The sequence below is a fragment of the Aotus nancymaae genome, unplaced genomic scaffold, assembly GCF_030222135.1.
Source record: "Aotus nancymaae isolate 86718 unplaced genomic scaffold, 86718_ANA_hifiasm-v0.15.2.pri h1tg000049l, whole genome shotgun sequence".
Lineage (NCBI taxonomy): Eukaryota > Metazoa > Chordata > Mammalia > Primates > Aotidae > Aotus > Aotus nancymaae.
This window is the reverse complement of record NW_026988463.1, coordinates 18,031,858-18,159,946: the sequence shown is the minus strand read 5'-3', so window position 1 is coordinate 18,159,946 and position 128,089 is coordinate 18,031,858. Positions and strand designations below refer to the sequence as shown.

At 45.4% G+C, this 128,089-nt stretch overlaps 3 protein-coding genes, 1 non-coding gene and 1 pseudogene across 10 annotated transcripts; 1 reads left to right on the top strand and 4 right to left on the bottom strand.

The window, feature by feature from the left end:
- Nucleotides 1-20,097: 20,097 nt before the first annotated feature.
- On the bottom strand, nucleotides 20,098-23,669 carry ITPRIPL2 (ITPRIP like 2). The gene has a single exon (XM_012464653.2). It carries the CDS (start codon nucleotides 23,667-23,669, stop codon nucleotides 22,062-22,064), a length of 1,608 nt encoding a protein of 535 aa, XP_012320076.2. The 3' UTR covers nucleotides 20,098-22,061.
- Nucleotides 23,670-59,978: 36,309 nt separating this feature from the next.
- On the bottom strand, nucleotides 59,979-71,099 carry COQ7 (coenzyme Q7, hydroxylase). 3 transcript variants are annotated; one of them, XM_012464650.3, is made up of 6 exons: nucleotides 70,727-71,099; nucleotides 66,715-66,893; nucleotides 64,500-64,614; nucleotides 62,707-62,846; nucleotides 60,954-61,022; nucleotides 59,979-60,264 (listed from the first exon to the last, which is right to left on the bottom strand). In XM_012464650.3, exons 1-6 carry the CDS (start codon nucleotides 70,797-70,799, stop codon nucleotides 60,187-60,189), a joined length of 654 nt encoding a protein of 217 aa, XP_012320073.2. In that variant the 5' UTR covers nucleotides 70,800-71,099; the 3' UTR covers nucleotides 59,979-60,186. The 3 variants fall into 3 exon arrangements, with proteins under 3 accessions (XP_012320073.2, XP_012320075.2, XP_064218606.1); XM_012464652.3 differs by lacking the exon at nucleotides 70,727-71,099 and adding an exon at nucleotides 70,457-70,559; XM_064362536.1 differs by lacking the exon at nucleotides 70,727-71,099 and adding an exon at nucleotides 68,418-68,493.
- A 7,098-nt stretch (nucleotides 71,100-78,197) lies between these two features.
- On the bottom strand, nucleotides 78,198-127,422 carry TMC7 (transmembrane channel like 7). 5 transcript variants are annotated; one of them, XM_064362534.1, is made up of 15 exons: nucleotides 127,179-127,422; nucleotides 120,167-120,315; nucleotides 114,720-114,887; nucleotides 113,019-113,101; nucleotides 109,069-109,214; nucleotides 102,629-102,776; nucleotides 100,810-100,983; nucleotides 98,757-98,914; nucleotides 93,774-93,891; nucleotides 93,338-93,435; nucleotides 90,838-91,024; nucleotides 87,195-87,325; nucleotides 84,945-85,100; nucleotides 81,676-81,754; nucleotides 78,198-79,315 (listed from the first exon to the last, which is right to left on the bottom strand). In XM_064362534.1, the coding sequence occupies exons 2-15, from the start codon at nucleotides 120,294-120,296 to the stop codon at nucleotides 79,250-79,252; spliced, it is 1,842 nt and encodes a 613-aa protein (XP_064218604.1). In that variant the 5' UTR covers nucleotides 120,297-120,315; nucleotides 127,179-127,422; the 3' UTR covers nucleotides 78,198-79,249. The 5 variants fall into 5 exon arrangements, 4 of the variants coding, with proteins under 4 accessions (XP_064218604.1, XP_064218602.1, XP_064218603.1 ...); XM_064362532.1 differs by lacking the exon at nucleotides 78,198-79,315 and having other exon boundaries at nucleotides 81,450-81,754; XM_064362533.1 differs by lacking the exons at nucleotides 78,198-79,315; nucleotides 127,179-127,422 and adding an exon at nucleotides 121,829-121,883 and having other exon boundaries at nucleotides 81,450-81,754.
- Nucleotides 121,340-121,787, top strand: LOC105725555 (large ribosomal subunit protein eL27-like; annotated as a pseudogene).
- On the bottom strand, nucleotides 124,920-125,026 carry LOC135269205 (U6 spliceosomal RNA). The gene has a single exon (XR_010337496.1). It is a non-coding gene; the product is annotated as a U6 spliceosomal RNA (small nuclear RNA).
- Nucleotides 127,423-128,089: the final 667 nt, after the last annotated feature.

Here is a 128,089-nt window from a genome sequence, read left to right as displayed (position 1 = left end):
TGGGGAAACCCAGCACTAAGAACCAGCTCTGAGGTCACATGGCCCTGAATTCCTTTCCTGGAGCTCCTGCTCATTGGCTATATGACCTTGGGCAAGTCACTCAACCTTTCAGAACCTCAATTCCTCAACTATATACTGAGAATTCTAAATACTCCAGTCTCGTATGGCTGTTCCAAGTATCACATCAGCCTTATAAAGAAGAGAACATGGCTCTGGCACCAGATCACTGGGACATCAGGCTTGGCTCTGCTATTTCCTGGCTGTGTGACCTTGGAGAAGTTACTTTACCTCTTTGAGCCTGCTTCCTCTTCTGTAAGAGCATTAGGGTACCTAACTCCCAGGAGGGTCACAGGATTCAATGAGTTAACTTCATCTTTTGAGTGCTGCCTGGTGGTAGTGAATGTTCAATCGACATCATTATTATTAGTCACCCCAAGAATGGCTCTGATAAGCTGAACTGATCCCTTCCAGGGCCCTTGATCGTGGGCATTACCCAGCTCTAGGCTAAGGCTGACGTCAGATTGCTAAATTGGAAGTCTACATCCTGCCATTGTCCCCAGCACCCACTGTCTCAAGGCAGGGAGATGAGGTCATGGGAATTGATGTTTTTGTCCTGAAGGGTTAGGCCAGGGTGGATGGGCAGCCTCCTCTCCCACTCCTGGTTGCTAAATGGGGAAGCTTTGGACTGAGTTTCTAGGGGTGTCCAAAGATCTTCTTTCCCAGACATTTCTGTATACTTGAACTTTTTACAGTGAGCATATATCCCTTCTATGATAAACAAACAAACAAGAAAGCTATTTTCATTTTTGCAAAACCAATCCAGGGCTGATTCACACCCTCCTAGATTGCCAGAGTCACTTTCTGACCTATCTGGGTCACTTGTTCATTGGCCTAGCTTTCTCTAAAAATAATCTCATGGAACCAGGAGCCTCTTTTACAGTTCCTTTATCTGTGGCGTGCTCTGACTCTAAAGAGGAAGTAACATTAACCATCTCCCAAGCCCAAGCAAGCCATAGACTGTAAAGCATGCAGCGCCTTGCCAGGCGCACAATGAGTCCTCAGTAAATGGCACCTTTATTATTATTAATGAGAGTTAATTATGTTCTATGCCAGATACCTTGTATGCTTTTATTTCAACCCACACGACAACCCAAGAAGGAGGTTCTATTGCCATTCCTATTTTACAGATAAGAAAACTGAAGCTCAGAGTGGTGAGGGAACTTCCCCAAGGTTCTGAAGTCAAACCACATTGCATCTTCTGTCTGCCATGTTCCTTCTCCTGATTTCCCACAGTTCGAATTCAGTCTGATGTCACCTTGAGGGCAGCTTCTCTCATCTGTTCCTTCTCTGAGCACTTCCTCCTTTGCCCAATTTTCTCCTCTTACCTGGCTGAGGGCTCGTTGCCCCAGCCTCACACTGGAATCACCTGGGGAGCTTTGAAAACTCCCCATGCCCCAGCTGCACCCTAATCAATTACATCAGAATCTCTCATGGGCGTGACAAGCATATAATACTAGGTGCCCAGTAAGAGTATTGATTAACACCACTCAGGGGATTCCAATGTGCAGCCAAGATTGCAAACAGGTGTTTTAGAGTTATTAGTGGTTTCTTACAAAAAGGGCTGAAACCTGGAACATGCTGGGAAAACTGAGACCTCTCTGTCACCTTGGCCAAAGTTAGGTTCCGTTGGAAGCAAAAACCAATGTCTCCAGGTGCCAGGTCAGTAAGTATAAATGTGGAGTCGCCGGTGGAAGGCAATAGGAGACAGTGTTTAAGGACAGATAAAGATTGTGTGTCGGCTGGGCATGGTGGCTCATGCCTGTAATTCCAGCACTTTGGGAGGCCAACAAGGGCAGATCACGGGGTCAGGAGATCAAAACCAGCCTGGCCAACATGGTGAAACCCCGTCTCTACTAAAAAAAACATATATATATACAAAAAATTAGCTGGGAGTGGTGGCACGTGCCTGTAGTCCCAGTTACTCGGGAGCCTGAGGCAGGAGAATCGCTTGAACCTGGGAGGCAGAGGTTGCAATGAGCTGACACCACTGCACTCCAGCCTGCACGACAGAGCGAGACTCCATCCCCACCCTCCCCCCCAAAAAAAGAGTGTGAGTCCTGCCTGGAGCCTTCAAATAGAATTTTTTTTGTTTTTTGTTTTTTTGTTTTTCCAGGAGACACAAAGCTATGAATAGAATTTATTGTACATGTTCAAAAAGAAGAGCTAAAAAAAGAAAAGTTAGAAGAGAGGATTTTGAACATTCCCAGCACAAAGAACTGATGCATGTTTGAGGTGATGGATATGTTAATGACCCTGATTTGATCATTATGTATTGTATACCTGTATCAAAATAACACTCTGTACTTCATGAATATGTTAAATTATTACATCAACTCAAAATACAAGGAAATGAATGCAATTGAAGTAAACATAACAACAGCGCTGTGCCATCAATCTAGACCCACTTGTTTTGAACTTTCAGCAGATCACCTTCAACTTCCACCTACAGCCCCCAGAAGAGTCATCTTCCCGCAGTAGGGTCTCAGCAGACCTGGTTCTCAAGCCTAGCTGCACATGTGAATCATCTGCGAGCTTTTAAATCCTGATCTGCAGGTCCCAGCCCAGGCCAATCGAGTCTTAGTCTCTGGGGTGGGATACCAGCATCAGTATTTTTTTATTATTATTGTTATTTTATTTATCTCTTATTTTTTTGAGACAGGGTCTCTGTCACCCAAGCTGGAATGCAGTAACATGATGACATGGTTTGGCTGTGTCCCCACCCAAATTTCATCTTGAAGTTCCCATGATCCCCATGTGTCATGGGAGGGACCCAGTGGGAGGTAATTGAATCACAGGAGTGGTTTCTCCCAGGCTGTTCTTGTGATAGTGAATGAGTTCTCACAAGATCTGATGGTTTTATAAGGGACTTTTCCCCCTTTGCTTGGCACTTCTCTCTCCTATCACCATGTGAAGATGGACATGTTTGCTTCCCCTTCCACCATGATAAGTTTCCTGAGGACTCCCCAGCCACGTGGAACTGTGAGTCAATTAAGCCTCTTTCCTTTATAAATCACCCAGTCTTAGGCAGTTATTTATAGCAGCATGAGAACAGACTAATACACGTGATCACAGCTCACTATAGCCTCCATCTCCCTGGTTCAAGCAATACTCCCACCTCACCCTCCCAAGTAGCTGGGACTACAGGCATGCACCACCATGCCTGACTAATTTTTTGTTCTGTTTTGTTTGTTTAAGGAGTGGAGAGTTTAATAGGCAAGGAAGAAGGAAGAAGCAGGAAGAAGCTCTCCCCCATACAGAGACAGAGGGAGGGGGGCTCCAAAGCTGAGAGAGGAAACTCCATGTATATTGGGAAAGTGGCTGCTTTTATGAGGAGACTGGAGGAGGTGGTGTCTGATTTGCACAGGGTTTAGGGGATTGGTTTGACCAGGAATGTTGTTCATGTAGCCCATGAAAAAACTGGCCATCCCACCCTAGCCTTTTAATATGCAAATGTAGGACACCATGATGTTTTACATATGTGAGGATATGTGGGGGTGGCCATGTTGCCAACTAATTTTTTAAAAATCTTTTGTAAGAGACGGGGGTCTTGCTATGTTGCCCAGGCTGGTCTCTAACTCTTGGGCTCAAGTGATCCTCCCAGAGTGCGGGGATTATAAGCAGGAAACACTGCACTTAGCCAATATTTTTTAAATCTCCCTGGTTCACTGTAATGTCCAGCTAGGACTGAAGACAGCTGCGATAGATGATCACCAGATGAAGGATGAAAAGTGGATATGTCTTCTCTGCATCTTGTTCATCTCTCTGAGCCCCTGATGTTGACTCACAAGCTTTAGAGAGCATTTCTGTTCTACCCGCATTCTACAGCTTCTGATAAAAATTAGAACCAAAGAGGTGCTTCCAACACATTCATTCACTGGGTGCCACTGAGCCTCTGAATGCTGGGAGGTCAGCCTGCACTGCCGGCTGAATGGCTGCTCTGCTGTGTGACTCTGGGCAACATACTTCACTTTTCTGTGCCTCAATGATGTCCTCTGCATCTAACATCGATAAGGAAGTGAATGCTGAGGCACCTGAGTCTCAAGTCCCATGACTATTCCAAGGGGGACTGGAGATCCAGGGTTCCACTCCTAGGGACCTTGGCAGTGGAGGGAGACTTAGTACCATGGCAGGAAACCAGTGGGGAGTTCCACGTGAGCGTGGAGGGGTTGTATGTGAGGGTGTGCATGCCAGAAGTATGTGTGTATATGCAGTGGAGGGTGATATGTGAATGTTTATGTATCTATATGAATGTAGGTACATATGTGAACTTGCATGAGAATTCGTTGCACATATGAAGATGTATGTGCACATGTGACCATCTAAGTGCACGTATGTATGGACATTGTGGAAGTGCATGTGCTGGATTTGTGCATAATGTGTGAATATGTATGCATGTGCCTATGTGTGTGAGTGTGTGAGTGTATCTGTGTGTGTGTTACCAGCTGGGTGTTGGTGGGCAAGGTATGTTGATCTTTGGTGGCTCAGTTTCCCCATCTCCTAGAATGAAGATAGTAGTAGTACTCGCCATAGTGGATAAAAGATGGCCACAAATTCATGCCCCTCTGCCATCGAGAGGCGGAGTCAGTATTCCTTCCCCTGGAATCTGGCTGAACCTGTAATTTGTTCTAATAGAATCTGGGCCTTAAGAGATTTGCAGTTCCTCATCTGCAAGAGTGGGATATTTTTCTTGGAACCTAGTGGCCATGCCATGAGAAGCTAGAGCCAAGTGGTGTAGCCACTTGGGGGAAACCGAGGCGTGTGGTCATCAGCCCCAGGTGAGCTTGCAGCTCATGACAGCCACCAACCGCCCACCGTGGGATGGAGGCCAGCTGGATGGATGGCGCATCCCAGTTGAACCTCAGATGACTGCAGTCCCAGCCAGTATCACCAGGAGCAGAACTGCCCAGCTGAGCTCAGCCAACATGCAAAATTGTGAGAGAGAATGATGGCGGTAGTGGCTTTTAAGCCACTACATTTTATAGAGTGGTTGGTTATGCAGCAACGGATAATTGGTACCTCATAGAATTTTATGCCCTTAGAACAGGGATTGGCAAGCTTTTTCTGTAAAGGACCAGATAGTAAATATTTCAGGTTTTGCAAGGCTTACAGCCATTGTCACAGCTACCCAATCTGCTGTTGTAGTGCAAAAGCAGCCACAGATAATACTGTATGTTAATGAGTGAGTGGAGCTGTGTTCCAATAAAACTTTATTTACACAAAGAGGCTGCAGGCAGGATTTGGTCTATGGTCCATAGTTTGCCCTGACCTAGGATACTGTCTGGAACACAGTAAGTGCTAAATGAGTGTTAGCCATGAGTGAGTGTGTGTGAGCTCACAAGCATGTATGTCTATGCGTGCATGTGTGCACATGCATGTCTACATGGGAAGCATGCCTCTGAATGTGTGTTGTGTCTGTGCAGAGGATCTGTTTAGTCCTTCTATAAAAACCAAACGACAAGCTTGTACCAACCAACATTTCAACGCAGCTACCCCAAGACTTCCTGCTACTATTCTGGCGAGAAAGGGAAGCTTCGGGAAAAGCCAAGAGAAGAAAGAGCTGATGTGTCTCTGTCATTTTCATCTGGGTTAAGATTGGAGGGAAGCCATCATTGGTGGTTGTGCTACTGTAGGGCAGGCAGCCCACACCCTCCCATCTGCTGAAAGGATGAAGTCAGTCCTTTGTGGAGAGAGGGGGAGGAGAGGGGACTCTGTAAAAATGAAAAAGGAAGCTTTTTAGGAGCTTTGAAGGAGGGGTTGGGGCAGAGGGAGAATGATCTCCCGCTCCTGCTCCTGTGGTGGGTGGCTTTTCCAGGCAACTTGTAAACATCTGCTTGCTTGTTTCATTTTGATCTCCTGCTGTGGGACTTCTGAGCGGCTACTTCCTGTATGACTAATTTCCTTGGCTGGCTTTGCAAAGGCCAAGGAAATGCAGTGAGCGTTAATTTTGGAGACAGTAGATGAGGGTTCAAATCTCTGTTTGTACTTCCTTACTAAATGCCCTAGGGGCATATGATCTCATCCCTCTGAGCCTCAGTTTCCACATCTGTAAATTGGAGCTACTATTAAATAATAGCATCACCTCCTAGGACTATTGCAGTGATCAAAGGAGAACCCCATGTGTCCAGCAATTGTCACAGAGCTTCACTCAGTAAGTGCTCCTGAAGGTGACACCCTGAAACAGACCTCCACAGACTAGTGTGCTGGACTTCAAGATTTCAGGGAAGCCTTCCCTAATTCTCCCAGGCTGCACTAGGTCCCTTTGACTTAAAACTAGTGTCATAAAAACTGGTTTCTTTCCTTCAAAGCATTTACCTCTGTTAGTTTTGGTGTTTGTTTTTTGAGACAGAGTCTCACCACTCTGTCACTCAGACTGGAGTGCTGTGGCATGATCACGGCTCACTGCAGCCTCAGCCACCTAGGTTCCAGTGATTCTCCCATCTCGGCCTCCCGAGTAGCTGTGACTACAGCTGTGTGCCACAACGCCCAGCTAATTTTTGTATTTCTTGTAGAGACGGGGTTTCACCATGTTGTCCAGGCTGGTCTTGAATTCTTGGGCTCAAGCGATCCCTGTGCCAGCACAGGGCCTGGCACATAGTTGGCACTCCATCATTATTCAGCAGGCTCCCAATGGGGTCTTCCAAACTGGGGTTATGTTAAGCCCTCTCTTCAGCACCCTGGTGTTACCTCGGCAAAAATCCATACGAGTCTGCAACAACCTCAATTCTTGCCTCCTCAAATGAAAGAATTCAACTGAGGAGCGTAAGGGAGAAGGAGAGACCAAGGCAAGTTTCAGAGCAGGAGTGAAAGTTTATTAAAAAGCTTTAGAACAGGAATGAAAGGAAATACAGTACACTTGAGGGAGGGCCAAGTAGATACGAAGTCCTAAGTCAAAGATCACTGCACTAGTCCTGGGAGGGGATACTTGATCTCCCAAGGGCCCCATTTGACCTGTGACTGAGGGTTTTATATGTCGGCATACTTCCAGGGTCTCTCATCCCTTCTTCCCTGATTCTTCCCTTGGAGTGAGCTATCCATATGTGCAGTGGCCTGCCGACACTTGTGGGGGCGGTGGCCGGTGGCGGATGCGCAGTGTGCTTACTGGAGTTGTATGAGGTGTTCTTCCTTTACCAGTCTAATGTCTCTAGAAGGTCATATGCCAGTTAAACTCTGCCATTTTGCTTCTTAAAGCTCATGCTTGAGCCCATGCATCCAACTCCTAAGATCTAACTGGGAAGCTGCTGATCACCAGTTTCATGGTCTGGTCTGGTCTTGACTTTTCTTTAATTTTCTTTTCCTTTCCTGATCTTTTCTTTTCTTTTTTGAGATTCACTCTTAGTGCAGTGGCGTGATCTCAGCTCACTGCAACCTCCGCCTCCCGGGTTCAACCGATTCTCCTGCCTTAGCCTCCCCAGTAACTAGAATTAAAGACACACCTGGCTAATTTTTTGTATTTTTAGTAGAGACAGGGTTTCACCACATTGGCCAGGGTGGTCTCGAACTCCTGACCTCAGGTGATCCACCCACCTCCTTAACACATGGCTTTTATTGCCTCTGTACGATTGTGCACACATCCCTTCTGCTCCCCGCCCATTGGTGAACCAGTCACTTGGCCCTGCCTAAGTGCAGGGGACTGGGAGACAGAGTGTTACTCATGCATATTCAGCATGTGGAAGGGGAGAGCTTAGACTCTGGCTGCTCCCATAAGGCTGGTTTAGTGAGAGGAAGCCCAAATGCACTTTCAAGCCTTGCAAAGTGGAGATCCATACTAATTAGACTGCTCTTGAAAACCAGGTATTTATCAGAGGAAAAAGAATCATCACAGGTCCTCTGCTTAAAATATGGAGCAGGGTTTCCAGCCCGCAGTTTCTTGCCATGCAAGATCCTGACGTCTTCTCGCCTCCAAATGCCAAAGCCATTTATCTCCAAGGCTGAAACATGTTTTAATGGCTTCATTTTGATAAGGACGACAGTTGCCCATCAGAGGCATAGCTGCTACTTTGAGGAGACTAATGATTGAATAAACCATGAAGATAAAAATCGTTTGAGAGATTTGGTTCTCAAAAGCTTTTAGCCTGGGTCTGCCATACAGTAGGACTCCTAGGGGCCTTTTTTTCTGGCTTCATTAGAAGGTGTCTTGATGGACTTTATTTTTTTAAGTGCCAGCTCAGAGTCACTACACCTAAAGATGAGTCGGGGAGATAGATTGAGATAATGTGGAAAAAACCATTGAATATTCATGAAAAGAGCCAGCATTTTGTAAAGACAGGCTGTATCTGACTGTATGTTATCTGCAGGCTATAAGATTAAAAGAAGGGGGGCAGCCAGGCATGGTGACTCACACCTGTAATCCTAGCACTTTGGGGCCTCAGTGGAGGATCCCTTGAGGCCAGGAATTTAAGAACAGTATGGCAACAGAGTGAGACCCCGTCTTAAAAAAAAAAAAAAAAAAAAAAAAAGCCAGGCATTGTGGCACCTACCTGGAGTCCCAGTTACTCAGCTGCCTGAGGCAGGAGGATCACTTGAGCCCAGGAGTTCAGGCTACCCCACTACACTCCAGGCTGGGCAACAGAGCAACACTCTATCTCTGAAAAAAAAAAAAGAAAGAAAGAAAGAATGGTCAGGCGCAGTAGCTCATGCCTGTAATCCCATCACTTTTGGAGGCCGAGGCTGGCAGATCATGAGGTCAAGAGATCAAGACCAGCCTGGCCAGCATGGTGAAACCCCGTGTCTACTAAAAATACAAAAATTAGCTGGATGTGGTGGCACACGCTGGTAGTCCCAGCTACTTGGGAGGCTGAGGCAGGAGAATCACTTGAACCGGGAGGCGGAAGTTGCAGTGAGCTGAGACGGTGCTACTACACTCCAGCCTGGCGACGGAGTGAGACTCTGTCTCAAAAAAAAAAAAAAGAAAGAAAGAAAAAAGAAGAGAAAAGAGCAAGGGGAACAGGCAAGGGCACCATCCCTCTGAATACTGAGATGTTTCATTAACTAGAAGTTTCAGGATGTCTCTGATGCCTCTATTTTGTTTAACTGTTTCCCTCTCCTTGGGGTTGAAGAAAAAGGGAACTGCCATGTAACAAACCTCATGCACACCAGCTGGTGCTTCCACAACATCTGGTGGAGAGACTGCAGGTACTCTACTGAGTACTGGAGGTTCCAGAAGGACCATCTGACCTAGGTCACTGGCTCACAACCCAGCCGCACTCTAAAATTGTCCAGGGAGCTGTAAACAGCTCCCATGCCTCAGCTGCATCCTCGTAAGTTCTGACCTCACTGGTCTTGGGTGGGGTCCAAAGCATGAGTATTTTTACAAAGCCCCTCACCCATCATTATGAAGCCAGGATTGAGAATGAACCACTAGCCTAAGCTTTCTGCCCAGGAACTCAAGCAATGAAAATCAGACTGGGGAGAAAGATGACACTCTCTAGAAGTAAGAATGAGATAAGCATGTGGTTGATGCTCTCACTGGATGCTCTCCCTTCTGGGGATGCACTTATAATAAAAAGTCACAACCGCAGACTCATTCACAGTCCTGCGGGGAAGGAAGTTTGGTGGCAGGGAGACATCCAGCAGAGTGCTTAAGAGTGATTCCTTCTTAAGAAATGGATTCATCTTCCTGTGGTTCCAAAAATGCTGGTGCACCCCTAAGAGAACACAGCCAACATTTAGATAACACTTCTCAATTTCTCCACTTTACAGTTTGATTCTTCCAAGGAACCCATAAAAGGAGAGATTATCTCCTTGATTTTGCATATGATGGGACTGATGTCCAGACAGGTTAATTGATTTGCCCAGAAGAATATACCCAGTGATTGGTGGAGCTGAGACTTCAATCATAACATTTATGGGGCATTTACTAAATCCTAAAACTTAGGCAAGTATTAATTATATAATTACAGAACGGCAAATTATCTAATTACTTCTCACTTCTTTTTTTCCTCTTTCTCTATTGCAAACTTCTCACTTCTTTGACAGAATCTTCAGCTATGTGTTTGTGGTATTTCTCTGGCAGACTTTTTTTTTTTTTTTTTTTTTTTTTTTTTTTTGCGATGGAGTCTCACTCTGTCACCCAGGCTAGAGTGTAGTGGCGCTATCTCGGCTCACTGCAACCTCCGCCACCCAGGTTCAAGGCATTCTCCCGTCTCAGCCTCCTGAGTAGCTGGGACTACAGGTGGGTGCCACTACGCCCAGCTAATTTTTGTATTTTTAGTAGAGACAGGGTTTGCCAGGTTGCTCAGTCTGGTCTCAAACTCCTGACCTCAGGAGATCCACCCGCCTCAGCCTCCCAAAGTTCTGGGATTACAGGTGTGAGCCACCATGCCCAGCCTCTGACAGACTTATTTACCCACTATACTCATTCTTTCTTCATCTACTGCTCAGGGCTGCTGTATGCCATGTGCCAGGCTAGTTTTCCCAGCTTGCCTTGCAGCTAAGAATGGTCATGTGACATCATTTTGGCCAATGAGAGGTCAGAGGAAGTCTACTGAGTTCCTAATCCATCAGTCCCCAGCCTTCTTGGCACCAGGGACCCGTTTCATGGAAGACAATTTTTTCATGGACTGGGTGTGGGAGAAGGATGGTTTTTGGATGATTCAAGTACATTACATTTATTGTGCACTACTTTTCTCTTATTATTACATTGTAATACAGAAGGAAATAATTATACAACTTGTCATAATGTAGAATCAATGGGAGCCCTGAGCTTGTTTTCTTACAACTAGATGGGGTGTCATCTGCAGGTGATGGGAGCAGTGACAGATCATCAGGCATTAGAGTCTCATAAGGAGCATGCAACCTAGATCCCTCACATGTGCAGTTCACAACAGTGTTCACGCTCCTATGAGAAGCTAATGCAGCTGATGATCTGACAGGAGGCGGAGCTCAGGTGGTCATGCCAGAGATAGGAAGCAGCTGTAAATACTGATGACGTTGCACTCAGTTGCCTGCCGCTCACCTCCTGCTGGGCAGTCGCGTCTTTAACAGGCCATGGACTGGTACTGGCCCATGGCCCAGAGACTGGGGACCCCTGCCCTAATTCTCTTTCCTCCCTTCTTTAAACAAAGTTAAGGGAGGTGGGATCTGGACACGACAAGCATGAGGATACAAAGCAAAAATACCTGAATAACAGAGCAAAAAGATGCTGGGTCCTGATTCATCCTGACCTGCTGCCTGCCTACCTCCAGGCTTCTGGCTGCGTGAGAAAAGCCCCTATTTGTTTAGGTCATCCTACGTTAGGTTTTTATAAGCTGTGGCCAAATGTATTCCTAATGGATACAGTTTCCCATATGCTCTTCCTTGTCGTTGTTCTTGTTCTTCACCATTGAATACAACAGCTTAGCACCAGTGAGCACAGGACTGAGGCTGCAGCCTCAGCACGCTGGGCACGCAGAGTCCTTGCCTCGGCCCTATCACCTTTGAAACCTGTGGCATCTTGTAACCGAATCAGTACTTTCATTTTCCCAGTTTCCATTTGTTTTTACAAGATAAGGCAAATGTGGGAACATATGCAAACAGCTGTGTAAACATGGACATGGCAACAGTGTCACAACTCAGCTGTTCAGTGGTGGACCAGGTGCCCCACTGTGCTTCAGTCAATGAGGGAAGCCCAGATTCATTGCGTGGAAGGTGGTTTGGGGTATCAGTCAACTGCCTGTATAAAATTCTGACTGAAAATCAGATGTACAAAAGTTAAGGACTGTCTGTATCAGGAATGGTGGCTCACACCCACATCCACAGTTCCAGCACTTTGGGAGGCTGAGGTAGGAGGATTGTATGACGTCAGGAATTTAAGACTAGCCTGAATAACATCACAAAATCCTGTCTTGACAAAAAAAAAAAAAAAAAAATTGAAAAAATTAGCAATGCATGGCGGTACATGCCTGTAGTCCTAGCTACTTGGGAAGCTGAGGTGGGAAGATCTGTTGAGCCCATGAGTTTGAGTCTGCAGTGAACTATGATGGCGCCACTGCACTCCAGCCTGGGCAACAGAACAAGACCCCATCTTTAAACAAGCAAACAAGGCCAGGCACTGTGGCTCACATCTATAATCCCAGCACTTTGGGAGGCCAAGGTGGGCAGCCTCCCAAAGTGTTGAGATTATAGACGTGACCAGCCTGACCAACGTGGAGAAAACCATCTCTACTAAAAATACAAAATTAGCCAGACATGGTAGCACATGCCTGTAATCCCTGCTACTCAGGAGGCTGAGGCAGGAGAATCGCTTGAACCCAGGAGGTGGAGGTTTCAGTGAGCTGAGATGGCGCCATTGTACTCCAGCCTGGGTAACGAGAGCAAGACCCCATCTCAAAAATAGATAAATAAACAAGCAAACAAACAAACAGAAAAATGAACTGCCTCTATTTACTACAGAGGCCGACTTTGTATGCCAGATTTTCCTAGCCATTGACATCAGTTAGTTATTGTTGAACAATAAACCACCTCTAACTCAGTGGCTTAAAACATGAAGTATGTGTTTATTATTGCTCAGAGTCTATGGGCCAGCTGGGTGGTTCTGCTGATCTGGGTCAGGCCCTGCTGATCTTGGCTGGCTCATTTGAGTGTTTCTATCAGTCAGTGGTCAGGTTGATTGGGGAGCTAGGGAGGAGATGAGGAAGCTGGTCTCAGATGTCCTCATTCCCGTATTTCCCAGTTGGCTGGCTGGCAGCTCTAGGGACAGGGTTAAAGGAGTCATGTGATCACTCATTCCCCAGCAGGTGAGCTGTTCACATGGTGGCAGTGGCCTTCCAAGAGAACAATAAGAAATAGACACGACCTCTTGGTCTTGAACTCTTGAGGCCTAGGCCAGGAACTAGCACCATGTCCCTCTACCACATTCTACTGATTAAAGAAACTCACAGCTGAGCACAGTGACTCACATCTGTAATCCCAGCACTTTGCAAGGTCAAGATGGATGGATGACCTGAGGTCAGGAGTTCAAGTACAGCCTGGCCAACATGGCAAAACCCTGTCCCTCCTAAAAATACAAAAACTTAGCCAGGCGTTGTGGCAGGCGCCTGAAATTCCAGCTACTTGGGAGGCTGAGGCAGGAGAATCACCTGAACATGGAAGGCAGAGGTTGTAGTGAGCCAAGATGGCGCCACTGCACTCCAGCCTACGTGGCAGAGCAAGACTCCATCTCCAAAATATAAATAAATAATAAATAAACTCACAAAGCCCTTCCAGATGTAAGAGGCAAGCAAATAGGTACCCCTTCTTGATGGAAGAGACTGCAAAGTCACTTTGCAAAGGGCATGGGTGTAAGAAGATTGGAGAACAGGGACTATTTTTGTAAGCAGTCAACTATAGTATCCTGAATAAAATTTTTCATAGTGGAAAATGCCATGGACATCAAGGAAGGAAATGAACAAAAGTTGGGTAGCAGAGAGATAATCAGGGGTGGATGCCAGGGAAACAGACCCTACAGAGGAGAAAGAACGAGCTTGAGCAAAACGAGCAAAGGAACAGGTCAGAGACACAGATTATATGAAAATGCCACTCTAGTTTTAATTAATTATTTGTAGAGATGGGGGTCTCGCTGTGTGGTACAGTCTGGTCTCAAACTCCTGCACTCAAGTGATCCTCCTACCTCAGCCTCCCAAAGTGCTGGGATTAGTAGAATGGCATTTTTAGGCCATTCTAATAATTGCTTCTACACTGACTCGTACTGGATGCTTAATCTGTGCCAAGCACTTTGCGTGCAAAAATCTCACTTAATCCCCAGTCACTCCTATGGGCGAGGTTCCATTATTAATCCCATTTTACAGTTGAGGGAACTGAAATTCAGAGAGGATAAGGTAACTTGTAGAGACACATAGATGAGAAGCTCAGAACGCAAGATTTGAAGACAAGTTTTGTTTTTGTTTTTGTTTTTTTGAGATAGAGTTGGACACTCTCTTGCCCGGGCTGGAGTGCAGTGGTGTGATCCCAGCTCACTGCAACCTCTGCCTCCTGGGTTCAAGTGATCCTCCTGTTTCAGCCTCCCCAGTAGCTGGGACTACAGGCATGCACCAGCACACCCAGCTATTTTTTTTTATTTTTGTATTTTTGGTAGAGACGGGTTTCACCATATTGCCTAGGCTGGTCTTGAACTCCTGACCTCAAGTGATCCACCAGCTTTGACCTCCCAAAGTGGTGGGATTACAGGCATGAGCCACCGCGCTCTGCCGACAAGTCTCTGCATTAATTCATGCCACTGTCTCTAACTTGTCTCTCTGTCCCTACCTCTGGCCCCCTGCCCATGCCTGGACCACTGCAGCATTCAATTCCTTATGGTCTTGCTCCAGATCTTGGCTAACTTTTTCTATAAAGGGCCAGAAAGTAAATCTTTTCAGCTTTGTGAGCCATTTGGCCTGTCACAGTTACTCAACGCTGCCCAGGTAGCATGAAAGTAGCCACAAACAGTATGTTAATGAGTAGGTGTGGCTGTGTACCAATGGCACTATTTACAAAAATACTCAGGCAGTAGTTTGCCAACCCCTGTATAATCCACTCTCCACATTGTAGCCAGAGTGAGTCAAATTCAAATACAACTTTGCCACTCCTGTCTAAAATAATTCAATAGTGCCCTCTGATCAGTTCAAACTCTCCATGTGGCCTGCAGCTGTGTGTGCATGTGCATGTGTGTATGTGCGTGTGTGTGCGCGTGTGTGTATGTGCATGTGTGTGCGTGCATGTGCGTGTGTGTGTGTGTGTATTCTGCAACAGTGGCAGCATCATTCCCTGGCAGCTTGTTAAAGAGGCTGAATCTCAGTCACGGTGGCTCACATCTGTAATCCCATCACTTTGGGAAGCCAGGGCAGGAGGATTGCTTGAGGCCAGGAGTTCAAGACCAGCCTGGGCAACAGAATAAGACTCCATCTCTTCAAAAAATTTTTAAAAAGTTAACTGTGCATGGTGGTGGATGCCTGTAGTCCAAGCTACTCAGGAGGCTGAGGCAAGAGGATCGCTTGAGGCTGGGAGGTTGAGGCTGCAGTGAGCTATGATCCCGCCATTGCACTCTAGCCTGGGCAACAGAACAAAACCCTGTCTCAAAAAAAAAATTGATAAATAAAGAAGAAGGCAAGACCTGCTGAATCAGAACTTGTTTTGGGTTTGTTTTTTTTGTTTGTTTGTTTTTTTGTTTGTTTGACAGAGTATTGCTCTGTCGCCCAGGCTGGAGTACAGTGGCACAATCTCAGCTCACTACAACCTCCGCCTCCGGAGCTCAAGCAATTCTCAGGCCTCGGCCTCCTGAGTAGCTGGGACTACAGGCATGCACCACCATGCCTGGCTAATTTTTGTATCTTTAATATAGATGCGGTTTTTCCATGTTGGCCAGTCTGGCCTCAAACTCTTGACCTCAAGTGATCCCCCCGTCTCAGCCTCCCAAAGTGCTGGGATTACAGGTGTGAGCCACCGCACCCAGCAAGAACTTGCATACTAACAAGCTTCCCGGGTGATCTGCACACTCCAGCCTGAGAAGCTCTGGCTTCCAACTCCCTCCCATCTCATCCTTTCCACTGAATCCTCCTCCCCTCCTCTCCTCCCACCCCTACTTTCCAGACAGACTGGAATGCTCTTTCATCTCTGCATTCAATACATTCTTGTCCAGCCCAACTCCCTTCACTTGTCTAATTCCCACCTATCTTTGGATCTCAACTTAGATGTCACTTCTTCCAAGGAGCTCTCCTGCAAACCCTAAAGTGCGTGAAGTACCCTTGTTTGGTTTCCAAAAACTTTCTCCTCCCCAGCACCCACCACGCTGTATGGTAATTGCTTCTTTCATTGCCCGTCTGCCTCTCTGTGAGCTCAGAAGGGAGAGGCCACGTCTGTCTTGGCCACTTCTGTGTGTGTGTCCTCAGTGCCCTGGGACAGTATTATTCATTGAAAACCAAGTGAAACACACCCCACCAACTTTCCTCTGGGCAGGTGCCCCACACAGCTACTATGAATGGTTTCCCTGAGCTTCTGCCCATCTCTGAGACTGAAAGGCCCTTAGTCTCCAAGATTCTATCTCCTACTAAGCCTGCTGGTTTTTTGTATTAGCAAATGTTTACCATTTCGCAAGGGGCCTGAGGGCCTAAGAGATTTCTGGACAAAATTCTTGAGCCACAGGCCAAGACTTGAATTGTGTTTGGCTAGGTGTTGGGGAGCAGGGATGGGAGAGTGAGGCAGAGAGGAGAGGTGGGAGCAGAAGGTTCTAGGCCAGGAAGAAGACTTGAAGGTTCAGGATACCAGGAAGCATGCCTGCGGCACTGTGAACTAGCTTTTTTCCCCCATCTGTATACAGAGCTAATTCTACACACACAAAAATTATCCCCAGCCTTAACGCATGGGAAAAGTTTCCCATACACCCAGATGCTCAGAGCAGTTGAAGCTTGTGCAAAGAACCACAAGCCAGCACAGGCCAGGCTGCCCCCGGGGAAGACGAAAGCCCTCCCCAAGATCTGACATTCAGTCCAAAGGTTTCTACAAGTTCCTTTATTAATAAAGCAAAATAGAAAAGAACAAGGTCCCAAAATGACCCATATGATTCAAAGTGCAAATTTACTCCAGCCTGCAAGAGAAAACGAATGGCAGGCCTTGACTGTTGGGGCCACGGAAATTTGATGTGATTAAACCGCCTTTTCATCACACAATTGTAGCAGCTGAACCATATCTGATTAACTCTTTGGTCTCTGTTACTGGAACAAAACTAATGCTGTGACTGCAGCCACCAGACTGCAACCTAAAACACAGTTTGGGGTCAGAAGACATTACAAATCACAATAAAACAGGAGGAATGTTTTAAGTCAAGCAACTGAATCAAGGCACCATTTTTTTAAAAGCAAAAAGTTATTTAAACATATTCCAGAATAGTAGATACTTCAAAAACCAGATTACAATATATATCATTTTGCTGCACATTTTAGTCTAATTTCTGTATACACAGTCACACATTCTTCACCTCTCCCAACTTACACATGCTTTGTCCCCCACAATCATGTGCTATGTAGATATGAAAAAATAAAGTTGTATCTAAACAAGTGATTAAAAAAAAAAAACTAACAAAAGCCACAATGATAACACTGAACTTGTTTCCCTCTGAGGGAATTTGGAAATGTTACTGAGGCATTTTCCCCGCCACTGAATCATCTTCCTCCACATAGACAGGGATGAGAAGCCAAAGTCTTCATCAAGGTCAAAAGCCACATGCTACAGAAAAAGTAACTTACTCCACAGAAGTTACATGAGATGCTTTGGAAGCACTTAGGTTAATTCCTTCACAGCGATTGCTAGGATGTCAATTTTGGTGGAGCTGCTGAGTCAGAAAATGATAGAGGCCAGGTATGGTGGCTCACGCCTGCAATCCCAGCACTTTGGGAGGCCAAGGCCGGAGGATCACCTGAGGTCAGGATGTCGGGACCATCCTGGACAACATGATGAACCCCCTGTCTCTATTAAAAGAAAAAAAAAGAAAAAAAGAAAGAAAGAAAATAAAATTAGCCAGCCATGGTGGCAGGCACCTATAATCCCAGCTATGTGGGAAGCTGAGGCCTGAGAATCACTTGGACCTGGGAGGCGGAGGTTGCAGTGAGCCAAGATCGTGCCAGTGCACCCCAGCCTGGGCAAAAAGAGTGAAACTCTGTCTGGAAGAAAAGAAAATGATAAAACATTCCGGGTGAAGTCTGATCAGAACCATGCTTCTAGGGCAGGTGTGGTGGCTCACGCCTGTAATCTCAACACTTTGGGAGGCCGAGGTGAGAGGATGGCTTGAGTCCAGTAGTTCAAGACCAGCCTGGGCAACATAGGGAGACCCAGACTCTACAAATAATTTTAAAATTTGCTGGGTGTAGTGGCACATATCTGTGGTCCCAGCTAGTTGGGAGACTGAGGCAGGAGGATCACTTGAGCCCAGGAGGTCGAGGCTGCAATGAGCTGCGATTTGGCCACTGCACTCCAGCCTGGGCAACAGAGCAAGATCCTGTTTCAAAAACCAAAAACAAAAACCCGTGTTCTTGGTTGTGGAAATGGTACAAGCCCAAAGAAGCTTGCACTGCAAACCCAGCTACCAATCATCATTGTAAAGGCATGCACTAGGATACCAATAACCCCCGAAAATTAATTTAAATATACAAATAAAATAGATCCACTCATAAACTGGGAGAAAAAAATAGAAACAAGTTATTCTGCAATCCTTCCTTATTAGTCATCTGCAAACTCCAACAAAGCCGAGAGGTTTACCCCAACACCAGGAAGGAAATGCCAAAAACTGGCCCTAAGTGGCTTGATGTAGGATCTGACTCGAAAAGAGCAGCTCTGAGATCAAGCATCCTCCTGAAGACTGTGAGTTAAGTGTTATCTGTGGCTCTGTTAATTTTTTTTTTTTTTTTTTTTGGTTTCTACAATAAAGCTTAGCTCTGAGAGATAAAGATGATTTGAAATATCACAGCCCAAAGTATATGTAACACTACCATATCCAAAACAAAAAATATGACTTCATACATACTTGGGGTATTAACTGTGTAAGGCAGTGGTTGCAAACCGGTGGCCCCCAGACTCAAACAAATGTTTGGCCCACGTGGTGTTTTGGACATTTTTTTAAGTACTTGCTTAAAAATCAGCAAGTTTTGCTTTTCAAAAAAAAAAAAAAAATCCTGATTTCCAGCTTTTTGCCCCATTTTTTTCCTGCATGGCTGAGCAATGACCCCCTCCTTAAAGGTGGGAACTGCTTCCCCCCCACCCCACTTCCCACCCTTGTTTCTACAGGCTGCTGAGTTTGCGACCCCTGGTTGGAAATAGCACTAAAAACATGTTTCCTAACCCAAACCTCTCTCACACCCTCATGCAATTATTTCCCCCTTCCCTCTCTTGCTTCACTTTCATCTTAAGTCCTCCTTCTCGAATTCTTTGGATTTCTCTTGGTTCACTCAAATTCTCCCTTCTTTCAGCTTCAGTTTCATTTTGCAAAAGAAACATCTCCGCTCAGCCCACGATCATTCCAGGAAGGCTCCCAAGACTGGTCAGTGGGAGTTACGGAAGGGTGTCTCGCCACAAAATGACTGAGTCATCTTCCCCAAAAACATTTTCCTCTGGCACTGGCTGGACAATTTTTTTTTTTCTTTCTTTTTTTTTTTTTTTGCTGTTGTTACTGTGGAGCCTATTTGCATGAGACTATTTGCATATATGAATCTCCAGTACCAAGCATACACCAAAAATGTGTACTTTTCAGATGAAGGACATGATGGAGCCCTAATAAAATACAGAACTGAGCTTAATTTAAGTGTCTTGGGCAACCATCATGCCTGGCTAATATGCCATATTAGTTCCGTTGTACACAGTACATGTTTTGGTTTACTGAACATTGATCAAAATTGATCGAAATCTCTAAGCTTTGGTTACCATGTACAGAGAACAATTGCTCAGCATGGCATTTAAATAAAACAGTAATATTTTAAAAATTCAAAAACACAATGCCCCATTTATTTTAAAAAAATAAAATTTAAAAACCTTGAGGATGGATGAGGCTTTGGGTAATTAACCGGAAAAAAATATATAACAAAAAAACTACAAGAACAGAATATGTTACCAGATTTATACTTTAAAACACTATTAAAAGAGAAACTCACTGACACAGCTAGAAATATTTCTAAAATTCAGCTTTTTAAAGCTTATATTTTATTTTTTTCAAGACAGAGTCTCTCTCTGTTGCCCAGGCTGGAGTGCAGTGGCATGATCTCGGCTCTCTGCAACATTTGCCTACCGGGTTCAAGCGATTCTCCTGCCTCAGTCTCCCAAGTACATGGGATTACAGGCACCCACCACCACGCCCGGCTCATTTCTGTATTTTTTTAGTAGAGATGGGGTGTCGCCATGTTGGCCAGGTTGGTCTTGAACTCCTGACCTCAGGTGATCCACCCACTTCGGCCTCCCAAAGTGCTGGGATTACAGGCGTGAGCCACTGCGCCCAGCCTTAAAGCTTTATAATCCTTCCAACTTTATGTCCCCCACTGTAGTAGACACTGAATAGAGGGGAAGCTGTGGTTGAGTATGGAAAAAAATATATATATATTTTGTGTATATATATATATATAAGATCTACTCTTGGCATTTATTTTTAAAACTAATTTTAAAAAATACTGTGCAGTTACTATCTTCGCATAAAGTTGGCAGACTGACTCTTTTTGCCCAATGCAGTACCTTATGACCTAACATTGACCTCAAAAGCTAGGAATGACCTTTGCGGGGAATTGTCCCCAGGACAACCTCAAAGAGACAGCACAGCCTTGCAGCTGTTTCTCTTTCAGCCCCAGGTCGCAAAGGATACAAGAAGCCAATGCAGCTTTGAGGAGGATTCCCTGTAAATCACTTACAATGATTTCCCACAGTGGCCAAGTAGATCCCCTAAAGAAAGAAGGTTCACAGAGTTCCTTCAAAAAAGCTTAGAAATTCAACAATGGTTCTATTCACATAGCCATTTCTGTCTTCCAAATTTTAGCTTTAAGAGTCTAAGGAAGTACATGTTTTTATTTAGGGGGAAAAAAAATCCCAATGCGTAACACTTGGACCGGCTGTATTTCCAATCAGACAAGCAGAGGCTGGACCGTGCTGAATTAAAAAAAAAAAAACGCAATTGAGGGCGTTATAAATTTGGGAGGACAAGGAAGGATTCCAGGACAGGCTCCTCCCAGCTGCAAAATACACCCAACCTGGTGATACTGACACGTACAGAGAAAGAAGACAGACTGCTATCAAGGGCTGTCTCCTCTGCCCACCACCAGGGAGTAACTGATCTTCAAGCACAGAGCCCAAGATACTGAACTCTAAGTGAAACGTTTTGTAAAACCTGTGCTGGATCAACAGGTCCTTGAAGTTGACCTCTTAGGACCACATAAGGCTGCCTGGACAAGGAAGAACCATCAATGGTTAGAGACTGAGCACAGACTACATGCTAAGCAGCAGGCATTTCCCCTTCATTAGCTCATTAAGCTCAGAAAGAAACCTTTGTGAAGGAGTTTGCTTAACACCTTAAAATTAAAAGGCTATTGTCTCCAGCCGGCAGCCAGCCTTGGAGAAACACCTTTATAGGCAAAGCCTAAAACACATCTTTCTCCAAAGCCAACATTTTTGTGCCTTCACCAGTGTTGTCTTGAAGATGTATTTGGTTGCTGCTTTGCACGGTGTCTGGCTGGTAGTAGGTAGCTCAATGAATGGGTGTTGACTGACTGGTACATATCCCAGCTTGTGGCCTGCGGGGATGTTAGGCAAGCATGTTGGCCACTCTTCAAGGCTGCACATTTCTTAATAATAAACGTAACTGGCCTCACTTTCAGATGCAACGCTTGGTGCTAGCAATTACCACAAAATAAGTGAATTCAGCAATATAAAGTGCTATTTTCTCTGGAAGTTTCTCTAACCAACTCTCGATTGCCTTTCCATATGTGTGACTTAAAATTTTTGACAATCTTGTCAAACACCTGTGATTGCACCATTTAAAAAATACGTTAATATTAATCTGAAGTGGAAATTATGTTCCTCTAACATCAGTCCCGAAAATAGAACTTCAATTCCAGTTGCAGATAAAGATTCAGATTTTTCTTTTCAAAGGCAATCGGGAACCCAGTACCTAGCAAGTTATTGTGTCAAAAACTTTAGTTTTTTTGTTTTTTAAATTTGGGCAGAGAGATCTGTGTCTAAAACCCAAAAGAAGAAACTTCCCTGCAGCTAATTGTTGCTTCTTCTACTGGACTTCTCTAAAAGCCATATCCTTCTACAGAATCCGTCCACACAAAACCACATTTGAACCGATTCTTGGGGCTGCAGTTGGATGTCTTCCCCTAGTTTGTCCAGAACACTCTAGTGGGTGTGAAGATGTCATATTATATTGGACTGTGAAGTGAGGAAGCCACTAAAGCTTGAGGCAGCCACCAAATTTTCCACTACCTTCTGTAATCTTGCATTTAACTGGCTTCACCACCATTCCCACCCCCACCCAGTGGGAAAAGGTTTAGGAGCATTTGGTCAGGTGGGGGTGCTATCAGGGTTTACGGTTCACCTTCAAGGAAGCCCTGGGTGTGCTGACTCCGGGGTGCGGGGCACCTGGCAAGGTAGCGGGGACCCCCGTAGGCCCGGAGAAGCTGGGGCAGCCTTTGCCACGTGGACAGCAACCGCGCTGCTGCAAGTTCCCGGGCGTGCCCGTCGAAAGCAGCCAGGAGGTCAACTGGAGCGGCTTCCCGTAGTACCTTGGGCAGGGGGCCCACCTCGGCGGCCGCCCCGCTAGGGCCCAGGACGCAGTGGAAGAGCGTATGGCGTCGCAGCAGGCAGTCCCTAAGGAACTGCACCAACTCCTCCAAACACTTTCCCAGGTGTTCCTCATCCCAGCTTTGTCCAGGGGCCCCCTTGCGCAGCAGCACTGCCAGCAGCACTGTCTTGAGCACATAGGAGGACAGGATGCGTCCCCACTGGGTGGCGGCCGCTGAGTCCAGCCCACGGGCGCCCAGATCTCGCAGAGCCTTAAGCAACTGCAGGCACTTGAGGTAGCAGGCACCTGGAGCTGCCCGTTCCTGCAGCCAACTCAGCAGCTTCTGCTCCTGGCGTGCTGTATTCACACCCCACAGTGCCTCCGAGCGCAGGCCCCCAGGGAGCTCCAATAGGAGCCCACTGGACAAGGGTGGCGGTGGTGGCGCCACAAGGAAGACGCCATCTCCCAGATGGACAGCGGGAATGAGGCGCACAGCCATGGAAAGGCGGCAGCAGCCGTAGTCAGTGCGGCAGGGCAGGATGTGTAACGTGGGAGGCTGTTCCAGACCACCCGGTGTCAAGGTGACCCGACAGCGCCCCTCCAGGCTGTAACGCACAGTGGCCAAGGAGCGCTGCAAATGCGACTGGAACCAGCGCAGCACCAGAGCTGCGGAGAGGTGGCGCCGCCCGCGCACATCCACGCAGAAGCCATCAGCAAAGGGTTTGCAGTCCCGAAGCCAGTGGCCCCCCGAGGCCCCAGAAGGTGAGGGTGGTGCCTTAAGGGCGCACACGAAGCAGCCGCGGAAGGCCGGGGCCAGCGCTAGCTCCTCGCCCAGGCTCCTTGGGTCCAGCGCCACCAGCGGTGGGAGGCGCAGTGGCACCAGCACATCGAAGCTGTCGGGCCGGCGGATTTTATGTTGCTCGTAGGCGCTGCCCACCTGGATGAAGTCTCCGCGGAAGGCCAACGCCAGCGCTCCCCCGGGAATGAGGCCGGGGGACCCCCGGGAGCGGCCAGCCCGCACCAGCTCGCCCACGATCCGGCTTACGTGCGCCTTGCTGTGGCCCAACACGTGCGGAGACAGGCGCACCTCATGCTCATAGTAACTCTCCAGCAAGATGCTGAGGCCCGGCTCTCGGAAGTGTCTCGAGGAGAAGGCGGCGTGGCCCCCCAGACGGGGAGATCCGGGCAGGAAGCGCTGCCGGACAGCGTGGCGACAGCGCAGGAGGACGTAGCTGAGGAGGAGCAGGACCGCCACTTTGAGCAGTGGGAAGCCGCCGTCCACGCCGTCGGGGGGCTCGGCCCGGGCGCTCCAGCTTCCCCACAGGACATGGTAGAGGCACACCAGAGCGGTGCACAGGCCGGTCACCAGGGGCCAGAAGACGCGTAGATTGAGGGTGTAGTGCACCGACATGCCGGGCGCTCGGGGCCGCGGTGGCCGAGCAGCCCAGGGCGCGAGCCCCGGCGGTGCCCCCAGCCCAGCATGCGCACAGCGCCCGGACGGCCCCGCTGTCCCGGTCTCCTCCTCCGCGGCGGCTCCCCGATCACAGGCCCACGGGAAGCCGCCCTCCAGCTCGGCCTCCTCTCCCAGCTCAAGTGTTCCTTCCAGCTGCGGCCCGCCCTGAGCTCTCCGGCCCCGGGCCGCGCCCTGCCCCGGCTGCGCGCAGCGTCCGGCCCAGCGGCCCTCCCTGCCCGGCGTCCCCGCGCGCCGCCCTCTGCCAGCTTCTGGCCTGGCTGGCCTCCTACCCAAGGCAGCCCTCCTGGCTCTCCCGCCGCTCCTCTCTCCGCGCCTGACCCCGTTACTCGGACCCCGGGAGTTTCCTCTTCCGAGGGGGAGGCGAGGACGCGCCAACTAGCGGGGAGGAAATGCCGGAGTCTGGAGTGGAGCTTGGAGCTGGCGGGCGGGGTCGGCCCCCTCCCGGGCCTCCGCCTTAAAGCGACGCGGGGCGGCGGGAGGGACTTCAGGACGCTCTTGGAGCTGGCCTCCCTCGGCCCACCCCCATCCTCCCTCCCCGAAGGCAGAACTGGGAAGGCCCTGATTCCGGGGCGGTGGCCTCCTCCTGGGAGCCTCTGGAGTTGCGCTCCCTTGAGTTATACTGGGAAGTTGAAAAGAAGGCTCACAGCCGGACTGTCCAATCCTCCCCACCCCCACCGCAAAAGCCGTGGTGGCGTGGCAGGCTCTGGCACAGGAGTGGCCCTTGCCGTCGGCCGCTGTCCTCTGTTCAAACCAGTATTAACCGAGCACCTACCATGTGCCAGGCTGGAGCCACGGTGCTGGGGAAATCACAGTTGACAAGATGGACAAGGTTTCTGTCCTTCGTGAAGCGTAAACCTTGTAAAAATGGGAATCAAAAAAGGGAAGGGGCCGGGCGCGGTGGCTTACGCCTGTAATCTCAGCACTTTCGGGGGCCGAAGTGGGCAGATAATGATCATTTGAGGTCTGGAGTTCGAGACCAGCCTGGCCAACATGGTGAGACACCCCCCAATCCCCCCATCGCTACTAAAAATACAAAAAGCAGCCAGGCATAGTGGTGCACGCCTGTAATCCCAGCTACTCAGGAGGCTGAGGCAGGAGAATCGCTTGCACCCGGGAGGCGGAGGCCGCAGTGAGCTAAGGTGGCGCCACTGCACTCCAGCCTGGGTGACAGAGTGAGGCTCCGTCTCAAAAAAAAAGGGGAGGGGGTGGGTGGGGGAAGGATTCCACAGCAAGAAAACGCTCTAAAATAAACAAAACTGCATGAGGGATGAGAAAGTGGTGGCTGCCCCACTGAAGGGGAGGATGACAGAGTCACCCCTGTAACCCCAGCACTTTGGGAAGCCGAGGCAGTGAGCAGATCGCTTGAGTGAGGCCAGGAATTCGAGGCTGCAGTGAGCTATGATCACATCATTGCACTCGAGCCTGACTGATAAAGTAAAACTCTGGTCTCTGAAAAATAAGATAAATAAAATAAAATTAAAATTAAATAATTTTCCCAGTGGAGGAAAGGGGCACAGACAGGTTCAGCTCAGGCAGGTTCAGCTGCCCCCCCACCTCCACCCCACACACACAAGGTTACACAGCTTTTGTGGAGCTGCGCCTTGAGCCTAGGCATCTGGCTCTAGAGAAGCCAAGGGGAGCTAGTTTTGTTTCCTAACAGGGAGCACTTCCTGAAATAACCTGATCTGTTTAAATAATTTTCTTTATGCACACTCATTATACCTCCTTTGCTCACACTGACGTTTAAAGAGAGCAAGGGTGAATACATTAAAACATGTTAGAACCCAGCTGCCACCTGGGAACCAGGACTCAAAAGATGGCTCCTGGGTTACTCCCAAGAAATCCTAAATTGGGCCTCTGAGAGCTAAGCAGATCTTGCCTTCAGATCCCATCTACTGCTATTAGCTATGAGAGCATCATCTACTAGTCAAGATTCTTCAGGTTTCAAGTGACAGAAACACAGCTCCAACCAGCTTAAGCGCCCATGTTACTGTATCATGTTAACTGAGATCCATGAGGGGATTTCAGGTACAGCTGGATCTAGGTGCTTCAGGGCTATGCAGACCTGTTCTCCCTTCACTACTTAGCTCCGCTTTTTAAGTGGGTTGTTCTCTCTATAGGTCCTCTCCATGTGCCCTTGGCTGCTCTAGTCTCACACTGTCTTAAGTGCAGAGGAAAAGAGAGCCTTTCCTTTTTTTTTTTTTAGACAGAGTCTCACTCTGTCCCCCAGGATGGAGTACAGTGGCAAGATCTCGGCTCACTACAACCTCCACCTCCTGGATTCAAGTGATTCTTGTGCCTCAGCCTCCTGAGTAGCTGGGATTACAAGGCACATGCCACCACACCCAAGCTACTTTTTGTATTTTTAGTAGAGATGGGGTTTCACCATGTTGTCCAGGCTGCTCTCAAACTCCTGACCTCAAGTGATCTGCCCAACTCAGCCTCCCAAAGTGCTAGGATTACAAGTATGAGTCACTGTGCCTGGCCAGAGAGGCTTGCTTTTCTAAAAGCTGACTTGGGATAGTTTTGGGTTGTATGCCAAAAAGCAAGGGAACGCCCACCATCACACCCGGCTAATTTTTGTATTTTTAGGAGAGACAGGGTTTCACCATGTTGGTCAGGCTGGTCTCAAACTTCTGACCTCGTGATCCACCCACCTCAGCCTCCCAAAGTGCTGGGATTATATGCGTGAGCCACCACACCTGGCCTAATTTTTGTATTTTTAGTAGAGACAGGGTTTCACCATATTAGCCAGGCTGGTCTAGAGATTTTGGACTTTCTTTTTTTTTTTTTAATTGCATTTTAGGTTTTGGGGTACATGTGAAGAACATGCAAGATTGTTGCATAGGTACACACATGGCAGTGTGATTTGCTGCCTTCCTCCCCATCACCTATATCTGGCATTTGTAACCTCCAGAACTATGAGAAAATAAATTTCTGTTGTTGGGTCCACCCAATCTATGGTATTTGTAGAAGCAGGCTAAGCTGAGTAATACAGTTGGGTACCCAACCCTGGAACCAAGAGGTGGAGTCAGCCCTATTCAAACTGTAAGAACTGTGGGAAGAGGTGTCCCTCCCCCAAGAAAAGTCATGGTGCTGTGGCTGGAAGAATTTGGCCTGCAGAGATGATAGCTGGCCACTTCGTTTGGATAACTCTCTTAACCTATCTTTGCTTCTGTCTCCCCATCTATAAAGTGGGGTGCTACCAACAGAGTGGTTTATTTTTCCCCTGTCAGATAGAGTGGTATGCTATCTCCAACTGTACAGATAATGACAACTCTCTAGGTCAGAGTTGGCAAGCACTTTTTTTTTTTTTAAAGAAACAGGTCTTGCTCTGTTGCCTAGCCTGGAGTACAGTAGCAAAATCATAGCTCACTCCAGCCTTGAGCTTCTGGGCTCAAGGAATCCTCCTGCCTCAGCCTCCCAAGTAGCTGGAATTACAGGCATGCATCACTACACCTAACTAATTTTTAAATTTTTTGTAGACATGGGGTCTCACTAGGTTGCCCAGGCTGGTCTTGAACTCCTGGCCTCAAGTAATCCTCCTGCCTTGGCTTCCCAAAGTACTGGGATTACAGGCATGAGCCACCATGCCCAAACACACACTTCTTGTAAAGAGCCACAAAGTAAATATTTTAGGCTTGGGTGTCGTAAAATCTCTACTACAACTACTCAGGTCCACGGTTGTAGCCCCAAAGAGCTGGGTTTGGACTGTTGCTTGGCAGACTTTGGCTTGCAATGGTACAAAAATAATTGTGGTTTTTGCCATTACTTTTAATACTAATAGCTGCAACTCTCTAATATCTGCCTCTGTCTTTATTTGGCCTTTTTCCCTGTGCATATTTCTAGGTCTCTGTATCCAAATCTTCCCCTCCTTTCTCGTATAAGGACACTATGCATTGAATTTAGGGCCCACCTTCATTCATGTTAACTTGATGACCTCTACAAAGACCTAAATAAGGCCACATGCACACATCCAGGAGTTAGGTTCTGAACATAACTTTTAGGGAGACACAATCAACCCACTACCGCAGCTAGAGATGATCTGTCAATGAATGGATAGGACTGTTCCCATCAAATTTATTTATGGATGCTGAAATTTGAATTTTGTAAGATTTTCATGTGTCATGAAATACACTTCTTTTGATTTTTTTCAACTGTTTAAAAATGTAAAAACCTGGCCAGGTGTGGTGACACTTCTGTAATCCCAGCATTTTGGGAGGCTGAGGTGGGTGACCTTTCACAAGGTCAGGAAATCGAGACTATCCTGGCCAACATGGTAAAACCTGGCTCTACTAAAAATACAAAAATTAGCTGAACATGGTGGTGTGGGCCTGTAATCCCAGCTACTCAGGAGGCTGAGGCAGGAGAATCACTTGAACCTGGGAGTCAGAGGTTCCAGTGAACAGAGATCTCACCACTGTACTCCAGCCTGGTGACAGAGTAAGACTCTGTCTCAAAAAAATAAATAAATTAAATAAATGTAAAAACCTGCTGGGAACAGTGGTTCACGTCTGTAATCCCAGCACTTTGGGAGGCCAAGGCAGGAGTTCAAGACCAGCCTGGGCAACACAGTGAGACCCTGTCTCTACAAAAAAACAAAACAAAACAGAAAAACTAGCTGGGTGTGGAGGTGCACACCTGTAGTCCCAGCTACTCAGGAGGCTGAGGCAGGAAGATCATTGGAGCCTAGAATGTCCCGGCCGCAGTGAGCTGTGAACTATGATCATACCAGTGCATTCCAGCCTGGACGACAGAATGAAACCCTAACTCTAAAACTATAAAAACCAATCTCAGCTTGAGGGTCATACAAACAGCTCAATGTACCTTGGGTAATTAGCTTCCTAGGGTTGCTGTAACCAAAAACACAAACCCAGTGGTTTAAACAATATAAATGTATTCTCAGAATTCTCAAAAGTGGGAATCAAATCAAGGGATCTGCAGGGCTGTGCTCTCTTTGGAGGCTCCAGGAGAGAATTCCTCCTTGCCTCTTGCCCCTTCGGGGGTGCTGTAGGCGCTCCTTGGCTCATGGCTGCCTCACTCTCAACTCTGCCTACAACCTATGTGGCTTTCTCCTCTGGATCGGAGACTTCAACTTTTCTGTTTCTTTTCCTTTTTTGAGACAGGTTCTCATTCTGTTGCCAGGCTGGGCTGGAGTACAGGGGGTGATCATGGCTCTCTGCATCCTCGACCTCACCTCCTGGGCTCAATGATTCAAGGAGGCCTTAGCCTGTGCAACACCATGCTCAGCTAATATTTTATTTTTTGTAGAGATGGGGTCTCCCTGTGTTGCCCAGGCTCCTCTCAACCTCCTGGATTCAAGCAATCCTCCCATCTCAGTCTCCCAAAGAGCTAGGATTACAAGCGTGAGCCACTGTCCCTGGCCTTCTGCTGCTTATTGGGACACCTGTCATTGGATTTAGAACCCACTTGAGTAATCTCATTGATCTCAACTAGAGATCTGTAATTTAAGGATCTTAATTTAAAGATTTTTAAACTGAATTATGTCTACAAAGACCCTTTTTTGAAAGAGGGTTCACAGAGCCTTCAAAGACCATTCACAGGTTCTAGGGGTTAGGATGAGAAAGTATCTTCGGGAGGGTCATAATTCGCCCCCACTACACTGAGTAAATGACATATTCCTGTTGCTGTTTTTCCTGCCTGTCATCTGTTTCCATAGCTCATTTCCTCTAAAGGGCTCAAGGTACAGGCCTCAGAACTTTGCACTTGGCAAATCTACTGTATGTGTCAGAGCAGATACCAATTTATCCATTCATTCATTTACTGCTCATATTTGTGGGTTCTTATCATGTGCTAGGCCAAAGGGACTGTGAAGGAAAACACAGGGCTTTGAGTTTACAGACTAAAAATGGTATAGACACAATGTGAGGGTGGATTAAAAAATTGTCACTGTTGGCTGGGCTCATGTCTATAATCCTAGCACTTTGGGAGGCCGAGGTGGGCAGATTGTCTGAGCTGAGGAATTCATGACTAGCCTGGGCAACGTGGTGAAACCCCATCTCAACTAAAAATACAATTAGCTGGATGTAGTGGCAGGCACCTGTAATCCCAGCTACTTGGGAGGCTGAGGCAGGAGAATTGCTTGAACCCGGGAGGCGGCAGTTGCAGTGAGCTGAGATCGCACCACTGCCCTCAAGCCTGGGTGACAAAGTGAGACTCTATCTCAAACAAAAACTGTCACTGTTTCTTAGATTTCTGACAATCATTTCATCAAAAATGTTCTTTAGGCCAGACGCAGTAGCTCACGCCTGCAATCCCAGCACTTTGAAAGGCTGAGGCAGGAGGATTGCTTGAGCCCTGGAGTTTGAGACCACCCTGGGTAACATATTAAGACTCCATCTCTACAGAAATAAAAAATCAGTCGTGCATGGTGGCACACACCTGTAGTCCCAGCTACCCATGAGGCTGACATGGGAGGTTCACCTGAGCCCAGGAGATTGAGGCTGCAGTGAGTCATGATTGCGTCACTGCATTCCAGCCTGGGCAACAGAGCGAGACCTGGTCTCAAAACAAACCGCCCCCCCAAAAAAGAAATCAAAACTCCTTTAGCGTTTAATATTTGACAAAGGCCACTCCTATGTTTTTTGTTTACAATAGCTTAGCAAATATATATATAGACACTCCTCCCAGAGTTTCTGATATCTTGGAGGCGTGTCTCAGAGGATGAATGGGAGCACTGATGAGAGGAAAAGAGAGAAAAGTGACTCATTTCCCACAGTGGGAGCACGGCGAACTCACGGAGAGCGCATGTTCAGGTTTTGAAGGACAGGAAATAATAGTGCATTTGATTGGCTATATCACATGCCTCCTGGATGTGGCACTTCCTTGGCAGTATCTCTTGGAATGCATGTAAGGTTGTAACATGTCTTTGTTGTTGAAATTGGAAGAGTGAGTGCCTTCGGTTACTTGCAGCCAAGACCATCCTAACCAAACAGGATGGTACACAGAGTCCACCGTGGCCTGCCTCGTGGCCTGCCCTCCAGTCTCCTCCCTCAGTATTGCTTCCTCCAGTCCCAGACTTCAGACCCAGAACTGCAAACCATGGTTTTTCCATTTCTCCAGGATTCTATGCCTGAAGGGACTTTTGCCCAGGATGCCCTTCTCTGTCTCTTTATTTGACAATGATCAATCCATCCTCCAAAATCAGCTTAGCAGACATCTCCTCCAGGAAGCCTTTTGTACCAGACCCAGCTTCTGGGTCACCCCAGATCCATTTGGTCCCATCTGCACTCCTGGGCCTCAGCCACTTGCCTTGTTTGTGAGTGTGTATGTGTGTGTGTGTGCACGTGTGTATGTTTGAGGCAGGGTCTTGTTCTGTTGCCTAGGCTGGTGTGCCATGGCATGATCAGGGCTCACTGCAGCCTCAGCCTCCCAGGGCTCAAGCAATCCTCCCACCTCAGCCACCTGAGTAGCTGGGACTACAAGTGTACACCACCCCACCTGGCTAATTTTTTTTTTTTTTTTGATACGGAGTTTCGCTCTTGTTACCCAGGCTGGAGTGCAATGGCGCGATCTCGGCTCACCGCAATCTCCGCCTCCTGGGTTCAAGCAATTCTCCTGCCTCAGCCTTCCGAGTAGCTGGGACTACAGGCGCACGCCACCATGCCCAGCTAATTTTTGTATTTTTAGTAGAGACGGGGTTTCATCTTGTTGACCAGAATGGTCTCGATCTCTTAACCTCGTGATCCACCCGCCTCGGCATCCCAAAGTACTGGGATTATAGGCTGGCTAATTTTTTTTAAATAATTTTTTTGTAGAGACAGGGTCTCACTATGTTGTCCAGGCTAGCCTCAAATTCCTGGACTCTAGTGATCCTCCTGCCTCAGCCTCCCAAAGTGTTGGGATTCCAGGTATGAACCATCACACCTGGCCTGCCTTGTTTCTTAACAAGAGCAGGTGATGCCTAGCAAGGGATCACTCCATTTCCACAGCTGGAAAGGACTGGCTGCTGCCACTCCTGCCACAGACTAAGGACCTCTTTGTGTGGTGCCGACCAATAAGGAGAGACCACTCACATGCACAGGCATGGACTTTTGGGGACTCTGGCTTCTTCATCAGCTGATGACATGGCCCGGAGTGAGGGTAGTAAATATCCTGTTGGCATCCTTTGACCAGCAAGAGACAGGAGAGGGGAAGAAGCCATCGGCTCAATTATTTGCCCTTTTTTCTCCCCAACTGTTTAGAGATAAAGAGGCTCTGTGCAGCCTCTTTGAAGGGGAAGAGGAACCAGCTGTGTTTGCTGCATAACTTCCTTGGGCTTGAACCACCCCTCATGAAACACTCATAGGCAAGCCATGCCCTTAGGTTCTGTTTTCTGAGGATCTCGGCTAAGGAGCCTCCCCACCCCATGCTGCCACCACCCAATGAGTCTGGGTGGCAAGGGAGAGACACATTTGGATGATCTCAGACTCCAGCAGGGATAGTCAGAAGGATCACAGGAAACCTAGACAGCACTACTTACTCAAGCCAGAAAAAGAGCTGTAAGGTCATTCAGCCCCTGTGACAGCTTTTGTGCCCCCAAAATCAGCTCTGATAGCCCACCATTCTTGGACTCAGCTGTTTGGTCGCCTTGCTTCTTCCTACTCTCCCCTGGTCTGCCGTGGTTTCCGTTGCCCCGTGGCCTTTGCCTACTCTATAGCTTCTGCTGATCTATGGCTTCTGCTTAATTCAGAATTCTCCTTCCTCAGAGCTTCTGTGTTCCATTCATTCAGACTCCCCAAGAGAGAGGATCCGCTTGGGTTACTCGGTTGCCATTCAGTATTGGGTGGCACTGTTGGCAAACTTGTGCATTGGGCTCCCTTGTTACTGGTGGCCCTGGTCCAGTCCCTTGAGAGTAACTGTTTAGAAATATCTGCATCAACTTGACATTGCTGTGACATTTACAAAGGTGTGACTGATGGGCTTATCTCTCTAGGCATAGGTCAGTGTGGATAATCTCTAAGTAAGGATAGGCCTGGTCAAATATTAAACATGCAAGGTGATTTAAAAAAAATTTTTTTTTGTAGAGATGGGATTTTGCTCTTTTGCCCAGACTGGTCTCAAACTCCTGATCTCAAGCAATGCTCCCACCTTGGCCTCCCAAAGTGCTGAGATTAAGGTGCCAGCCACCTCACCTGGCCAAAAGGAGATTTTTTAAATAAAATAATTGTCAAAAGTCTAAGTTGCCTGTGACTTGCACATGACATGACCTATGTAATAGTCTTGTAGGCTGGGTGCAGTGGCTTATGCCTGTAATCCCAGCGCTTTAGGAGGCCGAGGCAGGTGAATCACCTGAGGTCAGGAGTTCGAGACCAGCCTGACCAACATGGAGAAACCCCATGTCTACTAAAAATACAAAATTAGCCGGGCATGGTGGCGCATGCCTGTAATCCCAGCTACTCAGGAGACTGAGGCAGGAAAATCACTTGAACCTGGGAGGCAGAGGTTGTGGTAAGCCAAGATCGTGTCATAGCACTCCAGCCTGGGCAACAGGAGTGAAACTCCATTTCAAAAAAAAAAACTCTTGTAGAGTAGAACCAACAGGAAATTTTAAATAACAAACCAGCAACAGGTCATTTATCACAGGTAGTTTGCGAATCACTGAGAAGGCTACAGTAAAGGAATCTGAGCGGAACTTCCAGAAATAACTTTTAAGCCACAGAGCAGAAACTGGGCCACCAAGGAAGCTGCCGCCTCTGTCCCCACCAGGAAGCTGCCTGCAGAACCAGGGCCCCTGCTCCAGCTGCAAATTTCAGAACCATCCCACTTCTGCCGCCAGCCACACTAGCAAAGCGGATGTCTCTGGCAGCTCCTGTCTTCGTGCCAGAAAATGTGGGAATGTGTTTTGCTTTCCAGCTCCTGCCGTAGAAGCTCCCTAGAGGAAAGCTGAAATGAATGGCTAGCAAATGGAGCTACGGTGTCCATTCAAAAATTCTACACTTCAGTGACAACAGGACTGGTGTCCTGTCCCCCAAGCGGTCACATGCTCCTTGACCACAAGCATGTGCACATTTTGTTTGTATTACCTGGAATGGTCTCCTTGAATTTCTGCTGCTCAAAAATCCTATTCCTTCCTTCATTCATTCAACAAACCTCTGTAAAGTACCAGGCATTGGGCACTTCTGGGGATACAGAAATGAATATGGCAAAGCCCCTGACTTCAAGAGCCTCATCACCTGGTTAGGGAAATAGACATGAACATAAACTACACTGCTTTCTCTCCTATAAAGCCCTTTACAATGTAAAAGAGTGAAGTACAGGGAGGAAGAGTCCAGCTCTGGAGTCCACACACAGCTGTGTGCCTTTTTTTTCTTAATTTTTTGAGACAGGGTCTCTCCTTCTCACCCAGGCTGAAGTACAGTGATGCAATCATAGCTCACTGCAGCCTCAACCTCCCAGGCCCAAGCGATCCTCCTGCCCCAGCCTCCTGAGTAGCTGGGACCATAGGTGCACACCACCACACCCAGCTAATTTGTTTTTTTAAAGACGGGGTCTCACTATGTTGCCCAGGCTGGAGTGTGATTTTAATTTTTTTTATTTATTTACTTTCTGAGATGGAGTCTTGCTCTGTTGCCCAGGCTGAGTGCAGTGGCACGATCTCAGCTCACTGTGCAACCTCCGCCTCTCAGGTTCAATCAATTCTCATGCCTGAGCCTCCTGAGTAGCTGCGATTACAGGCATATGTGGCCACGCCCAGCTAATTTTTGTATCTTTAGTAGAGACGGGGTATTACCATGTTGGCCAGGCTGGTCTCGAACTCCTGACCCCAAATGATCCACCCACCTCAGCCTCCCAAAGTGCTGGGATTATAGGCATGAGCCATTGTTCCCAGCCCCTGAAGTGTTTTTTAATAAATTATTTAAACTTTCTTGGCCTCACTTTTCTCATATGTGAATGGCAATCATAATAGCACCTGCCTCCCTGGACTCTAGCAGCATGCCTGGCACATTACTGAGTTGTCTTTCTTTTCTTTTTTAGGGGATCTCTATTTTACAGCAAGGAAATCTTTTGAAGAAATCCATAACTTAGACACATGACCACATATAACAGCAAAGGAGGCTGGGAAATATACTCATTACCCTAGATTCTATGTGTCTTGCTAAACATAAGAGTTTCATTCCTATAAAAAAGAAAGAGAATAAATATTAGGGGACACTCATCAGCCTTTGCCAGCAGCCAACCAACAGTATCTGCTTCATTAGCCTCTGTTAGATCAGTCCCATGCTAATTGTAATTTCTAATAAAATGTATTTTCAAATATATTGTAAGTTGTTTTGAGACCAGGGTCCATGTCTGACTTACAGGTGCTCAATTACTAATTGTGGAATGACTGGCTGAACAAAAGAAGGAATGAATCTTATTCAGAAGTCTAGCAAAGTAGCCCTGGATTGTTAAAGAACCTTTCATTAGAAAAATGCCCTTCCCTGGTCTCCATTTTAGAGGCTACTGTCTCTATAAGAGTCATGAATAATGAAACCAACATCAGTCAAAGGAAACCTTAGGTGTGGCAGAGATGAAGGGCCATGAGAGAGCTAATGAGTCTGTAATGCAATTTGGTGCCAATAAACTGGTACAATATTAACTCCAAGGCCATGAGATTTACACTATAAAGCCAACACAATTAAAGACTAAGAACCTGATCCCCCACCTGCTCCAGTTCTTCCAACTCGACTAATTTTACGGACGCCGACTTCCCGCTGATATTGTCTGGTGATGTCATGGTGAGAATTTTGACAGTCATTAAATTTCTGCCTGGAGGGCCAACAGGACCAAAGAAACTCAGAAGTGAGTGGGACATAAAGCCACTAAGGGCAGAAAGCCACTGTCTACAAAGTTAACATGTCAAATATGAGACCCGCTCTTCCTGGTCTCCTGCTAGCATTGTGGTGATAAGAGCCAGCTGTCTTGAGCATTTACTAGGGGACAGGCAATGTTCTAATTAGGCACTCATTCAGCCCTTACAACAAAGAACAATGTTATGGGCCAGGCACAGTGGCTCACTCCTGTAATCCAGCACTTTGGGAGGCCGAGGCGGGTGGATTATGAGGTCAGGAGTTTGAGACCAGCCTGACCAACATGGTGAAACCCCGTCTCTACTAAAAAATACAAAAATTAGCCTGGCATGGTGGCCTGTGCCTATAATTCCAGCTACTAGGGAGGCTGAGGCAGGAGAATTGCTTAAACCTGGGAGGTGGAGGATGCAGTGAGCTGAGATTACGCCACTGCACTCCAGCCTGGGAAACAGAGTGAGACTCCATCTCAAAAAAAGAAAAGAAAAGAAAGAAAGAACAACATTTATGGACATGCACCACCACTCCCCACTAATTTTTTAATTTTTAATAGAGATGAGGTCTCACTCTATTGCTTAGGCTGGTCCCAAACTCCTGAACTCAAGTGATCCTCTCACCTCAGCCTCTCAAAGGGCTGGGATTGTAGGCATAAGCCACCTTGCGGCCAGTAGGTTCTATCTTTATCCCCATTTTGCAGATAAGGAAACTGAAGCATTGGCAGGCTACATACATTGCACGAGATCAGACAGCCAGATTCAAACCTATACCCCCTACATTATACCTTTAATCACCCTACACACTGCTTCAAGTAAGTTTTTCCAAATAAATGCCTATTCTTTTCCAAATAAATGTCTGATGCTTTTTTTCCACGGTTTGAGGCAAGAGGAACAAAATAAGACAGATGACCGGAATTTTTTTTTTGTAAAGCTCAATTTACAGTGGAGTTTCACCTTGCAGGTCAGGGACATTTCTAAATCGGCACGTAGAAAATGAAATTTGCATTTACTTCAAATTACCCTTGATATATCAGCGTAGGAGTTTGAATTACACATTTGTCAAAACTCAACAAATGGTCCACTTTAGACCTGTACATTTCACGGTATCTAAATTTTATCTCAAAAACTCATAAACACAAAGTGGATTCTAGTGAGTGATGTGCATGCTGAAGGGTCAGGGGTGAAGTATGCTAACCTCAGCAATTGATTTTAAAATGCATCAAAAAATAAGATGAATTGATGAGTGGAGAGGAGGTGGATAAAGGAATAGACATGAGATAAGGCCTGTTGAGTTCAACATTCATGGTACAATCTAGGTTGTGGGTATATGGGTGTTCACAGCACACTTCTATTTCTCTCTATGTTTGGGGGAAAATGTAAATATGATGTTAAGGGAGGCTGCTCAGTTGAGCATTTGATGAAGGAGTTGTTTGAGTTGAGGAGCCAAGTTGTGTATAATATATACCTTTAAGCACTCAGCAAAGTATGATGCTCACAATGTGAGATAATGTCAGACCGGCAATAAAGACTGCGAGACGTGGTCTATCCTAGATTCCATGTGTCCTGCTAAAGGTAAGTGTTTCATTACCATAAAAATGAAAAAAAAACAAATATTGAGGGACATGATCCCTTTATATCAGTAAAAGAATAAGGGAGATTGCTAATGCCATTTAAAGCATTCTCGGCTGGGTGTGGTGGCTCACACCTGTAATCCCAGAACTTTGGGAGGCCAAGGAGGCAGATCACTTGAGCTCAGGAGTTTGAGAGCAAACTATGCAACATGGCGGAACCTGTCTCTACAAAAAATACAAAAATTAGCTGGATGCAGTGATGTGTGCCTGTAATCCCAGCTACTCAGGAGGCTGAGGTGGGAGGATCCCTTGAGCCCAGGAGGTTGAGGCTGCAGTGAGCTGTGATTGCACCACTGCACTCAAGCCTGGGTGACAGAATGAGACTCTGTCCATACATACATACATGCATGCACACAAACATACATACATAAAATTAAGCATTCTTTCCCTACCCCAAAGCATTTTTGTTTGGGTAGTTGAATTCCAATAATTTAAATCTGCATGGGATGTGGTTTCAGGGTAGTTCTTTCAAAAATCTATCCTTTTTGGATAATTTGCCCCAGAAGAAGACAGCTGTCCTGTTGTAAGGGCACTCAAGGACCCCTGTGGGAAGGCCCACATGCTGAAAAACTGAAGCTGCCCACCAACAATCAGCACTAACGTGCTAGGTGTATGCCGAGCCATACTGGAATCACTTCTGCCAGCCCTAGTTGAGCCTTCAGATAATGCAGCCCCAGTTGAGATCTCGACTGCAACCTCATGAGAGATCTAGAGCTAGAGCCACTCAGTGAAGCTGCTTCCAGGCTTCTGACCCACAAAAGCTGTGTGAGATAATAAATGTTTATTGTTTTAAGCCACTAAAAAATACTCTAAGAATATACACTTCTACTCTGTTGGACATGAAAATAACCATTTTCTTCTAGGGGGAAATGGATACTGATAGTCAAAGCAGTTTCTCTTCTCTCCTTAAGTCCTAACTTAGTAAAATGAAAAGTTGGCAATTCTAAGTTAATCCCTCAAATACTTTACATTCTGCCACTCAAAAAATGTGGACAGGGCTTTTGTCCGCTTTGTTCTTTGTTACCTATCCAGTGCCTAGCATAGATAGTCACTCACTAAATAAATACTTGTTGAATTAATTTTAATGCTTCCTGAAATCTAAAAAGTTTGGGGGAAAGAAAAACCTGCATCAACACACCAGAAGTCACTAAATCATTACTAAATACATGGATGGTTAGACAGATGTCCCTAAACTATAGCCCAGCCACACACAGACATCCTGTGTCTATGTGTACATGGACCTAGTTGTCCCAGCCTCCCAACCAGCAGGAACAGAACCACATCCCATCCAGGATTCCCTTTATTGCAAGTAGCCCTCCATCAATTTCATCCCAAGGAGGGAAAGAGTGGCTCCTTCATATTCTCAAAAGCCAAGAGGACCCTGTGTGTTTTGACACCCCAGAAAATGTCACTTGACATTTGCATCTCTCAGGTGGAGAGGGAAGAAACTACACCAGTGGATGGAAACACAGCAGAGAAGAAGCTCTGAACCATCATATTTCCTGCTCTCCCAATAGGCACAGTGGCAAATTCTGCCACCTACTTACTGAGATCTTATTTCTTGGCATATGGGTGCATCCACAGTTCATGATTCAACTCATACTTAATAGTTGTCTACATTCTTGAGCCCTTGCTATGTGTCAAGCACTGTGCTTTGCATATGCATTATTAATAAAACTCACGGCCAGTTTTTGTTTTGTTTGGAGATAGAGTCTTGCTCTGTTACCCAGGCTGGACTACAGTGGCACAAATACAGCTAACTGCAGCTTCGACCTCCTGGGCTCCAGTGATCCTCCCACCTCGGGTTGTCAACTAGCTGGGATTGCAGGTACATGCTACCATGTCCAGCTAATGTTTTAGCTTTTTGTAGAGACAGGGATCTCACCATGTTGCCCAGGCTGGTCTTGAACTCCTTGACTCATGCAATCCTCACGCCTTGGCCTCCCAAAATGTAATGGCCAATTTTTAAGGTCAATATTAACATAATCACCCATTTTACAGATGAGAAAACTGAAATTCAGAAGGATTCTAAAATGTATCTATGTGCATCTAAATATGGGCAGATGGAACCAAAACTTAAACTCAGTTCCACCTGAACCCTGACTCCCACACCAGTGCCCTTACTACTACCTCATGAGGATTCTTTGAATTGAGTATCAAAGTGGGTGGCATTGTCTTTGGGTCTATTTTACAAATGAGAATGAAAATTGAGACCAGAAATTCAAGCTTTCATCAATTACTATTATGGGGTTAGAACACTCCAGTGGATGTCTCTTGTTTCATCCTCTTTGGCATTCTTTCTCTCTTCTTCTGGTGACAGCACCCTGATTTTTCTCCACACCTCACCAGTTCTCAGTTCACTGATCTGGCCCCAGTGGCCAACTCCAGGAAAAAAACACATGACCTAGGCCTGTCCACTACCCCGCTACTCACTGTGTGTTTCAGAGTGGGAAAGTGATCCAAGCTGATCCAATAAGAGAGTATCAGTTAGCTTCTGCTGCATAACAAACATCCCCAAACTTAAAGTCTTCAATAGGCCAGGGGCAGTGGCTCATGCCTGTAATCCCAGCACTTTGGGAGGCCAAGGTGGGTGGATCACCTGAGGTTAGGAGTCTGAGACCAGCCTAACAAACATGGTGAAACCCCATCTCTATTAAAATTACAAAAATTAGCCAGCATGGTGGTGTGCACCTGTAGTCCCAGCTCCTTGGGAGGCTGAGGCAAAAGAATTTCTTGAACCCAGGAGGCAGAGGTTGCAGTAAGCTTGAGATCACACTACTGTACTCCGGGCCACAGAGTGAGACTCCATCTCAAAAAAAAAAAAAAAGTCTTCAATAACAAATATTTATCATTGTTTATAATTCTATGGGTTGGCAGAGTGGTTCTTCTGGCCCAGGCCAACTCAGCTGATCTGTGTGGTCTCTTGGTGGCTTGGCTGGAGCTGAGCAGTCTAGGATGGCCTCACTCCCATGTCTGGTGGTTGGTAAGCTGGCTGGTCTAGGGGTTCCATACCTGGGGCTGCTTGTCTCTGCTCCATGTAATTTCCCATCCTCCAGTAGGCCATTCCAGGCTTGTTTACGTGATGCAGCACTCAAAGAGATCCAGAGCAAGGGCTGAAAATCATGTTGTCTCAGGCTTGAAACTCATCCATTGTCACTGTCACTTTTACCACATTCTATTGTTCAAAACAAGTCACAAATCCAGCCCAGATGCAGGGACGGGAGTAATACACGCCACCTCATAGCGGAAGGAGCAGCTTAGCCTAAGCACCTTCTTTGCCACTCCATGCTCTGACCATCAGCTTGACAAAATGCCAAGTCGCCTTTGTGTACCTGCCACTTGAACACAGAGGTCCTTCACTTTTCCTTCTTTGTTGAGGACGCTTTGTGAGCAAAGAAGGAGTGAATTTGGCTCTCTTTTTATAGCCCTATCTAAAGGTCAGCCTTTTTTCTGCGGCTGGAAGTGACCTACGACACACTGTGTGCTTCAAAGCAATAGGTCATTAGCCCTGCCCTCGTGTTGGGGCTGTGCAGAGCACACAATCCACCTTCCTTTTCCTCTGCAAAGCCACCTGAGGTTTGATTTGATGTGTTTCATTTCTGACCCCACATGAAGGACCACCTCAACACCTGCATCCTTTAGGAGGCTTTGAATAATATCCACCCTGGCAATCATCTGGGGTGCCCAGTCCACACTACCCAGTAGGAAGCTGGTGTTCACTCTGCATGAGTAAAAACGCAAACCCAAACTAAGCACAGCTTATCTTAACCACACAGAGGGATGGAAAAGGCAGGCATCTATGCTTACTCAGAGTTATTTTAACAGAATGATCCTCGTCCTACTACGTGACTTTTGTTCACCTAACAGGTATTTGTGCTTATTACAGATAATTCATTCGATATTCATTGATTCAACAAATAATGATTGTCCATTTTCTGTTGCTTATTACAGAATACCGGAAACTGGGTAATTTACAAGGAAAACTAATTTATTACTTACAGTTACAGAGGTCGAGAAGTCCAAGGTTAAGGGGCTGCTCTGGCGAGGGCCTTGTTGCTGGTGGGGACTTCTGCAGAGTCCCAAGATGGCACAGCGTGTCACAGAGCAAAAGAGTTGAGTGTGCTACGGCAAAAGAAACAGTCATTAGAGTGAATCGGCAACCAACAGAATGGGAAAAAATTTTTGCAGCTTACCCATCTGACAAAGGACTCATATCCAGAATTTACAATGAACTAAAACAAATTTACAAGGAAAAAACAAACAAGCCCATTCAAAAGTGGGCGAGGGATATGAACAGATACTTTACAAAAGAAGACATACATGAGGCCAACAAACATATGAAAAAATGCTCATCATCACTGGTCATTAGAGAAATGCAAATCAAAACTACATCGAGATACCATCTCGCGCCAGTGAGAATGGCAATCATTAAAAAATCTGGAGACAATAGATGCTGGAGAGGATGGGGAGAAATAGGAACACTTTTACACTGTTGGTGGGAGTGTAAATTAGTTCAACCATTGTGGAAGACAGTGTGGCGATTCCTCAAGGACCTAGAGATAGAAATTCCATTTGACCCAGCAATCCCATTACTGGGCATATATCCAAAGGATTATAAATCATTCTACTATAAGGACACATGCACACGAATGTTCATTGCAGCACAGTTTACAATAGCAAAGACCTGGAACCAACCCAAATGCCCATCGATGATAGACTGGACAGGGAAAATGTGGCACATGTACACCGTGGAATATTATGCAGCCATCAAAAACGATGAGTTCGCGTCCTTTGTAGGGACATGGATGAACCTGGAAACCATCATTCTCAGCAAACTGACACAAGAACACAAAACCAAACACCGCATGTTCTCACTCATAGGCGGGTGTTGAACAATGAGAACACATGGACACAGGGAGGGGAGCACTATACACTGGGGTCTGTTGGGGGGAAATAGGGGAGGGACAGCGGGGGGTGGGGAGTTAGGGAGAGATAGCATGGGGAGAAATGCCACATATAGGTGAAGGGGAGGAAGGCAGCAAATCACACTGCCACGTATGCACCTATACAACAATCTTGCATGTTCTTCACATGTACCCCAAAACCTAAAACGCAATTAAAAAAAAAAAAAGGAAATACTTAACAATCTACTTTAAAAAAAAAAAAGAGTTGAGTATGCTAGCTTAGATCTCTCTTCCTCTTCTTATAAAGCCACCAGTTCTAAAGTCTGTAGTCCCAGATCAGGAGGCTGAGGCAGGAGAAGTGTTTGAAGATGGGAGGCAGAGGTTGCAATGAGTCAAGATGGTACCACTGCATTCCAGCCTGGGCAAAAGAAACAAAACTCTGTAAAAGGAAGAAGGAAGGAAGGAAGGAAGGAAAGGGAAAGGAAGGGAAGGAGGGAGGGAGAGAAGGAGGGGAGAGGAGAAGGGAAGAGAAGGGAAAAGGGAAGGGGGGAGAAAGGGGAAGGGGAGGGAAAGGGAGAGAAGGGAGGGGAGAGGGGAGGGGAGAGGGGAGGGGAGGGGAGAGGGGATGAAGGAGAGGGGAGGGGAGAGGGGAGGGGAGAGGGGAGGGAGGGAAGAAGGGACAGAGGAGAAGGAAGGAGCAAGGAAAGACAGAAAGAATGAAAGAAAGAACAAAAGAAAGAGAGAAAGAAAGAAGGAAAGAAGGGAAGGGAAAGGAAGGGAAGGTGAGGGGAGGGGAGGAGGGGGAAGGGAAGGGAATAATTTTTCTTTGAACACTATCAGATCCCACAACAAACAATATCATCACCCACACCCTTCTTTGTTACCTTAAGAAGTATGGACATGTATAGTATATTTTATGTTCATATGCTTTGATCAATCCCAATCACTTTTAATTTCCTAATGTCACATGGGATAAACCTCCAAATGCCTCAAACAGGTCCATCCATGGTCCTTCTGACCTATAAATGAAACCATTAAAAACTGTTGTAGATCTGAGAGGGAGACAGTGATTCCCATGAGTTGAGGATTATCCTTCAAAACATCTCTACCTGTTAAGGAAATGAATTTGAAAGCAATACAAGGAGGTGAAACAACAGGTTTTTAAATTAATTAGATGTTGAGGGTGAGGCTGAAGAAAGAGTCAGGAACACATGCTGGTCTCTGGTTTAGGCAACTGGGTGGAACTTTTAATCCCCAGTTGCTGGAATTCTACCAGGCACAGGGCACATGCTAAGTCAATGTTTGTGAATTTAAAAAAAAAAAAATCTTCTTCCCCTGAAACCAATCACTTCCCTCATTTGTTACTTTTGTCCTATATTTTGATTGTTTTTCTAGCCATTTAGCCTGAAACTCATCACTGACTCATCTCGAGGTCCTGTATTTGTTGGGGTTCTCTGGAGAAACAGAATCACAGAACCAACCACATGCACACACACACACACCCACACAGAGAGAGAGAGAGAGAGAGAGAGAGAGAGAGAGAGAGAGAAATTAATTTTACTTATTTTTTTCTGAGATGGAGTCTCGCCCCGTCACCCAGGCTGGAGTGCAATGGTGCAATCTTGGGTCACTGCAATCTCTGCCTCCCAGTTTCAAGCAATTCTCCTGCCTCAGCCTGCCAAGTAGCTGGGATTACAGGTAGGTGCCACCACACCCGACTAATTTTTTGTATCTTTAATAGAGACATTTCACTATGCTGGCCAGGCTTGGTATCAAACTCCTGACCTCGTGATCTGCCCACCTCGGCCTCCCACAGTGGTGGGATTACAGGCATGAGCCACCTCGCCTGACTGAGAGAGAGAAATTTATTATAAAGAATTTTTTCAGAGCAATTGTGAAAGCTGAGAAGTCTCAAGATCTGCAACCTGCTAGCTGGAGACCCAGGAAAGCTGATAGTGTTGTTCCAGTCCAAAAGTCACTGACTTGAGCCAGGCACAGTGGCTCACGCCTATAATTCCAGCACTCTGGGAGGCCGATGCAGGGGTGGGTTGCTTAAGTCCATGTATTAGTACGTTCTCATGCTACTAATACATATCGGAGACTGGGTAATTTATAAAGGAAAGCGGTTTAGCTGGGTGCGGTGGTTCACGCCTGTAATCCCAGCACTTTGGGAGGCCAAGGCGGGCAGATCACAAGGTCAGGAGTTCGAGACCAGCCTGACCAACATAGTGAAACCCCATCTCTACTAGAAATACAAACAATTAGCTGGGCTTTGTGGTGGGCACCTGTAATCCCAGCTATTTGGAAGCCCAAGGCAGGAAAATCGCTTGAACCTGGGAGGCAGAGGTTGCAGCGAGCTGAGATTGCACCATTGAACTCCAGCCCAGGCGACAATGTGAGACTCCATCTCAAAAAAAAAAAAAGAGTTTTAATTGACTCTCCATTTTGCATGGCTGGGGAAGCCTCGAGAAACTTACAGTCATGGTGGAAGGGAAAGTCAACGTGTTCTTCACATGGCAGCAGGAGAGAGAAGAATGAGTGCCCAGCGAAGTGGGGAGTCCCTTATAAAAGCATCAGATCTCATGAGGACTAACTCAGTATCACAAGAACAGGATGGGGGAAACCACCTCCTGATTCAATTTTCTCCACGTGGTGCCTCCCATGACATGTGAGAATTATGGGAACTACAATTCAAGATGAGATTTCAGTGGGGACACAGCCAAACCATATCAGTCCAGGAGTTCAAGACCAGTCTGGGCACATGGTGAAACCCCATCTCTACAAAAAAATAAATAATAATAAAAAATTAGCCAGGCATGGTGGTGCGTGCCTGTAGTCTCAGCTACTCAGGGGGCTGAGGTGGGAGAACTGCTCGAGTCTGGCAGGCAGAGGTTGCAGTGAGCCAAGATCACACCAAGATCACTGAACTCTAGCCTAAGTGACAGAGTGATACCCCACTTCAAAAAAGCCAACAGCAACAACAGCAGAAGTCACTGACTTGAGACCTAAGAAAGACCAATGTTTTAGTTCAAGTTTGAAGGCCAGGAAGAAAACAGTGTCCCAGCTTGCAGGCTGTCAGACTGGAGGGGTTCCCTCTTAGCCTTTTGTTCCATTCAGGCCTTCAATTGATTGGACAGGGCTCATCCACATCAGGAAGAGCAGTCGGCCTTACTCAGTCTATTGACTAAAATGTTCGTCTCATCCAGAAACACCCTCACAGACACAGCCGTAATAATGTTTGACCAAACGTCTAGGCATCCTGTGGACCCATCAAGTTGACACATCAAATTAACCATCCCAGATCCTTTCCAGTGAATTACCAACATCTGTTCTTTTCTGGAGAGTTAATTTCTATCCTGGCAGGAAAGAGAGGCACACAGAAAAGATACTAATTGAAGAGAAGTGAACGACGGGACTGGTCAGAAAGGTCAGCACAGGATGAAGGGAACTTGAGATTGAAGGATGGTGATGCTTCCAAAGTCCGGCAACTATAGGAAGACGCTATGACCTGTGGATTGAGGAGGCATGCAGAGGAGGTGGACTAGGCACTCACTATCTAAAGCACTTAATACACTAACGTTTAAATAAAGTTTTATTGAGATATAATACATACCATACAATTCACTAATTTAAGGTGCACATTCAGAGTCATGCGACCATCACCAGTCTATTTTAGAGCATTTTCATTGCCCCAAAGGTAAATCTGGCACCTTTGCCATTAACCTCTGATGCCCCCGTTCCTTCTAGCCCTAGGCACTCACTGATCTACTTTTTTTTTTTTTTTTTTTTTTTTTTTTTTTTTTTGAGACAGAGTCTCACTCTGTCATCAGGCTGGAGTGCAGTGGCACGATCTCGGCTCACTGCAACCTCCGCCTCCCACGTTCAAGCGATTCTTCTGCCTCAGCCTCCCAAGTAGCTGGGATTACAGGCACATGCCACCACACCCTGCTCGTTTTTATATTTTTAGTAGAGATGGGGCTTCGCCATGTTGGCCAGGCTGGTCTCGAACTCCTGACCTCAGTTAATCTGTCCACTTCGGCCTCCCAAAAGTGCTGGGATTATAGGCGTGAGCCACCACACCTGTGCAGGTCTTTCCGTCTCTATAGATTCGCCTATGCCGGGCATTCTAGGTAATTGGAGTCATGAAATAGGTGGTCTTCTGTGACTGGTTTCCATCACTTAGCATATTGTTTCCAAGGGCTATCCAGGACAACCCGGGTGTTCTCATTTTACAAGTGAGAACATTAGAGGTTGGGTAACACCTGGTAAGTGGTAAGCAAGGATACTTCTATCCCCACCACTGGTGGTGCAGCCCATTACGCTATGCTGCCTCTGGGAAACCCATAGAGCTCTGACCCAGGTCTTCACCCACCCTCAAGATGAGCAATACAGAAACGTACCTCACTGGGTTCCGTCTTCCTGTCTCCAGACCATCCTGACCCCACTGCCTAATTGATATGCACTCTCAAGTCCTAACTACATCTTGACCCCCTGGCTCGGGGTCATCAGGCCTTTTGATCTGCCCAACATCTGTTCTCTCTTCTGGGACAAGACTCTGGCTTCCTCTGTGGAAACCACCCCTACCCTACTCTCAGCCGGAAGAGCGGGGGCTGGGCTTGGGTGCAGTTTATCCCACTGCACCTGCCGCAGGAGCAATCATGTGACCAGGCCCGGCCAATGAGAGCACCACAGGCCTCCACAGTCCACAGTGATTGGTGGAGGGGCAGGAATGTAACCTGATTAGGGAAAAGTAAGGCTAGAGGTGGGGAAGGAGTGTGTGTTGTGGATTCTAGCGGTTGCCTGTGCTCTGCAGAAGCAAGAGGAAGAGACTGTCATCTTTCTTAAGGATGGAGGCGTGTTAGGATGTCCTGTATAGAAATGCTATGGCCATTTTGCTGCCATAGGTAAGGAGGACCACGGGGGAAGTGTGTAGGGGGCGGGGGGGGGTCATTGTGAGCCTAATATCAACACTGTGGAAAGCAGTGAGGAGCAAGAAAGAGAAAGAAAAGTCAAATGTTTGGTTTCAGTTCCTGGATCAAGCAATACCTGAAGAAAGAGGCCTCTGGATCCTTGATTTAGCAGAGCTAATAACTTCCTATTAGAAGCAAAGGTGGCTCACATCTGTAATCCCAGCACTTCGGGAGGCCGAGGCGAGCAGATCACTTTAAGCCAGGAGTTCGAGACCACCCTGGCCAACATGGTGAAACCCTGTCTCTACTAAAAATACAAAAATTAGCTGGGCGTTGTGGCAGGTGCCTGTAATTCCAGCTACTTGGGAGGCTGAGGCAGAATAATTGCTTGAACCTGGAAGGCGGAGGTTGCAGTGAGCTACAATGGTGCCACCGTACTCCAAAGAAGCAAAGGTGAAATGTTTTGTGTTGCTTCTAAATGACAGAAGGGGGAAATATGAATTTCATGTTCTAAAATTCTTTTATTCCTCAGCACTTAGAATAATGTGGTGCCCTTAGAGCAGCCAAATGAATAACTTCAATAATTATTTTTTAAATGCCCATGTGGTCTAATTTAAACACACACACACAGAGCATCAGCACATAAGTAAATGCAACGGGTGTCATTTCCATGCAGGTTTTTCTTTTTCTTTTCTTTTCTTTTCTTTTTTTTTTTATTGTTGCAATAAAGCCACTTGGAAATTAGGCATGGAAAATACCATACAGAGGCTGCCGCCCCCAGCAGAAAGGGAAGCATGGCTGTTTGTCATTCTTTCCACCTGGCAAAGACAGCTTGGTCTGAAACATGTTTCCAGCTGTCACAGCACTGAATAGGTTGCAGAAAATTGGAACAACAGGTCATATCTCAGCAGAAAACAGTGCAGCAAAAGTGGGACAGAATGGACATCCTGAATCAGCCCAGGCAAGTAGGATGTCAAGTGGGGAAAGTGCATCCAGGCAGGGGCAGATTTAGGATGCAGGCTTTTGTGGAATTAAACCATTGCTGCTTCTTTTTAAAAAATTATTGGCCAGGCACAGTGGCTCATGCCTGTAATCCCAGCACTTTGGGAGGCTGAGGCAGGTGGATCACCTGAGGTCAGGAGTTCAAGACCAGCCTGACCAACATGGCGAAACCCCGTCTCTACTAAAAATACAAAATTAGCTGGGCACGGTGGCGCATGCCTGTAATCCCAGCGACTTGGGAGGCTGAGGCAGGAGAATTGCTTGAACCTGGGATGCGGAGGTTGCAGTGGGCCGACATCACACCATTGCATGCCAGCCTGGGCAACAAGAGCGAAACTCCATCTTGAAAAATATATATATTAATTATATTACTAATATATAATATGTTAATAATATTTTTAAGACGAAGTCTTGGTCTGTCACTCAGGCTGGAGTGCAGTGGCACCATCTTGGCTCACTGCAGCCTCCGCCTCCCGGGTTCAAGCGATTTTCCTGTCTCAGCCTCCAGAGTAGCTGAAATTACAGGCACCCGCCACCACACCCAGCTAATTTTTGTATTTTTAGTGGAGACGGGGTTTTACCATGTTGGTCAGGCTGGTCTCGAACTCCTAACCTCAAGTGATCCGCCCACCTCAGCCTGCCAAAGTGTTGGGATTACAGGCATGAGCCACCACACACAACCAGATTTATTATTGAGACAGGGTCTCTCTGTGTTGCACAGGCTGGTCACAAATTCCTGAGCTCTAGTGATCTGCCTGCCTCAGCCTCCCAAAGTGCTGGAAACTGCACCCAGCTTAAACGATTGCTTCTTAACCAGGGCTACACATCAGAGGTCCTGTGTGAGTTTTTATATGTTCATTCCTTAGTCCGAGCCCCATAGCATCTGCTTCAGTTGGACTGGATAGAGCAGGAGCATCTGTAGTTTTTTTTTTAATTTAATCTCGAGTTTCTTCTGACAGGCACGCCCAGTTAAAAATCGAGATTAAACGTCAGGAAATTCTATCTAATTTTGGAAATATAATTGGAATTTTTTTAAGTGGAGAAAAGAAAGTATCATGAAGAGAAATTCTCAACAACAACAAAAAAAAACTTTGGGAGGCTGAGGCAGGATGGCTTGAGGCCAGGAGTTCAAGACCAGCCTGGGCAGCATAGACTTCACTCAAAATAAAAATAAAAATTAGATGGGCATGGTGGCTCACACCTGTAACCCCAGCACATTAGGTGGCTGAGGAGGGAGAATCGCTTGATCCTAGGAGTTCGAGGCTGCAGTATGGTTAGCATGAGCGACAGAGCAAGACCCTGTCTCTTAAAAAAAAAGAAATCAGTGCAGCCCCTTGGATGTTGTTTGATACCTGAAGCTGGTTTTTTTCACGTGGCTCCCCTAGATAGAGACTAATCGCCCCTCTGTTTTCCTGTTTCCCTTTTCTGGAAAAAAAAAAAATGTGTCCACCAGGATAGGACACCCGAGACAGGAGGACAGCACAGACTGGAGCAGCCAGCCAAGCCCTCCGCCTCTGGCCGTGCACACATGTGACATCAGTTCCTGTTCAACAGCGGACATCGCAGGGCGGGATGACTGGGGCCAGGTTATCACATGTATCATATAGAACGCGCAGCAATGACCCGGCCCTCCCGCCGGGCGTTGTCCAGCCGACCTTGCAACGGAGCCTGGCGGGGCTTGCAGAGTGGGGCGCGGGCGCCCTCTGCTGGACACAGGCGGGCGCCACGGGCCCGAGACCTTCCTTGCCCTTGGCGCGTCCGGGAGCTGATCTCCCTGTGCGATCCAGGATCAAAGGACCTGTCGTGTTTGGGCTCAGCCCCGCAGGGCTGCAGTTTCAGAGTCAGGAGTGGGAGGACGCACGTCCTGGGGACCAGAGGCGCCTTTAACACATAAGATGGGAAAGTGCTCTGCGCTCCGGGATGCTTCTCAGGAACCCGCCGAAGCCAGACATGAGCGATGTTGAGGCTGAAGCTCCGCTTTGAAAGGTGTCTTTGGTTTCCCTGAGTTGGGAAAGGTCGTGGTTTTTTGGCCTCGAGTCACCTGGATCAAGGGGGACCTTAATGAGGGTCCCGTGTTTTTATCAAATTATCAGAGGTATGGGCTCTCCAAAAGGGTTAAAACCTTAAGCTCACACTTCCTTCCCAGGGGTCCCTCCTCCTGAAAGATGGTCCTCCTAAGCATTATGGGACCCCAAAAGCCTGTGTTAGGAGTAACCCAGGCTAGGCACGGTGGCTCATGCCCATAATCTCAACTACTTGGGAGGCTGAGGCCGGAGGATCGCTTGAGCCTGGGAGTTTGAGGCTGCAGTGAGCTATGATCACCCCACTGCCCTCCAACCTGGACAATAGAGGGAGGCCCTGTCTCAGGGGAAAAAAAAAAGGCAACCCAGATGTCCACCAATAGGCAAAAAGAGAAGATTAAGTGGAGGAAGAGTGGCTTAGTGGTTAAGTTTGCAGCCTCCAGAACCAGGTCAAGGAGGTTCTAGCACAGGACTGGGCTGGGGTAGGAGCTGGATCAGGTCAGCAGTGGTTGCCATGGAAGAGTATGGCAGCCAATTAAAGGAACGAGGTGGAGCTCTGAATTGACTTGGGAAGATGGCCAGTGTAGATCACGGAGTGAAATGCACAAATTGCAGATCAAATGCATAATATTCCACTTGGGGAACAATACAAACCCAAACATGTACGTGGATAAAAGATTTCTAAAAGCCATCTGGAAAGATGTACACTGAATTATTAATAGTAGTCCCTTCTAGGGAACGTTTGGAAGAAGAGCTTTTTTTGTTTCTTTTTCTCTCCTTTTTTTTCTATTTACATGCAGTTTATATTTTATTTTGAGGCCAGTTATTACTTTTGGAGGTGGGAAAAAAAGGAAAAAATACCCTTAATGGAAGGTTGCTACTAGCTTATCTCAAAGGAAGGAAATTGGTCACAGTTTGCTGTTAATCATCAGTCTACAGGGAGATTTACTTGTCACTATAAACACCCTTTAGCACTGCTGGAATATTTTCCCATGTGCCTACATCCATTATTTATTACAAAAAAAAGTTTTAATTTTTTAAAAAACAGGGCCATTGAATCTTGTCTTTAGTTCAATAAAAATGTATGGCACGTCAGGTACTCCGCTAAGCCCTGAAGACATGGAAGTGACCAAGTTGGTGTCTGCCTTCCAGGAGTTTATGGTCTGGCTCAGTGCATCTCACACTTTAATGTGCTTCCACATCAACTAGAGCTGTTGTATTGGTTATCTGTTGCTGTGTAACAAATGACCCCAACACTCAGCAGCTGGAAACAACATTTATCTAAAATATTTGCTGAGGTTCAGTAAGTCAGGAGTGACTTAGCTGGGTGATTCTGGCTTGGGGTCGCTCAGGAGGTTGGAGTCCACATGTTGGGGGCTGCAGTCATTTGAAGGCCAAATTGGAACCAAGGATTCACTTCCAAGATAGTGTACTCCCATGGCTATTGGCAAGAGACCTCAGTTCTTGGCCATGTGAGCTTCTCCACAGATTAAGTATCCTCATAACATGGCAGCTGGCTTCCCCCAGAGTGAGTAATCCTAGGGGGAAAGATGGAAGCTGCAGTGTCTTTTTTGTTTTGAACAGAATCTGGCTCTGTCATCCAGGCTGGAGTACAGTGGTATGATCATAGCTTAGTGCAGCCTCTAACTCCTGGGCTCAAGTGATCCTCCCACTTCAGCCTCCCAAGTAGCTAAGACTGCAGGTAAACGACACCATGCCCAGTTAACTTTTATTTTTTTTTTTTATTTATTACTATTATTTTTGTAGCGACAGGGTTTTGCTATATTGCCCAGGGTGGTCTTGAACTCCTGGCCTCAAGCAAACCTCTTGCCTTGGCCTCCTGAAGTACTGGGATTACAGGTGTAAGCCACCATGCCCAACCTTTACAGTGTCTTTTATGACCTCACTTTGGATGTCACACTTCATTTGTGAACAAACCACACGCAAGGCAAAGGGAAGTCAGCTCCACCGAACATACGTGTATCAAGGAATCTGTGGACATACTTTAAAACCACATCTTGCTAAAATGCAAATTCTGACTGAGTAGGTCTGGAGAGATTCCTAAATTCTGCATTTCTAACATGCTCCCACATGATACCACTGCTGCTGGTCCATGAGCCACACTTTGAATAATGAGGGAATCAGGCTTGCAAAGAACTATAGCGCAGATCACCTCTTTGGAACTACAGTGCTTGCAAGAATAATATCCTTTCTCATCCTGCCATCATCTTTGGATCATGTCCAATTTTAAAATCACATTTTCCCTGAAAGGTCAGATCAGAAAAGTAAGAGAAAGACAAGATTACCTTGTTAATGCATGAGGACAAGCTGTAATGGAATTAAAAACAACCAAAGGGAGATTCAGAAAATCTCTCTGGCCTTGTTCTGGAAGCTCTCAGAAGTAGAAAACATCAGCCATCAATTCTGAAGGGGAGGCTAAACAAACAGCCTGGGTTTTTAGTAAGAATCACACAAAGTGCTTTATGGGACTAAGACTCCTGGCTGCAGTATTTATAAAATTAGTTTTGATGTGGGAGGGCAAGAAATAGCACCTGAGTCTCAGAAGATGAAAACTTCTTCATGCTCTGCTGGCTTGAAGGGTAGTCATTGTAAAAAATCGTTTTCTCGTCGGGTGTGGTGGCTCATGCCTGTAATCCCAGCACTTTGAGAGGCCGAGATGGGTGGATCACGAGGTCAAGAGATCGAGACCATCCTGGCCAACATGGTGAAACCCTGTCTCTACTTAAAAAAAAAAAAAAAAAAAAAAATTAGCTGGGCGTGGTGGTCCTTGCCTGTAGTCCCAGGTACTTGGGAGGCTGAGGCAGGAGCATTGCTTGAACCCGGGAGGCGGAAGTTGCAGTGAGCCAAGCTTGCACCACTGCACTCCAGCCTGGCACCTGGCGACAGAGCGAGACTCTGTCTCCAAAAAAAAATAGTTTTCTCATTTAACAGGCAGGATTGAAATTTGCATAAAACTAAGTAGCCTGGTTAAAAAAAAAAAGAAAAAATCACCTGTATTTTTCCTATTGGTTTGGTCTGTGCTACAGTTTGGATATGGTTTGTCTCAACCAAAACTCATGTTGAAATTTGATCCCCAACGTGGCAGTACTGGGAGGTGTTTGGATGTTGGAGGCGGATCCCTCATGAACGTCCTCCTGCTGGGCAAGCAAGTTCTCACTCTCTTGGGAATGGGTGAATTTGTAAGAGTGTGTGTTGTTAAAAAGTGTCTGGCTTCTTCAGTTTGACTTTTGCATCCTGTCTCACCGTACAATCTCTGACATGCCCACTACCCTTCTACTTTCCACCATGGGTGGAAGCAGTGGGAGGCCTTCACCAGATACAGCTGCCCAATCCTGGAAAGTCCAACCACCAGAATTGTGAGACAAATAAATTTTTTTTTTTTTTGAGGCAGAGTTTCCCTCTTGTTGCCCAGGCTGGAGTGCATTGGTGCTATCTTGCTCAGTGCAACTTCCACCTCCGGGGTTCAAGTGATTCTCCTGCCTCAGCCTTCCCAGTAGCTGGGATTACAGGCATGTACCACCATGCCCGGCTAATTTTGTACTTTTGGTAGAAACGGGGGTTTCTCCACGTTGGTCAGGCAGGTAATTCCCGACCTCAGGTGATCTGCCCACCTCGACCTCCCATATTGCTGGGATTACAGGCTTGAGCCACCGTGCCTGGCAACTTTTTTTTTTGAGATGGAGTCTCACTCTGTCACCCGGGCTGGAGTACAATGGTGTAATCTCGGCTCACTGCAACCTCCGCCTCCTGGGTTCAAGTGATTCTTCTGCCTCAGCCTCCTGAGTAGCTGGGATTACAGGCGCCCCCCCCTACCATGCCCGGCTAATTTTTGTATTTTTAGTAAAGACAGGGTTTCACCATGTTGATCACTCCTGACCTTGTGATCTGCCCACTTTGGCCTCCCAAAGTGCTGAGATTACAGGTGTGATCCACCACCCCTGGCCATAAATCTCTTTTCTTTATAAATTACCCAGTCTTGGGTATTTTGTTATAGAAACACAAAACAGACTAAGACAATTTACATGTCATACAATTTACAATTTTAACATGTATGATCCAGTAAATTTACGTATAGGTTGTGCAACTATCACCATTGATTCTAGAACATATTTATCACCCCCCCCCCAAAAAGAATCTCTGTATCTATTAGCAGTTACTCCCCATTTCTGCCCCTCCCTAACCCACCAGCCCCAGATGACCACAATCTACCTTCTGTTTCTATGGATTTGCCTATCCTGGACATTTCATGTAAGTGGAATAATACAATATATGACCTTTCGTGTCTGGCTTTCACTTCGCATGATTTTTTTAAAACTGTGGTAAAATATACATAATATAAAATTTGCTATTTTAACCTTTATCTTTTTTCCTCAGAGACAAAGTCGCCCAGGCTAGAATGTACTGGCGCTCTCCTAGCTCACTGCAGCCTCGAACTCTTGGACTCAAGCGATCCTTCCACCTTGGCCTCCCAAAGCGCTGGGATGGCAGGCATGAGCCACTGTGCCTGGCCCCCATGTTAACCATTTTTAAGAATACATTTCTCTGACAATAAGTACATGCACATTGCTATTCAACAATCAACACCGTCCATTTCCAGAACTATTTTCATTTTCCCATACTGAACCTCTGGACCCAAGTGTGATGTTTTTAAGGCTCATCCATGTTGTATCATGTATCACTACTTTATTTTTTTATAGCTGAGTAAGACTGCCTTGTTTGGGTATATCACATTTTGTTCATCACGTGATGGACATGAGTTGTTTCCACTTTTAGTTATGAACATTCATGTACAAGTATTGGTTTGAACATGTTTTCTTTCTTATTTTAGAGAGAGGGTCTCCCTCTCACCCAGGCTAGAGTGCAGTGGTGCAATCATGGCTCTCTGCAGCCTTACCTCCTGGGCTCAAGCGATCCTCCAGCCTCAGCCTCCCAAGTAGTTGGGACAACAGGAGCCCACCACCACACCCGGCTAAGAGGTTTTGCTATGTTGGCCAGGCTGGTCTCAACCTCCTGGGCTCAAGTGATCCACCTGCCTCAGCCTCCCAAAGTGCTGGGATTGCAGGTGTGAGCTACTGCACATGGCCACGTTTTCATTTCTATTGGGTTAACACTCAAGAAAGGAGTTGCTGTATCCTATGTTATCTGTTTAACTGAGGAACTACCAGACTGTTTCCTGAAATGGCTATACTATTTTTCATTCCTATCAGCAAGGTTTTGATGCAGGATTTTTCTCAGCCACTATGCCAACCAGGGAACTCCACAATGGTGATGCCCCCCAGCCCAGGCCTCACTTGGCCCCAGACTTGCCACAGGAGGTGCCCCACCCACGTGGTCCACTGGCCACACCTGACTTGCACATGGGCTCAGCTTGTGGCTGGGCCAGGTGTGCCCCAGCCCGGCTGTGTTACAACTTGTACCTGCATTTGGCGGTTCCCAAGTTCTTATCCCACATCCAAGAAGGATGAGGTTATGCTGACAATCGAGAAGTGAGGAGGGCAAAGAATTTCACTGAGTGATGGAACAGCTCTCAGCAGACAGGGGAGATGAGGGTGATCCCCCACCTAATGTTGGGTGGTCTCTCACCCAGTGTGGCTGGGTCCAGCCAGGGCTTTTATGGGCTCAGAATGGGGGAGTGCATGCTGATTGGTTTCTGAGTATGCAAAAAAGGGTAAAAGCAAAGGCACCACTCAAAGTTGGGCACAACAGTGTAAAAAAACAATTAAGGAAGGGTAGGTATATGTAAAATAAGTGAAGGGTGGAGATCAATCACACCAAACGGGAGGACAGGTTCTCAGTCCAGTCTGTGGATTTACCAGACTTTTAGCTTGGCTTTCAGGCTTTAAATTGTCTTTGGTTTGAAGGTCAGGTTTCACCAGGGACCCACCCCTATCTGCCTGGGCATTTGACTGCCTCCTGCTGCTATCATTCTCCCCTCTCAAGAGGTACATGTTACTGCTATTAGGATAAGGAAAATGATCACTCTTAACTGCTCCCTGCTGACAGGGGGCGCTGTTTTGGGAAAACAGCAGTCAGAGCTCCCTCAGAGGCCCATCTATGGGTCCCTGGTAAAAGGGGCCATCGTCTTAATATTCCAACTGCATGACCATTTGGAGTTTGATGACCTCTAGGTGAGAAGAGACAAACTAGGTTATTAGAAGACACGTATCAAAATGAAACAAGGGAGTAAGGACAACTCAAAAATCCTGAGGCTGCCAACACGCTCAGATAACTTGTGGCTATAGGTTTTTTTGCTAAAATTGGGGTGCATGGGGCTGGGCTTTGGTTAGCTCCCCTGGTCTTATTTTCCCAAAGAAACCTCCGGGTTATGGGCACCCCATTTTCCCCTGTCATCTCGCAGGATTTGCAGGATAGCTGCCCAGAACTAGAATACTGATTCAGATTTTTATATTACCTATCCCTTTTGTTTCTTCTGAGCTGTAGCCAGAGATCACTGGTTGGTTCACAGGAATAAGCAGGGTTAGTCTAAAATACAGACAAAAACAACTAATGAGACTAGAATTTAATGACAAGTCTGATGAGTTTTGAAACATAATTTTTCTCTCTCCAGTCCTCATTTTTGTTAAATTGTGATAAGACTGAGTTGTTTGCAAAATAAACTTTAGTCTTATACTTGGCCTGATTATTTGCATAAAGTACAGCAAGAATAATTATTTTTCATATATGCTTTTAAAACTGGCTCTGATGGAATTCTGTTCCATAAGGAATCTCAGGAAAGACTTTTTAAAGCCAAGCCCAGCAATGGGTTTGTACCTTCAAATACCTAAGAGTTGAGTAAATTTCTCTTTTTGAGGTCCCAAGATAACTTGGGGCTCCTGGGCCTGTTAGAAAGTGACATTCTTTACTCATCACAGGTTAGGAGCCCTGTACAAGGACTGTGTAGATGAGGTATGAGGCCAATTTTTCCAACAAGCTTTTTTTTTTTTTGGCTCTGCAAGTCAAGCTTGATTCCTTAAAAGGAAGCACACCCTTCTATCAGAAACTGGTAAAACAGTTTTTCCAATTGTGTCCTGTTGCAAAAGAAAATGGATTCTTGTTGCACTGATGCAAATAACTACATTGCCATAAGAATACTCACAAATAGTTTCCAAATTCTATAGAAACCAGCAGAGAGAAATAGATATGCTCCAAATTTGGTTCACCGGAGTATACCTTACTCAATTGTTAAAAGCTATAAATACCTCAAAATAAAAGTTTTCTTGATTCTGAAAAACAGAAGATGAGCAATGTGTTAAGCAAAAAGTTAAACAGATTACTTGTTTTCTATTAGTTCAGCCCAGTTAACTCTTGTTCTGCTTGATATTCAGGAACATTTCAGCTAGTCCTGAGTCCTGAATGTTTTTCCTTTATCCTAATATCACAATCTCCAAAGATATCAGAAACCTGCATTTAAGAGCACCTGTCAAAGTTCTATAGCTGATTATAAACCATCCTTTGAAGAGAATCAAAACAAGACTACAATTGTCTGTGAATGCAAAAAATGTCTTCGGGTAGTCACAGTCAAAAACACAATTGACAAATCTGGTTACTTCTGTGGTTTACAATAACTTAATAAACCTAATTATGATTGATAGCATATACTCAGACAGTATAATTTTAGAAATCTCATATAATTTTGGAACACATATTAATGTTATTCACTAAAATTTAACCTGAAGAAAATTAAACATTATTTTTATTTTGGCAATTCCATGTAATTAAACATGTCAAATAATTCAGGGGACTTCTGTAGCATCCAAAAGTTAGGGGTCAAAAAAGACAATCATGAAGCTAAAATTTGATTTGGGGAAGCCTACCAAACATGTTAAAGGTTTAAAACACTTGATATTATTAAAACAGAATTACAGGTTACCGTTTGACAAAATGATGACTCAGAAACCTTTTTAAAAGGCACACAACCTTTACTCAGTAAGAGGGAAGGCAACTTTCCTAACAATTTGTCTCTTTCCTTTCCCTTCTTTCTTTGGTAGTTTATTCCCAGGCAAACAAAAATCTTTCATTATCCTTTACTATTACATGAAAATCTTGTTCAAGAGAGTCAAATTTCACCCTTGCATCAGTCTACTGTTAACGTCATCCCCAATTTTTAATAAAACATTATAGATAAATCTATCCAATCTTAACCAGTTTGACCATGAGGTGAGATTCTTATAAACCTTTTATAACCCTTTACAAATTCTTGTAAAAGAGCAGATCAGTGCTTTGAGAAAACCTTGTTGTGCTTTTATTCCAAGGTTAAATTTACAGAAAAACCAAATATCCTTTTGAATTTAATAAATATGGTCACAGAGAATTTATTTTACAAGATTAATGTTTACAAACCATCTACAACTTGTTCAAATCTTTGGCTTTATCTTATCTAATTTAAAACAAATGCCTGGCCTTAATTTATTACAATTATGATTTGTAGACTTTCACTCAATTAAATTAAATTAAATTCACTCTTGGTTGAGGAAAAGCAAGAGGTGGCAGAAGATTAATCAAAATGATCCTGGCATCCACTGCCCTTCAAAGCCAGACCATGGTGGGGCAAGCCCTGCCAAGTCATCAGGTGCTGATTAAACGTAGGGCACTGGTTGGAAGGCAAATTCCTAAAATATGGTTCTTTCCCAGAAGCATATTATAATCTAGCTCAGGGACTCGCAGCCCCAAATCACAGCAGAATCACCTGGGAGTTTCAGAAACCATCTGATCCTGAACCCTACCCTAAACAAGTCAGAACTCTTGATTCACAAACAAATAAAAAATTTAATCTCCACAGGACATTCTAATGAGCAGCTAGAGAGGAGATCCACTGATCCAGGTTTTTCATGAATTACTTAAAAATTTGCAAATTATAAAATGTTTCATTAAAGTATTACATTTTGAATCCGTTTTGTTTTTTTTTTGTGTGGGGGAAGGAGCAGTAAAAGACCTTAAGGAAATTATTGTAATTCAATTTTACAAATAATCCACAAGTTAGTATATTCTTTGATGGAGGCAACACCCCGTCTTAGTCTGTTCAGGCTGCTATAACAAAATGCCACAATCTGGGTGGCTTATAAACATCAAACATTTATTGCTCACAGTCCTAGAGGCTGGGAAGTCCATGATCAAAGTGCTCATTGATTTGTGCTTGTGAAGAGTCCACTTTCTCAGAGACCACGCCCCTTAAAGTCTCACACTGTGGAGAGGATGAGGAATCTCTCTGGTGCCTTTCATAAGGCACTAATCCCATTCATGAGGGCTCCAGCCTCATGACCTTATACTTCCCAAAGGCCCCACCTTCTATCAACTTGAGGGTGAAGATTTCATCATATGAATTCTGGGGAGACACAAACATTCAGACTGTAGCACTCTCCCACCCGTATCACCCACAACTGAAAACAGAAATGACGATGATCTTTAACTTACCTGATGGACTTCACAGTTCTGCTTGGCCAATCTTAAATACTCTCATGTTTCCAATTACCTTTTGTTATCAGTAAACCAAACTGTTTTTTCTCCTAAAGATTCCTGTTACATTATTAATGATTTGTCCTTGACGTTTCAGGAGAAAATGAGCCTGGTGAAGTGGCTCATGCCTGTAATCCCAGCACTTTGGGAGGTGGAAAAGGGATGACTGCCGAACCCAGGAGTTAAGAGACCAGCCTGGCAACATAGTGAGATTTTTGCCTCTACAAAAAAATAGAAAAAATTAGCCAGGTGTGGTAGTGTACACCTATAGTCCCAGCTATTTGAAAGGCTGAGGTGAGGGGATTGAGGCTGGGAGTTCGAGGCTGCAGTGAGTTGTGACCCAGCCTGGAAAAAGAGTGAGACCCTGTCTCCAAAAATATATATATACATGTATGTAAAAGAAAAACATGTATATAAAACAAAAATTAAGAGACCACACAAGGCCCAGCTTCGTTTGCTATAATCTGAACAAGGCTGGTGATGTGTCAGTCTCAAGGCAAAAAACAACACAGAGAAAAATCAACACTGGAGAGTTTTATTGATTTAAAAAAAGAAAGGAAACCTTATAATTTATTAACGAAATTCACACTGTACAAAAGTATAGTGATTCATACTCCATGTTATGTTAAGAAAAAAAAAAAGCACAGTGATACCTGTACACTTGTTTCTCTGCAAATGTCACTTGGTAAATTATCATCTTTTAGAGATAGGCATAGCTGGACACACTTTACAATCTTTCTGATAAATATATCGCCGCTTTGCAACCAGCCTGGATAACGCTCTTCAGAATGGCATATGCTGGAGCCTGTTTAAGCAAACAAAGAAATGTGTTCATTTTCAATTGTAAGATTCAGGGCTGGCAGGCCAGGGTTTTGATTTCTCTGTATAAGAAATCTAAGAAAGAATTTATTTTAGTTTCAAAGAAAGCTATTCAAAATGTCAGAATGCCTCTGCTACTGCCAAAGCGTTGGGAGTCATCCAGATTCTCACAGGAAACGAAAAGAAGCTCCTGGGAGGCCATGGCAGGCAGATCACCTGACGTCAGGACTTTGAGACCAGCCTGGCCAACATGGCCAAAACTCTGTCTCTACTAAAAATAAAAAATACAAAAATCAGCCAGGCATGGTGCTGTGCACCTCTAATTCCAGCTACTCAGGAGGCTGAAGCAAGAGAATTGCTTGAACCCAGAAAGAAGAGGCTAAAGTGAACCGAGATCACACCACTGCACTCCAGCATAGGTGACAGAACAAAACTCTGTCTCAAAAAAAAATAAAGCTCCTAGGGAAAAGGAAAAGGGATAAAGCAAGAAAAGAGATTCTCAATCAGGAGCATTAATGCACTCACTTGCTTTTTCTAAAGCAGCGTCATTGGTTTTCTCTCTCTTGGGCTGTCGCTTAAAATTTATTTTTCTGGGAACAGAAACCTCCTGCCCCCTCAGCCTCCCTCCCCAGTAAGGAGCCCCAAAGCAGAAGAGGTAACAATAGGGCCCCCTACCGATTCTGCATCGTTGTCAAGGCCTATGTCATGGTGCTCAAGCTCCTCATCTCGAAATTTCTTAATCACCTGGGTAAATAAAAAGACACTGTAACAAGTTAGCCTTCCAACTCTCCTGCTGTTCCATTTCATTTTGAAGGCTAAAGCCTCTTAGAATAGCCTAAGACGGGGAGGTCAGCTTTTCCTATAAAGGGTCAGAGAGTAAATACTTTGTCCCAGCTACCCAACTCTGCCACTGTGGCCAGGAAAAACAGCCAGAGATATGCAAACAAATGAGCATGCTTGTGTTACAATAAGTTTATTTAAAGGCTAGGCATGGTGGCTCACGCCTGTAATCCCAGCACTTTGGAAGTCCGAGATGGGCAGATCACAAGGTCAAGAGATCAAGACCATCCTGGCCAACATGGTTAAACCCCGTCTCTACTAAAAATACAAAAATTAGCTGGGTGTGGTGGCGCGCTACTTCAGGAGGCTGAAGCAGGAGAATCGCTTGAACCCGGGAGACAGAGGTTGTGGTGAGCCAAGATCGTGTCACTGCACTCCAGCCTGGCAACACAGCAAGACTCTGTCTCAAAAAACAAAAAAGTTTAAAGAAACAGGTAGCTGGCCACAGGGCACAGTTTGCCAATCTCAGATTTAGACTCCAAAAAATTAAACAGTTCCTTTATTTGCTGTGGAAAATTATCTCAGGATATCTATTAATTCATTTATTGAATCTAAAGGGTTCCTGCTCACACCATCTGCTCAGAATCTACCAATGTTAAAGAAGTGGGCCAGGCATGGTAGCTCACGCCTATGATCCCAGCACTTTTGGAGGCTAAGGCAGGAGGATGACCTGAGGTCAGGAGTTTGAGACCAGCCTGGTCAACATGGTAAAACCCCGTCTCTACTAAAAATACAAAAATTAGTTGGGTATAGTGGTACATGCCTGTAATCCCAGCTATCCAGGAGGCTAAGGCAGAATCGCTGGAACTTAGGAGGCGGAGGCTGCAGTGAGCCAAGACTGCGCACTGCACTCCAGCCTGGGCGACAGAGCAAGATCTCAAAAAAAAAAAAAAAAGAAGTGAACAGCACCAGGTGGTGTGGCTCACGCCTGTAATCTCAGCACTCTGGAAGGCCAAGGCAGGAGGATCACCTGAGCTCAGGAGTTCAAGACCAACCTGGGCAACACAGACTCTATCTCTACTAAAAATTTAAAAAATTAAAAATAAAAAAAAGAAGTGAATAGGCCAGGGCTCAAGAGACAAGGGTTCTGGCCGGATGTGGTGGCTTGTGTCTATAATTCCAGCACTTTGGGAGGCCAAGGAAAGAGGATCCCTTGAGCCCAGAAGTTTCAGACCAGCCTGGAAAACATAGTGAGACCCCATCTCTTAAAAAAAAAAAATTAGCTGGGCATGGTGGCATGTACCTGTAGTCCCAGCTATTCAGGAGGCTGAGGTGGGAGGATCACTTGAACCCAAGAGTTTGAGGATGCAGTGAGCTATAATTGTGCCACTGTACTCCAGTCTGGGCAACAGAGCAAGACCCCATCTCTAAATAAAAAGAAAAAAACACAAAGGAGACAAAGGTTCTAGCCGCAGCTCTGTCTGTGCTGTATGGATTCACCTCTCTGGTCCTCAGTTTGCTCACCTTTAAACTGAGTGGGCCTCTAAACCCCATCATTCCCTAACAATCTCTAATATTTTCCTTTTACCCAACTGCTATCTGCCCTTTGCCTCCTTGAGCAGCCCTGTTCTAGAGCATGGGCAAATACCTGAAGAAGTTCCTCGTATTTTTCAGGGTCCTCCTCCATCAGCGTCCTGATCTGGTTGTTGTAGTGATGTGCTATGCTCTCTTCCACCGCCACAGTGCAGGCCATCGCACCTTCCTTCCCAAGCAAGGCGGTTCCTGCCCCTGGGATTGTTAAAGCCAGACCAGAAAATTAAGAGACAGATATGACTGGTAACGGAAATCATCTGTGGTCAAGGCTTCTCAGCCTCTGCACCAGACATCAGGGATGGGTTATTCTTTGTGACAGGGACTGTCCCATGCGTGGTAGGATATTTAACTGCATCCCTGACCTCCACCAACTAGATGCCAGCAGTGTCAACTAAGTTTTGACCACCAAAAATGTCCCGAGGGCCGGGCATGGTGGCTCACACCTGTAATCCCAGCACTTTGGGAAGCCAAGGCGGGCGGATTACCTGAGGTCAGGAGTTTAAGACCAGCCTGGCCAACATGGTGAACCCTGTCTCTACTAAGAAATGCAAAAATTAGCTGGTTGTGGTGGCAAGTGCCTGTAATCCCATCTACCTGGGAGGCTGAGGCAGGAAAATTGCTTGAACCTGGGAGGTGGAGGCTGCAGTGAGCAGAGACTGCACCACTGCACTACAGCCTGGATGATAGAGTGAGACTCCATCTCAAAAAAAAAAAAAAAAAGAAAGTCCCTAGATATTGCCACATGTCCTCAGGGGGGCAAACTCACCCTGAGGGAGAACCACTGTTTTAGGAGAGACCAGATCCCAGTGTTAAACCTGGAATTACACAGTAAAAAAGCCATTCTCTTTTCAACGCTGTTTATCCTGACCACGGCCAAGAGAAAGTCAGCATTTGAGGTGAGTATATCTTTGATCTTTTATACTATTTGTTCTCCCTTTTTTAAAGAGTGAACAGATCTCAGGTTAAGAATCTTTGTCAGGGAACGGTATCTGGCTACAACTGAATTATCTAGCCTTTTTTCTCTGTTGTTTATTTTTACTGTATTTTCCATTTATAATACTGACATTAGGCCAGGTGGGATGCCTCACGACTAATCCAAGCACTTTGGGGAGGGCAAAGAGGGAGGATCACTTGAGGCCAGCAGTTTGAGACCAGCCTAGGTAACATAATGAGACTCCAATTCTACAAAAAAAATAGAGCTGTGCGTGGTGGCATGTGCCTGTAGTCCAAGCTACTCAGGCTCAGAAGCTTAGGTGGGAGGATCACTTGAACCCAGGAGTTTGAGGTTGCAGTGAGTTATGACTGTACCACTGCACTCCAGCCTGGGCAACAGAGTGAGACCCTGGCTCTATTTTTTTTTTTTTTTCTGAGATTTAATCTCACTCTGTCACCCAGGCTGGAGTGCAGTGGTGCGATCTTGGCTCACTGCAACCTCCACTTCCCAGGTTCAAGCAATTCTCCCACCTCAGCCCCTCACATAGCTGGGATTACAGGCACATGCCGTCACACCCAACCAATTTTTGTACTTTTAATAGAGACAGGGTTTCACCATGTTGGTTGGGCTGGTCTCGAACCCTTGACCTCATGATCCACCCACCTCGGCCTCCCAAAGTGCTAGGATTACAAGCGTGAGCCACTGTGCCTGGCCTATTTTTTTTTTTAAGACATTAAGATTCTATCTTAAATAAATTTAAGCCACAAAAATAAGGCAATTTAACTTTAGAAAAATATGAAGTAAACAGAATGAGGTCATAAAAAGACACAGCAAGAATTGTGAGTACAATACCTGAACCATTTAATCATCCTAGATCCCAAAGCTTGCATAAGCTCTTCTATAGAGACACGTACCTAGTGCAAACCCCAGCACATTCCAAAGGGGCATCAGAACTGTCGGCCGGACCCTGAACGTAACCATCAACTCACTGAACTTTTTCAAATGGTCCTTTTCTTGATCCCACATTTTCTGCAAGAAACATGAAAATAAAGACATGCAAGCATTCCATAGAGACCTCCTACTCCTACACGTGGTATACAGTATGCAAAACAGAAATGGAGGAAATAATGGGAATTGCTGTCTCCCCCATTCCCCTCAAAATGTCAATGGAAAAAGTAAAACATCAGACTAAAGGAATCTTTGACAAAGAGAAGAGAGCGCCAAGAAAACCAGAGTCTATTATCTCAATTCCAGGTAAGACTGCCATGAGTCATGGTTCCAGCAGAAGTCTCTCAGGCCCACATGTGTCTATTAAATGACAAGGGCCCACACACATAAGAAATAACCCATTTCAAGATCAGGAGGGCAGAACATTAGCTGCTGTGTAATTTCCTTCTAGATACTAGAATAGTATCACTTTTTTGTTGTTTTTGTTTTGAGATAGGGTCTCACTCTGTCACCCAGAATGTAGTGCAGTAGCAAGCTCATAGCTCACTGCAGCTTCAGCCTCCAGACTCAAGCGATCCTCCCATCTCAGCCTCCTAGATTAGCTGGGATTACAGTTGCATGTCACTACACTGGGCTAATTTTTTTTTTTTTTAGACAGAGTCTCACTCTGTTGCCCAGGCTTGAGTACTGTGGTGCAATCTTGGCTCTCTGCAACCTCTGTCTCCCAGGTTCAAGTGATTTTCCTGTCTCAGCCTCCTGAGTAGCTGGGACTACAGGCATGCACACCACGACCAGCTAATTTTTTTGTATTTCTAGTAGAGACAGGGTTTCGCTTTGTTGGCCAGGCTGACCTCCTACTCCTGACCTCAGGTGATCCATATGCCTCAGTTTCCCAAAGTGCTGGGATTACAGGTGTAAGCCATCACACCCGGCTAATTTTTGTATTTTTCGTAGAGACAGGGTCTCGTCATGGCCCCCAGGGTGGTCTCAAACTCCTGGGTTCAAACAGTTCATCAGCCTCGGCCTCCCAAAGTGCTGGGATTACAGGCATGAGCCACTATGCCCGGCCCTGAATATTACTTCTATCGAAGGAAAAAGGGAGAATTCTAGCTGCAGTCAACAATTAGATGGCACTTTTTAAGTGCCAGGTGCTGTCACACGGCTTTATGCCAGCAATTCATTCAATCCACACAATCCCTGTGAAGAACACACTATTACTGCCCCAGTATACAGAAAACACTAAAGCACAGAGAGGCTAAGTAGCTTGCCCAAGGACTCAGGGCAGGCCATTTAACTTGTACTAACTTGACCTTTACAGGCCAGTCCTGATTCCTTATCCAAACCCAGGCCATCATGAGACCATTTTGCAGATATGGAAATGGAAACCCAGAGAAGTCCTGTGACATCCTCAAGGTCACACAGGTAGGAGGTGGGAGAGAGCCAAAATGTGAATTAGGTCTGTGTAACTACAAATTCCAGGTCCTTCCATTGCCTCTTGGGATACAATATCTCCACTGGCACCGTGGCGGGCAGGACTACAATCTTTCAGCACAGTTGACTGCTGTCCTGAGCGATTCTCAACTTTTTCATTATTGTCTGCCCCCGCCATGAAGTATTGATGCCAAAGATATACCACATACTTATCTATGTACTATTATGTCTATCTGTGCTTTATCCATAAAAAGAGCAATATGCAGCTGGGCGCAGTGGCTCACACCTGTAATCCCAGCACTTTGGGAGGCTGAGGCAGGCAGATCACCTGAGGTCAGGAGTTTGAGACCAGCCTGGCCAACATGGTTAAACCCCGTTTCTACTAAAAATACAAAAATTAGCCAGGCCTGGGTGGTGAGTGCCTGTAATCCCAGCTACTCAGGAGGCTGAGGCAGGAGAATCCCTTGAACCTAGGAGGCGGAGGTTGCAGTGAGCCGAGATTGTGCCATTGCACTCCAGCCTGGGGGACGAGATTGAGACCTTGTCTGAACAATAAATAAATAAGTAAATAAATAAATTTTTAAAAATACGCTTTTTGCTCCCCATCCCTCCACCAAGAACCAACTTTTGCTCTCCTGGAGACAACAGCATCTCCCTGGGGAACGCATAACTTCCTGTGATTCATTACTTAAAGGTCTTTGGATCTGCCCATTCAGTAGACCAGGCTGAGGGAGATGAGGAAGTACCCACCTGAATGACTGGCCCGACGCTTGTCCGACCCAGGATGACCATCTGCCCAGCATAGATGCGGTTTGCTCCGTATTCGCCTGCATGATCCACTCGGATTATTCGATCCACTGCTGCCCAATTTATATTGTCTAAGGTCATTCCTGAACTGCGACATCTGACACCGATTCTTCTTCCATAAGCTGAAATGCAAGTGTTTATTCTTTGTTACTCTTAGGTAAAATTCAGATGTTCCTTTTACAGACAGTAAATCCCAACACTTTGGGAGGCTGAGGAGGATGGATCACCTGAAGTCAGAAGTTTGAGATCGGCCTTGCCAACATAGTGAAACCTCATCTCTACCACAAATACAAAAATTAGCTGGCTGTGTTGGCAGGTGCCTAAAATGCCAGCTGCTTGGGAGGCTGAGGCAGGAGAATCGCTTGAACCCAGCAGACAGAGGTTGCAGTGAGCCGAGATTGCACCACCACACTCCAGCCTGGGCAACAGAGTGAGACTCTGTCTAAAAACAAAAAGAAAAAAAAAATTTTAAACCCCACACCCTTGGGCATTCGATTTTGAGACTAGCCTTAGAGCTTAGATTTTACCTCATTATGGTAAAAAGTCAACTCAAATGAACTCTCATCTTCAAATGTAAGTTCTTCATGACAGATTATATTTTATCTTTAAAAATAAATCTCCTAATCTCAACATCTTAATTATATTCTCTGAACCTTATATTAGAGTAACTCAAAAGGCTTTTATCCCTGCAAGAGAAGTTTTGCAGCATTCTTAGGTTTGTAAGGTGTAGTCACCTCATTTTGCGGATAAGGTAAATAGAGACCTACGGGTCATTCAGTTTGTAACGGCAGCTTCCATCTGCATTAGTATCACTTTTTCTTTTTTTTTTTTTGAGACAAAGTCTGGCTCTGTCACCCAGGCTGGAGTGCAGTGGCACAATCTCAGCTCACTGCAACCTCCGCCTTTTGAACTCAAGCAATTCTCCTGCCTCAGTCTCCAGAGTAGCTAGGACTTTAATGTAGCTAGGACTGTAGGCATGCACTACCATGCCCAGCTATGTTTTTGTATTTTTAGTAAAGACTGGGTTTCACCATGTTGCCCAGGCTGCCTCAAACTCCTGAGCTCAAGCAATCCTCCCACCTCGGCTTCCCAAAGTGCTGGGATTACAAGCATGAGCCACCACGCCCAGCCAGCACTGGTATCACTTTAAAACGTGTTTCAGGGCTCTTAAGACGTGACTACCATGTCTTCTATGCATACTTCTTTTCACTTAGGCTAACTTCAACAGCCAGAGACTATGTGGAAAAAATTCATTTTGGACACATATGTGGTTCTTTTACGACAAAGTCTTGAGTGCTCTGGACACAAGATGATGAGGTGGGTTGGTGAAAGTTGGGGTGGTTCTGCACTTGAAATTTTCTACCAGATGGGGTTTTAAATGTCACACTTTTAAGAAAGAAGCATGGATGTGGAGTTCTGAAGCATCATGATCCAGCTGTGGTCCACTCCTCAGCATGACCCCCTCCAACTCACTAAGCATATCTGACTCAAGATAGGCCAGGTGCAGTGGCTCATGCCTGTAATCCCAGTACTTTAGGAGGCCGAGGCAGATGGATTGCTTGAGAGTTCGAGATCAGCCTGGCCAACATGGTGAAACCCCATTTTTACCAAAAACACAAAAATTAGCCAGGTATCGTGGCACGCACCTTTAGTCCCAGCTACTTGGGAGGCTGAGGTGGAAGAGTAACTTGAACCTGGTAGGTGGAGGTTGCAGTGAGCCGAGATCTTGCCATTATACTCCAGGCTGGGTGACAGAGTGAGACTCTGTCTCAAAAAAAAAGAGAAAGAAATAAAGAAAGAAAGGAAAAGGAAAACATGTGTCCCATCTCTAACACTAACCTAGGAAAAATGAGAATTGACATTTCTTACATATAAAATTGGCAATTATCATTGGCTGGGTGCGGTGGCTCTCGCCTGTAAATCCCAGCACTTTGTGAAGCCAAGAAGGGAGGACCAGTTGAGGTCAGGAGTTCCAGACAAGCCTGGCCATCATGGCAAAACCCTGTCTCTACTAAAAATACCAAAAATTAGCCAGGTGTGGTGGTGTATGCCTGCAGCCCCAGCTACTCGGGAGTCTGAGGCACAAGAATCGCTTGAACCCGGGAGGCGGAGGTTGCAGTGAGCCGAGATCACATCACTGCACTCCAGCCTGGGTGACAGAGCGAGATTCTGTCTCAAAAAAAAAAAAAAAAAAAAAGACAATAATCAGGCTCTTTCCTTTTTTTTTTTTTTTGAGACAGAATTTCACTCTTGTCTCAAAAGGTTCAGGCAATTCTCCTGCCTCAGCCTCCTGGCTCTTTCCTTTTTAAGTGAAAACATACAATAATAAAATTTTCTTACTGAGTTATGAGGATAAAATAAGATATCAGAAGCAAAGTAACTTTATAAACAGAAATAAAGCTTACTCTGTTATGCTCACTGGCTGAACAGAGCAGCATTAAAATTCACATTCAACAACCATCAGAGTTTTTCCTGCATTGCCACACACTTTAAAATAAAACTGAGGCTCGGTGCTAGAAGCTCTCAAATGTGACACTTTATGTCTATATTTTCCCAAAGTGTATAAAACCTGCCAGTGAGGTACCTATGAAATTTAAGTGGCTTATGGATATGCAATAAATAACTTCCTGTGGTAAGGGCTACTCTTTTAAATTCTCCTGCAATCTCTTTTAATTCATTAAGGAAGATATCTCCATATACAGTTGGTATATCCTGAACACCTTCCCAACACTTGCTCATTTCCCCGTTTTAACAGAAAGACAATACTTAATACAATTTCATGACTTTTCGATTTCAGGTTTTTTTAATGATTACTCATCCATTTGAGGCAAGTGGCACTGGCTTCCCATTCACCATAAGGATTTCGTTTCAAGGAAATCAATTTAATTTAAAAATGGGACATGGCTGTACAAAATACACATCTAGTAATAAAAAGTTCAAGCAGTACTGCCATTAGGCAAAAATCCTGAAGGCGGTACACGGTGATTTAACGTTGAGAAAACGCTCTTATGACCATTTTCTTTGTCTTTTCTTTTCTTTTTTTTTTTTTCTTTCTTTTGGAGACGAAGTCTCCCTCTGTTGCCCAGTATCGGTTCAAGCAATTCTCCTGCCTCAGCCTCCCCAGCAGCTGGGACTGCAGCCATGTTCCAACACGCCCGGCTAATTTTTGTATTTTTAGTATTTTGTAGTTTAGTAATTTTTGTATTTTTGTAATTTCAGCATATTGGCCAAGCTAGTCTTGAACTGCTGATCTCAGGTGATCCTCCAGCCTCGGCCTCCCAAAGTGCTGGGATTACAGGCGTGGGCCACTGCGTCCGGCCTCATGACAATTTTCTAAGGCAGCACAGATGAAACAAGGTAAGCAGGAACCAGGGTCGGAAACCATGTCTCTCTACTCCAAATTCGATGCTCCTTCCACTATACTGAGGGCTCTCAAAGTTTACAGTGCATGCAAATCACCTAAAGGTTCTGTTCACAGATCACGGATACCGATCAAGTAGGTCGGGGTGGGGCCTGAGAATCCGCATTTCTAGCGAGCTCCCAGAAATAGCAGAGGCTGCTGGTCGTCGGGCTACACTTTAACTGGCAAGGCAGGCCCTGGGCAAAGACTACAAAGAGAGAGACTCCCTGGGACGCTGAACTTTCAGTGTCGCCAGCTGTCCTCGATTTGGAACGCTGGCCGCACCTGCCATGACATCACTGCACAGGTGTGCAATTGCGTCACTCCCCAGAAGTCAATGCCGAAACCACCCCCGTCCACCTGTCACTCCCGCGGCGAACCACAGGCACCGCCCCGTCCGCGCCAGCGCCCAAGCTGAAATCACGCAGTAGCGCTCCGTCGCAGGCCTGTGACGTTACGAAACGCTCCCCCGTGACCTCTTCGACCCAAATCTCAAGCGAAAATTCCCTAGCTCGCTATCCCGCCGCAGGACTGCGACCGTGCGCTTCCCTTTACCTGAGAGGGACCGCTGAGCACTCAGGCGCAGCCGCCAAAGGCAGGGAGCCGCCGCCGCCCCGGGGCAACTCATTGTCGGTACCACAAAGCAGCCACTTCGTTGAACGTAGCGGGCCAATCGTGCCCCTGGCGCGGACTGATGATGCAAAGCAGACGTAAGAAAGTCGAAGCTCGCCAGGGCACCGGTGGAAACGCCCCTAGCCCGCGCTTACATATGATTGGTTAGATACGACAAATAGAAAGTTTCTATTGGGTGCGGTCACTATCAATCACTCGGAAGACCATGGAAGCAAAGGTGCCTTGGGTTGCCAGGGAGATGAGAATGCTAAATTGCTGTTTCAAAGATGAGGACAATTTATGATTTCTCAAGTTCCTGGGAAAAAGAATCATGAGGGAATTATTTATTAACAAGGCACGGTATTTTCTGTTTTACCTACGTAGAAGGAGTTTTGTTTTGTTTTTTTATCCTACATCCACTTTAAAATAGTAAGCCTGAGCAACACGGCGAGATTCCACCTCCATAAATAATTTTAAAAATTAGCTGGGCGTGGTGGAGCACACCTGTAGTTCCAGCTATTCGGGAGGCTGAGGCGGGGGGATAGCTTGAGCCCAGGAGTTAGAGGCTGCAATGCCACTACACTCTAGCCTGGGCTCTGTCTCAAAAATATATAAATTATACATATAAATTATACATTTATGTATACATATTATGTACATATAAAGTATACAATATAAATTAGATGTATATATAAATTACATGTGCCACATGGTTAATAGTGTTATCTTTATTGGTGGACTGAAAGCCAACTTTAAACTTCTTCCCAGTCCTTTCCTCTATTTTCATATTTTCTACAGAGAACATGTATTATCTTCTGCATCACCTGTACTGTATTCTGTGCATGTATATTTGTGCAAATTGTGATTTTTTGGGAAGAGGGGAAATTTAACAACATACTTTAAAGAGATCATATAATACAGCAGTCTTTAGGATTCTATTCAACAGAAATAATTTTTAAATGAGTAACGTATATGAAGGCAAAAATCAAAGATGCATGTCTGCAAGAATATACAACGTCTAACATTGGCAACATCAGGGGGCTGGAACTGGGAGAAGTGGGCTACCACTTTCTACTTTACACCCTTGGATTATTTATATATTTTATTCAAGTTTGCTATAAAATATTTTAAGGTGCAGTACAATTGTAAAATTATTGAATTCAAGTTTCTAATTGTTTTATATCACTGTAGTGTTCAAATTGACACACCAAAGTAATTTAAAATTACGATGAACCCGCCGGACGCGGCGGCGCGTGCCTGCAGTCCCAGCTATTCAGGAGGCTGAGGTGGGAGGATCTCTTGAGCCCGGGAGTTCTGGGCTGTAGTGCGCTATGCCAATGGGGTGTCCGCACTAAATTCGGCATCAATATGGTAACCTCCCGGGAGTGGGGGACCACCAGGTTGCCTAAGGAGGGGTCAACCGGCCCAGGTTGGAAACGGAGCAGGTTAAAACTCCCGTGCTGATCAGTAGTGGGATCGCGCCTGTGAATAGCCACTGCACTCCAGCCTGGGCAACATAGTGAGACCCCGTCTCTAAAATAAAAAATTAAAAAAGGATGATTAACCCAAATACTTAATACTTAGTGAGGATGTTGTAGCACTGTCATGTAAAACTGCTGAGAGTCTGAATCTCGCTCTCAAAAGCCTTAAAATGTTCATAAGCTTTGCTGTAATCCCACTTCTAGGTCTCTCTTTTTTTTTTCGTTCGTTTGTTTGTTTGTTTGTTTGGATGGTGTTTCATTCTGTTGCACAGGCTGGAGTGCAGTGGGGAGATCTCGGCTCACTGCAACCTCTGGCTCCCAGGTTCAAGCAATTCTCCTGCCTCAGCCTCCCGAGTAGCTAGATTACAGGCATGCACCACCATGCCCAGCTGAGACTGGGTTTCACCATTTGGCCAGGCTGGTCTCGAACTCCTGACCTCAAGTGATCCTCCCACCTCGTCCTCCCAAAGTGTTGGGATTACAGGCGTGAGCCACCGTGCCTGGCCTAGGTCTGTTTCTAAGGAGAAGAAAAATGTTGACAAAGATTTATAGATGTGCCAGTTATTTGTTAATGGGAAAAATCAAACAAAATGCTAAGCAACAATTGAATCAACACATTATGTCCGAGTGCAGTGGCTCACGCCTGTAATCCCAACACTTTGGGAGACTGAAGCAAGAGGATCACTTGAGCCTGGGAGTTTAAGACCAGCCTGGGAAACATACTGAGATCCCCTCTCCACAAAAAATTTTAAAAAATTAGCCAGGCATGGTGGTGTGTACCTGTGATCACACCTACTTGTGAGGCTAAGGTGGGAGGATCACTTGAGCCCAGGAGGTTGAGGCTGCACTGGGCCGTGATCACACCACTGCACTCCAGCCTGGGCAATAGAGCAAGACTCCGGCTCAAAAAAAAAAGATTCAACTGTATGATGTTATGTAGCCCATTGAAATGTTTGTAGAGAGCTTTAAATAACAGGAGAAAACACTATCTTTAGGTTCTTCCAGAAAACACGTATTAAGTGAAAAAGAAATGAGAATACCAAAGTTATTTCCTTCTTTTTCTATCCTGCTTCCCTCCCTCCATACCTTTTTTTTTTTTTTTTTGAGATAGAGTTTCACTCTTGTCACCCAGGTTTGAGTACAATGGCGTGATCCTAGCTCACTGCAACCTCCGCCTCTGGGGTTCAAGCAATTCTCCTGCTTCAGCCTCCCAAGTAGCTGGGATTACAGGCATGCGCCACCACACCCAGCTAATTTTTGTATTTTTAGTAGAGACGGGGTTTCACCATGTTAGCCAGGCTGGTCTCGAACTCCTGACCTAAGGTGATCCACCTGCTTTGGTCTCCCAAAGTGCTGGGATTACAGGCCTGAGCCACCGTGCCCAGCCCGTACTTTCTATCTTGAAAGGAATTTTGTCAAGATTGACAGTGGGTGCCCATAAATGGTGCTTTTTAAATTTTTTTCTCTTTTGCTTTTGATATTCTATGTATTTTCAATTAAAAAAAGAATTTTTAAAATGGCAAAACAAAATTTCAAAAACAAAAATGTTTACTATTTCCTAATTCCCACCCCCTAAAATAAAAACAAATGCATGTATTTTTTTTTTTTTTTTTTTTTTTTTACCTGATTGGTGCAAAAGTAGCAGGTATTATTTTTCCACTTGAAGATAAGGGACCTAGGCCAGATGCGGTGGCTCACGCCCATAATCCCAGCACTTTGGGAGGCCAAGCCAGGTGAATCACGTGACCAACATGGTGAAACTCCATCTCTACTAAAAATACAAAAATTAGCTGGGCGTGATGGTAGGCACCTGTAATCCCTGCTACTCAGGAGGCTGAGTTAGGAAAATTGCTTGAACTCAGGAGGTGGAAGTTGCCATGAGCTGAGATCAAGCCACTGCACTCCAGCCCAGGTGAGAGAGCAATACCCTGTCTCAATCAATCAATCAATAGGACCTTTATCTCAGAGAAGTGAAAACAGTTGCACAAAATCAGACAATAAAACAAGAAGCAAAGACATTCCATGTCCCAAGCAGGTGCCATGAGTTGGAAAGGAAAGAGAACAAATGTAACTTACTCATAAAGTCACGCCCTATACAAAGAAAATACATTCAGAAGTTCTCTCTTCCCAAGAGTCAGACGGACCTTGTAGTGCTACCCTGGGACTCGCCTAACTGGATTCTTCTCTTTGCCGGGATGAGAATATTTTGTGATTTTGAGAACCTGCAAGGCTGCCTTAAGAAGAAGAGTCTGGGGCAGAATAGGGCAAGACAGAGAAAGGTTTTCAAGGACATTAAAAATTCCAGTTTCCAGTGTTTGTAAATGGGGAGATGGTAAAAACAATCTGTTAGATGCGGAATGGTTATAAAGCATGCATTGATATCGTGGAATGCTATGTCACCACTAAAAAAAAATGAAGTTGCTGTATATATGGAAAGATCTTCAAGATGTTATTAAGGAGCAGAAAAGGGAAGCCCAGAAGTACCTATTTCACACATACACCTGCACATATATATCTGTTTGAATTGTAATACATATTCATTACCATTCTCTGGAATGAATAACGTAAATATCGATAGGTAGTTCTCTGAGGGGTGTAGGAAGGGGAGTGCTTGAAGTCGTTTTATCTTTTGTTTTATTTTATTTTTGAAATGGAGTTTTGCTATAAAAAAAAGAACAAAAAAATAAGAAAGGATAAAATAAATAAATAAATAAGAACCAAAAAAAAATAAGAAATGGAGTTTCGCTCTTGCTGCCCAGGATGGAGTGCAATGGTGTGATCTCGGCTCACCGCAACCTCCGCCTCCCAGCCTCAAGCGATTCTCTTGCCTCAGCTTCCCAAGTAGTTGGGATTACAGGTTTATGCTGCCACACCCAGCTAATTTTGTATTTTTTGTAGAGACAGGGTTTTTCCATATTGGTCAGGCTGGTCTTGAACTCCCAACCTCAGGTGACCCACCGCCTCAGCCTCCCAAAGTGTTGGGATTACAGACATGAGCCACCACGCCCAGCTTATCTTATAAATTCAAAATATACACATGAGGCCAGGTGTGGTGCTTGAGATCAGGTGTTTGAGACCAGCCTGGCCAACCTGGCAAAACCCCATATCTACTAAAAATACAAAAGTTAGCCGGGTGTGGTGGCGCACGCCTGTAGTCCCAGCTGCTCGGGTGGCTGAGGCGCAAGAATCGCTTGAACCCGGGAGGTGGAGGTTGCAATAAGGCCAAGCTCACATAGTGCACTCCAGCCTGGACGACAGAGTGAGTCTCTGCCTCAAAAAACAACAACAACAACAAAAAAAAACACATCAAACTGCCTTTGCAAAAATTATAACAGTGAGGAAATTATGACATTGAAAGAGATCTGTCCTGACTCCATCTTGCAGAATTTTAACCTCCAAGCTGTCCTTGTTCATTCCTGAACATAGGCCAAACTAACTTTGGGAAGAACTGACAGTTTAAGTTTGAAATAAAGATAACAGCCCTTTCCTGAAACCCCCTTCTTGCCTGGGAACCAGATTGCCTTTGTAGGGCTAACAAATTAGCCACAAGATTAGAAATTATGGTTTAGGAGTCATGCAGCTAGAGGCCACAAGATTCTAAACCTCCCCAGTTGCTCTGAGGGATGACATTAACATTGTAAAACCTAAGATTAGTGCTCAAGGTATTTTTCAGACCCTGCGCTTGATGGATCAGCTGGTACCACCCAGATCGAAAAATGCGGCCCCCATCCAGGAACTGACACAGAGCAAGAGGACAGCTTCAACTCCCTATGATTTCGTCTTTGACCCAACCAATCAACATTCCAAACTCCCTAGCACCCACTACCACCACATTATCCATTAAAAAAAAAGTTTCCAGCCAGGCACGATGGTTCACACCTGCAATCCCAGCACTTTGGGAGGCCAAGATGGGAGGATCACTTGAGGTCAGCAGTTCGAGACCAGCCTGGCCAACATGGCAAAATCCCATCTCTACTAAAAATACAAAAATTAGCCGGGCGTGGTGGTGCACGCCTGTAGTCCCAGCTACCTGGGAGGCTGAGGCAGGAAAATCGCTTGAACCCAGGAGGTGGAGGTTGCAGTGAGCAGAGATAGCATCATTGCACTCCAGCCTGGGCAACAGAGCAAGACTCCATCTCAAAAGCACACCCCGCCCACACACACACACACAACCCAGTTTCCAAAATTTCAGGGAGACTGATTTGAGTAATAATAATATTCTGGGCCAGGCGCAGTGGTTCACGCCTGTAATCCCAGCACTTTGGGAGGCTGAGGCAGGTGGATTGCTTGAGGTCAGAAGTTCAAGACGAGCCTGAGCAACATGGTGAAACCCCATCTCTAAAAAAAATAAATTTAAATAATAACATTCTTGTCTCCTGTTTAGCCAGCTGTGCATGAATTAAACTCTTTCTCTATTGCAATTCCTCTGCCTTGATAAATGGGCTGTATCCAGGCAGTGGACAAAATGAACCAGTTGGCCAGTTACACACATACACCCTCGCTGGCTGCAACAGAGCCAAGGAGCTTTAAAAGCACTCATCTGAGGACTACATTAAACACTTTCTTCTCTCTTGTTTTAGGAAAAAGCAAAGAGCAACTTTACAAACTTACAGTTTTCCATCATCACTTGACTGCTGACAAGAAGCCTCCTTGAATTCTCGTATACACAATCATTTTAAAACCTTCAAGACTCTGTTTAATCAGGAGTTGTAAGGCACATTTGTTAGAGAAAGCTGCACTTTAAAAATTATATGGACATCATCTGAAGTTATTAAAGTTATCAAAACATATAAAAACTTTCAAGTAAGATGTATGCAAATTAGCAGCATTTAAAACATATTAATTAGCATATTTCAGTATCACTTTTGTAATAGGGAAAGAAAACGGCAAAACATTTTCATTGTGTTCATCACACACACACACACACACACACACAAACACAAATAGAAAACTTGAATATCCTCAGAAGCCTGGTGAAGGTGAGAATGTTATATATATTAATATAAAAGCACTGAGCAGAAATGCTTATTACAATTTGTTTTTTTTTTTCTTTTTACCTATCTCTTTTTTTTTTTGTTTTTGAGACAGGGTCTCCCTCTGTCACCCAGGCTGGAATGCAGTGGCATGATCTCACTCACTGCAGCCTCCACCTCCCAGGTTCATGTGATTCTCGTGCCTCAGCCTCCCAACTAGCTGGGATTACAGGCACACACCAGCATGCCCGGCTAATTTTTGTACTTTAGTAAGACAGGGTCTTGCCAGACTGACCAGGCTGGTATCAAACCCCTGACTTCAAGTGATCTGCCCCCCTTGGCCTCCCAAAGTGCTGGAATTACAGGCATGAGCTACTGCGCCTGGCGTAATTTATTTTTTTAAGTGAGATTGGAATGAATCTTTGGTTACTCAAAATTCCATGACATCAGTTATTAGATTTAGAAACCCATAAACCTTAACAAGACAGGAAAAGACCAAAAAGCTCATTGGTCTCCCAGTTATAAAAATATCCCACTTTAAAAACTGTCTTTGTAGAAAAGCAAGAAAATGACTATAAGAAATCCTTGCTCCTCTGAGCAAGGAGTCAGTCATTTCTGAGTAGTGGAGTGGAGATGGGAGGAGAGAATTATTGTTAAGAGCAACTGCTTTCTGGCCGGGCAAGGTGGCTCACACCTATAATCCCAGTACTTTGGGAGGCCGAGGCGGGTGGATCAGGAGGTCAAGAGATCGAGACCATCCTGGTCAACAAAGTGAAACCCCGTCTCTACTAAAAACACAAAAATTAGCTGGGCATGGTGGCACGCGCCTGTAGTCCCAGCTACTCGGGAGGCTGAGGCAGGAGAATTGCTTGAACCCAGGAGGCAGAGGTTGCAATGAGCCGAGATTGCGCCATTGCACTCCAGCCTGGGTAACGAGAGCGAAACTCCATCTCAAAAAAAAAAAAAAAAAAGAGCAACGGCTTTCTAAAACCTGCGCCCAACTTTAAATTCCAGGCTACTCCCCAGGAAAGGTGTGGAGCCAGTGAAAGGAAGAAACACAATGGAAGGAAGGCTCAAAAAGTCCATTACAAAACTACAGTGCTTTGAAAAATATTTTGACAATATTAAAATGAAAACTGATTACATTAAACAATAACTTAAACTTCTCTTAAAAGGTTCAGACCTATCCATTTTGATTAAGCTTACAATGAGGTATTTATTGCATATGGTTTTTACCATAACAGAAATCTTAAAAGATATTCTCCATTTTTTTTTTTGAGATGGAGTTTTGCTCTTGTCACCCAGACTCGAGTGCAATGGCGTGATCTCGGTTCACCACAACCTCTGCCTCCTGGGTTCAAGTGATTCTCCTGCCTCAGCCTCCCGAATAGCTGAGATTACAGGCATGCACCACCACGCCCAGCTAATTTTGTATTTTTAATAGAGACAGGGTTTCTCCATGTTGGTCGGGCTGGTCTCAAACTCCCAACCTCAGGCAATCAGCCTGCCTCCCAAAGTGCTGGGATTACAGGCATAAGCCACCACACCCAGCCACATATTTTGTGAAATAAAGGCACATGCATTAAAAATTGTAAGCACAAGAAAACAAACAGCCCTTAAAAATGTGTACATGTGTGTTTAAGAAACCAGCCTCCAATTCTGTTTGTTAAACATTGGTGGGCTGGTCTGATTAACAGGCTAAGCTCCAGTCCACATCCCAAAACACTTGTGCACGTAAACTCGCGGCTCAACAGCTTGTTGGTTTTTGGTAAAGGCATCAGTGAGTGGCCAGTCGGTAGGCAAAGGCTTGAGTTACCCCTGCTTTTCTAAGTTACTAAAGCCCTAATTAGGGGCTGGGTTAGGTAAACACAACTGCACGTATGCAAAGCCTAAACTCCAGAAAAATATATTTTTCAATGTCCACTGAAAACCCAGGTAGACTCTGGAGGCTCAGCAGAGTCACTAGGTCAGCTTAGAAGCAACAGGCAGTGCCATCTTCACGCTCAGTCTAGTTAGTTCCTCGTGTCCCTTTGGGCTTCTGTTAGTTTCTGGATTAGGTAGCGCTTGTCACGACTTTCCTAAAAAATAAGAAGTTCACAAGTACATTTAATATATTTGGAAACAAATGCCATCATTACCTACCATACTCAGGGCTGAGGATTTTAACCACTGGACTATTTTTTGTTTGTTTTTGAGACGGAGTTTTGCTCTTGTTACCCAGGCTGGAGTGCAATGGCGTGATCTCAGCTCACTGCAACCTCTGCCTCCTGGGTTCAAGCAATTCTCCTGCCTCAGCCTCCTGAGTAGCTGGGATTACAGGCACGCGCCACCATGCCCAGCTAATTTTTTGTATTTTTAGTAGAGACGGGATTTCACCATGTTGACCAGGATGGTCTTGATCTCTTGACCTCGTGATCCACCCGCCTCAGCCTCCCAAAATGCTGGGATTACAGGCGTGAGCCACCGTGCCCGGCCAGTGTGTTTGTTTGTTTAGCTGGAGTCTTGCTGTTGTCACCCGGGCTGGAGTGCAGTGGCACGATCTCAGCTCACTGTAACCTCGGCCTCCTAGGTCCCAGCAATTCTACCTCAGCCTCCCGAGTAGCTGAGATTACAGGTGCCCCTGACCATGCCTGGCTAATTTTTGTATTTTTAGTAGAAATGGGGTTTCACCGTGTTGGCCAGGCTGGTCTCCAACTCCTGACCTCAGGTGATCCACATGCCTTAGCCTCCTAAAGTGCCGAGATTACAGGCGTGAGCCACTGCGCCCGGCCTCCCCTGGACTATTGTAATGGCCCTTATCTGGTCATTGTGTCTGCTCCATAGCCCCTTGTCCAAAAAGCAGCTGTTTTTTTTTTGTTGTTTTTGTTTTTTTAAATGCACAGTACAGCCAGGTGTGGTGGCTAATGCCTGTAATTCCAGCACTTTGGGAGGCTGAGGCAGGCAGATCACCTGAAGTCAGAAGTTCGAGACCAGCCTGGCCACGTGGTTAAACCCTGTTTCTACTAAAAATACAAAAATTAGCTGGGTGTGGTCACACATGCCCATAACCCCAGCTACTCAGGAGGCTGAGGCAGGCGAATCATTTGAACCCAGGAGGTAGAGACTGCAGTGAGCTGAGATCATGGCACTGCACTCCAGACTGGATGACAGAGCAAGACTGTCTCAAAATAAAAAATAAAAAAAAATTAACACCTTTCAGCGGCTTCCCTCCCACTCAATCTTCTTAACAGAGCCATCAAGGCACTATGACTCAATGACTCTGGCTGCTATTACAACACCTTGCCTCTTCCCATCACTCACCACCCTGTGGCCACACCACACTTCCCCCCTGTCCCTCTGAAGTGCCTGGCTTATACCCTCACTGTGCCCTTTGCCTCATTCTCTTCCTTAAATAGGACTTCTGATAATGGGCTCCTCTCTCTATTATTCGAGTCTCAGCTAGGGTGAGGCACAGTGGCTCATGCCTATAATCCCAGCACTTTGGGAGGCCAAGAGGGGACGATCACTTGAGCCCAGGACTTTGAGACTAGTCCGGGCAACATAGGGAGACCTCGTGTCTATAAAAAATTTAAAAATTAGCCAGGTATGGTGATGCACACCACTAGTCCCAGCTACTTGGGAAGTTAAGGTGGGAGGCTGGATTGAACTCAAGAGTTTGAGGCTGCAGTGAGCTATGAACACACCACTGCACTCCAGCCTGGGCAAGAGAGTGAGAACCCAACTAGAATTTAAAAAAAAAAAACACCTCCTCAAAGACAACTTCTGCAGCCACATCTATAGTAGCAGATGGCCCACTCGTCACTCTACCTTGTTTTTACTATCTTCATAGAAGGTATAATTAATCAGCATTTATTATTAACTATCTAGCTGTTTGTCTCTTGTTCACCAAAGTGTCCCAGCACCAAGCACAGTACAAGGCATAGAACAGGTGCTTAATACACTTTTATTTTTATTTTTGAGATGGAGTCTCACTCTGCGGCCCAGGATGGAGTGCAGTGGCGCAATCTGAGCTCACTGCAACCTCCACCTCCTGAGTTCAAGGGATTCTCCTGCCTCAACCTCCCAAGTAGCTGGGATCACAGGCACCCACCACCATGCCCAGCTAATTTTTGTATTTTTAGTAAAGACGGGGTTTCGTCATGTTGGCCAGGCTGCTCTCAAACTCCTGAGCTCAAGTGATCCACCTGCCTCGGCCTCCTAAAGTGCTGGGATTACAGGCATGAGCCACCGCACCCTCCTTAATACACATCTTGAAGGAATGGATGAATCAGTGAATGAATGAAGCTGGATGGGGCTGGGCCTGAAGGCAGAGTTTTGAGGAGGTGGTGGCGAGAGAAGGCTGCAGCAATTTCACTCCCTCCAGGGAAAACACCACTTTCCTTGCAGTGCCCTGGGTAAATGTCCGCCGCCATGACCCTCTGGGGCTATGCTTCCTTACCAGGGACAGCTGCTCTCGGAGCTGGACGACCACCCGTTTGTGTGCTCCAGCTAAGGCGATGAAGTAAAACATGATGAGGCTGTAACACAAGACAGACAGGTCACAGGGAGTCTGGATCATTTGAAGGCCGCTAGAAAAACAAACCAACATATTTTTCCTTGGAACAGTTTTACTTTTGTTAGAAAAAAAGGTTGGGCACGATGGCTCATTTTCACAATCCCAGTGCTTTGCCAAGGCAGGAGAATCACTTATGGCCAGGAGTTTGAGACCAGCCCAGGCAACATAGTGACAGCCCCATCTCTAGAAAAATAAAATATGGCTGGGCACAGTGATTCATACCTGTAATCCCAGCACTTTGGGAGGCCAAGGCAGGCAGATCACCTGAGGTCAGGAGTTGAGACCAGCCTGGCCAATATAGTGAAACCCCATCTCTATTAAAAACACAAAAATTGGCTGGGCGCAGTGGCTCACATCTGTAATCCCAGCACTTTGGGAGGCCAAGGCAGGCAGATAACAAGGTCTGGAGTTCAAAACCAGCCTGGCCAACATAGTGAAACCCCATCTCTATAAAAAAAAAAAAAAAAAAAAAAAAATTAGCCAGTCATGGTGGCGCACGCCTGTAATTCCCAACAACTCAGGAGGCTGAGACAGGAGAATCACTTGAACCCAGGAGGCGGAGGTTGCAGTGAGCCAAGGTCGCACCACTGCACTCTGGCCTGGGTGACAGAGCAAGACTCCATCTTAAAAAAAAAAGGAAAATAAGGTATAAAATTAGCCAGGCACGGTGGCATACACCTGTAGTCCCCAGCTACTCAGAAGGCTGAGGTGGGAGGGTTTGAGCCCAGAAGTTCAAGGCTGCAGTGAGTTATGATCACACTACTGTACTCCAGGTTGGGCAAGAGAGCCAGACCCTGTCTCTACAAAAAATAAAGAAAACCCTCATCTCTTCCAAGCAGAAGGTATAAGAAACAGCTACTGAAGTTTTATTTGGCAATGGCAGCAGAATCTGATTTATGCCTTGCTTTTTAAGCTAATATAAAAATTTGCTGATGTTCCCCTTGTACATACAGAATGACAGAAAGAGAGAGAAAGACATGGTTGAGAAAGTCAGCTGGGCATGTAATTAACATGTGGATGATCACTGTGGAGCCCCTCCGGCCCATTTCCTCATTTGTTTAATAGGGAAACATAATAAAACCCAGTGATTGCCAGCTTGGATAACATTTTATTTTTTATTTATTTATTTTGAGATGGAGTTTTGCTCTTGTTTCCCAGGCTGGAGTGCAATGGAGCAATCTCAGCTCACTGCAACTTCCACCTCTCGAGTTCAAGCGATCCTTCTGCCTCAGCCTCCCATGTAGCTGAGATTACAGGCATGTGCCACCATGCCTGGCTAATTTTATATATATATTTTTAGGAGAGACAGGGTTTCACCATGTTGGTCAGGCTGGTCTTGAACTCCTGACCTCACGTGACCCACTTGCCTCAGCTTCCCAAAGTGCTGGGATTACAGGTGTGAGCCACCACACCTGGCCAATAATATTTTAATTAAAAGCAATCAAAGCCAGGTGTGGTGGCAGAAGCCTAGTGTACCAGCTACACAGGAGGCTAAGGAGGGAGGACCACTTGAGCTCAGGAGTCCAAGACCAGCCTGGGTAACATAGCAAAACATCATCTCCAAAAAAAAAAAAAAAAAATCAACAGCAGGCTCCTGTCTCTGTGCAGCTCCAGACCTGAAATGGGGGTGGTTGAAGTTATTATCTTTGGGGAGAGAGGCAAATGGCATGGAGGGCAAGCTCTCATAAAAACAGCGGGCAACCTCACTGAATGAAAGGAAGGTGGTTTCGTATCCAATCTCCCCAGATAAGGCTGATGAAATGAGGGCAAAGTAACCAGGAGCTCCTGAAATCACAGACGCCCACAGTATTTTCCTGGCAGTCTCTGAGATACTTAAGTCAGATCAGAGATGTGCCACCAAGTGACACCAGCCAAAGCACTGCTGAGGTGAACCAATTAGAGTGAAGCAGCTGGAGCCCTGGATCCTACGAATTCGAGGCTGGCTACCTGCACGGCTCCCCCAAGTCATTGCATTGTATTAATCTCATCAAAGGTATTCTGCCCGTTGTTTTTTTTTTTTTTTTTGAGATGGAGTTTTACTCTTGTTGCCCAGGCTGGAGTGCAATGGTGCAATCTCGGCTCACTGCAACCTCCGCCTCTTGGGTTCAAGCAATTCTCCTGCCTCAGCCTCCCAAGTAGATAGGATTAAAGGCATGCACCACCACGCCTGGCTAATTTTGTGTTTTTAGTAGAGACGGGGATTCTCCATGTTGGTCAGGCTGGTCTCAAACTCCTGACCTCAGGTGATCCGTCCTCCTCAGCCTCCCAAAATGCTGGCATTACAGGCATGAGCCACCATGCCTGGCAGTATTCTGCCTTCTTACAAGTACATTTCTTTGGGCCTACTTCTTGCATTATGGTGATGTTTTACCGCAAGAATATCTACATCACAGAGTAATTGTGATGATTTCATGATAGTACATGCAGGGTACAATTAATTCCAGTTATGCATGGCTTATAAGTAGAGCCAGGGTTCAAGGGCATGCTTCTAATCTGGTGTGCATCTCTCTGCTCAGAAATTTGTTCCTTTTCAAAGAGAAAGAGATTCTGTAAATAGTAATGTTAATAACAGGTAATATATATTGGCTTTTTATAAACCAGGCATTGGGCTAAGTGTGATGTTTCTTAATTTACCCAATGAGCCTCTGAAAGAATGACTATTACTATGCCCATTTTATTTATGTAGTTATTTATGTATTTATTTATTTATTTATTTTTGAGACAGGATCTCATTCTGTCACCCAGACTGGAATTCAGTGGCACGATCTTGGCTCAGTGCAACCTCAGCCTCCCAGATTCAAGCAATTCTTGTGCCTCAGCTACCTGAGTAGCTGGGGTTACAGGCATGCAACCACATGCCAATCTAATTTTTGGTTTTTATTTCTTTTTTTGGTAGAGTCAGGGTCTCCCTATGTTGCCCAGGCTGGTTTCAAACTCCTGGCCTCAATCGATCTCCCCACCTCAGCCTTCCAAAGTGTTGGAATTACAGGCATGAGCCGCCATGCCCAGCCTATTATGCCCATTTTAGAGATGGGAAAGTGCAGCTCAAAGCAGCTCAGCAACTTGTCGAGTCTAGGGTGAACCCCTCCCCACCCTGTTTCCCAGTGGGAGAAGCCCACCTACTTCAGTGGGTCCTGGTGGTTCTCACTCACCAGATAATCATGAAGAAAGGAACCGCAAAGGCTTCTGACGTGACGCCATAGATGAAGGACTGCAGCAAGCTGGGGAAGGTGTTCACCGTCTTGGGGATGACCTCCCAGGTGGTGTTGAAGTTGGTGAATGGCCCACAGGCTTTCGAGGAAGGGATGCTGCCAAGACGGACACAGACCAAGGGGCTCAGAAGGAGGGTGCAGCACAGCTGAGTGTCCCGCCTCCACACACCCAGAATGTTTCTTTAACAATGGCCTACAGGGAGCTGCCTGACCTCCTGGCCTTCTGGAAAGTTTGGTTCAAAAATGCTTACCCTGGCCTGGTGCAGTGTCTCACAAATGTAATCCAAGCACTTTGGGAGGCCGAGATGGGTGGATGGCCTGAAGTCAGGAATTCGAGATCAGGCTGACCAACATGGTGAAACCTCATCTCTACTAAAAATACAAAAATTAGCCAGGTGTGATGGTGCATTCCTATAATCCCAGTTACTTGGGAGGCTGAGGCAGGAGAACGCTTGAACCCGGGAGGCGGAAGTTGCAGCGACCCATGACTGTGCCATTGCACTCCACCCTGGGCAACAAGAACAAAACACTGTCTCAAAAAAAAAAAAGAAAGAAAAAGAAAAAGAAAATGCTTACCCTGAAATTTCATCAAGTCTCTAGACCTAACTTCCAGTGTACAGGAAATTCAAGAAACAAGAGCAGGTTAAATGACAATGTAAGAAAATAACAAGACAAATCCAAAATGCAGGCATTCTATTCTCCAGTCTCTTAATTTAGAAGTGAGGCAAATGGCCTGGATTCTTCAAAGAATCAGGGATTAAAAGAAACGAAAGAGGGAGAGCATTAGGAAAATAGCTAATACCTAGGTGCAGGTTGACAGGTGCAGCAAACCACCATAGTACAAGTTCACCTAGGTAATAAGCCTACACATCCTGCACACGTACCCCAGAACTTCAAACTAAAAAGAGAAGACTAAAGAGATAGAACAGACGAAAGCAATGGGGCAAACGTGAAAGATCACTATTTTACAAACAAATCTAAGCCAGATGTGATGGCTCACGCCTGTAATCCCAGCACTTTGGGAGGCCAAGGTAGGTAGATCATCTGAGGTCAGGAGTTTGAGACCAGCCTGATCAACATGGCGAAACCCCGTCTCTACTAAAAATACAAAAATTAGGTAGGCATGATGGCGGATGCCTGTAATCCCAGCTACTCAAGAGGCTGAGGCACGAGAGTTGCTTGAACCTGGGAGGTGGAGATTGCAGTGAGCCGAGATCAGGCCATTGTACTCCAGCCTGGGTGACAGAGCAAGACACCTTTTCAAAAAAAAAAAAAAAGCTATACTAAAGACTATTTAGGAACAATTGGAGAAATTTTAAATGGCAGAAATATTATATTAGTATTAATCTTCTTAGGTGTGATATATTATTGTGGAAACACATAAAGGAGAGTGCCCTTAGTCTTCGGAGCATGCTGAAGTATTTAACAATGAAATATCCCAATGTCTGTAAGTTAATTTCAAATTGTTTCCTATCCAAAAAAAAGATATCCATAGAGAAAACAAATCTAGTCAACTCCCCCGTATCCAAAGGTTCTACATCATCAGATTCAACTAACCTCAGATAAAAATATTTGAAAAATTAAAAAATAATATGGCCGGGCACAGTGGCTCATGCCTATAATCCCAGCACTTTGGGAGGCCGAGGCAGATGGATCACTTGAGGTCAGGCATTTGAGGCCAGCATGGCCAATATGGCGAAACCTCATATCTACTAAAAATACAAAAATTGGCCGGGCATGATGGTGGGCACCTGTAATCCCTGCTACTCAGGAGGCTGAGACACAGAATCGCTTGAACCTGGGAGACGGAGGTGGCAGTGAGCCAAGATTGCCACTGCGCTCCAGCCTGGATGACAGAGTGAGGCTCAGTTTCAAAAACAAAACAAAATGCAAATACCGTGCCTTTTTTTTTTTTTTCATTTTAAAAATACAGAAATTAGCTGGGCGTGGTGGCACACACCTGTAGTCCCAGCTACTCGGGAGGCTAAGGCAGGGGAACCGCTTCAACCTGGGCGATGGAGGTTGCAGTGAGCTGAGATTGCATCACCCCACTCCAGCCTGGGCAACAGAACAAGACTGTCTCAAAACAAAACAAAAAACAAAAAGAATGTGATGTGATGGACCCTTTTACATAAAAGAGGAACAGGTCAAGAAGCAAGGAAATGTTCTAGAAAACAAAGCCGCATTTACCTAGACATGCTGATTGTCAGAGGTATTATTGCCAAACACAGTCCGATCAACAACACCAACAGGAAGAAGAAATTAGAATTGGATGCTCTGAACTGCCTCGGGGAGGGTCTGCAGGTGTAAAGCAGACTCCACTACAAGGAGAAAAAGAAAGAAAAATTAAGATCAATGAATATAGCTTCTGTGAGGATAAATACGCATATTCCTGCTTTACAGTGGGAATGTAAATCACTCTAACCTTTCCAGAGGGTTGTCCAGCAATATGGATCAAAATGAAAAAGGTTTAATTCAGACTCTAAACTCTGGAGGATTCCTGCTGATGAAACAGAAGGGGAAATGGGCCAAAACACAGATATGTGGATATTTAATGCTACAGTCATTGATAACACAGAATAATTGCAAGCAACCTAAATAGCTATCAATGGGGGTTAGTGGCTGGGTGCAATGTCTCACATCTGTAATCCCAGCACTTTGGGAGGTCACAGCAGGAGGATCACTTGAAGTCAGGAGTTTGAGGCTGCAGTGAGCTATGATGGTGCCATTGCACTCCAGCTTAGACAAAAGAGAGAGACCCTCTCTCAAAAAGAAAAATGGAGGTGGGGAACAACAGTTTATTAAGTTATAGTTAAAGGTTAAAGTATATCTATATAGAATGAAATACCATACAATCGTAAAGAAGGATGAGGCTGGGTGCAGTGGCTCACACCTGTAATCTCAACACTTCGGGAGGCTGAGGTGGGCGGATCACAAGGTCAGGAGTTCGAGACCAGCCTGGCCAATATGGTGAAACCCAGTCTCTACTAAAAATACAAAAATTAGCCAGGAGTGGTGGCAGGCGCCTGTAGTCTCAGCTACTCAGGAGGCTGAGGTGGGAGGATGGATTGAGCCAAGGAGGTTGAGGCTGTAGTGAGTTGTGACTGTGCCACTGTGCCACTGCCCTCCAGTCTGAATGACAGAGTGATACCCAGTCTCAAATAAGAAAAAATAAGGATGAGAGACAGCTTTACATCCCACGTGGCACTGTGAAAATGGTAGATTTCAAAATTCCATATAAGACGAGTTCAAGTATTTATTCTTTATAGGGATTTAAATATATATAACTGAATATATTTTTATAAATATATTTATATATTATTATATAATATATAAATATATATATTTAAATATATATAACTGAATATATTATAGAATAACATACACTGAATTAAGAGGTCCTTTACCTGAAGTTTTTCATAAGCACATATACTTTTTCCTATATGTTAAAAGTAAGTATTTCCATGGAGGGGAAAAAAGACTTAAGGAAATATCAAATGGGAAGTGAGAAAGGATATAATGGTAACAGGCATGAAATTTCTCAATAGTTTAAAAAGTTGTGTGACTCCACAGGAACATAAGCTCTTCTGAATTCAGGAGGAGCCGGAACAGCTTGTGAGCCAGAGGACACTGAGTACCAAGGATACTTGGCACCCAGCCTCGGGGCAGCAGCAGGACACCCCTGGTGTGAGTGACGGAAGTGAGTCCTGGTGTCCCCCATGACCCAGCCTCCATCACCCCACTGTGTCTTTACTATGCTACACACTGGGGAACCACGGGCTAATCAGTATTTTCTAGAAAGGGAAAAAAGTCCCTGTGAGCTTTCTCACATCCATCTCTCCTTTGATGATTTCAGCCAACTTGTGTTTCCAAGTGAAAGCATCAGAACACTCTTCAAAAGTCAAAACACTCAGGTAGAAAGGTTGGCCCAATCCGAGGCCTTGCTTACTAGTTTAAGAGCTTAGACTCTAGAGTGAAATAAACCTGGGATCCAATCTAAGGGGTCACTTAAAAGCTGTGTGACCTTGGACCAGTTTCTCTAAACTTCAGTTTCCTAATTTACAAAATACGGTACTTTTGGCCAGGCACAGTGGCTCACATCTGTAATCCCAGCACTCTGGGAGGTCAAGGTGGGTGGATCACTTGAGGCCAGGAGTTCAAGACCAGCCTGGCCAACATGGTGAAAACCCATCTCTACTAAAAATACAGAACTTAGCAGGGCACAGTGGTGTATGCCTATAATCCCAGCTACTCAAAAGGCTGAGGCACAAGGATTGCTTGAACCCGGCAGGCAGAGGCTGCAGTGAGCTGAGATCAAGCCACAGCACTCAAACCAGGAGTGAGACCCTGTTTCAAAATTTTTTTAAATAAAATAAAATATAGTACTACATCAAAGGGTGGGTGAAATCACTACATGAAAATTTGTGTAAAGTAATGGCAGAGAGGGGACACATGGCATTATTATCTGCTATTATTAGTAACACTATTATTATTAACTATTATTATGATTTTCAATTTTGAATCCTCAGGGCCTGGCATAATAGGTAATCAATAAACGTCAGGCTTGTTAACAGAGGGTACCTCTGGAAGAAGGGACAGAAGTTACTGTATACATATCTGCATTATTTAAATGTTTAATATTGTACTGCCTCTATAATAAAGAAAACAGGGCCGGGCATGGTGGCTTACGCCTGTAATCCCTTTGTAAGCACTTTGGGAGGCAGAGGTGCGTGGATCACCTGAGGTCAGGAGTTCAAGACCAGCCTGGTCAACACAGTGAAACCCCATCTCTACTAAAAATACAAAAATTAGCTGGGTGTGGTAGCAGACGCCTGTAATCCCAGCTACTTGGGAGGCTGAATCAGGAGAATAGCTTGAACCCGGGAGACAAAGGTTGCAGTGACCCAAGATCGTACCATTGCACTCCAGTCTCAAAAAAGAAAAAAGCAAATAAAAAAGAGGTTAATAAGCCCAGATGAGCCAGTCTTCTGCAAGGCTACTTTACTCATTAAGCACTTAGTTCTGGCACAATGAACTGTGAAAAGCCCAAGATCTTACACAAATCACTGAGACCTGAAAATAAATATACTGGTCCAGGTGGGGTGGCTCACACCTGCAATTCCAGCACTTTGGAGGGCTGAAGTGGGAGGATTACTTGAGCCCAGCAGTTCAAGACCAGCCCGGGCAACATGGCGAGACCCCCCATATCCAATCTAAAAAAAAAAAATGTTCAAAAAAAAAAAAAATTAAAAAAACACATTGGCTCCAAAATATAAACAGAAAATTATAAAATAGAAATTCATAAATGTTTATTTTATTTTTATTTATTATTTATTTATTTTGAGACAAAGTCTCACTCTGTCACCCAGGCTGGAGTGCAATGGTATGATTTTGGCTCACTGCAACCTCCACCTCCTGGGTTCAAGCAATTCTCCTGCCTCAGCCTCCCGAGTAGCTGGGATTATAGGCACCCACCACCACACCCGGCTAATTTTTGTACTTTTAGTAGAGGTGAGGTTTCGTCACGTTGGCCAGGGAGGTCTTGAACTCCTGACCCCAGGTGATCCACCCACCTCAGCCTCCCAAAGTGCTGGGGTTACAGGCGGGAGCCACCACATCAGACCTTAACAAAACAATTCTTAACAAAACACTCAAAATTATAAAAGTACAAAAATCCATTAAGAGTCTTTTTTTAGAATAAACATATATTTTAAATAAAGGATGTAATTTTGATACATCTCATGGGACGTGAGGTGAGCTCCAGACATATTTGTGCCCTGGAAGGCTGAAAATGACCCAGCATATGAGCCCCCCATTCCCACCAGCTCCTTACCTCTTTCACGTAGAAGATGATAATGAATTTCAAGGTTGCAATTGCAGGGAGAAGGGGTGAGAAAAAGGCTCCGATCCAGCAGATGGTTTGCCCATAAACTATCCCCAGGACGTTATCAGGAATGGCAAACTCCTGCTGCCCCCAGCACTGAATCAGCTTCCAAGAGGAACAGTAGGTCACCAGGAGCCTGGAAACAGACAATCCTCACCTGGGCTACCGGCGTCTCCCAAGGCCACAGAACCACATCACAAAGATCAGGGCTATTTCCACGCATATTTCTCATGGACACTGGCTAGTCATATGTCTTAGCAGAATAGGCCAGGCACGGTGGCTCACGCGTGTAATCTCAGCACTTTGGGAGGTCGAGGCAGACGGATCACAAGGTCAGGAGTTTGAGACCAGCCTGGACAACATGGTGAAACCCCGTCTCTACTAAAAATACAGAAATTAGCCAGGCATGGTGGAAGGCACCTGTAATCCCAGCTACTCGGGAGGCTGAGGCAGGAGAATCGCTTGAACCTGGGAGATGGAGGTTGCAGTGAGCTGAGACCACGTCATTGCACTCCAGCCTGGGCAACAGAGCAAGACTCCATCTCAAAAAAAAAAAAAAAAAAAGATGCAGAATATAATAAACTCTGGAATCATTAAAATCGGGATCTAAGTCTCAGATATACAATTCAGCACCCAAATTGATACAATCGTTGACTTTTCTTTTTTTTTTGAGACAGAGTCTCACTCTGTCACCCAGGCTGGAGTGCAGTGGTGCAATCATAGCTCACCTTACCCTTGACCTCCAAGGCTCAAGTGTTCTTCCTGCCTCAGCCTCCCAAGTAGCTGAGATGACATGTGCATACTTGGCTAATTTTTTTTTTTTTTTTTTAGGGATGGGGTCTTGCTATTTTGCCCAGGCTGGTCTCAAACTCCTGGCCTCAAATAATCCCCCTGCCTTGGCCTCCCCAGTGCTAGGATTATGGGTGTGAGCTACTGTGCCAGGGCTTTCTGATTTATTTATTTATTTATTTAGAGATGGAGTCTTGCTCTGTCGCGCTGGAGTGCAGTGGCACGATCTCAACTCACTGCAACCTCTGACTCCCAGGTTCAAGCGATTCTTCTGCCTCAGCCTCTCGAGTAGCTGGGACTACAGGCATGTGCCACCACACCCAGCTAATTTTTGTATTTTTAGTAGAGATGGGGTTTCACCATGTTGGCCAGGCTGGTCTCGATCTGCTGACCTCGGGATCCACCTGCCTCGGCCTCCTAAAGTACTGGGATTACAGGCGTGAGCCACCATGCCCAGCCTTTCATATTTATTTTTAAGGGCTCACTGGACCTCTGGCCTCTGCCTAGATTATCTGCATATGTGGGTAAAGAGTGGTAAGCGAACAGAGAATAATAACAGAAATGACAACACAGTTTATGATAATCATGATGGTGATAGCTAATGTTTTGTTGAGTTCTGTACTGTGGAGTGTACTCAGTGCTTTTATCTGCATTAATTATCTCATCTACTGCAACAAAGTTACTGGGTGAGTACTACCGCTATCCCCATTTTACAGGTGAGAAAATAGACACAGAGCTTAAGTAACTTGCCCAAAATCACATGACTAGCAAGAGGCAGGGGGGGAGCTTGAACCCAGATCAGGAGACGGGTGTCCACTGCAGCCTGGAGGGTCTGCACCTCTTGTGCTGATGGCAGAAGGTCATTCCCAGCAAAACCTCATGGAGAGTGACCCCGTTTCTGCTCTTCATGCTGCCTCCAGATGAACAACTAATGAATGCTGAGGTCACCAGCCTAGAGCTGCTTGAAAGTTTCCAGTTGTGGACAGGTGCAATGGTTCAAACCTGTAATCCCAGCACTTTGGAAGGCTGAGGCAGGAGGATCATTGGAGGCCAGTTTGAGACCAGCCTGGGCAACATAGCAAGACCCCCTCTCTACAAAAAATTTAAAAATTAGCAAGCATGGTTATGCATGCCTGCAGTCCAGGTACTCCTTGGGAGGCTAAGGCAGAAGGATCACTTGAACCCAGGCTGCAGTGAGCCATCATTGCACCAGTGCACTCCAGCCTGGGTGACAGAGCAAGACCCTGCCAGGAAATAAAAGGAAAGAAAAGAAAAGAAAGGAAAAAAGGAGAGAGAGGGGAAGGAAGGAAGGAAGGAGGGAGGGAGGGAGGGAGGGAACGGGAAGGGGAAGGGAAAGGGAAGGGAGGAAGGGAGGGAGAAAGAAAGAAAAAAGAAAAGAAAAGAAAGAAGGAAGGAAGGAAAGAAAGAAAGAAAGAAAGAAGGAAAGAAAGAAAAGAGAAAGAAAGAAAAGAAAAAGAAAGAAAGAAAGAAAGGACAAAAGAAAGAAAGAAAAAGTTACCAGTTGTCAGATGTCCAGGGCTGTAGAGTCATCTAGCACCTTCTGGAATGCAGCTGCAATGGGACCCTCCAATTGTGTGTGTGTGTGTGTGTGTGTGTGTGTGTGTTGTGGCGGGGATAAGAAGGGCACTCCCACACTTACTTTCTAGGGAAATCCACGAAGAGTGTCACAGCCAAGATGATGATGAAGTCAAAGATCATCAGCTTGTACATTTCCTGCCCAACCTGGGTCTCCCAGCACTGAAACCAAAGAGAGTGAGGGAAACTGAAAGACCCTACCTGAGGCAGAGAAAGCCAGGCTTCTAAGACACCGTCTAATTCCCTTTCCAACTTCAGATCCGGCGGCTCCAGCTAGGGCATCAGCTGATGCAAACGCTGGGCCTCAGAACAGAATAGTTTCCAAGCCCCTTAGATGTGCCTGGGGTTGGACTCTGTGGGACCAGACTCTGCCTCATCACTAGAACTAGAAAGCGGAGCAACTGCAGTTCAAACCCAAGACTTCAACCGCTGTTCTCTTGACCATGACACTGTACTCCAGAAGGACCCACCCAGCCGAATGCCCCAGCCCCGCCGCTCACTGGGTAGAGTTTCTGGTTGTAGCCACAGAGGTCGCATGTGTCATCATCACAGGATGTGATCTTGGAGCCCAGCGTGAACACCAGGACACATATCGTGGCCAGCCGCATAAAGACACACCTTCAGGAAGAGGAGGAGAGAAGATGGGAAGAAGAGGCCCTCAGGGCAGCTGGTCCCTTGGAACTGGGGCTAGGGAATGTAGAAGCTGCCTTTCTTTGCTGCTGTTACTGTTTTGTTTTGTTTTTTTGTTTTTTGAGATGGAGCCTTTGCTCTGTCGCCCAGGCTGGAGTGCAGTGGCATGATCTCAGCTCTCCCGCCTCAGCCTCCTGAGTAGCTGGGATTATAGCTGTCTGCCACCACGCCCAGCTAATTTTTTTTTTTTTTTTTTTTGTATTTTTAGTAGAGATGAGGTTTCATCATGTTGCCCAGGTGGTGTTGAACTCCTGGCCTCAAGCTATCTGCCCGCCTGGACCTCCCAAAGTGCTGGGATTACAGGAGTGAGCCACCGTGCCCGGCCCAAAGCTGCCTTCCTTAAAAGCAAACCCCAGCCAGGAATAGTGGCACATGTTTGTAATCCCAGCACTTTGGGAGGTAGAGACCAGAGGATCACGTGAGCCCAGGAGTTTGAGACCAACCTGGGCAACAAAGTGAGACCACCAACCCCAGCCATCTCTATAAAAAAATAAAAATAGAAATTAGCCAGGTGTGATGGTGACCCAGCTACACAGGAGGCTGAGTCAGGAGCATCACTTGAGCCCAGGAAGTCAAGGCTGCAGTGAGCCAAGATGCACCACTGTACTCCAGCCTCAGGGACAGAGTGAGACCCTTTCTTTAAAAAAAAAAAAAAAATAGGGCGCAGTGGCTCATGCCTGTAATCCCAGCCCTTTGGGAGGCCGAGGCAGGTGCATCACCTGAGGTCAGGAGTTCAAGACCGGCCTGGTCAATATGGTGAAACCATCTCTACTAAAAGTACAAAAATTAGCTGGGTGTGGTGGCACACACCTGTAGTCCTAGCTACTCAGGAGGCTGAGGCAGGAAAAATTGCTTGAACCTGGGAGGCAGAGGTTGCAGTGAGCCAAGATTGCACCATTGCACTCCAGGCTCGGCGACAGAGCAAAACTCCATCACAAAAAAAAAAGCAAACCCCTAAATGGATACAGAATTTCCGTTGGGGCTGATAAAAAGGTTCTGGAGACGGATGGTGGTGATAGCTGCACCACACTGGGACTGTATGTACTTAATGCCACCGAATTGTACACCTACTATGGTTAAAATGGTTACTTTTATGTTACTACAATCTTTTTTTTTCTTTTTTTTTTTTTTGAGACTGAGCCTTGCTCTGTCATCCAGGCTGGGGTACAGTGGTGCGATCTTGGCTTACTGCAACTTCTGCCTCCCTAGTTCAAGTGATTCTTCTGCCTCAGCCTCCAGAGTAGCTGGGACTATAGGCACCCAGCTAATTTTTGCATTTTTTATAAAGATGGAGTTTCACCGTGTTGGCCAGGCTGATCCTGATTTCATGACCTGGTGATCCGCCCACCTCAGCCTCCCAAAGTGCTGGGATTACAGGTGTGAGCCACCACGCCCAGCCAGTTATTACAATTTTTTGAAAAAGATCAGAAAGCTGGGACCTCCTAATTCCTTGAGGATGTAGTGACACTATAGGACATGACACATTCCTAAAAAGAATCAATTGAATCTTTTCTGTATCAGTGTTGAGGGATGTCTGGTATGCTGAAAAGTGAAAAAAAGTATGCTGCAGAGATATTACATAAATATGATCCTATTTTTAGATGAAACAAAACCTGAGTGTTGGCAGGAACATCACGAACTGTGCGGACAAAAACACACTGGATTCGAGGGAGGTGGGCGGAGATGGTGAGTTTTTGCTTTCGTTTTTTTTTTTTTTTTTTTTTTTTTGAGATGGAGTTTCGCTCTTGTTACCCAGGCTGGAGTGCAATGGCGTGATCTCGGCTCACCGCAACCTCCGCCTCCTGAGTTCAGGCAATTCTCCTGCCTCAGCCTCCTGAGTAGCTGGGATTACAGGCACGCGCCACCATGCCCAGCTAATTTTTTTTTGTATTAGTAGAGACAGGGTTTCACCACGTTGACCGGGATGGTCTCTATCTCTTGACCTCGTGATCCACCCGCCTCAGCCTCCCAAAGTGCTGGGATTACAGGCGTGAGCCACCGCGCCCGGCCTCATTTGTTTTTTTTAAGATGATTTTCTATTCTTTGGTTTGTAATACAAAAATAAATAGAAACACTAAAGAATGAGGGAGGCTGGGCGTGGAGGCGCACACCTGTAATCTCAACACTTTGGGAGGCTCAGGCGGGAGGACTGCTTGAGCCCTGGCACTGGAGAACACCTTGGGCAACATGAGGAGATCCTGTCTCTGCAAAAAAATAAAAAATAAGCTTGGCATGGTTGCGTGCACCTGTAATCCCAGCTACTCAGGAGGTAGAGGCAAGAGGGTCATTTGAGCTCAGGAGGTTAGGGCTGCAGTGACCTATGATTGTGCCACTGCACTCCAGCCTGGACAGCAGAGCAAGACCCAATCTCAAGAAAAAGTAAAGAGGCCGAGCACGGTGGCTCATGTCTGTAATCCCAGCACTCTGGGAGGCCAAGGCTGGCGGATCACGAGGTCAGGAGTTCAAGACCAGACTGGCCAACATGGTGAAACCCTGTCTCTACTAAAAAATACAAAAATTACCTGGGCATGGTGGCTCATGCCTGTAATCCCAGTTACTTTGAAGGCTGAGGTAGGAGAATTGCTTGAACCAGGACCCGGGAGGCGGAGGTTGCAGTGAGCCAAGATGGAGCCACTGCACTCCAGCCTGGGCTAGAGCGAGACTCCATCTCAAAAAAAAAAAAAGTAAAGAATAGGGGGAAAAGCAAACCCACACCCTCTGCTCGCTCTTTTCGTTACTAACACCACCTTCTGTGCCTCTGCTGGGATGCAACAGGAAGGACAGGGCGCCACCAAAGAGGTTTCCTTAACTAAAAACTGAAGCAGAGTCTAACAAAAACTCTGAATCTACACAGTCATTTACAGCAACTATGGGCACAGAAAAACAAATTAAACACGCCAGGAAGAAACAATGGATGAAATCCAGAATAGGAGCTGTTCTACAGGAAAATAATCCAGTTTCTTCCAGAAATCAAAGGCAAAAGGGGTGGGGAAATTCTGAAGAGAATAAAAGGGATTTAGGAGACATAACAACCAAACACAGCTTGTGGCCTTGTTTGGATTCTGCTTTGAACAAATCAACTCTGAAAAACCGTCTGCAACCCCAGCGGGAAGACCGACTCAATTTCATTGTTGTGATGATGGTAAAGCCACCATCACTTAGAGATGTAATAAAGTTGGCTGGGCACAGTGGCTCATGCTTGTAATCCTAACACTTTGGGAGGCTAAGATGAGTGGATCATCTGAGGTCAGGAGTTCAAGACCAGCCTGGCCAACGTGGAAAAACCCCGTCTCTACTAAAAATATATTTTAAAAAATTACCTGGGTGTGGTGGCATGCATCTGTAGTCCCAGCTACTCGCGAGGTGAGGCAGGAGAATCACTTGAACCCAAGAGGTAGAGGTTGCAGTGAGCCATGATCGCATCACTGCACTCCAGACTGGGCGACAGAGCAAGACTCTGTCTCAAAAACAAAAGGTATAATGAAGTGTTTACAGATTAAATGGCATGTTGCCTGAGGTTTGCTTAAAATAATTTAGCAAAGAAGTGAGGAATGGATGAAACAAGATTAGTAAAATGTTGGGAATGATTCAAATATAAGTGAAGGGCATGTGGGGATTGTTAGACTATTCATTCTAGTTGAAAACTTTGAGACTGGGCATGGTGGCTCTTGCCTGTGATCCCAGTACTTGGCAGGTGGAGGTGGTAAGGTCACTTAAGCCCAGGAGTTCAAGACCAGCCTGGGCAACATAACAAACCCTGTCTCTACAAAAAAAAAAAGAAAGAAAGAAAGAAAAAATTTGAATTATGATTGCACCACTGTACTCCAGCCTTAGGACAGAGTGAGATTCCCATCTCAAAATAATATAAAAAAAAGAAAGAAAATTTCCAAAATAAAAAATGTTTTAAATAAGATGCAAATGCAATCTAAGGCATTTGAGAAACAGAAAGAAAATTCTCAAGTCCCGCACAGTCCCACCTGGTCCTCTCCACTCATTTGTGTTAACTCCGTGGACTCTGCCTTATACCTGTCATTTCTTTTCCTTCCTTCTTTCCTTCTTTCTTTTTCTTTCTTTTCTTTCTTTCTTCTTTCTTCCTTTCTTTTTCTTTCTTTCCCCTCCCTTTTTCCCTTCTTCCTTTCTTCCTTTCCTTCCTTCCTTCTTTCCTTCTTTTTTTCTTTCCTTCTTTCTTTCTTTCTTATTTCTGACAGTCTTGTTCTGTCACCAGGCAACCTCCACCTCCCAGGTTGAAGCAATTCTCCTGTCTCAGCCTCCTGAGTAGCTGGGGCTACAGGCGCATACCACCATGTCCGGCTAATAGGTTTCACCATGTTGGCAAAGATGGTCTCGATCTCTTGGCCTCATGATCCGCCTGCCTCGGCCTCCCAAAGTGCTGGGATTACAAGTGTGAGCCACCGTACCCGGCCTATACCTGTCATTTCTGACAGCTTCAGAGCAACACCTCCTCTTAGGGTTCCAGCCTATGCCCTGTGCTATTATATGGACCAAAAATACAATACCAAGGAGTAGGCTGGGTGCGGTGGCTCACGCCTGTTATCCCAGCATTTTGGGAGGCCGAGGCGGGCGGATCATGAGGTCAAAAGATGAGACAATACCAAGGAGTAGACTCTTAAAGAGATTTCACCATATCTACAAATTCTGATTTGTTCACGGGGGCTGTCTGAAGGTTGAGGAGAAAAATGCACCACAATTGATTAGCAATGTCTGCCATGGGCAAGAGAGTGGGCAAGTGGTGACTGGCTTGACATGCCTGCCATCCTCATGTTAGGCATTACCTAAGAATTGTCAGGCGGATCTCAAAGGCTGGGGAATAATCCTCATAGTGGATGATCTTGGCAAAGATAATTGGGGTGATAAAATTGGCCAGTGTGATCACGATAGACGGTAGATACAATATCAAGAGGTTCTCTCCAAAAACCATCTGGTCAATTTCCTAGGAGGATAACAAAACTTATTAGTCAGGATACATAAGGAAGTTGCAACACAAAGAGAACAACAAAAAACTCAACTATGCGTATTTGGCAAACAAAACATATTTGTCATCCAACATGGCTGGTAAACATAAGTCACCGCCTTCCTTTTTTTTAAATTTTTTTTTTTTGAGACAGAGTCTTGCTCTGTCGCCCAGGCTAAAGTGCAGGGGCACGATCTTGGCTTACTGCAACCTCCGTCTCCCAGGTTCAAGTGATTCTCCTGCCTCAGCCTCCCAAGTAGCTGGGACTACAGGCACCTGCTATCACACCCGGCTAATTTTTGTATTTTTAGTAGAGATGGGGTTTCACCATGTTGGTCAGGTTAGTCTCAAACTCCTGACCTCAGGTGATCCACCCACCTTGACCTCCCAAAGCGCTAAGATTACAGGCATGAGCCACCGTGCCCAGTTGCCATCTCCTTCTTCAGGTGTTCACAAAGAGGTATCTAGTACTGTGCTGGAAGAAAACCAGGCTCTATTGGATTTATTAAGGGGATGTATAAGAAGACCCATGTATTCTGCATAAATGGGCAATTTAAAGTATATTCAAGGACGTAGAATCGATTGACTTGAAATTGAAATAGCCATTCGCTGCTTTCACAGTAACAGACTATTTAGTCAATATATAGCTATCCACAATAAAAAGTAAATTTCCTAGCCTCCCTTCTAGCTAGGTACTACCATGTGACTAAATTCTGGCCAAAGGGATATGAGTGGAAGGTTTTAGTGTAACCTCCAGGTCATGCCCTTTAAAGGAAGAAATGTGTTCTCCTTAGCTCCTTCATCTCCTTCTCCTTGGCTGGCCATGGTGATGAGCTATCTTGTACCATACAGAAAACCATTCCCAGCTAGGCATGGTGGCTCATGCCTGTAATCCCAGCACTTTGCGAGGCCGAGGCTGGTGGATCACTTGAAGCCAGGAGTTCTAGACCAGACTGGCCAACCTGGTGAAACCCTGTCTCTACTAAAAATACAAAAATAAGCCAGGTGTGGTGGCAGGCACCTGTAATCCCAGCTACTTGGGAGGCTCAGGCAGGAAAATTAAACTTGAAACCCAGGAGACGGAGGTTGCAGTGAGCAGAGATCACACCACTGCACTTCACCCTGGGTGACAGAGCAACATTCTGTCTCAAAAAAAAAAAAAAGAAAGAAAAGAAAACTATACCCTAAGGAGGGCAGAACCACAAGATGAATGGAACCTGGGCCCCTGTTGATTGATTTCATGAAGCAGAGCCACTAGACAAACTTGGATTTTTAAAACCACTGCTATTTTAGGTAAACCAAGGCCTTAGTTCATAAGGGATAAAACCCTACTTCAGCCTAGATTTGAATACTGCAAATTGCAGGAGCAGTAAGCATCTTGAACACTATACTTTAGATGCCTTTAAAATTTTCTTTTAAGGCTAGGCACAGTGGCTCACACCTGTAATCCCAGCACACTGGGAGGCCAAGGTGGGTGGATCTCTTGAGGTCAGGAGGTTGAGACCAGCCTGGCCAATATGGTGAAACCCCGTCTCTACTAAATATACAAAAATTAGCTGGGCGTGGTGGTGCAAGCCTGTAATGCCAGCTACTAGGGAGGCTGAGTCACAAGAATCTCTTAAACCTGGGAGGTGGAGGTTGCAGCTAGCTGAGGTTCACACTTCAGCCTGAGTGACAGAGTAAGACTGTCTCAACCAAAAAAAAAAAAAAAAAATTGCTTTAAAAGTGGAAACTGATCACCTCTGATTTTCAGTTCTTGATTGTATCAGCCAAACTTGTATCTCCATATGTAAAATAGAAATGATGATGGTGTCTACCTCACAGGTTTTCAATGCACTTAGCATAATGTCCAGCCAGAATACAAATTAACTTACCTTTTTCATGTGCTCTTGCGAGAAGACAGTTGCTACATATATTGCATAAAAGCATGCCCCTAAAACAGCCAGAACAATACAGTTCAAAAACAGTCTCAAAGAGTAAATGCGTATTGTTTCTTCTGAGGTCCTTTCTGCTATTTTCTGCCGTATTCTTTCTTCCTCCAGATCTGCCTGAAGATAAAAGAAAATTCATTTGTGAGCAGTGGGATGAAGGGATACTCAGGTATAGAAACTGATTCATCATTCTCTCTTTAAAAAGTTTGGCCAGGCATGGTGGCTCACTCTCGTAAGCCCAGCACTGCGGGAGGCCAAGGTAGGAGGATCACGTGAGCCCAGGAGTTCAAACACTGGCAACATAGTGAGAATCTCAACAAAAAAATAGAAAAATTAGCTGGGCATGATGATGAGTGCCTGTAGTCCCTGCTACTTGGGAGGCTGAGGAGGAAAGATTACTTGAGCCTGGGATTTTGAGTCAGCAGTGATCTATGATCACGTCACTGTACTCCAGCCTGGGTGACAGAGTGAAATGCTATCTCAGAAAAACAAACAAACAAAAAAGACTTCCTTTAAATATTCATCTCCCCTAAGAAACCATCCTAGACTTAGCTCAACTACTTTTTATGTCTACTAAAGGCATAAGTAAAGGTAGAATCTCCTTTTTATTTTATTTTATTTTTGACAGAGTCTCCCTCTGTTGCTTGGGCTGCAGTGCAGTGGTGAGCTCTTGGCTCACCAAAACCTCCGCCTCTCGGGTTCAAGCAGAGAGCCTCAGCATCCCGAGCAGCTGGGATTACAGGCATGCCACCATGCCCAGTTAATTTTTGTATTTTTAGTAAAGATGAGGTTTCACCATGTTGGCCACTGGTCTCGAACTCCTGACCTCAGGTGATCCACCAGCCTCGGCCTCCCAAAGTGCTGGGATTACAGGCATAAGCCACCGTGCCCAACCAAACCTCCTATTTAAGACTGCAATTGGTCGGGCATGGTGGCTCACACCTGTAATCCAAGCACTTTGGAGGCCAAGGCGGGCAGTCACCTGAGGTCAGGAGTTCAAGACCAGCCTGACCAACATGGTGAAACCCCCGTCTTCAAAAAAAAAAAAAAGACTGCAATTGGGCTTTGCAATCAATGTGAAAACAGAACTATAAACTATTCATATTACTTAAATATAGTATGCATCATTTCTTCAAACAGCATATAGATGAGGTGTTATTTTTTCTTTTACCCAATCTAGTAGTCTCTGCTTTTATTAAGATAATTTAATCTGTTCATATTTAGTGTAAGAAAGAATCGATTTGATTTGATTCCTTCCACTTTATTATGCTTTCATTTGTCCCCTCCTCCTTTTCTTTGATGGGTTTATTAACATGCTATTCTTTACTTCTTTCTCTCATTCATTTGGAAACTCTCTTGTGCTTTTTCATATACTCTCCATCCCACACTATTGTCATAATATTCCCTCCTTAGTCCCATTTCTCCTGGTATAAGCAAGTGTTTATGACAGGTCCTCATCAGGTGGAAAGATAACAATGTAAAGTAGCAGGGTGTGGGGAAAGACATCATCTCCTTGCAGCCACTGCCTCCCCACCCCACTTCCCTGTCCCAGTTCACCAGTGCTCCTATTCAGGTCTAGGGTAATCAACCCCAGTAATGTGTTCGCTGTGAAAAGTTCTTGAAAACTATAGAGAAGTAACTTGGTAAGCACCATGGACCACCTGGCCCCCACCCTAGATCCTCTGCAAGCTGAAAACTCAAGTTCCCAAGGCAGGACCTTGCTGATGAGGACCCCACTATGGGAAAACCCAGGAGCACTCACTCGGAGCTCATACCGCAAGCTGCTGTGCTTCAGATCCGCCATGCTGCGGTTAGTGATGCAGAAGTCCCAGCCAGCAAAGATCTTGTTGCAGTAACTCTGAAAGTGCTCCTCACTCCGAATCAGGTTGATTTTGAATCCTTCCACCGACCTGACCCCAAAACACAATCATCCTTCTTTTAGGAACAACAGCAAAAAAGAGGCCCCTGAATTGGCTTTGTCTGAAATTTAAAAAGTTAGACATAGCTGCATTTTTAGCCCACTGTCACATGGTCAAGTTTGGAGCCATTCTACATATATGTGGCAGCTAACAGGGTATCTCATTGTTGAAAGTCCTTTCCTTTTACCCATCTAATGGCTTCAATCACAGCTAGAATAAAATCCAAACCTTTTTGCCCAACTTTTTGTTTTGAGATGGAGTCTTGCCCTGTCACCCAGGCTGGAGTGCAATGGCGCGATCTCGGCTCACTGCAACCTCCGCCTCCTGGGTTCAAATGATTCTCCTGCCTCAACCTCCCAAGTAGCTGGGATTACAGGCTCTTGCCACCATACCCAGCTAATTTTTGTATTTTTAGTAGAGACGGGGTTTCACCATGTTGGCCAGACAGGTCTTGAACTCCTGACCTCAGGTGATCTGCCCACCTTGGCCTCCCAAAGTGCTGGTATTACAGGCATAAGCCACTGTGCCCAGCCAGCCCCAACATTTATTTTAGATTCAGGAGTACATGTGCAGGTTTGTGACCTTGGTGATACTGCACGATGCTGAGGTTTTGGGTACAAATGATCCCATCATCTAGGTACTGAGCACAGTACCCAATAGTCCTTCAATCCTTGCGTCCCTCCCTCCCTCTCCACTCTAGGAGTCCTCAGTTTCTTTTGTTGCCATCTTTATATCCATAAGTACCCAACGTTTAACTCCCACTAATAAGTGAGAACATGCGGTGTTTGGTTTTCTGTTCTTGCATTGATTTGCTTTGGATAATGGCCTCTAGCTGCATACATGGTGCTGCAAAGGACTTGATTTCATTTCTTTTTTATGGCTGTGTAGTATTCCATGGTGTATGTGTAACACATTTTCTTTATCCAATCCTCTATTGATGAGCACCTAGGTTGATTCCATGTCTTTGCTATTGTGAATAGCACTGTGATGAACATATGAGTGCATGTGTCTTTTTGGTAGAATAATTCATTTTCTTTTAAAATCCAAACTCCTTAATACAGCCTAGAGATCCTATGTGATCCAGTTCTGCCGTCTCTCCTCCCATGTAACTATACTGGCTTTCTCTTCTTTCTATGAATACACAAATTCCTGTTCCTGCCTCTGGGCCTCTGCACTTCCGAATTTCCACTACCATCTCGGTGCTTCTCTGACTCTCCCTATGGCTGGTCTCCTTCCCATCCTTTGGGTTTTGGCTCAAATAACCCCTTTATGATCCCTCGCCTTCCCTTCTAAGGCTGTAACCCCCACTTCAAGTCAGTCCCTTTTATTTAATTCACAGCAATGACACAACCTGCAATTATCTTATTCATCTGTTTACTGCTTGTAGCTCCTTACTCTAACTAAACTTTAAATTCCTCGAGAGCAGTTACCCTGGCTATCTTGCCACCTTTATATCCATAATGCATGGACTATATACTTTGGTTAATATGCAACTGATGGATAAATCAATGACTATATGACTTAAATGTATATTAACTATTAGGGCTGGGCGCAGTGGCTCACACCCATAATCCCAGGACTTTGGGAGGCTGAGGCAGGCAGATCACCTGAGGTCAGGGGTTCAAGACCAGCCTAGCCAACATGATAAAGCCTCATCTCTACAAAAATACAAAAGTTAGCTGGGCATGATAGAGGGTGCCTGTAATCCCAGCTACCTGGGAGGCTGAGGTTGGAGAATCACTTGAACTTGGGAGGCAGAGGTTGTAATGAGCCAAAATCATGCCATTGCACTCCAGCCTGGGTGACAAGAGTGAAACTCCATCTCAAAATAAAAAACAAAACAAAAAAACACTATTTAGTGAGCACCTGTTTAGGGCAGATGCAATTCTGTTGCACATTTTTTATTTATTCAAATGCTTTCATGGAAAAAATATACCCTGGCACTTGATGGTATAAAACACCAGATGCTATACGCAGTCCTGTGCAGATGAAACAGGTTATTTTTAGGACTTGCTAGTGAGGCACGAAGACAATAGAAGTGGAAGGAATTGACCAGGCGCGGTGGCTCACGCCTCTAATCCCAGAACTTTAGGAGGTCGAGGCAGGTGGATCACAAGGTCAAGAGATGGAGACCATCCTGGCCAATATGGTGAAACCCCATCTCTACTAAAAATACAAAAAAAATTAGCTGGGCATGGTGGTGGGTACCTGGAGTCCCAGCTACTTGGGAAACTGAGGCAGGAGAATTTCTTGAACCTGGTAGGCAGAGGTTGCAGTGAGCTGAATTCACACCACTGCACTCCAGCCTGGTGATATATCGAGACCCCATCTCAAAAAAAAAAGAAAAGTAGTGGAAGGAGTCGTTATGATCAGTCATTCTGCCAAAGGATTATAGCAAAGAATTTATGTCAGAACCACAAGGGGTGCTTTCCCCAAATACAGGTTCCCAAATGGTTTCTTGCCTCAGATTTTCAATTCAGTAGGTCTCATGTGGGGCCCAGAAATAGGCCATGTTATAAAGCTCGTGGTGACCCATCCCAGTTGCAAGTCTCTGATTTAGACCAGACCTACATTTTATTTTATTTTATTTTATATATATTTTTTTAGAGATGAGGTCTCACTCTGTCACCCAGGCTGGAGTGCAGTGGGGTGATCATGGCTCACTGCAGCCTCAGCCTCCCCAGGCTCAGGTGATCCTCCCACCTCAGCCTCCCACATAGCTCAAACCTGCAAGCACACGCTACCACACCTAGCTAATTATTTGTATTTTTTGTAGAAATAGGGTTTTGCCATGTTGCCCAAGGCTGGTCTTGAACTCCTGGGCTCAATCAATCTGCCCACCTTGGCCTTCCAAAGTGCTAGGATTACAGGTATGAGCATCGTACTTGACCCAGACCTGCATTTAACAGGTGAGAAAACTAGATCAGAGGAAGAAAAATTATTTCCCTATAACCAGAGAGTTAGGTGGCAGAATTGTTGCTACTTTGATGATAACGATGATGATGATAATTTTAATGTAATAAATGTCTATAAGGTGCTAGGCACAGTGCTAAGGTCTTCATTCACCTGCCTAGCTTATGTTAATCCTCCCAACAACATTTCCAGGTATGCACATTTCACAGATGGAGAAAATGAGGCTCAAAGAGGCGAACTGACATTCCAACCATGGTCTCTGGCCTACAAAGTCCATACTCTTCGTCACTCTGTGGCACTTCCACTTCCTGGGCCACAGCAGGCCTTTCTCCTATTACATCACATCCAGCCCTCCCTACACGGCCTTCCCCAGAAAGCATCAAGGCCTTGAACTTGAGCAAGATTCACAGGTGGATTCACTGTGCGACTAACAAACCTTATTCATTCAGCCAGGTGCGGTGGCTCATTCCTGTAATCCCAACACTTTGAGAGGCTGAGGTAGGTGAATCACGAGGTCAGGAGTTCCAGATCAGCCTGGCCGACATGGTGAAACCCCATCTCTACTAAAAACACAAAAATTAGCCAGACGTGGTGGTGTGCACCTGTAATCCCAGCTACTCGGGAGACTGAGGCAGGAGAATTGCTTGAACCCAGGAGGCAGAGGCTGCAATAAGCCGAGATTGTGCCATTGCACTCCAGCCTGGGTGACAGAGCGAGACTCCGTCTCAAAAAACAACAACAACAACACAAATAACCTTATTCATTCTTCAGGGCCCCTTCCAAGGCTCTGGGAGACTCTAGCAATGTGTTCCTATGGTTTTATTTGTTTATCATTTACAAAATAAATATATTTTAATACTCTTTGTCTTAAAGATGGCGCCTCCAAATTGTCTAACCTGTAGGTCCATAAAACTTGGATCTGCCCTGGCATGATCATAGAACCCCAATCAACCAATATTTCTTTACCAAGCATCTATCTGCCCCTCAAAAGGAGGCTGGGGCTTCTTTTCATGTGTACATGGTCCATTTGGGTGGGGGATGGACGCTTACCAGTTCACATTCATCTCATAGATTCTGACTCAGGATACAAGTGCCCATTGGGCACTGGGGTTTTCTTTACAGTGGTGAATCCTGGTCCTTACAGAAGGCCAAATCAATCCGCAGAATCCTGGTCTCTTCTGCACCTGTGATAAGGAGCTTTGCAGCTCCATGGCTTACAACACTGTGCATGCTCTCACAGGGACAATCAAGTGGGCAAGAAAGGGGCCCACCCATGATAGTGTCTGCCAAGCAACACCCTGAGGCAGAGTTGAAAAACTGTCCATCAAAAATTTGTGGTTCACCATTTGTAGTATAGTGTCACTGCTGGGTAATGGCTACCCAGCCAGGAACAATGTTTCCCAGCTTCCCTTGCAGTTAGCTATGGTCATGTGACTGAGCTGTAGCCAATGGGATGTGAGTGATGTGCACCACATTCAGGTCTGGCCTATAAATACCCTCAGAATGGTTCTCCTCCATGCGTTTTCTTTTCCCATCCCTCAGCAGGACCTTCAAAGCCACATGCTAAAGATGGCTGAATTTTGGTCAACTTGAGTCCTAGAATACTATAAGAAGGATTCTACCACACTAACCTGTGCCTCTACCCAGAACTGTCATGTAAAAGAGAAATACAAGGGTTTGTTTGTTTGTTTGTTTGTTTTGAGACAGTCTTGCTCAGTCGCCCAGGCTAGAGTGCAGTGGTGCAATCTTGGCTCACTGCAACCTCCACCTACCAGGTTCAAGTGATTCTCTTGTCTCAGCCTCCCAAGTAGCTGGGACTACAGGTTTGCGCCACCACACCCAGCTAATAAAAAGAAATAAAATTTATATTGTGTTTGGGTCATTGTACCTTTTGAAACAATGTTTGTTAAGGGAATTAATACTTTTTTTTAAAATGGAGTCTCACTCTATTGCCAGGCTGGAGTGTAGTGGCACGATCTCAGCTCACTGCAACCTCCACCTCCCAGGTTCAAGCAATTCTCCTGCCTCAGCCTCCCCAGGTGGCTGGGACTACAGGTGTGCACCACCACACCCAGCTAATTTTTGTATTTTTAGTAGAGATGGGGTTTCACCATGTTGGCCAGGATGGTCTCGATCTCTTGACCAAGTGATCTGCCCGCTTCGGCCTCCCACAGTGCTGGGATTACAGGTGTGAACCACTGCGCCTGGCCAATATTCCTCTCATTTCTTGGGAATTGCTCTCTCTCCCTAAACCACTTATCTCCCATAGGAAAAGCCATGTTGCCATTTGATCCTCGCCCCTGGCCACAGCTGAAGGAGCACAATGCTGAGCACTTGAACCACCAGGGGCTCATCACAGACACACTGCTCCCCATGGCCATAGTCGGTGGAAGGGTCAGGGCTGGGCACCTAAATGAAACAGACACAAGTCTCTTCCTAGGATTTTTGTACCTGTGACTCAGAAGGTCAAGGCTGATGCAAACTATAAGATGCCCTGTTTTGAGGTGGAGATTGTGGTGAGTCAAGATGGTGTCACTGCACTCCAGCCTGGGCAACAAAAGCAAAACTCCATCTCAAAAAAGAAAAAAAAAAGATGCCCTATTTCCTACCACTTAAGAAAGCTACCACCACACCGAAGAATTGAAGACAAGGGATTCTTGCTTTTGATGTTGTTCCTAAGCCATGGCTCCATCTTTGGCCCTCCGGTAATTTGAGTTTCCTCCCTTCCTTGCATCTGTGAGCCACTTGACCCTCAGAGTTAGGTTTCTGCTATTTACAACCCAATAGAGACCTATTTAACATACACAGCAAAGCAAAGTTAAGGTGTGTGTGCAGTGGAGTGGGACTGCCAGATGTGTTCAGTCATGATTCAGTAAAGAACCCCAGGCCAGGCTGGACGTGGTAGCTCATGCCTGTAATATCACCACTATGGGAGGCCAAGGCGGGCGGATCACCTGAGGTCAGGAGTTCAAGACCAGCCTGGCCAACATGGTGAAACCCCGTCTGTACTAAAAATACAAAAATGAGCCAGGCGTGGTGGCATGTGCCTGTAGTCCTAGCTACCCAGGAGGCTGAGGCACAAGAGTCACTTGAACCTGGGAGGCAGAGGTTGCAGTGAGCCAAGATCCCGCCATTGCACTGCAATCTGGGTGACAGAGAAAGACTGTCTTAAAAAAAAAAAAAAAAAAAGAACCTCAGGTTGCTATTTCTTCCATGGCTCTTCAGCTACCAAGTACTCACAAACCTTTCCCCACAAAACCATCCCCTGGACTCTGCTCATCCTTTAGGCAATGGCCCCCCGAGTTCCCATATCTCCAATAGCCTCCAGCCATCAAGGGTAATTCAGAGAGAATGAAAGGACAGACTTTACCTTTTCACTATCCAAAGAAGGCTCAGGGCCAGGTAGGCGATTGTGCTTAACAAATATGCCAGGGGCAGGTCATAAGTGAAGTTCTGAAATTTCATCCCATCAATGGAGTAATGTCCGTAAAAGAGGCTAGTCTCCTCCAGGAAACCCTGCAACAAAGCCAAGAGCATGAGGTCAGACTGGTCGGCTTACTGCAGGGAGCTGGAAGAGTAGTACCTGCCTCAAGACACACAAATTCCAGTGTCCCCTTTCCTCTCTGTATCCCCAGAGACTGGAACAGCCCCAGGGGCATAGGGAGTACTCAATGTTTGGGAAATAAAGCACTGATAAAACCTTGGCATTGAATATGCACAGGTGGCCAGGCGTGGTGGCTCACACCTATAATCCCAGCACCTTGGAAGGCCAAGGTGGGAGGACTACTTGAGCCCAGGAGTTTGAGATAAGCCTGAGCAACATAGGGAGGCCCCTATTGCTACAAAAAAAATTTTTTTAATTAGCTAAGCATAGAGGTGCATGGCTGTGCTCCTAGCTGCTCAGGAGGCTGGAGTAAGCCCTGATTGTGCTACTGCACTCTAGACTAGGTGACAGAGCAAGACCCTGTCTCTAAAAGAAAGAAGCACATATAACAACCCAAAACTAAAATTAAGAATAAAATTCCATGTGCCATAGCATCAAAAAGAATAAAACATGGTTGGACATGGTGGCTCATGCCTGTAATCCCAGCACTTTGGGAGGCCAAGGTGGGAGGATCATGAAGTGAAGAGATCGAGATCATCCTGGCCAACATGGTGAAACCCTGTCTCTACTAAAAAATACAAAAATTGGGCCGGGCACGGTGGCTCACGCCTGTAATCCAAGCACTTTGGGAGGCCGAGGCAGGTGGATCACGAGGTCAAGAGATCAAGACCATCCCAGTCAACATGGTGAAACCCCGTCTCTACTGAAAATACAAAAAATTAGCTGGGCACCGTGGCGCGTGCCTGTAATCCCAGCTACTCAGGAGGCTGAGGCAGAAGAATTGCCTGAACCCAGGAGGCAGAGGTTGCGGTGAGCCAAGAACACGCCATTGCACTCCAGCCTGAGTAACAAGAGCGAAACTCCATCTCAAAAAAAAGAGAAAAAAGAAAAAAAAATACAAAAATTAGCTGGGTATGGTGGTGCATGCCTGTAGTCCCAGCTACTAGGGAGGCTGAGGCAGGAGAGTCACTTGAACCCGGGAGGCAGAAGTTGCAGCTGAGATCGCGCCACTGCACTCCAGCCTGGCAACAGAGTGAAACTCCATCTCAAAAAAAAAAAATAAAACATTTAGGACTAAATTTAACCAAAGAAGTGCAAATCTCATACTCTGAAAACTATAAACATTGTGGAAAATAATTAAAGAAGCTCTAAAGAAACGGAAAACATCCCATGTTTGTAAATCAGAAGATGTATGGCAAAATTCCTCAAATTGATCTACATATTCAACATAATCTTTGTCAGAATCCTAGCTGGCTTCCTTATAGAAACTGACAAGCTGATCCTAAAATTCATATGGAATCGCAACACACCCAGAAGAGCCAAAATCACTTTGAAAAAGAACAGTCAGGCCTCGTGGCACAGAAAACTCTTTTTGACTTCTTCTTTTTTAAAAAATAAAAAAGTAGAGATGTGGTCTCGCCATGTTGCCCAGGCTGGTCTCGAACTCCTGGGCTCAAGCGATCCTCCAGCTTCAGCTTCGCAAAGTGCTGGGATTACAGTTGTGAGCCACCATGCCCAGCTGCCTCTGACTTCTTATGCTGAGAATGAAATACCTCCTTGGATGACAGGAAAACTCCAGAGAGTGAAGAAGAGAACAGAAACACTGCAGCTAGGTAGTACATAGAGGTTCCCTAGGGCATTGTTTTTTGTTTTGTTTTTGTTTGAGATGGAGTTTCACTCTTGTTGCCCAGGCTCGAGTGCAATGGCACGATCTCAGCTCACTGCAGCCTCTGCCTCCTGGGTTCAAGCGATTCTCCTGCCTCAGCCTCCCAAGTAGCTGGGGTTACAGGTGCCCACCACCATGGCTAGCTAATTTTTTGTATTTTTAGTAGAGACTGGGTTTCTCTATGTTGGCCAGGCTGGTCTCAAACTTCTGACCTCAGGCAATCCACCAGCCTCAGCCTCCCAAAGTCCTGGGATTACAGGCATAAGCCACCGCACCCAGCCAGCATTGTTTATAAAGGAAGGAAATGAGAGGAAATCTGAATGTCCATCAATAGGGATCGGGCTAGATCACTAAAAATCCATATTATGAAATATCAAGCAAGACCATGTAAGTGCACAGAGAAAGGTCAACGGTCAAGTAGGCTGTAAACCATGGGGTTAAGTGTTCAGTGACCTCTGAGGAGGGGCATTTTCACTTTTTACTCTATAAATCCTATGTTTTTCATGACAACCATGTATTCTTATATTATTGGGGTAATTAAATATATTTGTTAACTGGGAAAGTAGAAGCAAAAGACTCCATACTTTTTTCACTCTCCCAAAGGCCATAAAAACATGTCCAACCAGAAGAAACCTGTTTATATTGCAGAGGGCTGATATCAGGGCTATCACCAATCTCTCCCTCAAAATAATATAACAATTACAGGGCAAAGGTCCGCTGGGTCTGGAAAATAAAAATGAGCCCCTGTTTGATCTCTCTGGCCCTCTTTCACTTGTGCCTATTTACATTTAGATTTTTTTTTTTTTTTTTTTTTTTTTTTTTCAGAGACGGGGATCTCAATATGTTCCTCTGGCTGGAGTGCAGTGGCTATTTACAGGCACAATCCCACTACTGATCAGCATGGGAGTTTTGACCTGCTCCGCCTCCCACTGGGCTGGTTCACCCCTCCTTAGGCAACCTGGTGGTCCCCCCACTCCTGGGAGGTCACCATACTGATGCCAAACTTAGTGCAGACACCTGATCGGCATAGCGCACTACAGCCCAGAACTCCTGGGCTCAAGCCGTCCTCCCACCTCAGCCACCTAAGTAGCTGGGACTACAGGCACCTGCCACCACGCCTGGCACATTTAGATTATTAACAATAAGATTAAATTAAAATTCAGTTTCCCAACCACACTAAACATATTTCAAGTGCTCAGGAGTTAGTGATTCTGGGCCAGGCACAGTGACTTATGCCTGTAATCCCAGAACTTTCAGAGGCTAAGGTAGGCAGATCACTTGAGGTCATGGGTTCAAGACCAGCCTGGTCAACATGGTGAAACCCTGTCTCTGCTAAAAACACAAAAATTGTCTGGGCGTGGTTGCACACGCCTATAATTCCAGCTACTCAAGAGGCTGAGGCACCAGAATTGCTTCAACCCAGGAGGCGGAGGTTGCAGTGACCCAAGACTGCACTACTGCACTCCAGCCTGGGGGACAGAGTGAGACTCTGTTTTTTAAAAAAGGGCCAGGCACTGTGGCTCACACCTGTAATCCCAGCACTTTGAGAGGCTGAGGTGGGCAGATCACCTAAGGTCAGGAATTTGAGACCAGTCTGGCCAACGTAGTAAAACCCCATCTCTATTAAAAATACAAAAATTAGCTGGGCATGGTGGCTCACACCTGTAATTCCAGCTACTTGGAAGGCTGAGGCAGGAGAACCACTTGGACACGGGAGGCAGAGGTTGCACTGAGCCGAGACTGCACCACTGCACTCCAGCCTGGGCGACAGAGCAAGACTCTGTCTCAAAATAAATAAATAAGTAAAAAGAAAGACTAGAAAAAGGCCAATGGCTGAAAGTGACAAAGTATATTTTCTGTCATTCTAGAAGGCAATGATGAACGCTATCCTTTCCCATAAGGTTACTGCAAATCCTGTTTTATTTACTGGTACATGTGTCAACCAACACTTGTGTTGGCTCTCACTGCAGAAATTCAGCAAACAGATCTTTAAATCTATCAATTTTTAGTAGATTGAGGAGCTAAACAAAGGATTATGTTAAATACTTACAGTGCCAGAAAGCAAGTCTATGATATAACTGTAAAAGTAAATGAGTCCAGAGCTGCTTACTGGATAGACTGTACATTGTATATCTGTAAGAAACAAAATCCAGAATGTCAGTGGAAATAGTTTTAGTCTCTATAACCTGCCTGTTTTTTATTTTATTCATTTATTTATTTATTTTGAGATGGAGTCTCACTCTGTTGCCCAGGCTGGAGTGCAATGGCGTGATCTCGGCTCAGTGAAGCCTCCCCTTCCAGGGTTCAAGCGATTCTCCTGCCTCAACCTCCTAAGTAGCTGGGATTACAGGTGCCTGCCACCACTCCTGGCTCATTTTTGTATTTTTAGTAGAGACAGGGTTTCGTGATGTTGGCCAGGCTGGTCTTGAACTCCTGACCTCAGGTGATCCACACACCTCTGCCTCCCAAAGTGTTGGGATTACAGGCATGAGCCACCGTGCCTGGCCATAACCTGCCTGTTTTTCACAATTTGTGTGTATAAGCATGTACAGTCAAGCATTGCTTAACTAGGAGGATATAGTCTGATAAAAACATCCTTAAGCAATTTCGTCATGCAAACATCATGGAGTGTACTTACACAAACCTAGATGGGGTAGCCTACTATACACCTAGACTGTATGGTATGACCGATTGCTCCCAGGTTACAAACCTGGACAGCACATTACTGCACTGAACACTGTAGGTAACTGCAACACAATGTTAAGTATTTGTATATTTAAACATATCTAAACAAAGAAAAAGTACAGTAAAAATCCACTATTATAGTCTTAGGGGACCAGTGCTGCAGATGTGGTCCATTGTTGACTGAAACATTGTTATGTGGTACGTGACTGTACATGTAGATTACATTTAGAAATGTCACATATTGTTGTGGCCACAGCAACCTTAGTTCGAATCCGAGTCATGGCACCAAAAAAGAAAAGAAATGTCATATATTTGCATATTTGCACATAGATATGTTTGTGTATTTGTTTTTTGCCATTTTCAGTCCAAACCCCGATGTGTCCAATACAGTAACATTTCTTTCTCTTTCTAGTTCTAATGTTTCCTTCACTATTCTCCTCAAACATCTGGGAATATGGCTTTTTATTTATTTTGTATGTGAGTCCGCATATAGAGCCCGTTTTTGCTTGCACGTGTGACTATCAATGCTATCAAAGAAATAAACCTTTGTGGTTATTTCACACTCACAGTCTCATACTATTATGCAGTCACGCTCTCATGCTGTTATTTTATGGCAGCATGAGTGTCTTGGTGTCACTTGTTTCTGCAGCATAACCTAGACCATCCTGACTAATACAATCACCCAAGAATTATAATAAAGATTCTTAGCTGGGAGCAGTTGCTCCTGCCTGTAATCCCAGCACTTTGGGAGGCCAAGGCGGGTAGATCACGAAATCAGGAGTTCAAGACCAACCTGGCCAAGACAGTGAAACCTCATCTCTACTAAAACTACAAAAATTAGACAGGTGCAGTGGCAGCCTCCTGTAATCCCAGCTACTCAAGAGTCTGAGGCAAGAGAATCACTTGAACCCGGACAGCAGAGGTTGCAGTGAACTGAGATTGCACCACTGCACTCCAGCTTGGGCAATAGAGTGAGATTATGTCTCAGAAAAAAAAAGGAAGCATTGTAGCAAGACACATGGTGAAAAACAAACACACTTCATAGTAAACCAGGCCTTAGACTCACCTGTGTCTTTGAAAGGTATGAGCACGAAGCTGCTGTTGGTGATCTTGTATTTTGTGAGTAAGACTGGGAGCAAAACCAGCATGAAGATGATCAGAAATATTATCAAATTCAGCAATACCAGGAATCTCAAGAAGGAGAAATAGGACTGAATCCCAGTGCCAAATTTCCCTGGAAAAAACAAACCCAGACATCACTGACCAGGGGTATCGATACACTACACATCATAGATTCAATCAGCCATAAAAGCTGAAGCTGGAGGAATCAGTAGCTAGAAGGAGGAAGAAATATTTTATTTTATTTTTTTAATTGCTAGCTTTAAGGCTTGATACTGCCGGGCGCGGTGGCTCACACCTGTAATCCCAGCACTTTGGGAGGCCGAGGCGGGTGGATCACAAGGTCAAGAGATCAAGACTATCCTGGTCAACATGGTGAAACCCCGTCTCTACTAAAAATAAAAAAAAATAAAAAAATTAGCTGGGCATGGTGGCGCATGCCTGTAATCCCAGCTACTCAGGAGGCTGAGGCAGGAGAATTGCCTGAACCCAGGAGGCAGAGGCTGCGGTGAGCCGAGATCACGCCATTGTACTTCAGCCTGGGTAACAACAGCAAAACTCCATCTCAAAAAAAAAAAAAAAAAAAAAAGACTTGATCTTCTAGTGTTTAACTTTTCACATATAGATCTACAATCGTGAATTAATCACTTGAGAATGGTATGAGGGAGAGCTCAGTATTTATCTTTTCTTGTATGACTCTCTAGTTGACTCAGCACCATTTATTGGCTGCCTTTTTTGGGAATAATCACTTGACCATATATGTATGAATCTGTTTCTGAATTCTATCCTGTTGCATGGGTCTACGTGTCTATCCTTATATCAATACTGTCTTAATTATTGCAGATTTGTAAGGCTTGATAGATGGTACTATATATGTTTCAGCTTTGTTATTTCTCAAGATTGTCTTACATATCTTTGGTCTTTTGCATTTATATACAAATGTTAGAATTAGTGCCTTAATTTTCACACACAATCTGCTAAGATTCTCATTGGGATTACATAAAATATACAGGTCAATTTGAAAAGAAGTGACATATTTATAACATTAAGTCTTCTGATCCATGAACATGGTATATTTAGGTCTTCCTTAGTTTTTCTCAATAGTACTTTATAGTTTTCTGTGCATAATTATTGCATATGACTCTTTAGATATAGTCCTAGATATCTGACTTCTTTTTTTTTTTTGAGGCCAAGTCTTACTCTGTTGCCCAGGCTGAAGTGCAATGGCTTGATCTCAGCTCACTGCAACCTCCACCTCCTGGATTCAAGCAATTCTCGTGCCCCAGCCTCCTGAGTAGTTGGGACTGTAGGCATGAGCCACCATGCCCGGCTAATTTTTATGTTTTTAGTAGAGACAGGGTTTCACAATGTTAGCCAGGCTAGTCTCAAACTCCTGACCTCAGGTGATCCACCTGCCTCGGCCTCTCAAGGTACTGGGATTACAGGTGTGAGCCACCATGCCTGGCCCTGACATTTTTGATACTATTTTAATTGTATCATTTTAAAAGTTTCTCTTTCTAAATGTTTGTTGTTGGTATATAAAAATACAATTCATTTTATATAGAGACATTTTTAAATTAACAATAAACCTTGTTAAATTAACATTAATTCTAATAATTGTCTTTTTAATTATCTACACGCATATCATTGTCATCTGCAAAAAAAAATGACGTTTTTTTCTTCCTTTCCAATTATTACCCTTCCCCCTGCCCATCCTACTACATTGGCTAGAACTTCCAGGCTGATTTTGAATAGAATCTGTGATAATCAGCACCTCTGTCTCATCTCCGTTTTAGGGAAAAAGCTTTCAATATTTCATCATTAAGTATGTAGGCTGGGAGAGGTGGCTCATGCCTGTAATTCCAGCACTTCGGGAGGCCAAGGCAGGTGGATCACTTGAGGTCAGGAGTTCAAGACCAGCCTGACCAATATGGTGAAACCTCATCTCTACTAAAATTCAAAAATTAGCCAGGCATGATGGCATGCACCTGTAGTACCAGCTACTCGGGAGGCTGAGGCAGGAGAATCACTTGAACCCAGGAAGTGAAGGTTACAGTGAGCCAAGATCATGTCACTGCACTCCAGCCTGGACAACAGAGTGAGACCCCATCTCAAAAATAAAGTATGTTTTTGGCTGTATAATGTTTATAGGTTTTTAAAATCAAAATTAAGAAAGGTCATATTTATTTCTCATTTGCTAAAAATGAGAACTGAAGTTTATCAGTGCTTTTTCTGCATCTGTTGGGATGATCGTATAATTTTTTTTCTTTTATTCTGTTTTGTGGTGAATTGCATCGATTGAATTGCAAATAGAAAACCAACCTTCTGCTAGATAACGATTAAATTGCTGAGGACAGAGAGCATTCTGAAGAGCAAGGATGGCTTCTTATTCTTGGTAGGAGCAACAAACTTATCACTGGAGACCAAAGATATAAAATACCCACAGCTTTTTACCACTGTCTAATACTTAGCAATGTGCCAGAGGCAAGAAACTTAATTATCATACCTGTGATAATTATCACACCTGTGATAATCCATGTGTCAGATGACCACCTACCCAGCCAAGAAATCACAGGGTTAGAGTCACTGAAGAGAAAACCAAAATCCAGTTCCCAGGAAGAACGTTCCCGTCTACCATACAAGCCACTTTCCAAACGAAAATCTCCAGAAAGCCTACCACTTCGCAAGAGAGGGAGCTAGACATAGTGGCTAAAACCCTGGACTCTAAATCTTGAATGCCTGGGTTCAAACCCTGGTTCTGCCTCACCCTGGCTAAGTGAACTTGGACAAGATCTTAAACTCTCCGAGCCACACAAATGACAAGTACCTAACTGAAAGGTTCTTTTGAAGATTAACTGAGGTGATGCGTAAAATGCTTAACACAATGCCTGGTTAATAATAAATGCTCAATAAAAGTTAGCTTCTATGATTTTACTCCAAATATAATGTTACACTTGAATCTCAAGAGAAAAAGTATGAGTGAGCCATGAAGCCTTTTACAAATATGCTGTATTCAGACGGGTGTGGTGGCTCACACCTGTGATCCCAGCATTTTGGGAGGCTGAGGCAGGTGGATCACCTGAGTACAGGAGTTCAAGACTAGCCTGGCCAACATAGTGAAACCCCATCTCTACTAAAAATACAAAAATTTAGCTGGGTGCGGTGGCGGGTGCCTGTAATACCAGCTACTAGAGAGGCTGAGACAGAAGAATGGCTTGAACCCAGGAGGCAGAGATTGTGGTGAGCCGAGACCACCATTGCACTCCAGCCTGGGCAACAAGAGTGAAATTCCGTCAAAAAAAGAAAGAAAGAGAGAAAGAAAGAAAGAAATATGTTACATTCTCCAAATAAAACAACAATAAAAAGGTAGTTCATTGGATAAATTACCAATCGTATTTTACAGGTCTTAAAATAGTAATAATGGAGACAACCATTTCCTTTATTTATCTTACCATATTCCTTACAAACTTCACAAAGTTTTCATATTAGCAGTTTTGGGGAGATGTTTAAAAAATGTTTTGCTTTATAATAGATAATCCTGGCCAGATGTGGTGGCTCACACCTGTAATCCTAGCACTTTGGAAGGCCAAGGTAGGCAGATCACCTGAGGTCAGGAATTCAAGACCAGCCTGGCCAACATGGTGAAACCCCATCTCTACTATAAATACAGACATTAGCTGGGTGTGTGGCACACGCCCGTGGTCCCAGCTGCTTGGGAGGCTGAGGTGGGAAAATCGCTTGAACCTGGGAGGTGGAGGTTGCAGTGAGCTGAGACTGTGCCATTGCACTCCAGCCTGGGTAACAAGAGCAAAACTTCGTCTCAAAAAATAAAATAAAATAAAATAGATAATCCAAAAAAAAATTTCAATGTTTCTAATTTTGTATTTTTTTTTAATTTGCATTTTTATTTTTAGATTAAATCGAGACAGGATCTTATTATGTTGCCCAGGCTGGTCTCGAACTCCTGAGCTCAAGGGATCCTCCTGCCTCAGCCTCCCAAAGTGCTAGGATTACAGCAGGCATGAGCCACCGTGCCTGGCTAATTTTGTATTTTGGCACAAATTCCAATTTTTGCATACTTGCTAAGGACCAAATTGTGTCCTCACCCTAAAATTCATATGGTGAAGCCCTAACCCCAATGTAATGGTATTTGGAGATGAGCTTTTGGGAAGTGATTAGGTTTCAATGAGGTCTTGAGAGTGGAGCCCCATGATGGGATTAGTGTCCTTATAAAAAGAGACACCAGAGAGTCTGCAGTCTTTCTCAGAGCACACTCAAAGCAAAGGTTACGTGAACACACAGCAAGAAGGCTTGCTCAAGCCTCCAAAACCATGAGAAAAATAGTAGCTGTTTTTTAAGCCAACCAGTCTGCGGTATATAGCTATGGCAGTCCAGCCAACTAATAACAATCCATAATCCCAAATTCTTACCACTATAGGAAAGTAGGGGTTCACAGTATTTTCAGGGCCATGAGAACTCTTTGTAGTTTGGTAAAAGTGATAAGCCTCCACGCCTGTAATCCCAGCACTTTGGGAGGCCGAGGCAGGCAGATTATGAGGTCAGGAGCTCAAGACCAGACTGGCCAACATGGTGAAACCCCATCTCTACTAAAAAATACAAAAATTAGCTGGGTGTGGTGGCTAGTGCCTGTAATCCCAGCCACTTGGGAGGCTGATATAGGCGAGTTGTTTGAACTGGGACCCAGGAGGCAGAGCTTGCAGTGAGCTGGGATTGAGCCACTGCACTCCAGCCTGGGCTACAGAGCAAGGCTCCATCTCAAAAATAAATAAATAAATAAAATAAAATAAAAGTGATGAGCCTCGTCTCAGGATAATAAGGCTTTTTGTAGCCGGGCGCGGTGGCTCACGCCTGTAATCCCAGCACTTTGGGAGACCAAGGCGGGTGGATCACGAGGTCAAGAGATCGAGACCATCCTGGTCAACATGGTGAAACCCCGTCTCTACTAAAAATACAAAAAAAAAAAAAAAATTAGCTGGGCACGGTGGCGCGTGCCTGTAATCCCAGCTACTCAGGAGGCAGAGGCAGGAGAATTGCCTGAACCCAGGAGGCAGAGGTTGCGGTGAGCCGAGATCGTGCCATTGCACTCCAGCCTGGGTAACAAGAGCGAAACTCTGTCTCAAAAAATAAATAAATAAAATAAAAATAAATGAATAAATAAATACAATAACCGGAAGGGACAGGAAAATATCACAATTTTTTCCTGGTTACAAAGACACAGGTTCTACTAAACCTAACTGTGGTTTGTTGCTCACATTCATCATGGAAGGAAATGCTCAATTTCAGTTAGACCCTAGTGGAAACGAAGCTGTACTTGCCCCCTAGACACAGAGACTTCTGCAGACGAGACTGGGCACAGATGCTGGGGTGCAGTACCTTCAATGCTGCGAATGTCCTCCCGCCACAGCTCCAGGTGGGTTGTCATCTCTCGCGCCTTCTCTAGGAACCTCTTCCAAGACTTGCTGCTATACCGCTTCCACTGGTCCCACTCAGAGAGATACTTCATTTGGGTCTCCTGAATGTCCCTGCATGGAAAACATGACCATGATGATGACAGTGGCAGCAGCATCAAGACTCAGCATCTCAGCCCGACACAGTGGCTCATGCCTGCAATCCCAGCACTTTGGGAGGCCGAGGCAGGTGGATCACCTGAGGTCAGGAGTTCAAGACCAGTCTGGCCAATATGGTAAAACGCCATCTCTACTAAAAATACGAAATTAGCCAGGTGTGGTGTCAGGCATCTGTAATCCCAGCTACTCAGGAGGCTGAAGCAAGAGAATCACTTGAACCTGGGAGACAGAGGTTGCAATGAGCTGAGATCGCACCATGGCACTCCAGCCTGGGCAATAAGAGCAAAACTCCATCTCAAAAAAAGAAAAAAGAAAAGAATCTGCATCCCATAAAACCCCAGCTGAGAGGACAGAAAAATATGTGAGTGCTCATACATTACTGCAGGGAATATAAAATTGTGCAGCCGCTACGGAAACGAGTTTGGCAGTCCGTCAGGATGTCAAACAGAATACCCATGTGCCCCTGCGGTTCCACTCCTAGGTACATACAATGAATTAAAAACAGGGCTCTCAAACAAAAACTCATCATGAGGCTGGGAGCAGTGGCTCAGGCCTATAATACAAACACTTTGGGAGGCTGAGGTAGGTGGATCACCTGAGGTCAGGAGTTCGAGACCAGCCTGGCCAACATGTTGAAACTCCATGTCTATTAAAAATACAAATCAGCCAGTCATGGTGGTAGGCGCCTGTAATCCCAGGTACTTGGGAGGTTGAGGCAGGAGAATTGCTTGAACCCAGGAGGCAGGGGTTGCAGTGAGCCAAGTTCACACCACTGCACTCCAGTCTGGGCAACAAGAGCAAAACTTGGTCTCAAAAAAAAAAAATCAACTTGTCTGGAGTGTTCATGGCAGCATTATTGGCAATAGTCAAAAGATAGAAACAACCCAAATATCCACTGATGGATAAGTGGATTTTTTAAAATGTGGTCTATCCACACAATAGAATATTACTTAAAAAGAAATGATGGGGTGCTGCCGAAATGGGCAAGTTCATGAAACCTGGAAAGGTGGTGCTTATCCTGGCTGGACGCTACTCTGGATGCAAAGCCGTCATCGTGAAGAACATTGATGATGGCACCTCAGATCGCCCCTACAGCCATGCTTTGGTGGCTGGAATTGACCGCTATCCCCGCAAAGTGACAGCTGCCATGGGCAAGAAGAAGATCGCCAAGAGGTCAAAGATCAAGTCTTTTGTGAAAGTTTATAACTACAATCGTACCTGATGCCCACAAGGTACTCTGTGGACATCCCCTTGGACAAAACTGTCATCAATAAGGATGTCTTCAGAGATCCTGCCCTTAAACGCAAGGCCCAACGAGAGGCCAAGGTCAAGTTTGAGGAGAGATACAAGACAGGCAAGAAGAAGTGGTTCTTCCAGAAGCTGTAGTTTTAGATGCTTTGTTTTGGTCATTAAAAAATAAAAAGAAAGAAAAAAAAAGAAATGATGGGCCAGGCACAGTGGCTCATACCTGTAATATCAGCACTTTGGGAGGCTGAGGCAGGAGGATTGCTTGAGCCCTGGAGTTCAAGAAGAGCCTGGGCAACATGGCAAAATTGCATTTCTACCAAAAAAAAAAAAAAATTAGCCAGGCATGGTGGCACATGCTTATAATCTCAGCAAGTTGGGAGGCTGAGGCAGGAGGATTGCTTGAGCCTGGGGGATCAGGCTGCAGTGAGCTGAGATTGCTTCACTGCACTCCAGCCTGGGTGACAGAGCAAGACCCTGTCTCAAAAAAAAAAAAAAAGAGGCCAGGTGTGGTGGCTCACACCTGTAATCCCAGCACTTTGGGAGGCCAAGCATGAAGCCAGGAGTTCAAGACCAGCCTGGCCAACACGGTGAAACCCTGTCTCTACTGAAAATACAAAAATTAACTGGGTATGGTGGCAGGCACCTGTAATCCCAGCTACTAGGGAGGCTGAAGCAGGAGAATCACTTGAACCCAGGAGATGGAGGTTGCAGTGAGCCAAGATGGTGCCACTGCACTCCAATCTGGGTGACACAGCGAGACTTCGTATCAAAAAAAAAAAAAATTTTAATAATAAAAATAAAAGCCAAAAGAAAAATAATGTTTTATGACACATGGAAATCACATGAAATTCAAATTTCAGTGTCTGTAAATATTCCTGGAACACAGCCATGCCCATTCATTTATGAATCATCTGCAACAGCAGAGCTGAGTAGTTGCAACACAGACTGCATGGTCCACAAAGCTGATCCCGAGTCTACAGGGAAGGCAAACATGCTGAAATCCAACAACGACAGCTCTCTGGGAGACGTGCTATAAAAGGGGATGTGATCGGGGCTCTGGAAACCTGCGGGAGGCACCTCAAGTCTAAGTTGGTGTAAGGGAGTAAGGAGAGCAGGGGAAAAAGAAGGTGCTGGGGCCTGAAGGTGAGAGAGGAGACTTGAGGAATTTGCCAGCCATTCATGGCACATGGCACACACTGCCACCCTCCCACCAGTCAGCCTTCCTCCATCAGACAGGGAGCTCCTATTAAAGAAAAGGACTTGAAAGGCCAGGTGCAGTGGCTCATGCCTGTAATCCCACCACTTTGGAAGGCTGAGGCAGGTGGATCACAAGGTCTGGAGTTTGAGATCAGCCTGACCAACATGGTGAAACCCCATCTCTCCTAAAAATACAAAATTAGCCAGGTGTGGTGGAGCACGCCTGTAATCCCAGCTACTCAGGAGGCCGAGGCAGGAGAATCGCTTGAACGCAGGAGGCAGAGATTGCGGTGTGCTGAGATTGAGCCATGGCACTCCAGCCTGGGCAACAAGAATGAAACTCTGCCTCAAAAAATTCAAAAAAAAAAAATAAAGGACTTGAAACTTCCATCCAAACAAGCCTCCTGTGCTGTGTCTGTTTCCTTATTAGTAGGTTGGAGTTAGTAAAGTACCTACCCTTACATCAGTGGTTCTCAAGTGGGGGTGATTTTGCACACCCCCAAGGAACATCAGGCAATGTCTGGGGACCTCTTTGATTGTCACAACTGGGAGAGGGGGACATGCTTCTGGCTTCTAGTGGGTAGAGGCCAGGGATGCTGCTAAACATCCTCCAATCCACAGGCAGCCCTCCACAACAGAGAACTATCTGGTCCCAAATGTCAATAAGCAAGAGTGCTCAGGTTAAAGAAAAAACCCTCCCAGCCTGGCGCGGTGGCTCACACCTGTAATCCCAGCATTTTGGGAGGCTGAGGCGGGTGGATCACCTGAGGTCAGGAGTTTGAGACCAGCCTGGCCAACATGGTGAAACCCCGTTTCTGTTCAAAAATAAATGAATAAATGAAAAAGAAAAAACCCTCCCTCAGCTGGGCATGATGGCTCATGCCTATAATCCCAGCACTTTGTGGGGCTGAGGCAGACGAATCACCTGAGGTCAGGAATTCAAGACCAGCCTGGTCAACATGGTGAAACACTGTCTCTACTAAAAATACAAAAAATTAGCCAAGCGTGGTGGCAGGCACCCGTAATCTCAGCTACTTGGGAGGCTTAGGTGGGACAATCGCTGGAACCTGGGAGGCAGAGGTTGCAGTGAGCCGAGATGACACCACTGCATTCCAGCCTGGATGACAGAGTGAGACTCTGTCTCTAAATAAATAAACAAAATAATAATAATAATGTTTAAACCCTGCCTCAGAGGGTGGAGCGGGAGTTAAGGGAAATAAAGAATAACAACTATTAGCAATTAGAATTATCCTTCCTGGCTGGGTGCAGTGGCTCACGCCCGTAATCCTAGCATTTTGGGAGGCCAAGGTGGGCAGATCACCTGAGGTCAGGAGTTTGAGACTAGTCTGGCCAACATGGTGAAACCCCTTCTCTACTAAAAATACAAAAATTAGCTGGGCGTGCTGGTTTGTGCCTGTAATCCCAGCTACTTGAGGCAGGAGAACTGCAACAACCTGGGAGGTGGGGTTGCAGTGAATCAAGATCATGCCACTGCACTCTAGCCTGGGCAACAGAGCAAGACTCTGTCTCAAAAAAAAAGAATGATACTTCCCATGTCCTTTTCTTTGCCATTTTCTAGGGATTCACTGGTAAACCAGGTAGACATGGGTCCTGCTCTCATGAGTCTGTTAGTTTCATTTTTCCAGTGAGCCTGGAAGCCCATGATAGAAGAAAATATGTCTCTCTCTTAGGTGTGGCAGAGTTTGGTATACAACAGTAGTAGTTTATAAGAATTCAAAATCTAGCGGGGCGCAATGGCTCATGCCTGTAATCTCAGCACTTTGGGAGGCCAAGGCAGGCAAATCACCTGAGGTTGGGAGTTGGAGACCAGCCTGCCCAACATGGAGAAAGCCCATCTCTACTAAAACTACAAAAATTAGCTGGGTGTGGTGGTGCAGGCCCGTAATCCCAGCTACTTGGGAGGCTGAGGCAGGAGAATCGGCGGAGGTTGTGGTGAGCTGAGATCATGCCATCGTACTCCAGTCTGGGCAACAAGAGTGAAACTCCTTCTCAAAAAAAAAAAAAAAAAAAAAAAAAATTCAAAATCTATGAATCTGAAAGAGTGGGAATAAAATACGTTATTTATTTATTTTTTACTTGATTTTTAAATAAATTTACATGTGGAATGCTTCATGAATTTGTGTGTCATTCTTGCTCAGTAGCCATGCTAATTTTTTCTGTATCACTCCAATTTTAGTATATGTGCTCCCAAAGGGAGCATTAAAATACCCTTTTTTTTTTTGTTTTGAAACAGGGTTATCCTCTATTGCCCAGACTGAAGTGCCCCCAACCTCCTGGGCTCAGGTGATCCTCCCACCTCAGCCTCCTGAGTAACTGAGACTACAGGAGTGCACCACCATGCCCAGCTAATTTTTGTATTTTTAGTAGATACAGGGTTTTGGCACGTTGCCCAGGCTGGTCACGAGTTCCTGAGCTCAAGCGATCCGCCTGCCTCAGCCTCCCAAAGTGCTGGGATTATAGGTGTGAGCCACTGTGCTGGCTAAAATAGAGTTATAAAATCTCAATATTTTTTTGAGAATACAAGACCACCCAAATTAAAAATAAAACCAAAGATAACATATTCTCAACCTACAAGGCACAGTGTGTCATCCAATGTGCTACTTTGTTTCACTATTTTTTTTTTTCTAGAGACAAAATCAGGGTCTTACTCGTCACCAGGGCTGGAGTGTAGCGGCACAATCATAGTTCACTACAGCCTCCAATTCCTGGGCTTGAGCAATACACCTGCCTCAGCCTTCTGAGTAGCGGGGACTACAGGCACACATCACCACACCCAGATAATTTTTCTATTATTGTTATTATTTATTTATGTATTTATTTATTTATTTATTTATTTTGGTAAAGACAGGGTCCTGCTATACTGCCCAGGCTGGTCTGGAACTCCTGGTCTCAAGCAATCCTCCTGCCTCAGTCTCTTAAAGTACTGTGATTACAGGCATGAGCCACTTTGCCGGACCCTTCCAATGCATTTATGCTACTGACCCTCGGTGGGTGGGGGGCAATTAAAGAGTTAAGCAGAAATACCCACCTCTGTCATTACACCAGGTCAATGGGAAAATTATGTTTTTAAATTTTTCAAGAATGAGGGAGATGGCAAGCTATCACCCAAATCCATTCACACTTCCCAGCCTTCCTGGCAGTTAGGTATGACCATGTGACTAAATTCTCTCTGGTAGACATGTAAAGAAAAGTGATATGTGCACCTTTCAGACTTGGCTCTTAACCCTTAACTCCCAAAACTCCCAATTACTCAATGAATACGTGAATATCCCACAGCCATGTGACTTTGCAGCTCTTCCCATTAGCAGGAGGAATTTTTTCCCACCCATTGAATCTGGACTGTGATCTGGTTAGAACATACCCTGCAGTAGGAGGGAAGCTGAGCCAGTTCTAAGCCTAGCCTCAGGAGGTTTTGTAGGCTTCTGATCCTCTCTTGGGCTCCAGCTGTTGCCATGCAAACAAACTGGAGCTATCCTAATGACACCATGTGATCATTCCAGCTGAAGCCACCCCAGACCAGCTTACAGCAAGCTGACCCCCAAGCTTAGATCAGCAGAGCCATCTCCCCAGCCACAGCTGACTATCAATAAAGATTCAGCCCAACTGAAACTAGAAGGATGTCTAGCTACTCAGTTGTGTATTAGGCTACTGAGTTGTGGGGTATACTCATACTCCATACTCTTTCTTTTTGCATGGCTTGGTTGCAAACAAAAATGAGGTTTTAAGAGTATACAGAGCCACAAGATGGAAAGAGCCTGGGTCCCTGAATGACTGACTGCAAAGTTTCCCACTGACCTGAACCTAGTACTTTATGCTAGCAAGAAATAAACTTCTAGGCCAGGCATGGTAGCTCAAGCCTGTAATCCCAGCACTTTGGGAGGCCAAGGCGGGCGGATCATGAGGTCAAGAGATCGAGACCATCCTGGCCAACATGGTGAAACCCCATCTCTACTAAAAATACAAAAATTAGCTGGGCGTGGTGGTGCGCACCTGTAGTCCCAGCTACTCAGGAGGCTGAGGCAGGAGAATTGCCTGAACCTGGGAGGTAGAGGTTGCAGTGAGCCAAGATTACACCACTGTACTCCAGCCTGGTGACAAAGCAAGACTCTATCTCAAAAAAAAGAAAAAAAAGAATTAAACCTCTAATACGTTGAGTATGGTTGGATATGTTTTTTTTAAGGCTAGTCAAGTGAAGCAGTAGGAGTTTGGGTATCTTTGTCAAAGAGGCTTAGCTTACCCTAAGGAAGAAAATTTTAATTATGTGAGCTCTTCAAGAAATGCATTTCATGCACAAAACATACCTCTGGCCCATAATATACACTATACAGGTTCTAGGTGGCTAGCGAACAAACCTTAGTCTCCGCTTCTCAGAGATATTCAGTGCGTACTCTCGAATGGATTGGCTGCTGAGGTTTGCAGCAATTCCGTCCTTCAGCTGGGAGCTGTAAGAGTTGGTTGGCTTTAGCAAAGTGCCACTTTGCTTGTCCCGGGAAAGGATGGTCGTTCTCCTGCGTGCAATGGACCGGTAGCTTGGCAATTCTTGGAGGAAGTTCACAGGTGGAGAGGAGAAGCAACTGGAGTCTAGAGACAGGTTCTCTAGGTAAAAGAAAAGAAAGCTATCATTCACTCCAGTGAGCTAAGAAGCCAAGCAGGAAACTTGAATCTTGGACATCATCACTAAGCCTTGCAGATAGTTACTAGCCTGGATCAGTGACGATAGCATCTAGATCTTATTTCATTTACCACAGTGGTGCTCAGGACAATGAAATCATCTGCAGATGGGCTCACTTTCTGCAGATGTGTTTGCAGACATGCTTTAAATTGCACGCTATCTGATTTCCAGTGTTTGGCTGCAGCCACTAGCTAAAACTGCAGTCTTGGGCAAGTTATCTAAACTTGCCCAAAGTTTTAGATATTTTAAGTATTTGTCAAACATTTGTCAAACTAGTAATATTTGCTCCAACTTCCTCCCACAGTGTAGGGTATAGTAATGTACTCAATAAAACTCTAAAAAGCATAAAGGGCTGGGCACGGTGGCTCACGCCTGTAATCCCAGCACTTTGGGAGGCCAAGGCAGGTGGATTACAAGGTCAGGAGATTGAGACCATACTGGCAAACATGGTGAAACCCCGTCTCTGCTAAAATACAAAAAAATTAGCTGGGCGTGCTAGTGCATGCCTGTGGTCCCAGCTACTTGGGAGGCTGAGGTAGGAGAATCACTTGAATCTGGGAGGCAGAGGTTGCAGTGAGCAGAGATTGTGCC

What these genes read in the sequence shown, in the direction of transcription:
- ITPRIPL2 (XM_012464653.2), bottom strand. Translation starts at nt 23,669, where the DNA reads ATGTCGGTGCACTACACCCTCAATCTACGCGTCTTCTGGCCCCTGGTG.
- COQ7 (XM_012464650.3), bottom strand. Translation starts at nt 70,799, where the DNA reads ATGAGTTGCCCCGGGGCGGCGGCGGCTCCCTGCCTTTGGCGGCTGCGC. An exon ending in TGCTCAGCGGTCCCTCTCAG is followed by an intron (nt 66,894 to 70,726) that starts GTAAAGGGAAGC and finishes CTTGCATTTCAG; the next exon opens with CTTATGGAAGAAGAATCGGT. An exon ending in AATACGAGGAACTTCTTCAG is followed by an intron (nt 61,023 to 62,706) that starts GTATTTGCCCAT and finishes TTATTTACCCAG; the next exon opens with GTGATTAAGAAATTTCGAGA.
- TMC7 (XM_064362532.1), bottom strand. Translation starts at nt 120,296, where the DNA reads ATGAAGTATCTCTCTGAGTGGGACCAGTGGAAGCGGTATAGCAGCAAG. An exon ending in TAGACTTGCTTTCTGGCACT is followed by an intron (nt 109,215 to 113,018) that starts GTAAGTATTTAA and finishes GCTTTGTTGCAG; the next exon opens with GGTTTCCTGGAGGAGACTAG. An exon ending in TTCGTGGATTTCCCTAGAAA is followed by an intron (nt 91,025 to 93,337) that starts GTAAGTGTGGGA and finishes GTCTGTTTCCAG; the next exon opens with GCTCCTGGTGACCTACTGTT.